Below are 144,179 nucleotides of genomic sequence, written 5' to 3' on the forward strand. Positions count from 1 at the left end.
TATGCCACAGGGGAAGCACCAGGCTTGGGAGTACCTGCCTCTGCCCAGGCTGACTTCTCAAGTCTGGTGGACTCGCCTAGGAGGACTGCGATGAGACGCTCGAAGGTTTGTTGGACCTTCTCAGACCTGGATCATCTTCTGAAAGGGTTGTTCAGAGCTTTCGAAATGTTCAACTTTCTCGACTGGTGCCTGGGAGCCCTCAGCAAGAAAACATCTCCTGCGGACAAAGACTCTGCCATGCTAATTATGTCCTGCATGGATAAGGCCATCAGGGATGGATCGGGTGAGCTAGCGTCGTTATTTGTATCAGGGGTGTTGAAGAAAAGGGAACAACTGTGTACCTTCCTCTCCGCCAGCATTACACCGTGCCAACGGTCACAACTCCTTTTTGCTCCACTCTCAAAGTTCCTCTTTCCCGAGGAGCTAGTTAAGGACTTGTCGGCTGCCCTGATACAGAAGGACACGCACGATCTTGTAGCCTCATCGGCTCGTAAGTCTAAGGTTACCACCTCTGTCCCCAAGACTTATCGCTCCCCAGTGGCTGATACCCCGGCCACTAGGTTCATACCGCCCTTTCGTGGTAGAGCCCCCAGCCGAGGAAGCTCCCGTCCAGACTCTCACAGGGGCAAGTCTAGGAAAGGACCCAGGACATCTAAGGGAAAGCACTGACTCTCAGATTCTCCAGACAACAGTAGGAGCCAGACTCAAGATCTTCTGGCGAGCCTGGGAGAAGAGAGGTGCAGACGCACAGTCTGTCAGTTGGCTGAGGTACGGTTACAGGATTCCATTCTGCCTCAAACCGCCTCTGACCACATCGCCCATCAACCTCTCTCCCAACTACAAAGAAGAGGACAAGAGGCTAGCATTGCAACAGGAGGTGTCGCTACTTGTGCAGAAGAAGGCAGTGGTTATAGTCCGGGACCATCAATCCCCGGGCTTCTACAACCGTCTCTTTCTTGTAGCCAAAAAGACAGGAGGTTGGAGACCGGTGCTGGACGTCAGCTCTCTCAACGAGTATGTCACCAAGCAGACGTTCACAATGGAGACGACCAAGTCGGTCTTAGCAGCGGTCAGACAGGAGGACTGGATGGTCTCGTTGGACTTGAAAGATGCATACTTTCACGTTCCCATTCATCCAGACTCCCAACCTTTCCTGAGATTCGTTTTCGGAAAGGTTGTCTATCAGTTCCAAGCCCTGTGTTTTGGCCTAAGCACAGCTCCTATGGTCTTTACTCATCTGATGAGGAATGTAGCGAAATTCCTGCACTTATCGAACATCAGAGCCTCCCTCTACCTAGACGACTGGCTGTTGAGAGCCTCCACGAGTCGTCGTTGTCTGGAGAACCTCTCTTGGACTTTAGATCTAATCAGAGACCTAGGTCTATTAGTCAATATAGAGAAATCTCAACTCTTTCCCTCCCAATCCATTGTGTACCTGGGAATGGAGATTCAGAGTCGGGATTTTCGGGCTTTTCCATCGGCCCCCAGGATAAACCAAGCCCTAGAGTGCATCATGAGCATGCTGAAGAGGAGCAATTGCTCAGTGAGACAGTGGATGAGTCTCACAGGGACCCTCTCATCACTGGCCCTGTTTGTCGAGCTAGGGAGACTCCACCTCCGCCCTCTTCAATTCCATCTTGCAGCTCATTGGGACAAGGGCTCGACTCTAGAAGCAGTCTCTATCCCTATCAACCAAGAGATGAAGACCACTCTCCGGTGGTGGAAGCACAATCTCCTTCTCAAGGAGGGTCTATCATTGGCCATCCAGACCCCCCATCTTCATCTCTTCTCGGATGCATCGGACTCGGGCTGGGGTGCGACCTTGGACGGACGGGAATGCTCAGGAGTATGGAACAAGGAACAAGGATTACTCCACATCAACTGCAAGGAACTGTTAGCAGTTCATCTTGCCCTGTTGAACTTCAAGTCCCTCCTGCTAGGCAAAGTGGTGGAGATGAATTCAGACAACACCACAGCCTTGGCTTACATCTCCAAGCAAGGAGGGACCCATTCGAGGAGCCTTTACGAGATCGCAAGGGACCTCCTCATTTGGTCAAGAGGTCTAAACCTCACACTGGTCACGAGGTTCATCCAGGGCGATATGAATGTTTCAGCGGATCGCCTCAGCAGAAGGAATCAGGTCATTCCCACGGAATGGACCCTCCACAAGAGTGTGTGCAACAGACTTTGGACCTTGTGGGGTCAACCTACCATAGATCTGTTTGCCACCTCCATCACCAAGAGACTTCCGCTTTATTGTTCCCCTGTTCCAGACCCTGCAGCGGTTCATGTGGATGCTTTTCTTCTGAACTGGTCCCATCTCGACCTGTACGCATTCCCTCCGTTCAAGATTATAAACAAAGTTCTGCAGAAATTCGTCTCGCACGAAGGGACACGGCTGACGCTGGTTGCTCCCCTTTGGCCTGCAAGAGAATGGTACACAGAGGTACTTCAATGGCTAGTCGACTTCCCCAGGACTCTACCTCTAAGAGTGGACCTTCTACGTCAACCACACGTAGACAGGTTGCACCCAAACCTCCACGCTCTTCGACTGACTGCCTTCAGACTGTCGAAAGATTCGCTAGAGCTAGAGGCTTTTCGAAGGAGGCAGCCAGTGCGATTGCCAGAGCTAGAAGAATTTCCACTCGTAGAGTCTACCAGTCTAAGTGGGAGGTCTTCCGAAGCTGGTGTAGAGCCAATTCAATATCCTCTACCAATACCTCTGTGATCCAAATAGCTGACTTCCTTCTTCATCTTAGGAATGAGAGATCCCTTTCAACACCTACGATTAAAGGGTATAGGAGCATGTTGGCCTCAGTCCTCCGCCACAGGGGTTTGGACCTGTCTTCCAACAAGGACCTTCAAGACATTCTCAAGTCTTTTGAGACGTCTAAAGAACGTCGTCTTTCCACTCCAGGCTGGAATCTAGACGTAGTCTTAAGGTTCCTTATGACATCTAGGTTCGAACCTCTCCAGTCAGCTTCCTTCAAGGATCTTACCCTCAAGACTGCTTTTCTCGTTTGCCTTGCAACAGCTAAGAGAGTCAGTGAGGTTCATGCCTTCAGCAAGAACATTGGTTTCACAACCGAATCAGCTACATGTTCTTTTCAGCTTGGATTCCTAGCAAAGAACGAGCTTCCTTCACGTCCTTGGCCTAGATCGTTCGAAATACCTAGCCTCTCCAACATGGTAGGTAACGAACTAGAGAGAGTTCTTTGCCCTGTCAGAGCTCTCAAATATTATCTGAAGAGGTCTAAACCTATTCGAGGACAGTCAGAAGCCTTATGGTGTGCCATCAAGAAACCCTCGAGACCCATGTCCAAGAATGGGCTTTCGTACTATATAAGGCTTCTGATCAGAGAAGCACATTCTCACTTAAAGGAGGAAGACCTTGCATTGCTGAAGGTAAGGACCCACGAAGTAAGAGCTGTAGCTACTTCGTTGGCCTTTAATAAAAACCGTTCTCTGCAGAGCATTATGGATGCAACCTATTGGAGGAGCAAGTCAGTGTTTGCATCATTTTATCTGAAAGATGTCCAGTCTCTTTACGAGAACTGCTACACCCTGGGACCATTCGTAGCAGCGAGTGCAGTAGTAGGTGAGGGCTCAGCCACTACATTCCCTTAATCCCATAACCTTTTTAACCTTTCTCTTGAATACTTTTATTGTTGTTTTTATGGTTGTTACGGTAGGCTAAGAAGCCTTCCGCATCCTTGGATTTGGCGGGTGGTCTATTCATTCTTGAGAAGCGCCTGGGTTAAAGGTTTGGTAGAGGTCCTTTAGTAGGGTTGCAACCCCTTGTACTTTGGCACCTTTGGGTTGATTCAGCCTCCAAGAGGAACGCTGCGCTCAGTAAGGAAGACGAACTTTAAATAAAAGGCAGAGTAACGGTTCTATTCGACTTCCTTACCAGGTACTTATTATTTCATTGTTATTTGAGATAACTGTTATATGAAATTTGGGATACTTAGCTATCCTTTAATCATGTACACTGGTTTTCACCCACCTCCCTGGGTGTGAATCAGCTACATGATTATCGGGTAAGTTTAATATTGAAAAATGTTATTTTTATTAATAAAATAAATTTTTGAATATACTTACCCGATAATCATGATTTAATCGACCCTCCCTTTCCTCCCCAGAGAGAACCAGTGGACCGAGGAATAATTGAGGAGGTGTCAACAACAAATGATTGAGTACCTGGCCACAGGTGGCGTTGGTAAGTACACCCCCTTCTAGTATTGTGATAGCTGGCGTATCCCTCCATAGAATTCTGTCGGGCAACGGAGTTGACAGCTACATGATTATCGGGTAAGTATATTCAAAAATTTATTTTATTAATAAAAATAACATTTTTCTTCAGTGGCCACTTTCCTCTTAAGGGTAAGAGTAGTAAAGACACTTTAGCTATAGTAAGCAACTCTTCTAGAAGGACACTCCAAAATCAAACCATTGTTCTCTAGTCTTATAGATAGTGCCATAGCCTCTGTACTATGGCCTTCCACTGTCTTGGCCTAAGAGTTCTCTTGCTTGAGGGTATGCTCGGGCATGCTATTCTATCTTATTTCTCCTCTTGTTTTGTTAAAGTTTTATAGTTTATATAGGAGATATTTATTTTAATGTTATTACTCTTCTTAAAATATTAAATTTTTCCTTGTTTCCTTTCCTCACCGGACTATTTTCCCTGTTGGAGCCCCTGGGCTTATAGCATCCTGCTTTTCCAACTAGGGTTGTAGCTAAGCAACTAGTAATAAATAATAATATTAATATGCTATTAGTGTATATTGCTATTTCTTGAAAGGATTCTTAGTGACCTGATAAGAATAGATTACAGCAATGCGAATTAAGCTAAAAATATCTTGATGGCTTAAAAGATATCTAGACTGCGGTGCTGGAAAATTTCCCTGGTCCGAAGCCTGTATAGAATAGCAATTAAAAATGGGTAAAGAAACAAGAGGTGTTTTTAACATTATATACAGAAAAATTGACATATCTTTGACATATCTATGACTCTAGCAAGACAATTCATTTAGCAAAGTAAACACAGGATTTCTGAATTACAAGGTTAGCTCAAGATAGGAAGGCTTTCTCAATTGTAATTGTTTTTTTTTTGGAGAATTGTGCAAGGTTTTTTAAGTGTCAGGACAGAGAAAGGAATCATAAATTGAATTGTTTAAATAAGGGGGGACAGGCCTGGACAGTTCATGACTGGTTTTCATGTTATTAAAAGGTCCATAATATGATATATGCAATTAATTTTGTTTGAATACGTAAGGGCTTTTTCCGAGTGCTATGTCCAGCAAAGCCTTATAAAAATATGTTCTGAATCACTATGAATCATATAAGAGAGAAATTCTGTATTGATTCCTTTAAACTGAAAGGCAAACACAATAACGATAGATGTATTGAACGTCTTAAAACCACCTGTTGAAATATACAAGTTTCATATTTACATAATTGAAATACTATAAAGTAAATAACTAATAGTACTCGGTCAACTCTTCTGTTCTTCCAAAGGTTCGTATCCTTCCTTCATCTTCTCTTTGAACTTCAAGTAATTGTGTCTCCTGTCGAAGTGCTTGACCCAGGTGAAGGGGCAGTGTTCCTCGTACAGTTTCCGCAGCTCCTTGCAGGTCTCGGCCGTACCTGGAAGAAGACGGCATGAATCATTGAATCATTCTCGCGTATTGGTCGTGCCCGGGAGAAAGTAAACTGAAATATACTGTATAGTATATGGAGTTGAGTTTATCTTTCTATCCATTATAGAAAGTCCTTAACTTATAAACTTATTAATAGTTTCCAAGAAGCTGTTTGTAATTCTAATTTCGTTAAATTTTGGCCTAGGGAAGGCTTCACCTAAAATACATGCCTAAGATTTTCAGCGGTAAAAGTCAAAAAATGTCCTGTTTCATATTGCAAATGTCGTCTTGCTTACTTTATTAAATTATATAATGCTGTTTTTTTTTTTTATAGTATTTCATCATGAACTTTTGATACGATAGAGATTTATGATTTCCGTTGGATTTACGTTTGTATCCGAATGTTTTGTAAGTTGAGGAGCTTCTAACTTGTTTATCATAAATGCAAGACAGGCGTCTTTGCTTCTCAAAATGAGAGATCTTCCACTTAACATTTAGAAACATTAAACGACCTCTTTGTCCAAAATATGTGTAGATAGTGTGTTAATTCCGTCTACACATTTTTTTGTGTGGTTAATTGTCTGTTTAACTTGGGGTTCTTTGTGATTTTTCTATGACCTATACATTATTCCTTCTTGCCGTCCAACCTCTTGGTTTTATCCAAGTTGCAGACCTGCTGTCGAATGGCCTTACGTCTCCGGATACCAGAGCAAGTGCCACAAATGAATTAAACTGATTCACGATGCTATAAAAGGCTATAATATAAGCTGGATCAGAGCAAGATTCTTTTATGTGAACTAAAGGTCCACGTAGAATAAAAAGGCAGAAATTAGATCGAAAAGAACAATAAAAATATAGACGGTTTTTTTAAATCCACTGAATGAAGAGAATGAATAAGAAATAGTAATGATAACAGATGCATTTGAAAAGGGAAAGGACAGAGGAATATGATTTTCGGAAGGTCTAGACGTATAGTTGAGGACATGTCAAATAACTGACAGTGATATGAAGTTACTGTCCTGTACGGCATATCCAGTCTATTACTGTATAAGGGGAAAAAATGTTTATACAGAATTATTTGAGGATCATCAGAAGCACTTGAGAGTATTGTACCGAGACAACCGATGAAAGTAACATTACAAAGATTCGTTGGGAATACGCGGTGTGATTTCAAAATCTGCAGAGAAGAATACGACATCAATGATGGTGTCGGTCAATTGAAAATCGGTGCAAAGAGATTTTTCCATTTGTGATAACGATGTAGGGCTAAAAAGAAGTACAAAGAATGAATACTCCCGAAGCTTATTTAAGAGGGTAGCAATGTTGATGGGGATACAACAAGACAGGGTCTTGGAAGAAAGGAAGAATACAAGAGAATTACAGTACAAACTAAAGCAAGCAAGCAAAACACGAGGGCTTGTAAGAAAGCAAAGGAGATGGGGGTCTAATAAGCGGCCTTGTGTACAACACGAGAGAAAGGTCTTGGATTGATATATTATCAGTTATCTGGCATCCTGGCACCTAGAGAGGCTTTGGAGGGAATGTAATACTATGTGCGTTAGATGTACAAAACAAAACAGTTGATGGTGTTGAAACAGATGACATGAACTTGTAAAAATACTGTACTGTTTAAATAAGTTTTATTCCAACTGTGACCAAGTTGTGGAATGATCTTCCTAATCGGGTAGCTGATTCCTCAAAAGTTCAAACCTTACAGCAAATGTTTTTATGTTGAACAGGCTGACATAAGTCTCTCTTTATATCTGACAATTAGTTGTCACTCGATTGAGAAATGACCATCGCTAATCACAAGTTTTGCATTGGGATACTACCGTTAAAGATTGCATCCCCCTCGGTATGGATGATTTTTTCTTTGCCGACACATACACCGAATAGTCTGGCTTATTCTCTCCACGTTCTCCTCTTATCTCATACACTTGACAACACTAGGATAACAGGACAATTCTTCTTCATTTAAGAGGTTAACTACTGTAAATACTGTGACTGTTCAGTGGCTACTCTATTTGGTAAGGGTAGAAGAGTCTCTTTGGCTATGGTAAGCAGCTCTTCTAGGAGAAGGACACTCCAACATCAAACCATTATTCTCTAGTCTTGGGTAGTGCCACAGCCTCTGTACTATGGTCTTCTTCCACTGTCTTAGGGTGGAGTTCTCTTGCTTGACGGTACACTCGGGCAAACTACAGTATTCTATCGGTTTCCTTATTTCATATCCTCACTGGGCTATTTTCCTCTGTGGAGCCCTTGGGCTTATAGCAGCCTACTTTTACAGCTAGGGTTGTAGCTTAGCTAATAATAATATCCTACACACAATGATAATCTTTTCTTCCAGAAGAAGGACAAACATTTGTGAAAATACCGACCCTTCCTTCGGGTCTAATAACAATGAAAACGGTCTCAAATAATATCGCAAATTCACTTACCACCTGACTCGATACAATTCCAAAACTCATCCCTGGAATTCCAGCACAAATATCTCGCCTCTTTGTTGGGGAACGATGTCGTTTTCTCTCCTTCCTCTCTCGGCATGATTCTGACGATAGAAGTAATTTGAAATGAGTATTTACAGCAAATAAAAACAGGAAAATTTCATAAAGTTTATTCACTTGGAAACAGAAAACTTAATTACTGTACTTTGGAATCCTATAAATAAAGAAAAATTAATTAGAATATCACATTCATCTTTTATTTAGTTCATTAATAAAGTAAAATACATAATGTAAATAAGAAACTTTATTTTGAGGGGAACCCTTTAAATAAAAAAAAATAAAAATATTTTAAAAGTAATTCCTATTTATTCTACCAATATAAAATTGAGTCTAAATAAGAGTATGGTTTCCGCAAGTCTGAAAAAGGGCCTTTCAAACTTTAACAAGGAGGTTAAGCCGTCCCCACCCGATTGGTCACTAAGCTCCCACTTTAACCTTAAACCTGGGACTTGCGGGGTGGTTGAGGTGGGAAGTGTAACTTCAAACGACTCTGGCTTAGTTAGGAAAAATCCAAACGACTTTAAGGATTTGTGATTTGTTCCTACACACATACAAACAATCGTCATTAACTACAAGAGACATCCTTAGGGAGGGAGGAAGTCCCTGTACCCAAACTGGATCCTTTACTATCCAGGGACATGTCGGAGCACTTTTGTATAGGGGCAAAAGAGTTGATTCCTAGCAACCTTCTAAGAACCTGGGCGTGAAGATGAGGCAGGTGTTAGGCTAGGTCCCAACCAGGGATTAGTAGATGGTCAAGGAAGGATATATGTAAGTGTGGGGGATATGTCGTCACAATATACGAGCATTTAGGACAGTAGATGGTTTGCGTATATTAGGCTGTACTACTCCTCATCTCGGAAGATGAGAAACATACTCCTAGGAAAAACTGTTCGTTTAAAAAAAGTTGCTCAATCTGTGGCTTACTGGCATCAAGAATCCGATCAAGCAAATAAGGAAGCGACTGCTACACTCCAAGTAAGAAAAAGGAAGAAGAGATAAGAGACAGATGGACCTTTCAATCTTGTTAGATTAGGTTAGGTTAGATCTCAAATTCTACACTTGCATTTTAACCACTATCTTAGACGAGATGTTTCTTGGCCCCTGAAGGAACTAGGTCTGCTACACAATCTCCAGAGGACCTATGAGTGTAGCCCAATCGGCAGAGAAGGTCCTGTCATTACCCAACTAATGTTTAAAGGTTTAAAGGTCGCTTCTGAATAGCTGAGGCAAGGGACAGTGACAATACAGTATTCTAGAGACTAACCATATATACATATGTTCAGCACTCAATTCCCCTTTTCCACCCAAGCTAGAACCAGGATAGGCCAGGGAATGGCTACTGATGACTCAGCAAGTAGACCTACAAGTTTTCTCCTTAGCCCACAAGGATGGTGAGGTTGCAGACACTATAAAAATCTAACAAGCTTGAGCGAATCTCGAACCCCAGTCCAGTAGACCTCAAGGCAGGGACGCTTCCAATAGGCTATCACAAGAATTGCGCACCTAACAGGTTCTTCCTATGAGTTAGGATAGTTGCGATATGTCTGATTTTGTGCACACGAATATGGGATAGTCCTTTAGTCTCCTCGCTCCGGAGAAAGGATGTTTGATTGTCTTACGAAGCCAGAAAGAAACTGCTGTCTAGGATCTGTAGGAGGAATCGTAGTGTCCTCCCAAAACAGGAAGGAAAGTCATCCTAGTCCCTGCTAGTCATTTCTTGAAGGCAAGAGATGAAGGAGCACTTTAGTTCCAGGTCCTAAACTGAAACTTCCGAATTGAGGTGACGGAGATTCTCTATCTTGCAAAATGGTTTGTGACAAAGGCAGAGTTATGCCGCTTCCTGCTCTCTTCGTCAGGACTAGGCTAGGCGAAGACAGTCCTGATGGTCGAAGCCTTATCTAATGTCCATGCAAAGGGTTAGGGAAGTGATTGCTTGATAGACCTGCAAACTCTCAAAACATTCCTAAAAGCTTGAACTCCCCAGGAGCTCCTCATGGTCTTGTCAATTCTGACAAGTCTAGAACTAGGACCTAATCTAAACATAGATCAAGGGCTGAGAAGTATCCTTCACCGGGAAGCTTGAGGAGCTCCCCTGACAAAAGAAGAAATAGCAGCCGCTTGAGAGAGATCAAGGTCATGCCAAACATCGCTGTCATCAACTGACTGTTGAGTGATCGGCAAAACGGTAAGATGGGCCCAAAGGAGGAAGCGTCTGGAATCAGGGACGTTGGAAGATGCCCTAACCTAAGATGTTGTTGATGAACTGGGACTTGGACTGGGGAGCAGAAACTAGAAGTTTCCTCTCCACCTGAATGGAGAGCCGGTTGGGCGGTGGTAAAAACACTGGAAGTAAGAAGCCTTTCTGTCATGTAATGATGTATGGATCACAACTGATCCTCACCGAATTAGTCAACTCAGTGTGTTTACTCATAGTCCTCCGGTCTCGAAGAATCTTCCAAACTGCTTTTTAAGGGTCAGTAACAAGCCTATTCCTTGGCACAGGAATAAAAAACACATCATTCCTCAATGTTAACGAGTACTTTACCAATCTTGCTTGCAAAGTAGCTACGTTGCATGCGATACCAGTAGGTTGAAAAGCCATTCTTTCGTGGAACATATCTCCGAGACAGAATGATAATCAAGTAGGCAATACATCCCTTCCAAGATTCCCTAGAGGAGATGAGTTCCCATGTTGGGGATCATCATACTGCTACCAGGGTAGCTCACTGTGTATTCCTGCTGCAACAACCAGAAGGAAGGGGGGAATGCTGGTTGCTGGGGAGCTGACTGTGTGGAACTAGATCTCTGTCGGCGTATGAAGTCGTCAACCACACAAATGACTGCAAAGACCTTGACAATTGTAGAGTGGATCTTTAAGATCTCTGTTTATGCAGGTAATGGTGAAATCAGGTGTTATATAGTTGATGATTCTCTTAATATTCTCCTGTACAAAGAATCCCTCTACGACATTCGGCAAGCAATCCGCAAACTGAAACGGGCGATCCCCAAGAGTAATATGAGAGGAATGAGTGTTAGCTGGTCTCTCTTGATAAATGAATTGCTTCTGGCTTTCCTACTTTCTGAAGCTACGGGGCACCAAGTGTCTCAGCCCCTAGAAAGCAAATCGGATAGCGAGGCACAACACAGCGTGTAACGGCAACATGCAAGTGCCTGTCCTCAGTTGCAGAGAATCCTTGTCAACAATCTCGCTAGCACAATGTGGCCTCTCGGTACTTGCACAAGCACTGAGATATGACCTGAAAAGTCACCTGTTCCTATCCTTATCGTACGAACAAGAATGGGGTAAGATTTCATGTCATGGATCAGACTCTCAGCATGGGAAGATCTAGGTGCTGGAAGTCTCAGCGCGTCCAAAGATCTAGAGCAACGAAACATACCGACACTTTGGAAGACCTCTGTGCTACAAGTGTTGAGAAAGAACAGGTAACAAGAGACAGATGCACTACTTCCAGGAGTCTCAAAAGTAACAATCGCCGCAGAACGAACGAAAGTTCCTATCAAGTAGTTCCTGATCGCAATGCACGCCCAATCAAGTTGGAAATGATGATCGGTAAGTGCATCAAATTTTGTCTTGAGGGAAGAAAATGCAATCAGATTATTCCAGTAACGACAAAAGCACAGAAGAAAGACCACAAGGAAACCTTGGTGCTCGTGAAGGGAAGAACTCGTTGCCCCTACAAGTGATGAGAAAGGTCATAGGTACCTCTTTTACAGATGTTACGATCTGGGAGAAGCTGGAATAAAACAGGAGTCAGAAGTTCTGTAACCCAAAAAACCTATCCAGTAATGGATTTTCACGCCGTGATCACACAAGCGATAACAGGTCGCAAAGAGACCAGTGGCGATATGGAAGGACTACATCGTGGAGATCACGTGGACTGTGCTATCGACATACTGACTAGTACAGCGTACCGAAATATATTCCCGATGACGTAAGTGTTACCGATATGAACCTTTTGCTTCGTACTAGGAACATCTTCCAAATTGTTGATGCTGCTGGTGCGTACCAGATTCTTGCTGCCACTTAAGTGTTCAAGGAATCTCCTAGTGTAGGAGAGGGGCAAGAATAGCAGCTAATATCCTGACTAGTACCTTACGCTTAGTTTTACAAATTACTGTAGCACTGAAAATAGGAGAGTGAATTCTTGTACCCCATGCAAAAACTAATTTCTGGGAATGGGAGGATTCGAGTACAATGCTGGTTCTCCCACGAAACCAGTCAGAGGAGTGGTGGAGTCTCAGCGATCAGTGTCGAGGTGACTAATTACTTTCCCTCTTCAAAGGGACCCATGTAAAAGTCAGGCAGCAGGCAAGAAAGAAGAAATGCTTTCAATCTGGTATGGCTGTTCACTGGTCTCTCTAAGCTATATGAGAATGCCTCGCTCGCTACTTGTTGGCCATACTTTAAGACCATTTTGGAACTCTCAAAAGGAAAAGAGAGAGGTTGGTACCCATCTCCTGATGAAGGAATAAGCACTCAGTCGCAAGAGTACTAGTGGGTACTAAATACTGAAACAAGTACGTGATGAGTACAATCCTGGTACGTACTGCTCCTTCTGGTACAGTATATACTGTTTCTCCTGGTACATATCATTCTTTAGAGTGGTATACATACTCCTCGCATCAATGGGGGAGATGCATAGGCAAGGAGAATGCTTGAGAACTGCACAGCTACGATGATCGGTTATTTCAGAGAACATCTTGTAGTAGCGTTCAGTCGAAGGCACTCCATTCAGTTCGAGAACGAACGAAAGTGCACAAGCGACACATACCTCAGGAAGGGGTTAGATGGGAACAACACTTCATCCTGACCGGCAGCACGTACGCCTACCTCCGCATGAGAGTGGCGAGTGCTATAGTCCATTTCTTTTATCGAGGCAGATTTGCACCGACTCGCAGCGGTGCCCTTTTAGCTCGGAAAAGTTTCCTGATCGCTGATTGGTTGGAATGATCTCGTCCAACCAATCAGCGATCAGGAAACTTTTCCGAGCTAAAAGGGCACCGCTGCTAGTCAGTGCAAATCTGCATCGCTAAAAGAAATTGACTATAGTGGTTCTTATCCCGGACAATTCTCGGCACTCACTGAAGAAGAGAGGTTCCTGGTACTACAGCAACCGGCAGTAAATACAGCCACCTCAATAAAGTTTTAAGATCTGTATGTAGCTTCACTGAAAGCATAATCCTATTAGAGAACGGTGCTTTGTATTCGTGTAAGAACAAAGAGGCTTTCAACAAGAATTTAACACTGATTAAATCAGACAATAAGTAATATTGAAACATAACTACAGTGCTTATGAATTTCCTAAACCAGGTTTGACAGTAAAAGCAAGTAACCAGAATTACATCTTTACATAAACCTCCAACATATGAATGAAAGAGAGGTTTCCGTTACCAAAGAACCCGTTGCTGGAAGTCAAAGGTATCTGATTCAAGTTTTTTTATTTAATGTTCTCTCTCTCTCTCTCTCTCTCTCTCTCTCTCTCTCTCTCTCTCTCTCTCTCTCTCTCTCTCTCTCTCTCTCTCTCTCTCGTATCTTACAGACTCACAGGTGTGAGTGATACGTTTAATTTTCAGTTACAACAGCTAGAACTATGAGGAAACCAAACACAAATTACGCATCTTAAAAGTGAGTAAGAAAGTATGGCGAAGAATTGGCCAATAGTCTATAGATGTACAAAATTGAATTGACACCTCAAAGAATTAACTATCCCAACCAAGCTACAATGTTTTTACATTAGACGTCATGAATCTCAACAAGTTACGATTATGATAGCGTTGATTATTGTAACCAAAACCTCTCAGACTGTTGATTAGAGATAAATTAAGTTTCTGATGAAAGAGAAATTACTGTAGATGCCAAGACATCATGTATCCAGAAGTAGTGGGGACTTTATTGACTACTTTGATCTTAACAATCGTGAAATATCAGTTACAAACTTAGGAGGCAAAAAGCTTCCCTTTTTAACTCTACAACAAAAATCCTGCTTCTATGAACCATAGATATTAGACAAAGGTACTGTCTCGACAGCAATACCGTGTCGTAAGTAGGATCTTTAGACTCTATAACAGATGTATTGCTACTGGTTAGTGCAGTGGCAACACCTTCGCCAAGCATTCGCACGACGGCAGATCGATCCCAGCCTGGGAACGTGAGTTTAAGCTGTTTACAGGGGAGGTTACTACTGTGGTTGCATGGCTGGCGATCTTGTGCGCATCTCATCATACGATGGTGGACTGAAAGCAGACGCCTTTAACTGATGAAATCACAAATCTTTTCAGGTAGTTAGTGGTAGGTAACGTGTGGAAGATAGGCCATGCCCACCTACTAGATAGCAAAACCTACACTCTGACCACAACCTAGGATTAGAAGGGTTGTTAACCCTTTTACCCCCAAAGGACGTACTGGTACGTTTCACAAAACTCATCCCTTTACCCCCCATGGACGTACCGGTACGTCCTTGCAAAAAACTGCTATTTATATTTTTTTTTTTTTGCATATTTTTGATAATCTTTTGAGAAACTTCAGGCATTTTCCAAGAGAATGAGACCAACCTGACCTCTCTATGACAAAAATTAAGGCTGTTAGAGCAATTTAAAAAAAATATACTGCAAAATGTGCTTGAAAAAAAATAACCCCTGGGGGTTAAGGGTTGGAAAGTTCCAAATAGCCTGGGGGTAAAAGGGAGCAGTACGTACCAGAATTATACTCATCACGTACTTGTTTCAGTATTTAGTACCCACTAGTACTCTTGAGACCCGTAAAGAGAGCGAAATAAAAAGAAGAATAACCCTCGGTTGGCAAGCGTTTGGAAGAGCCAGTACAGTGTTAAAAAATAAGAAGATTCCTATCATCTTAAAAAGGAAAGTCTATGATCAGTGTATCCTCCCCACTGTCACCTATGGGGCCGAAACTTTGAATCTAACAAAAAAGCTTTCCCTTAAATTACGAACAATGCAGAGGGCACATGAGAGAATTATGCTAAATCTAACATGGAAGGATAGAAAAACAGCTAAATGGATACGTCAAAAAACTAAAGTAATGGATATCCTTGAAACCATTAGCAAGCTCAAATGGAACTGGGCAGGGCACATTGCCAGGATAACAGACAACCGATGGACATCACGAACAACCTTCTGGACACCCCGAGGATACACAAGAAACCGAGGAAGACAAAAAACCCACTGGCGAGATGACTTAGACCAACATAAGCAACAGTGGCACAGAATAGCTTGCGATAGAAGTCTGTGGAGAAACCTGGGGAAGGCCTACATCCAACAAAGGACTTTTGAAGGCTGAAACGATGATGATGAAAAAGGTTAAGGTGGGAAATCGTGTCAGTAATGATATCGAGAGGCTATATTACGAGAGATACATTACTGACGCTTTCTCTATATATACCCAGTAGCTAGCCTTAATATTAGATAGCTTAAATATAGAAACCTCTCGCATCTTTAAAGATCACCCTATTCCAGCTCCGGTAAACTTCCTTCACAAATACACAAGATCCGGCCCTTTTTATAAACGTTCATGACTTTGTTACTCTATTGCAAAATGGATAACATTTTACAATCGGTCAATTTACTTGTTATTAAAAAGCTTATTCTTATCATTCTGAACTTCAGAAGTTTGAACTTGCAGCGAATGTTTTCGTGTTGAACAGGTTTAAATAAGTCTCTCTTCATAGTTAATATATGAAAGATCTATTTTAACGTTAATGATCTTGAAATATTTTACATTCTTTATTCATTACTTCTCATATGTAGTTTATTTTTATCGTTATTTCCTTTCCTGAGTAGGCTACCTCCCCTGTTGGAGCCCTTGGGCTTATAGCATCCTGTTTGTCCAGTTAGAGTTGTAGCTTAGCTAGTAATAATAATAATAGTAATAATAAGCGTACTCTTAATAATATTGGTCACGATTGCAATTCAATAAGTAAGAAAGATTACGAAGCACCGAAGTTGCTATAATTAGGTCTCCAATAGATTAATTTTAGGACAATAGTTTTACAACAGCTTATCATAACACTGCCAAAATCATAAATAAAAATCTGATCACAATAAAAAACAAATATTTAATATAACTGAAGTAACAAAGAGTGATTTTATGTATTATGCTAAGCATATAAATGATCTGTAATATGGAATCTTTACGACTTATGGAAATACAGAAGAGAAGTCTTAGATAGTATAGACGCATGTTACCTGGAAGACATATGATGGAGATGGAAGATTTAGGTAGAAGGAAGAGTGGAAGACCGCGAAAGAGATGGAAACGCATTGACGAAAAAGAAGCACAGAACAGAAATTGATGGAGACGGCTCATTCATAACAACGACCACATACAGAGATGGGTTACACCTGAGAAGAAGAGAACATATATACCAAAGGCACTTCCCCCAATTTTGGGGGGTAGTCGACATCAACAAAGAAACAAAACAAAAAAAGGGGACCTCTACTCTCTACGTTCCTTCAGCCTAACCAGGGACTCAACCGAGTTCAGCTGGTACTGCAAGGGTGCCACAGCCCATCCTCCCCCGTTATCCACCACAGATGAAGCTTCATAACGCTGAATCCCCTACTGCTGCTACCTCCGCGGTCATCTAAGGCACCGGAGGAAGCAGCAGGGCCTACCGGAACTGCGTCACAATCGCTCGCCATTCATTCCTATTTCTAGCACGCTCTCTTGCCTCTCTCACATCTATCCTCCTATCACCCAGAGCTTTCTTCACACCATCCATCCACCCAAACCTTGGCCTTCCTCTTGTACTTCTCCCATCAACTCTTGCATTCATCACCTTCTTTAGCAGACAACCATTTTCCAATCTCTCAACATGGCCAAACCACCTCAACACATTCATATCCACTCTAGCCGCTAACTCATTTCTTACACCCGTCTCTCCCTCACCACTTCGTTCCTAACCCTATCTACTCGAGATACACCAGCCATACTCCTTAGACACTTCATCTCAAATACATTCAATTTCTGTCTCTCCATCACTTCCATTCCCCACAACTCCGATCCATACATCACAGTTGGTATAATCACTTTCTCATATAGAACTCTCTTTACATTCATGCCCAACCCTCTATTTTTTACTACTCCCTTAACTGCCCCCAACACTTTGCAACCTTCCTTCACTCTCTGACGTACATCTGCTTCCACTCCACCATTTGCTGCAACAACAGACCCCACCTCCTCCAGTAACTCTCCATTCAACATGACATTCAACCTTGCACCACCTTCCCTTCTCGTACATCTCATAACCTTACTCTTACCCACATTAACTCTCAACTTCCTTCTCTCACACACCCTTCCAAATTCTGTCACTAGTCGGTGGTCAAGCTTCTCTTCTGTGTCTGCTACCAGTACAGTATCATCCGCAAACAACAACTGATTAACCTCCCATTCATGATCATTCTCGCCTACCAGTTTTAATCCTCGTCCAAGCACTCGAGCATTCACCTCTCTCACCACTCCATCAACATACAAGTTAAACAACCACGGCGACATCACACATCCCTGTCTCAGCCCCACTCTCACCGGAAACCAATCGCTCACTGCATTTCCTATTCTAACACATGCTTTACTACCTTTGTAGAAACTTTTCACTGCTTGCAACAACCTTCCACCAACTCCATATAACCTCATCACATTCCACATTGCTTCCCTATCAACTCTATCATATGCTTTCTCCAGATCCATAAACGCAACATACACCTCCTTACCTTTTGCTAAATATTTCTCGCATATCTGCCTAACTGTAAAAATCTGATTCATACAACCCCTACCTCTTCTAAAACCACCCTGTACTTCCAAGATTGCATTCTCTGTTTTATCCTTAATCCTATTAATCAATACTCTACCATACACTTTTCCAACTACACTCAACAAACTAATACCTCTTGAATTACAACACTCATGCACATCTCCCTTACCCTTATATAGTGGTACAATACATGCACAAACCCAATCTACTAGTACCATTGACAACACAAAACACATATTAAACAATCTCACCAACCATTCAAGTACAGTCACACCCCCTTCCTTCAACATCTCAGCTTTCACACCATCCATACCAGATGATTTTCCTACTCTCGTTTCATCTAGTGCTCTCCTCACTTCCTCTATTGTAATCTCTCTCATTCTCATCTCCCATCACTGGCACCTCAACACCTGGAACAGCAATTATATCTGCCTCCCTATTATCCTCAACATTCAGCAAACTTTCAAAATATTCCGCCCACATTTTCCTTGCCTCCTCTCCTTTTAACAACCTTCCATTTCCATCTTTCACTATCTCTTCAATTCTTGCGCCAGCCTTCCTTACTCTCTTCACTTCTTTCCAAAACTTCTTCTTATTCTCTTCATATGACTGACCCAATCCCTGACCCCACCTCAGGTCAGCTGCCCTCTTTGCCTCACGTACCTTGCGCTTTACTTCCACATTTTTCTCTCTATTTTTCATACTTCTCTATACTATTACTCTGCAGCCATTCTTCAAAAGCCCTCTTTTTCTCTTCCACTTTTACCTTCACTCCTTCATTCCACCATTCACTGCCCTTCCTCATGCTGCCTCCAACAACCTTCTTGCCACATACATCACTTGCAATCCCAACAAAATTTTCTTTTGCTAACTTCCACTCCTCTAAATTACCAGTTTCTCTTACTCTCACCTCGTCATATGCCATTTTCAACCTTTCCTGATATGTTATTTTTATAATAAAATAAATTTTTGAATATACTTACCCGGTGATTATATAAGCTGCAACTCTGTTGCTCGACAGAAAACTCTACGTTAAAAATCCGCCAGCGATCGCTATGCAGGTAGGGGGTGTACTTCAACAGCGCCATCTGTCGTGCAGGTACTCAGTACTCAATGTAAACAAAGAACTCAATTTTCTCCTCGGTCCACTGCGTCTCTATTGGGGAGGAAGGGAGGGTCCTTTAATATATAATCACCGGGTAAGTATATTCAAAAATTTATTTTATTATAAAAATAACATTTTTCAATATTTAACTTAGCCGGTGATTATATAAGCTGATTCACACCCAGGGGGGTGGGTAGAGACCAGCAATAAATGTTTACATTATTATGAGCTAAGGATTTTTTATTTCATTTTTGCAGTTATCAAAATAACAAACTTAAAATAAATAAGTACCTGGTAAGGAAGTCGACTTGAACAATTACTCTGCCTTTTTAAGTACGTCTTCCTTACGGAGCCTCGCGATCCTCTTAGGATGCTGAGCGACCCCTAGGAGCTGAAGTATCAAGGGTTGCAACCCATACAACAGGACCTCATCAAAACCTCTAATCTAGGCGCTTCTCAAGAAATGACTTTGACCACCCGCCAAATCAAGTAGGATGCGAAAGGCTTCTTAGCCTTCCGGACAACCCAAAAACAATAATAAAACATTTCAAGAGAAAGATTAAAAAGGTTATGGAATTAGGGAATTGTAGTGGTTGAGCCCTCACCCACTACTGCACTCGTTGCTACGAATGGTCCCAGAGTGTAGCAGTTCTCGTAAAGAGACTGGACATTCTTAAGATAAAAAGACGCGAACACTGACTTGCTTTTCCAATAGGTTGCGTCGATTATACTTTGCAGAGATCTATTTTGTTTAAAGGCCACGGAAGTTGCGACAGCTCTAACTTCGTGTGTCCTTACCTTCAGCAAAGCTTGGTCTTCCTCATTCAGATGGGAATGAGCTTCTCGTATTAATTAACAGTCTGATAAAATAGGATAAAGCATTCTTTGACATAGGCAAAGATGGTTTCTTAACTGAACACCATAAAGCTTCAGACGGGCCTCGTAAAGGTTTAGTTCGTTTTAAATAGAACTTAAGAGCTCTTACAGGGCATAAGACTCTTTCTAGTTCATTTCCAACCATACGATAAGTTTGGAATATCGAACGATATTGGCCAAGGCCGAGAAGGCAGCTCGTTTTTGGCTAGAAAACCAAGTTGTAGAACATGTAGCCGTTTCGGATGAGAATCCGATGTTCTTGCTGAAGGCATGAATCTCACTGACTCTTTTAGCTGTGGCTAAGCATACCAGGAAAAGAGTCTTTAAGGTGAGATCTTTCAGGGAGGCTGATTGTAGCGGTTCGAACCTGTCTGACATAAGGAATCTTAGTACCACGTCTAAATTCCAACCAGGTGTAACCAAACGACGCTCCTTCGTGGTCTCAAAAGACTTAAGGAGGTCCTGTAGATCTTTATTGTTGGAAAGATCTAAGCCTCTGTGACGGAAGACTGATGCCAACATGCTTCTGTAACCCTTGATAGTGGGAGCTGAAAGAGATCGTTCTTTCCTCAGATATAAGAGGAAGTCAGCTATTTGAGTTACAGAGGTACTGGTCGAGGATACGGATACTGACTTGCACCAGTTTCGGAAGATTTCCCACTTCGATTGGTAGACTCTAAGGGTGGATGTTCTCCTTGCTCTAGCAATCGCTCTGGCTGCCTCCTTCGAAAAGCCTCTAGCTCTCGAGAGTCTTTCGATAGTCTGAAGGCAGTCAGACGAAGAGCGTGGAGGCCTTGGTGTACCTTCTTTACGTGTGGCTGACGTAGAAGGTCCACCCTTAGGGGAAGTGTTCTGGGAACGTCTACTAGCCATCGAAGTACCTCGGTGAACCATTCTCTCGCGGGCCAGAGGGAAGCAACTAGCGTCAACCTTGTCCCTTCGTGAGAGGCGAACTTCTGCAGTACCTTGTTGACAATCTTGAACGGAGGGAATGCATATAGATCTAGATGTGACCAATCTAGGAGAAAGGCATCTATATGAACTGCTGCTGGGTCCGGGATTGGTGAGCAAAATATTGGGAGCCTCTTGGTCATCGAGGTTGCGAAGAGATCTATGGTTGGCTGGCCCCAGGTGGCCCAAAGTCTCTTGCATACATCCTTGTGGAGGGTCCATTCTGTTGGAATTATTTGTCCCTTCCGACTGAGACAATCTGCCATGACATTCAAGTTGCCTTGGATGAACCTCGTTACTAGTGATATGTCTAGACCTTTTGACCAGGTGAGGAGGTCCCTTGCGATCTCGTACAACGTCAGAGAGTAGGTCCCTCCTTGCTTGGAGATGTACGCCAAAGCCGTGGTGTTGTCCGAGTTCACCTCCACCACTTTGCCTTGAAGGAGAGACCTGAAGCTTTTCCAGGCCAGACGTACTGCCAGTAGCTCCTTGCAGTTGAAATGCATTGTCCTTTGACTCGAATTCCATATTCCCGAGCATTCCCGACCGTCTAATGTCACACCCCAGCCTACGTCCGATGCGTCCGAGAAGAGAACGTGGTTGGGAGTCTGAACAGTCAGGGGAAGACCCTCTCTTAGGTTGATATAGTCCTTTCACCAAGTCAGACAAGGCTTTATCTTTTCGGAAACCGGGATCGAGACCGCTTCTAGCGTCTTGTCCTTTTTCCAGTGAAAAGCTAGATGGTATAGAAGAGGACAGAGGTGTAGTCTTCCTAGTGACACAAATTGATCCACGGATGACAGCGTCCCTACCAGACTCATCCACAGCCTGACTGAGCAGCGTTCCTTCTTCAGCATCTTCTGGATGGATAGCAGGGCTGGGGGCTGATCGTCTTGTTCAGCAACGTCCTCATCAGATGGTTCCTCATCCGAAACTGATGAGGAAACGGCAACGGAGTGGGCAACGTCTGACTCGCTGAATCCGGTCGCACTGGTGGATGCGTGACAGAGCCGGACGCAATATCATGGAACTGCTGCACAGTCTGTGAACTGTCAACAACCATGGGTGCGCGAGGAAGCACAGCGTCAACCCGAAACTGTCTAGACCGTCTGGGTTGTGCAGTCAACACCCTACCGGGTTGCTGAGGTTGACGCACTGCGTCACAACAAGTCACCTCTGCTGGTTGTTGAACGTCCTGAACGTCAACAACCACCTCCGAGCGTCGCTTAACGTCAACGTGCGGCTGGCAACCCACACTGGGTCGCATCGGTGGAGGAACCACCTCAACTGGCAGACGCGAGTAGGTTACCTCAGCGTCAACAGGGCGCACAACCGACCGGTTGGAAGGTTGTTGGCCAGAAGGTTCTTCTCCGCATTTAAGTCCTCTATCAAGGACGCAAGCTTGGACTGCATGTCTTGCAGCAAAGTCCATTTAGGGTCTACGGGAGCAGGTGTGGCAACAGACGGGGTTAGCGACTGAGGCGGAACCGTTTACCATCCCTGAAAGCCTTGTTATGCGTGACATAATAGTACAGCAAAACTTCAAAGGCTCGACAACAGCTGAGAAGTTGACCTGTAAACAACTTGGAGCGTCTCCTGGCTAGGCGCCAGGGAGAGTCTACCAGAATTGAGAAGTCTATCTGGGCAGAGGCATGAACTCCCAAGCCGAGAACTTCTCTCGTGTCATATCAGACTCTCGCTCTATAAACCAGTTTAAAAGAAGGGAAAGCAAAGGCTGTATCCCCCAAACTCCTCCTGGTGAAAAACCAGTCGCCTAGCCAACGTAACGCTCTCTAGGAGAGCGAGAGAGCACTAGCTTAAAAACAACGGCTTCGAAGTAGCTAGGCCTAGTGTAAGCTCTGACGTTTAGGCGAACGAGGAGCAGCAGTTACAAGATCCGGACGAAGATCCTTAAAAAAAATCATCATGATTTAATTAAAGTCCATAGGAGGCTAAGCAGCTTAAGGCTCCTCTCCATCTGACAGAGTCCTCAAGGGAATATCAGTAGGAGGGAGAACAGCAACTTCCTCATCTACAGGAACCTTGTCCGATAAAAACTGAGTCTCTCACTGGTGCATTAGTAGCGGACCAGAACGCAACGTCATGTAACTGCTTGACAGTCTGTGAACTGTCAACAACTGAACTGTCAACCACAACAGGTGCGTGAGGACGTACAGCGTCCACTCGAGACTGCTTTGACTGCCTAGACTGAGCAGTCAAAACAACTCTAGAATGCGGAGGTTGACGCACAGCGTCAAAACAAGTCAACTCCGATTGTTAGTGAACGTCTAGAACGTCAACAGGAGCATCAGCCAGTGGCCTAACGTCCAAATGCGGCTGAAAAACCACACGAGACCGCATCGAGTGTGGTTCTAAACAACCTGACTGACGTGACTAAGCTACGCCAACGTCAACAGTAAGCACAAAGGAACGTTAGGTTGGCTGAAAGCCAGGATATCGATGAGATAAACGGCTAGACTCAACGGACTAATCGGCAGAATAGTCTTCCATAAGGGAGGCAAGCATATACTGCATGTTTTGCCATACAACCCCTTAAGGATCAACGGAAATGGTTGTGGTAATAGACGAGGGTAACGTCTGTGACCGCAACACTTTGCCTACAAAAAAAGACTTACGGAGTCTGTGTTACGCTTTTGTTAGGCGGCGAGCAGTTATCCGATGACTGCATAGGGTCAGAGCTGTCCTAATGGCTGTAACCAGGACGCTGGACCTGTCCTGAAAGGACTGACTTTCGCTTAAGGGCTTCGAAACCTTGTGACAGGTTTCTTATGCGAAAAGCCTACGGATGGCGAGGAGAAACAACTTCTCTCTCGTCTTATGGTAGGGGAGATCTTGGTAAGAAACACCCGATACCATAGAGGGAAAACGTCTGTTCGTTGGTCAAGGCCTCTCGAACCCATAAGTCTTTTGACATTACTTCTCCCCTGGGCTTGGGAGCTTGCAAGAGGTCCCGGACTAGGTGAACGACAGGCACGAACAGACGAACCCTCGGACGCAACACTGTAACACTTTGCGCCTCGGACGCAACACTGTAACACTTTGCGCATATCACTTTATCACTTCGATTTTCTGTTTTGCACTTATTTCTACCTGAAACACGCAATTCTACCCTTCATTAAAAGGTAGTAATTGCGAAATTAGTCGTATAATGCAAGCTCATAATACCAGCAAAAAACAGAAAACATATTTTAAGATAAAAAGAAAAATCAGTGGCTGGGAAAGAGACTAAACACTAGTTCATATAACTACGTTTTCAATCTCTCACCGCACATAGCCTGGGGACGAGAATAAAAACCTAAAAACGTTTTATCCTTCCTCCCCGTACAGAGACTAGGGACGAGAGTAACACGAGAACAACGTTACCCGCTTGAACGGAACGTTTTCTCTCCTCTCTCTCCCTCCGTCTCTATCTCTCTCTCTCTTTCTCTCTTGATTTCGCACCTAAGAGAAGAGCCCAATTATATATCGTCAAAAAAAACATGTAATTTGACTAAAGGAAAAAACTGAAAGGTTTTTCAAATAAAAAGTTCCTTTAACTTAGAATTTAAAACATTAAAGCTAAGAAAGAATGAACAAAACGTCAGAATCGATTTACTCTTACTGCAAAGTGAAACCGTGATACACTCTCTCTCTATCGTAACGATAGAGCGCATGTTGAACGTCCTGAACGTCAACAACTGCGTAGCATAAAAAACTAAACGTTAGTTCATCTTTGAAAACAGTACGAAGACTATCAAAGAAATTCTTTCATAAAATATTACATTTAAAAAGTTTTAAATTCTTTAAAAGCTAATTACGATATAAAGGGCTCAACGTTGATTAACTTCGGTTCCAAGTTAGGACCGCCTACTATCAGGAAAGGTCGCATATAAACAAAACATTAAAATTTATTTTTATATGTTTATAATAAATGGAAAGTTAATCGAAGAGGCCTAATAAAGGCGGAGAGATATAAAATATATAGATCTATAACGTGATAAGATAATTACTAAAAGCCTAAACACACTTCCGTCTAAGGGAAGGGTCGACCATTTAAAAGTGAAAGAAAGTCCATACTCTCTTTGTCACCATAATTAAATCTATCCAAAACGAGTTCAAGTTTTGAGATGAAGATAAAACCCCTGCATAGCGAAAGCTCAAAACTAGAATAGTGTACTTCACCAAATAGTTGTGAAAACAAATCCAGTTAGTAACAGCGAATTAGTAGGTCTTGCCGGTAGCCCGACAGAGAGAAAATTGAGTTCTTTGTTTACATTGAGTACTGAGTACCTGCACGACAGATGGCGCTGTTGAAGTACACCCCCTACCTGCATAGCGATCGCTGGCAGATTTTTAACGTAGAGTTTTCTGTCGAGCAACAGAGTTGCAGCTTATATAATCACCGGCTAAGTTAATATTGAAAAATTTACTTTTTACCCCCGGTTTTATTAGCTCTTCAACCCTCACTAGCTCCCTTTTACATCCACCTACTCTATTCCCCCACTCTTTTGCTACAACTAATTTTCCTTCCACCAAAAAATGATCAGACATACCGTTAGCCATACCCCTAAACACGTGCACGTCTTTCAATCTTCCAAACATTCTTTTAGTTATCAACACATAATCCATTAATGCCCTTTCTACTACTCTTCCATTTGCCACTCTTACCCATGTATACTTATTTTTACCTTTCTTTTTAAAAAAGCTAGCACTTATTACCATCTCTTGTTCAACACACATATCTACCAGTCTCTCACCACTCTCATTTTCACCTGGTACGCCATACTTCCCAATGACACCTTCTACCTCTCCAGCGCCCACTCTAGCATTTAAGTCACCCATGACAACTACATAATTCCTTCTACCCAGTCCTTCTACACACCTAGTTAATTCATTCCAGAACTCATTCCGCTCTTCTTCACTTTTCTCACTACCTGGCCCATACGCACTGACAAACGCCCAACATTCCCTACCCAACCTAACCCTTACCCACATTAACCTAGATGATATCTCCTTCCATTCCACTACTTTACCTGTCATCCATTCACTCAGCAATAAAGCCACACCCTCTCTCGCTCTTCCCCTTTCAATCCCAGACACTCTACCAGACATTTCACCAAACATCACTTTACCCTTTCCTTTCATCTTTGTCTCACACAAGGCCAATACATCCATCCTTCTACTTCTAAACATACTTCCAATCTCACATCTTTTACTCTCTGTGGCCGCGGGGGCATATAAAAATTAGAATAGCGCCAACAGCGAGGAACTTTGTATTTTATATATCTGTTTCGAAGGTAGAGATCCTTATCTTTAAACTTTTAAACTACTTTACATCACTGCTCCCATTTTTTATTTTGTCCAATTACATTAACGTGGCCGCGGGGGCATAAAAAAAAAAATTAGAATAGCGCCAACGTTATCCCTGCGTGTCGTAAGAGGGGACTAAAAGGGATGGGACGAGGGGGCTGGGAACCCCCTCTCCTGTATAAAAATCCTACGAGACAAAGACAAAGAGATGGAGCTGGGGGGAGAGTGACTGCTCCCCACACTCTAGTTTTGGGTGTCTGAATGTGCGTGGATGTAGTACGATGGAAGAAGACAATAAAATAGTAAATACATAAAATGAATCACAATGGAGCATTTGTAAGAGGTTAGGAGCCAGGTTAAAGATGAAAGTAAATATGATCTAACTTTGCTTAACTAACCTAACCTAACCAACAAAGAAAATTTCATGTCCGTCCTGACATTATATATACAAACGCACATAGCTGCAACCATGAAAACAAACAGATGTAAAGTAAAGGAATATTTTTTAATTTTACCAAAGGCTAAGTTGTGGCCATAGCCATACGCGACTTCGTCAATTTTTCCTTCGTCTACCCTTAAAACAATTACATGTATATTATTCCAGTGCTGTTCATATATTATCTATATAATGAATCCACCTTTTGTAATTCAATTCTTAACGAGAATAGTCGAAAATAATGTTTTGATTATGGAAAAACAATAAAAATTGGAATACAGTAGTCTTTAATTAACCTTTTTTATAAATTCTAAAATACGAATAAGCAAATGTTTCAGATTTTGAGACAAGTTTAAAATAACTATCACGATTTATAAAGTTAGCCTGAGCTACATCGAAATAACTTAGAATAGACGTATTGGATAATGGTTAAAATTCATATAGCAAGTATAACCTACGCAAGTATGGCCTGGCTTATTTCATAGTTAATTTACTCATTAAATTCTTTCGTTTTCCAGTTATTCTACTATAATAAACATAAAAGTCATTACGATAAAAACAATTTATTAAGATTCAACTTTTAATTTTTTTTTTCTCACACGCGCTGAGTGTTTCTCTTTCGATAGGTCTACCCTACCAATTGAATTGGGCCAATCGCATGCAAACTCTCAGCCAGGTCACACCTTTGTCCCCAAATAGAGCAATTAAAACTGACCCCCGCCCCCACCCGGGATGTTTCGATAGGGCGACACCTTGCTATAGGCTGGAGAGCGTAATTTTTTTCTATAAGAAAACGTAGTTTTTTTTTCCCAAGTTACATTGCCCTGCAATACACTACAATAATACCATATAATCTATTATATATTATATAAATAGTTTATTTATAAATATTAATTAACAATAATTAACGTAATACGAGTCACATGACATGGCTTAAATACACACAACGTGGGTCTCTCCTAATCTAGTGGAGTCACACCTATAAAAATATATATTTTACGTCTTTAATCAGCCTAAAATAATGAAAATAAACTTACATATGCTTAAATAAATTATAAAATATGAAGCAGAATTCTTCAGCGGCGAATTACACAAGTGTAGAAGATTCAGTGATGTTATTAGTAGTTTGGAAGCTTCGCCTCTGTACCGGCTCCCCCGAGTTACCTTGTGAAGCATTTGAACTGTATTGGTTAATCAGTATCTTATTTTCTATCTTATTTCCCATCTTATCTTCTATCCTATTTGATATCTTATTTTCTGTGTTATTGAACGAGATACAAATAGCTATCATTTCTGGGAACAGAGGAATACAGAAGAATTCAGAGATAATATTTATTAAATGTGGATTGTTGTTAAATTTTTATATTTTTTTTTTCAGTAACCTTTTGGTTTTAAAATGAATCTTTTTTAACCTTCTTATTTTGTGTAGAGCTTTAGAAGTCTCTGAATGCTTCTATGTTCCTGATATATATGGAATATTGTTATTAAAATGATTGGGAGAAAAATAGAATGATTTACTTCTGTAAGAGAAATATTAATAATATAAATACTGGCCAGATGGCACTGCATTGGATCTCTCTCTCTCTCTCTCTCTCTCTCTCTCTCTCTCTCTCTCTCTCTCTCTCTCTCTCTCTCTCTCTCTCTCTCTCTCTCTCTGGTTACGGTTCATTTTCCCTTTGCCTACACATACACAGAATAGTCTGCCATATTCTTTCCATATTCTTCTCTTTCCTCATATACCTGACAACACTGAGATCGCCAAACACTTCTTCATTTAAGAGGTTAACCACTGCACAATTAATTGTTCAGTGGCTGCTTTCCTCTTAGTAATGGTAGAATAGACTCTTTAGCTATGATAGGCAGTTCTTCTAGGAGAAGGACACTCCAAAATCAAACTATTGTTCTCTAGTCTTTGGTAGTGTCATAGCCTCTGTACCGTGGCCTTCCACTGTCTTGGGGTAGAGTTCTCTTGCTTGAGGGTACACTCTGGCACACAATTCTATATAATTTCTCTTCTTTTTTTTCAAGTCTTTATAGATTATATATGAGAGATTTATTTTGATGTTGGTACTTTATTTAAATTGTTTGTTACTTTTCTTGTGGTTTATTTATTTCCTTTCCTCACTGGGCTATTTTCCCCTGTTGGGGCCGTTGGGCTTATAGAATCCTGCTTTTCCAACTAGGGATGTAGATTAGCTAATAATAATAATAATAATAATATGACTTGGCAAACACACACACACACACACTCTCTCTCTCTCTCTCTCTCTCTCTCTCTCTCTCTCTCTCTCTCTCTCTCTCTCTCTCTCTCTCTCTCTCTCATATATATATATATATATATATATATATATATATATATATATATATATATATATATATATATATATATATATATAACTTCGAAAATCCTGTGAATGTCATAAACCTAGTTGGTAGTAACTTAAATAATCTGGTTTCAAAACAATAATTTTCTTTTAAACTAAGCCAATATAATAAAAGTATATTAAAATATATTTGGGAAAATGTATTTTGGATTAACAAATGTCTAAAAACGGTAATTCTATTATTTCTAGTTATTCTGTTTCCAAAATAATCTATGTAAACATTTCCAGGAACTGATTGACTTATCGGCAATCGTACCAAAATAAAAAAATTCTCGGAATTTAAACGATACAGAGAAAGATATGGAATTATCTTATTCAGAAATTATATATTGCGTATCTTTTATGTTACGTAATTAGATAAATATATTATAGAGTTTTTTAACCTGCTAAATTAATTTCAAATATTTAAAAACGTTTTTATTCAACGGTTTAAAGAAATCTTTTTTAGTAGCACGTGCCCCGTCGAGTCTATAGGCCTATGTGGATGCATTTTCATCATTTAAAGTTGAAATAATCAACAGAAACTCCGACCAATAGAGTACTCAGCAGAGAGATAAAACAAACCATGATTTTATCTTATCTCTTATCGAAAGGCGTGAGTATATTACAAGAGATAGCCTCAGTTATCTCGAAAAAACCCTTTTACTTAGTAAGATTGAAGTTTGTTGTACTGTATAGTTTAGTGTTCACGAATTTAAGGTATATAAAAGGATATATATAAACGTTCGTTATAATCTTCTTACCCAGAAAGCCTCTGTGAGTTATAGATACAGGTACAGTGTAAAATACAGCTGTATGGGGCCTTAATATATAGTGTTTTATAAACTAGTTAATAGCAACGTTCTTGTACAGTAATATCCACTGCAATAATCTCATATTCATTCTCGTTGCAGAAGTATGTTCTGTAGTTATATTGCAATGCTGAATTCATTGTAGTATCATGCAATGCAATATATTATATTGGTATTCTTATAGTACCATTTTAATCTACTAAATAACTAGCCTATTGTTATCTTTATGATGTTAGACTGATTATATTTTCAATATCAGTGCAATGTTAGTCCGTAAGTTTTATTTGTATCCGATATATATGAATATGCATGGTAACTGTTACATTCGTATGCTAACCTACGTAAACATACGATACGCGTATCATCTTCTACGTGGTCAGTTGCATATCGGATATCCTTGAGTTCTATGATCAAAGTATGTTCAAGATCGTTAAAAATGTTACCTTGGGCAATCAATCTGTGCAAGACATACAGAACCAGACGAATCGTAATAGTGGCGCGGGCACCTTTAGTGGCTGCCCGCGACAGTTTGCCGTAGCCTTTAGATGTGGGCCTATGTCCACTTTTGCGCCCATACATTCGATGACACTTCGAAAGCCGATGTACATTTTCTTACCCAGAGAGAGAGAGAGAGAGAGAGAGAGAGAGAGAGAGAGAGAGAGAGAGAGAGAGAGAGAGAGAGAGAGAGAGAACTATAACACAAACTGTAACACCTCGGTCACAATACCAAATGTTATTATTTAAAATGTTCAAACTTGCAATAAGAAGATGAGGTACATCTTGATATCATGTAATCTTCATAAATTGTGACTTAACTAGAGAACATTAGTTGTGAGTCATGGACCTGGAGGTTACTCAACTAGGGTGAGTCATAGCCTGAGTTGAATGGGTCATGGGAAACTGTTAAGCCCTTAATTTTACCCTCAATTTATTAAATTTCCCCTTGATTTCATATTCACAGAGATGCCGGAGGAAACCCTGATTGATTTCACTGAGATGAAGCTAACATTGAATTTCCCGGCAACTGACGAGTAAGAAGACAGATTCAACGCCAAAAAGAGATGCCAGGTATGTTACGATGCTCATATGTCTATCCTCTCCTGCCACAGTGAAATCGAAACGAGGGTGGAAAAGATGTGGTGCCGATTCCTCCATTGTTGGCCGTCCCTGCCGATCATAATCTTGTGTACGTCACTCCTCGCAGCATTAGCCTATGGTGATGAACGAGCAAGCCGACGACAATTCTACGAAGGCGAAGACAAGAGCACCGCTCTGCAAACTGTCGGAGGAGCTCCAGATGCTACGTATGAGTCTCTGAGAGACATTCTCAGCAACGAATATATCGATGACAGACAAAGATCGGAAACGAACGTTTCGGGATTCGCCGGCATTGTGTCTCAGAAAGTGGTCAGTGGGAAAGCAGTTTCGTCAAAAGCTGCGGAACCTCTAACGATAGACTTTCAGCAATTATCTAATTATGTTCTACTTTCACCACAAATTGTGGAATCATTGAGTTTTGGATCCAGATCAACAATGGACGCTACAACTGTTCCACTCGGTACAGAGATGGCGGCTCAGGCTAAGGAGACGTCTAGGGAGGGCGTGACGTCGCCGACAGTCGTCACGACTACGGCTCGGAACTACTACTGCGCGTCTCCGAGCATTCCCAGCAACATAAGTAAGTAACCTAGCTTTGGTTAACTCTGATATTGGTTTAGCTGTCAGAGCATCTGAAACTTGTGCAGCTAAAAACATCACTGAGATAGTGCTATAAAGCACTATATACTGTTGACATAATATACAATAGCATTGATAATTTATGGATATTTCATATCTTTATTAACTTGCTTGCTAATTATCCCCCATTCTCAAACTTTTCCCTTCGTAATGCATAGATCTGAATGAGCTTGCTCAGTAGGAATGAGCAATCTGTAAACTGACCAGGCTTTGTATGGTATGCCTGTACAAGGGAAAGGTTCCTAATAAATGTGTGAGAGGAGTAATTTCTCTTTTGTTTATGGATCTAGTCTATGAAGGTAAACATAAGATATATGCGTACAAAAGGGAAAGTTATAGTACGACTATAATTAAGAATATAATTCAAATGACAGGTTTCATAGCGTAGGAATAGTGTTGGTTTAGACAATTGTTAATGAAGGGACATGCTGTAGCAGTACGTGGTAGAAACAAACCGGAAATAAGTTAGCATAAGGACTGAAAGGATTGATAAAGATTAAAACTGAGGATATCTGTCAAGGGAGTGGACGATCCATCCTTCCGGGATGTGTTTTGGACTGCGATATTCATTCTCTATTCAGTAGTAGAAATATGACTTCATCCCCCACCCAGACGCAATTCAGCAGGTGATGCAGGCGGAAGATAGAGTCTAGAATACCGTGATTTTGATCTGACCGTTCACGCAGAATGTGAAAGAAGCTAGGATCAATATCGTTAGATCAGTGCTCTTCTAATTTTAAGCTTCAGCCTGCTCTTGCCTGCAACTGCCTACACCTGCCTGTACCTGCAACTCACCAACTACGTCGTTGAAAATCTAATGTTTTACTTTTAAATAAAAAATTCAAACAGTATCTCGAGCTATCTTCTTGTACCGTCTTATTTCCCAGTATCCCTTCCTCACAGGACAATTTTTTCCTGCTTTTCCAACTAGAGTTGTAACTTAGCTAGTAGTAATGAAAATAATAATAGTAGAAGAATAATAACTGCGAAGATGTCGATCTTCTAAAATGTTCCACGGACGATAAAAGACGGACAGAATTCTCTTAGCCTGAAGATACGTTTCAATCCTTCCAGTGATTCTTCCAGCTGAAGAACAGTTCTGGGAGGTGGGTTCCCCTCACAGCATGTCGTGCCTGATCGACCCGGCCTCCGGGTTCACCTCCAGCGACATCTACCTGTCTCTCGGGTTCCGCGGAGACCCAATCCCGCACCAGGTGATGCGAGGGCGGACGCTATTACCTTTCCCGTCCTATTTTCTCCATCCAATCCCTACGTAGAGTTGTTTTCTATGTTGTCTAATTTTTCACCTGTTACTCTACTGACTGATGTAAATATGAAGCAACTTTGGGATTTTGTTATTGTCATTTTTTTTACAAATCTTCACAGACAGTAATGTCTCTCCAAGCTCCATAGAATGTAGGCCTACATATGTAAATAAGTACAGGGCATATTGGTACATTTTTAGTCATGTGTCTATTTCGATGTGGATTATCGTACATTTTGTATATATTATTGTGTCTCACATATTTTCGGATTATTGTACAACTTGTAAATATTATTGTTTCTCACATATTTTCAGATTATCATACATTTTGTAAATATTACTGTGTTTTACATATTTTCAGGAAGCATCATATTCTACATTTTACATTGTATATATATATATATATATATATATATATATATATATATATATATATATATATATATACCAAGGCACTTCCCCCAATTTTGGGGGGTAGCCGACATCAACAAAGAAACAAAACAAAAAGGGGACTACTCTCTACGTTCCTCCAGCCTAACCAGGGACTCAGCCGAGTTCAGCTGGTACTGCTAGGGTGCCACAGCCCAACCTCCCCCGTTATCCACCACAGATGAAGCTTCATAACGCTGAATCCCCTACTGCTGCTACCTCCGCGGTCATCTAAGGCACCGGAGGAAGCAGCAGGGCCTACCGGAACTGCGTCACAATCGCTCGCCATTCATTCCTATTTCTAGCACGCTCTCTTGCCTCTCTCACATCTATCCTCCTATCACCCAGAGCTTTCTTCACACCATCCATCCACCCAAACCTTGGCCTTCCTCTTGTACTTCTCCCATCAACTCTTGCATTCATCACCTTCTTTAGCAGACAGCCATTTTCCATTCTCTCAACATGGCCAAACCACCTCAACACATTCATATCCACTCTAGCCGCTAACTCATTTCTTACACCCGTTCTCTCCCTCACCACTTTGTTCCTAACCCTATCTACTCGAGATACACCAGCCATACTCCTTAGACACTTCATCTCAAACACATTCAATTTCTGTCTCTCCATCACTTTCATTCCCCACAACTCCGATCCATACATCACAGTTGGTACAATCACTTTCTCATATAGAACTCTCTTTACATTCATGCCCAACCCTCTATTTTTTACTACTCCCTTAACTGCCCCCAACACTTTGCATCCTTCATTCACTCTCTGACGTACATCTGCTTCCACTCCACCATTTGCTGCAACAACAGACCCCAAGTACTTAAACTGATCCACCTCCTCAAGTAACTCTCCATTCAACATGACATTCAACCTTGCACCACCTTCCCTTCTCGTACATCTCATAACCTTACTCTTACCCACATTAACTCTCAACTTCCTTCTCTCACACACCCTTCCAAATTCTGTCACTAGTCGGTCAAGCTTCTCTTCTGTGTCTGCTACCAGTACAGTATCATCCGCAAACAACAACTGATTTACCTCCCATTCATGATCATTTTCGTCTACCAGTTTTAATCCTCGTCCAAGCACTCGAGCATTCACCTCTCTCACCACTCCATCAACATACAAGTTAAACAACCACGGCGACATCACACATCCCTGTCTCAGCCCCACTCTCACCGGAAACCAATCATTCACTTCATTTCCTATTCTAACAGATGCTTTACTATCTTTGTAGAAACTTTTCACTGCTTGCAACAACCTTCCACCAACTCCATATAACCTCATCACATTCCACATTGCTTCCCTATCAACTCTATCATATGCTTTCTCCAGATCCATAAACGCAACATACACCTCCTTACCTTTTGCTAAATATTTCTCGCATATCTGCCTAACTGTAAAAATCTGATTCATACAACCCCTACCTCTTCTAAAACCACCCTGTACTTCCAAAATTGCATTCTCTGTTTTATCCTTAATCCTATTAATCATTACTCTACCATACACTTTTCCAACTACACTCAACAAACTAATACCTCTTGAATTACAACACTCATGCACATCTCCCTTACCCTTATATAGTGGTACAATACACGCACAAACCCAATCTACTGGTACCATTGACAACACAAAACACATATTAAACAATCTCACCAACCATTCAAGTACAGTCACACCCCCTTCCTTCAATATCTCAGCTTTCACACCATCCATACCAGATGCTTTTCCTACTCTCGTTTCATCTAGTGCTCTCCTCACTTCCTCTATTGTAATCTCTCTCTCATTCTCATCTCCCATCACTGGCACCTCAACACCCGGAACAGCAATTATATCTGCCTCCCTATTATCCTCAACATTCAGCAAACTTTCAAAATATTCCGCCACCTTTTCCTTGCCTCCTCTCCTTTTAACAACCTTCCATTTCCATCTTTCACTGTCTCTTCAATTCTTGCGCCAGCCTTCCTTACTCTCTTCACTTCTTTCCAAAACTTCTTCTTATTCTCTTCATATGACTGACCCAGTCCCTGACTCCACCTCAGGTCAGCTGTCCTCTTTGCCTCACGTACCTTGCGCTTTACTTCCACCTTTTTCTCTCTATATTTTTCATACTTCTCTATACTATTACTCTGCAGCCATTCTTCAAAAGCCCTCTTTTTCTCTTCCACTTTTACCTTCACTCCTTCATTCCACCATTCACTGCCCTTCCTCATGCTGCCTCCAACAACCTTCTTGCCACATACATCACTTGCAATCCCAACAAAATGTTCTTTTGCTAACTTCCACTCCTCCTCTAAATTACCAGTTTCTCTTACTCTCACCTCGTCATATGCTATTTTCAACCTTTCCTGATATTTACTTTTTACCCCCGGTTTTATTAGCTCTTCAACCCTCACTAGCTCCCTTTTACATCCACCTACTCTATTCCCCCACTCTTTTGCTACAACTAATTTTCCTTCCACCAAAAAATGATCAGACATACCGTTAGCCATACCCCTAAACACGTGCACGTCTTTCAATCTTCCAAACATTCTTTTAGTTATCAACACATAATCCATTAATGCCCTTTCTACTACTCTTCCATTTGCCACTCTTACCCATGTATACTTATTTTTATCTTTTTTTTTTTTTTTAAAGCTGGCACTTATTACCATCTCTTGTTCAACACACATATCTACCAGTCTCTCACCACTCTCATTTTCACCTGGTACGCCATACTTCCCAATGACACCTTCTACCTCTCCAGCGCCCACTCTAGCATTTAAGTCACCCATGACAACTACATAATTCCTTCTACCCAGTCCTTCTACCCAGTCCTTTTACATTGTAAATAGAGCTTTTTACTAGTAGTTGTAAAAGGTACTGTAAGCCAGTGTGGATTCAACAACTATGTTTAATTATCTTTACGTATTGTCTGTATAGACAAAAACATTTCTCACCAAGTGAACGAAGACAGCTCAGCCCTAATCGGCATCAATTCTTCTCCCACCATGACGCGTAGGATCCACAAGCTCCACCCCCTTCCGTCTTCCACCCATTTTTCTTACTCATTCAGAATCTCAAGGATTCCCACACCATCCCATTTCTACTGGCGAATTCGTGTTCCAGGTTGCGACCTCGTCGAAGACACGTCCGGAACGCGTTTTAACTTCCCGTCTCCGGGATGCTTTGCGATTAATAATCTCACTGGCGAGGGAACACAGCAGTCATTCCAGGTGATATTTTGAGAGAGAGAGAGAGAGAGAGAGAGAGAGAGAGAGAGAGATCAATTTCCCGCTGTTACGCAAAACCAGTTTTCTTTCTGTGCTAGCATTCCTCTGTCAAAATGATTTAAACTTTCCTTATTACTTTGATTAAATTGATTTCATCTGCTTATCTGATTTGTATGCATTGCACAAATTCTAAGTATATACCAATCTGTATTATAGACAAAATTGACGGTTATTTACGATACGATCAAGCAGCGAGTCCCAAACTAAGGATACTTGATGACAATACCTCAACAAATGACATTGAAGTAGCTATGTAGCTACCACACATAATAGACACAAATACTATCCCCTTGAAGTTAATAGAATTCGAACCTACCACCTCAGGGATCAGGCAATGGTATATCAATTTGCGCAGTTATAAAATGGCCCGCAGCGTCGTGAGACGCTGGCATTGTATGCGCCAGAGTTCGTTAAAGGTATAGAAGCCCCTTGGAGTTTCAGTGAAGCTTGAGAATACTACAGAGTGAGAGAATTCGACGAAGAAACCCATTTTTACCATTGACGTTCAAATCCTCAATTTCTTATGATGACGCCTCTCCACCCAACGTGAAAACAAGTTTCGACGTGATGAAGATTAACTGGCCAGTGGCAAGTTGATTTAATTGTGGTAAACTGACCTATGTTCTTGATGGCCTAATCTTAAACACCAAATAATGATGCCCTATTCTTAATCATTTCATAATCATGGCCAATTCTTGATAATCCTTTCTCATTTTACAATTGAGACGTCCTTGTGATCAACTCAAAAAAACTCATAATCGCAATTTATTGTCAATCCTATCATAATTGGGGCTTATTCCCATAAGAATGCAACAATAAAAGCATATTCTTAACCATCTCATAATTCTTTAGGGCATATTCTTGTTCATCTATTCAAGGTGTATTCCTGATCACCTAATCACGGCATATTCTTGTTCATATCTTTATATGAAATCTGTTCTGCTTTCTCCATCCAGTGCTTGTCGTGTATAAAGTGTTATATTGTGGCAGTTGTGTCTTTGCATAAAGTTATCTTTGTTCTCTACACAATCAACTAATTGTTATTATCATTCTTTCTAATTGGGACGAACTCTTCAAAGCTTCAAATTCGTAACATGCGAGTCTTTAGTCTACCTGGTCTTCTAATCTTTATTTCATATCAGTTGATTTTATTGTTTCTAGCTAATCTTTCTACTCTGGAAAAGTCAAATATCAATTTTTATAGTTTTTATATAAAAAATAATTTTCATTTATTGTCTGAGGATTTTATAATTTTTCAATTGTAAAATAGATTTTTTCTCGCACTTAAAATTCACCGACGTATCGCAATCCGAAATGAAATAACATCTTCCTCTTCTTTCCATTTTTATGAAATGAGTGACCTAACATGACTTCCTTCCCTAGATTGTCGATAACTACACGATCACCGCAACGGTCGACATTGCCGAACCGGGAGAGTACAAGCTTTTCTGCTCCTCCGAGTTCTTACCGCCTAAAGTCTGCACGCGAAGCATAATCGTTGGTTGTAAGTACCAGCCTCGAGGGACTCTTCCCGTCTCGACAGATGTTTCTTTGCATCACTTATGTTTTTTCTCTCGTCTTTTTTTGTTTCCGTGGTGTCATTAAGTTACTAAAGAGACGTTCGCTATCTTCGTAGCAGTTGCTACGAGCCACTCCATTTTATGTTGACGAGTTATCTGTTTCAAAGTACATGGGATGATGTTCCTGACCAGTTTAAGATTCCCCATTGTTTCACGTCAAAGGTTTTTGACTAATTACCTTTGCCAGATTCACCCCTGTCTGTTCCTTAGTTTATTTATTTTTTTGTGAGCAACTTTATATAAAAACTACTGTACCGAGTTTGACCAAACTTTGTGGTCATGTTGGATCTGACCCTAAAGATGAATCTGAAATATTTTGGATAAAGTACATCAAAGTACAAATACGCAGAAGTACTTTTGAAAATAATTGCAATGTTAGATAAATGGCAAATATTTTGTTTGTTTATTTTTGGTTTGTGAACATTACACAAAAACTACAGAACCAATTTCAACGAAACTTGGTGGACATGTATGGTATAAACCAAGGACAAATCCATTAGATTTTGAAGAAAATACATTGAAATCCAAGTAGGCAGTAGAGTTAAGAACAAAGTAAGACTGTTTGGCATGGCAAAAGCTCGCTCACTACTGAGAGCCTCTTTAAGTAGGTTCCTCTTTTGTTTCACGTTTATATATATTCTTAAAAGCCATAAAATTTCTTACACAGATCCTCCTCTAGATGTATCGGATTTGGAATGCAGATCTTGGAATTGGAAAATCCTGGAATGCAGCTGGAAGATTCCGCACAATCCGGCGCAAGAGCCGGCAGACGACTACCAGATCCATCTAGTGAGCTCCAACGAAGTTTCGTGAGTATTGCTTCCTTGCTCGCTCTTTCTCATCCACTTCTTTCTATTTTGATTCAGGAAGTTACGATCTATTCCTTTCAAGATCCTCTGCAACTCTTTGCCAGTTTCCCCATAAGTTCATCATCTAGAGAAAGTCAATTCTCATCAAATTCTGTCTTTAGAAATATGCCCCAACTCTCACCCGACTTCACCCAATACTTTGTAGAAGTCGTTTCTAACCAGAGCATTTTTTGAGACAGTGAATGCCACTGCGACGGAGGAGCGGGCAGATGCGGCAGCCGGACCGAGGGATGCATGAAAACGTGTTGTTCGTGGGACCAGCCCTCCTATCCACCGGCCGAGCAGTACCTCACCATCAACGTCACGGCGGTGAACCAGCTCGGCTCTGAATCTTTCGCTCATAGGATCGACAACTGGAACGTTGGTGAGTCATTTGTTTTTTCTTAAAATGTTTCATTTTCATTGTTCATTACTTCTCTTGTAGTTTATCAATTTACTTATTATTTTTCTTATAGTATCCTGCTTTTTCTTCCAAGTCTGTTTGGAGTTAGAGTATTATTAAGAATAATCATCCATAATTTGTCTAATATAACAAACCTTTCCCCCTAAACTAAAGCGATTCCTTTATTTTGCAGCCTTGTTTCCCGGGTGATATTGTACCATCTCTGATATATTGCATTCTAATATATCCCGCTTTCCATCCAAGTCTGTTTGTCTTTAAAATATAATCAAACATAGCATTCCGTAAGTTTTCTAATACTGTACGCCAAACAATTCGATTTTAACTAATGGATTTCCTTTGCTCGTGTAGTAATACCAGACGAAGCAGAGAACGTTGTCGTCACTACAACCGATGGGTCTCTGGAAGTGGGAGTAATTTGGGACATGCCAGTCTACATCAGCACACTGGCTGCTTATTATGGGGTTCACTATGCAGTCGAGTACCGGCCGAACCCTACCACGTACGGAGAAACTTCCTGGAGATTGGTAAGTTCATTTCCTTGGATTATATTCATCAGACGTACGTGATTGCAGCGCTTTGAGGTATGAGATATATACACTGAAGTTCTATAGACATACTTATATCTAGTAGCATATTTGTCAACTGGGAGCCACTCGTTACTATATCCGAGGGAGGCCCACATGATAATAAACATATGCACGAAATATTACGCAATATATATTGATATTTATCCAGTTTTTCCTGATTTTATTAGTCTTACTATGAAAGTTTACATAAAACTGATATCTCTTTCATTATTTCCTGATAATGATAACGATGATTACTGGTATGAATAAATATAATAACCCAGAAAGTCTTGGGGGGCGCACAAGAACACATCGTGGGCAGCTGATTCTCCATTGGTGTACATGTTAACTTTCCAAGTTTCTGAGAGTCTGGAGCCTTTCATTGTACTTGCTTTTGAAGTTTTGAGGTTCCTCTTAATAGAATATTATCCATTATGGTTTTTCCTTCCACAGTTTAGCATTGCATAACCTCTAGGCTACGCATCGTCTCTTTTCAGGGCGCCTTGGACGTTTGCAAAAGCAGTAAATGTGACACCAGCATCCGCGTAGAGCATCCGGGAGCTACATACGAGATACGAGTCAGGCTGAGAGTCAACAGGACTAACTTCACCCTCGAAGATGATGGGTGGTGGTCAAAATGGACGCCGGTGCGGTGCGACGTTCCGGCTCAGCGTAAGAATGTCGACGTGAACTGGTTGTTGCAAATATATTTTCTAATAAGTATCTAGGCTTGATTAGTAAACAAATCAAAAGAAGAGATAAAGAGATAGAAAATGAGAGAATCTAATCTTACCTTGTCCAATTCCAGGCCCATGGACTCCTCCAAGCACCGGCGCCGGGACGTTCCAGGTCCGGAACGGAAACGGCCGCCGGGACGTCTCCGTGAGTTGGAGGCCCTTGTCGCTCCTGCAGCAGAATGGACCAAACTTCACCTACATAATTGATGCTTCTATTGATGGGTTAGTTGTTTTTTAATATCTTGAAAAATCATTCAATGCTCTTATTTGGAGTAAAAGGTCTTCTTGATTCAGTAGACTTGATCAAAGGGCAATTTGTCAGTTTTTCAGAGTCATAAAATGATTTTATAAGTGAAGCATACAACAGTTTTTGATGGGGAGAATGACTAGTTTTGCATAAAAGTTGATGATAAAACTATTAAGAGGAACAGTTTATGAGGCAAATGTGGCATAAAGAGCTTTGAAAGGGTGATACGTGGGTCGAAAATTGGAAAAAAAACAGTGAAGAGATTTGAATCAGATCTTTTATATTGAAGATAGAGGAGGTTAGAAAGTCATACCGGAAAAGGGAGTTCTCAAGATATCGATGAATGACGCGGTGTGCGTCAGAGTGATCGATGGGCTGCGGGTGAGCCTGATGAGTGAATTGGGTCACTATCTCCTATACAGAAACCCTCAAATTCAAATATTCAAACATATATTTCCATTTTGTTAAGTAGGTTGTAAATCGTCTGGTGATTTCAGCATATTACTCACCTGAAAATGAGTGAATAATTATTAGTAATTATCCATGAGTTAGTGATGTCGTTTGTCCCTTCCGATGTCGCCAATTTTTCTCGGTGGGGTTTAATGATACGCTGGTATTCTTAAAATACATTTAATGGACTTGTGATTTCATTGCTCTGTGACTCTGCTAGCAACCAACTCCCAACCAACTGAGCGTGGAGCGTCTCATAAACAAATCTCACAAACCAAAACATCAGATTGAACAATAAAGCATCGCTCTCAAAAGACTTAAATCCTACTCCAGTACAAAAGTAGAGAGAATCAGATCCTATCTTTGAGGTAATCAATAAATGCTTGAACCCTAATATCAAAATACATTATTTCACTTATGTACATCCTTAAACATGTTTTATCAATGCAATATGATGCAATGTTGCGCTCAATACACGTAACACTTGAGGTAATACGGTACATTATTACAATAATACATACATTTCACTTACAGTTAGTCTGATATTTGAGAGAAAAAATCGTGAGAGGACAGAAATGAGAATGCTGAGATTAGAAAATGAAGAAATACAAAAGATTGGCAGGCATAGTATAGATTACAGAGGTGATAGGAGTGTCGCGACCGAGATGGTGTGGGCACGTATTAAGGATGGATGGTTTGGAGGGAGTGAGGAGGGCTTGGGAGGTACCTTTTTGGAGGGAGAAGATCAAGAGGTAGGCTGGGAATTAGATGGCGAGATAAGGTGAAGAATAATATGGAGAGAAGAGGTTTAGTGGAAGAAGGGGCCTTTGATAGAAGGCATTGGAGAGGGCATATAAGGCAACCGACCCTTTGATCTAGGAATAAAGGTAGAAGAAGAAGAAGAAGAAGAAGTCTGATAAACAAATGACCACTTGCCTTAAGCTCCTTCTCTCTTTGCTACTGGGAAATCACAGGGCTACTTGCCATTTGAATTTCATAATGTTATTCACATAAACTTAAACCACAATTTTCCGAGTCCAATAAATTAGTTATTCTTAGAGTTTGCTTATTCATGAATTTTTCTTTTCCAGCAAGTCTTTAGCGTATAGCGAGGCGACCGACACCTTCGTCACGTACAGAAACATTTCGGACAACTCTTATTTGAGGTTTGTAAACAGACTCTAAGATGATTTGATTAATTTTATTAATTAGATTCAATAGTTGACATATTGCAAATATGGTTTATCAATAAATACACGATTTATCTTTGAAAATAAATATTTTTTCATATAATGATTTCCCTCATCCACCTCCGCAGCGTGAACGTCACGTCTGTAAATAGCGCTGGCGTCAGCAACGCTTCAGCTTCCGTGGGAGTCCTGCCCGCCATGTTGATGCCTGCAGCTCCTGTTTTACAGGTCGTTGTCTATCACGCCACCGCGCAGCAATATGAAGTCACGTGAGTACCTTACACGCATTAGTATCTTACTATTTGAATCATCTTATGTATTCTGAATATCTTATGTACTCGATTCTAAGGTTGCGGCTTTAACCGATAGTGGATTAACCCAAGGTTGTGGGTATGAATTACTATATATTCTGTAACTAAACTTTGATGTTTTTGCTTAATGAGCAGTGCCGTATTAACCCACGACAGGATCCCAAGGCTTCGAGCTTCTTAGGGTCCTTCGACATACCCCAATGCCCCACTCCCCACCGGCACATTTCACGCTATCTTTTCGTACAATTTATTACAGTAATATTACTAAATACACTCATCCATAGTTTTCACATTTAACATTTAAAAAACGTTGGATAGGACCCTGCTCTTGGATCTAAAGCTTCAGCCAAGCTTGAATTATGGATAATGCATCCCTGGCTTTGATGGCAAGCCATTGCTCTGAAGTTGTCTAAACTGTCTTTAAAAACCTGCTTATAAGTTTAGATTGTAAGTAAACGAGCCGCAAGAACTATCAAACCATCTAAAGAAAAACACTACCAATAAGTTAACATTGTAAGTAAACTAGTCATAAGAGTCATAGGAACTCCACACCATTACTAGCACGGTTCCTACTTGTTCTACAGATGGCACGAGCTGGGCGATTCGAAAAACAACTACGCCGTCTACGTCTGCACCGACAAGTCGGACAGCAAGGACCCGTGTAAGGTTAGTCGGTCGCTTTGTTTACACAAGTTAGCCTACGCGATTCACGTAATTTTCCAGATGGAAAAGAGCAAAGAAGTTAGACTCTTTTCATCATATAAAGTTAAAGAAGCAGTACAGATAACTTAGAAGAGATCAAAGGGAATATACGATAAGTTAAAAGTAGAAAGATGGATTGTAGAACCTATTGATGGCCAGTGGGGAATTTAATCAAGCTAGAATCATATCTGTTATAATCCTGATAGAGTTTGGGGTGGAATAAGTGACAGTCTTGTCAAATGGGGCCTTAAAATTGACCAATTAATAAAAGAATTCTTCAGTGGTTGGTTGTTTGGCATGATAAAGCATGATGACGATGGTCCTGATTAAGTGAAACATTACCATTTTTATATTTTGTAATGTTAAGATGTTAACTAAAAGTCCACATGGGGCACAGGAAAACCACGATCAGGGCAGTGATATGGTATAGTTCCTGCACTATAGTTAAAGAATAATAAATATTTTAATACCCTACTTTACACAAGGTGTGCATCTAACCCCCCTTATGCCCACGAAAGTGTTAAAGTACCACAATATTTATCAAATATTCTAAATATTGTTTTGTCTTTCTCTCTTTCCACTTAGGGAAACCTCTACTGGGTGGACGTTGGAAACGCAACCTCCGTAAACGTGACCCTGAGCGACTTTGGTCTGGATCAACGCGACAACAAAGACTTACGCTTCGCCGTCTCGGGCGAGACGCACGATACAAAGATTTCCAGCGGCATGTCTTGGGACGGCTGCTACCATCCGCAGACGTACAGACGGACCACTATGCCTCCGATGCTCTCTAGCTCTATCCCAGTGTAAGCACTTCGGTGATCTGGTCTCGTTGCGACGCTTGGTCGCGTGTACTAGACGAGGTTTAGTTACAAAGGGCAAAATAGTCCTGAAGAGAATGTGCAGGATTTGATAGAAAGGAAATATCTCTTCTGCAGAGACTCTATTTCTTACTTTTCAGAATTATTTGAGAATTTTAGTATATAGAAGGTCCTCCACTCACAAACATTTGGAGACGGAAACACAAATCCAACTGAAATCATAAAACTAATTTAATACAGTAAGCAAGATGACATTTGTAATATGAAAAAGGGCCATTTGTTGACTTATGCAGCTGAAAATCGTAGGCATATGAATTAGGCTAACCCCACCCTAGGGCAAATTTAACAAAATTTAGCTTAAAAACAGCTTCTTGGAACCTATTAAGTTGGTAAATTGATGACTTACATTATCATTTGTGTTTCTTCCTACTAAGTATTAGTCTTCCATGTCATTTTCCAAACCATTATTTGATTCCCAATTCCTGAGAAATTGCAATTTAACCTTCTTCTTCTTCTTCTTCTTCTTCTTCCTCACCCTTATCCCCTACATTAAGGGGTCGGTCGGTTGCCTGATGCGCTCTTTCTAATGCCTTCTATCAAAGGTGTCCTCTTCCGCCAAACCTCCTCTCTCCATATCATCCTTCATCTTATCTCGCCATCCAATTCTCTGCCTCTATCTCGGTCTTCCCGCTCCCTCCCCAACAATTCAACCGTCTTTAAGCGAACTCAAATCAATTGATCCCTCGTCGTTGTATGTCATGGCTTTCCTCTTAGTAACGATGACTGACATAATGTATCCTCAATCTTCCAGGACCCCTACTTCAGCCAACGTCTCTTGGACCCTTGACTGTGAGAACAGGGCAGGAATAGTCGAGTCTGTGTTTGCCGAATGGTGTCCGGCGAACCACAATTTCAGTACCTGTAACGGTATGTCGACGTTGCATTCCGTTTTCTCCCGTTTTTTAAATCTTTCCTAAAGGAGACTCTTTCTTCCCACTATTCTCTTCCCCTTGGCCTGGAGTGAATGTTTTTATGTTGAACAGGCTGAAATAAGTCTCTTTTTTATAGTTTATACATGAAATATCTATTCTAATGTTATTGGCTGTTCTTAAAATGCGTTATTTTGATTGTACATTACTTCTCTTGTAGTTTATTAGTTTCCTTTTTCTCTTTCCTCACTCTAGACAATAAATAGACAATAAGGAATCTCTGGAGCTTATCTTCTATAAGTTTTTGCTTCATATCAAAGAACTTTGCATTAGAGTTTAGATTTACAATTAGAATGCCTTAAAGATTTCCTCCATCTCCTTCAGGCACAAAAACAGCGAACCACACAGACATCGTCTCCGGATTGGTTGTCCTGAGGGACTTGGAGCCAGACACCGAGTACATGGTACGGCTGCGGATCCAGTACCGGGAGGGGCTCTCCGGATGGTCCATCTACAGGACCCTCAAGACTTCAAGAACCGTCCGGCCCGGTACGGAATTTTAGCGTGATCTCCAAGGAATGTCTGCTCATCCTCTTTGGCATTTAACTCTCTAGATTTATGTTTTGTTCTTTGGGTTCCAGATTCTAGCCATTCTCTGACCATATGTCTTTTGTTTTCAAGCGATCATTCTAACCCGCGTATGGATCTGCCTGCATCCATTATTTCATCCCTATAGATCTCACTTAAGTTAAAATAAAGAGTGTTGATTCTCATCATATCTTTGTGTATGCTCATTATCAAACTTTGACCTTTAAATTGAGCCATGCAACTTATTTAAAAACAAAGTCTTGATCTTCTATTGTGACTTAAACCCGGAGATCTTGACTTCTTCATGATAGCAATTCATAAACTAAATAAAAGCAAAGTTGTGTCAGAATCCATTCAGATATTCCCAAGAAGAAGAAATGTAAACAAACAATGGCGTCATGTTTTGAAATGTTTCCTTTCAATCTCATCCCTGACAGTAATGGCTACTTGGCTGATAGCCACGATCGCTTCTATTTGCATCATAGTCGCCGTGTTCTTCTTCTTCTGCTTCAGCTACAGTAGAATGTAAGTAATACTTCCTTATGGCCATCATCCCTTTCACGTTTAACTTTACCTATAAAGGACAAGTGTCCTTAGACTATTGAACCCCTAAATTCTGGGTGATCTAGTCAACTTTAATGATGACAAATGTCCTTAATAAGAAAACTTTGGTTGTTCCAATCTAAATAACACTTCATACAATCCTAGATTAAACTATTCCTTATCAGGAACCTTAATCAAAACAGAAAGATGATGACAGATAAGGAAAAATAAAAATACACTTTTCAGGAAAGTCAAGGAGATTTCGGCCGACATCGGGAAGCACATTAACGTTCCGGCCGGCATCACGGTGAGTACGGTACTAGTGACGGGATGTGTGGGCATTCATATCCACACTCATACCCCGTGCACAGTATATATACACTTGGGTGTGATATTTGTGTGTTTGATAAACAGTTTAGTTTCTGGTTTTACACCCGTTACTAATCGTGAAGTATCAAATAGTTACGCCTGAAGATTTTGTTTACAATTACACCTTCTAATGTGTGTATATTATACCTTCTGTTATTTTATTTATCTACTTGTTTGTTTTTTATTAATTTATATATCTACTCATTCAATGCAGAGAGATATAATCCTCAAGTCACCAGACCAGAAGACGTCACAAGTTGAAACGTCAACCACAGTCGCCGTGGATGCAAGGTGCGAGATTTCTTTTTCTTCTTTATTATTGTTACTAATATCATTATTAGATATTAAAGCTCAAAGCCTTCCCCAAGAATTAGCATATAACATATGATTATATTGAATTCCAGTCAGTGTTATCATCACATCTGGAAGAAATTTTTGGCAGAATCCCACGGCTCTCGTGTTTAATAATTTTTTTCCTCGTTTCACAGTTCTGTAACGCGGGCGGACGAGAGAAAGCATCCTGAGGAGGCTGAGACTCTGATCAAGTGGTCTGGCGCCCCAGAGTTTGACCTGATCCCTTCACCTCAACATTCGCGGAGGATTCCGGCTTCCCAAGGCTCCAGTGGTTACGTCGAGGCCGATTTCTCCCCGAAGACATCGAGCGGATACGTATCAATTGCGGGGGGTGATCCAGCGTCTCCCTCTCCCGTTCGGCCGAGGAGATTCGTGGGAGAGAGCGATGTTCCATCCGGAAACGGATACGTGATGTACGACGATGTTGGAATCGGAGTAGCGGGAATTCCAAGGGGAATATTAAAGGATGGAGAAAAGACTCAGATAATGGAGCTCTCTGACTTCAGGTTCCCCTCTTCTGGGTACGTCTCCGTCTTGCACCACCCGGGCCTGGCGAACTTGGACGGGGATGGCTACGTTGAGTCTGATTTCTCTCACGAAATTTCTGCGAGCGCAGAAAATGCACCGCGAGTAGCCAAGAACGACGTTCCAAGAGAAGTTGGTACGATGGACTGGGCTTCCACCAGTTTTTCTGGAAAGGGAAGAGGTTATGTCCAGCTAGATTCTACTCATGCAAATATTCTACCTCCTGAATTACTGCAACAGTTCTCCCATGATTCTGGGTTAGGGGAGGAGCAACAGGCTCAATCTAACTCTGACGAGTCTCTGACCGTAGCAGCCGATGCTCCAAGGAAGGAGTCGCCAGGAAAGGGAACCTTATTAGACGGCTTTGAAGAGAGTAAGCAGCCAAGGACAGAAACGCTTTTCAAAAAGAACATAAATGGCTATGTGGAACATTCTCTTTCCCATGAAGATGTTGAGGGTGGCTGTTTCAAGAAAAACCAAAAGGGCTATGCACAACAACCTGTTTTCCAGGAAGATGTTGAGGGTGGCTGCTTCAAGAAAAACCAAAATGGCTATGTACAACATCCTGTTTTCCAGGAAGATGTTGAGGGTGGCTGCTTCAAGAAAAACCAAAATGGCTATGTACAACATCCTGTTTTCCAGGAAGATGTTGAGGGTGGCTGCTTCAAGAAAAACCAAAATGGCTATGTACAACATCCTGTTTTCCAAGATGTTGAGAAGGACTGTTTCAGTAAAAACCAAAATGGCTATGTACAACATCCTGTTTTCCAAGATGTTGAGGGTGACAGTTTCAAGAGAAACCACAATGGCTACGTACAACATCCTGTTTTCCGAGATGTTGAGGGTGACAGTTTCAAAAGAAACCAAAATGGCTATGTACATCATCCACTTTCCCAGGAAGATTTTGAGGGTGGCTGCTTCGAGAAAACCCAAAATGGCTACGTACAACATCCTGTTTTCCAGAAGAATATTGAAGGTTATGGTAAAGAAGTCCCTAGAAGTGTAGCTTCACCCTTCATAGCTAATACTTACGTCGACAGTCAAGACTGCTTCCCATCTGACCTCATCCTTCAAGTTGATTCTACAGACACTGGAAGGGCAAAAGCTGAAGCTCTGAAGTCTGACACAGGAACTATCAACAAAGATTCTTTGGAGTTTAGTCCAGCTGGATATGTTAAAACGGAGATATCGTATGAAAATGGAATTACTATAAAGGCTAACAAGGATGATACCGGTGGGATCTCAGCCGTAATGGAGAGTGCATTATCGTATGTCATGATGCCGGAACTGACGCTCGATGTCCTCGATAAGAACTCTCGAAATGGTGAAGCTCACACCTCAGGAGAGGTTTCGTGTAAATCAATTGATTTGGGAGAGGGTACTAATTTACTTAACGGTTATACTGATGCATTTAAAGGCAAAGACAAGCTCAGATTGTGCTCTGAAATAGAAGAAAATCAAACAGGTCTCGGACACGTCGGGATGTCTACGGAGGACCCTCCGGTTGGTTACTGCCGAATTGGGGACGGAGGTTGGTAACGCTTATCGTATCTAACGCGACTTGGACATGACTTTTGCACCTTGGTAAAAGATGATATGAAAAGTCTATTTCGCGAAGAAATTTCCCGAGAGATACTCCGAAGTGATACTAGTGCCGTGAGACGAGCAATTTGATCATGTGTCATGAAAATAGCCACTCTTGTGTATTTTTTTCCCCTTTGGAAAAAAAGGATACTATGAAGTAGCAAAGTGGATCAGAAGTGGAAGGTGGATATGATTATAAAAGAGAAATATGAAATCATTATGATAATATTTGGTACTCTTTAACAGATATGACTTCGTTTTGATCTCTTTGATGTTTTGATGTGAGTGGTTAATGTTTTATGCTGTGTTAGCTTAACTGTTCTCGAAGAACACTTGAGGAACATATACAGTGTTATTGTTTACAGTGAACCGTTTAAGACAGTAAGTTACTTGCGTCATAGATGTCCTCGAATTATATAGATAAAAACTGACCTTTAAAGAAAGCTACGTGTTATAGTTCTTCATAGACTGGCCAGTAACTTTCAAAAAGAGCTTTTATTTTGTAGCTACAGAAAACCAGACATTGTAGAAAACTTCACACAGTAGTAAACTGTCCTTTTTCAGTATTCATTAATAGAAAAACTTAAGTTACCTTTGGTAATGTCGCCAGTTCTGCCAACAGAAGGCCACCCGATCTTCTGGAACGTGTATCAGTGATTTATTTCGAACTCTAGACACCAAGGATTTTCCAAAGTCTGATAGATCAGGAATATTTTGCAGCCTGTATGTATCTGAAGTATATTCGTCTCTATCTCTGTATCTGTATACCTTTTTCTATTATGTATAGAATCTCATTTATGTAGCTCCTATAACCTGTAGAATACCTGACCACTGACACACACTCTCTCTCTCTCTCTCTCTCTCTCTCTCTCTCTCTCTCTCTCTCTCTCTCTCTCTCTCTCTCTCCTTCTCTCTCTCTCTCTCTCTCTCTCTCTCTCTCTCTCTCTCTCTCTCTCTCTCTCTCTCTCTAAACAAACTAACTCGCTCTACCCGAGAGTAAACGGAGTCTCCGCGGATGGACTCAAAAGTCCTTGAGGCTTCCAAAATCCTTTTAACTCTCTCTCTCTCTCTCTCTCTCTCTCTCTCTCTCTCTCTCTCTCTCTCTCTCTCTCTCTCTCTCTCTCTCTCTCTCTCTCTCTCTCTCTCTCTCTCTCTCTCTAAACAAACTAATTCGCTCTACCCAAGAGCAAACGGAGTCTCCGCGGATGAACTCAAAAGTCCTTGAGGCTTCCAAATTCCTTTTAAAACTCTCTCTCTCTCTCTCTCCTCTCTCTCTCTCTCTCTCTCTCTCTCTCTCTCTCTCTCTCTCTCTCTCTCTCTCTCTCATAGCCGTGAGTTAACACTGTTTTGATACTTGCCGCTGGTTCTAAACTCTCCCTTCGCAAACCTTAATGTGAGACGGAGTCGATTCTCAGCCTTCCTGCTTTGGTTCGTATGATACACGTATTGGCAAGTCCTAATAATGTCAAGAGCTGATATTCCTAAATAAGATATAATATTCAAGTGGATATAAAGCTCAACTTGAGGAAGAGAAGCATTTTAGATATCGGGAGACGTTAGTAAATGAGAGACAATACAAATTATCTCATTTTCACATATTTTCTTGGAGAGAAAAATGATCTTTGATGATGTAATATTATTGGAGATTTATCATGAAAAAATGTATGATTTATCATTACAATGGCCACTGTCACCACAAAGTTACAGCGTGTAATTTAATTTAATATTTTGACTTTATCCAACTGGAATTGTAATTTTCAAGATTTTTTTAATCTATTTTGTAAACTGCCAGTAAACAGAGCAGATATTTGGATTTATTTCGACAATTATTTTCTCAAAATCTATCTTATTTCGTCATCCCAAATATATTAGAGAAGTTATTTTACTATCCATAGGCCTAATGTAATGTACTTGGAAACATTACTTCCCTATCCTGCTGTGTTGAATCTTCTTAACATTGACAGAATCTAAATCTATGAAAACTAATTTTCCAATTAAGTTTACTAATTATATATCAATTCCGGTGTTAGCTAAATATTATTGATGAATTATTTAATTAGTTCTTAGAAAGTCAGGCAAATTTCGTTGGCAGAAATCTATGGTTAATGAAAATGCTTGATATTTTAAGGTATTATTTTGTATGACTTTTTTTTACTAATATATTATTTCTAATTTAAGCCAAATTCTTGTTTTACATATTCATATGTAGTATTGTATATTAAGAATAAATCACTTCGGTTATGTAATAAATATTTTTTTTAACGAATTCTGAAAATAAGAATGAACACTTTTTGCCTACTTACAATTTACTTTTACTATGCATACAATACTTCACATGCAATACTTTATTGCAATGATTCTCAAAATAAAAATACTTTCAGATTTTAAAGAAATGTTTTCACCAGGACTTCAAGCTTTTCCTTACATACCAATCAGTCTTCTTCCTTAAAATGTGATGTAAGACTTCTGGTCATTTGATCATTTAAGGAGGAATGACAATAACAGACACATACTTTAACATGTAGGCCTACAGTTGAACACAGGATTTTCCGGCACACTTCGTTCCGAATAAGTGCATTTGCTGAACACTTGGTTTCCGTACGCCACACCCTTACCGCGTGGCGAGTAGGCCTAACCAAACAGATAGCGTATGGAGATGTGGAGAGTAGGGATATACACAGGAACTCGCCACACATTAAGGCTATAACAAGGTGTCGTGTACATAGGCCTACTTAACGCTGATGGGTGAAATCACACATTGTACCTATAGGCCTTTGGGAACAATAGAGAGATATAGTTGGTATAGGCCTACAAAGTAAATAGCATCTGTAAAGAGATATATAACTTTGATAATATTATAATTCCCACAGGAAGGAAAGAATGATTAGAATGTGCTATAACTATTATATAAATATAATTATATAGGAGAACTGTACAAAGAGAAAAAGAATATATATTTGACTATCAATAAGAAATGCCGAGAGATACGAAAATATGGAGAAATGAAAAAAGTAGATAAAAATGTCATTGTAAGTGAGAAAGAAAGGGATAAGAGAAATAAGAAATAAGAGAAATAAGTGAATTAATAGATAAATACATGAAAGATCTAGAAAATATTCAATAGAGAATAATAAGAAATGTGTTTGAACACCCTGCAAGTAGGCCTACTCCATATTGGAAGCAGAAAAATGAAATTTATTGTAAATATAATTTGAAAATATGAGAAATAATATATTTTTGGAAATAGATCTATAAATAAAAAGAAATTAGCAAAATAATTATTGAAAAATATGGAAGAATTTATTAGATAAGAAGAAAATAATGTAAAAGAAATTGTGGTTCTTAGAGAGTTTATACAACAAAACATTTATATTTTTAAGGTAATCATAATAATTAAAACAAGGTTAAATTCACGCAAATTAAAAGAAAATTATAAGGGAAAATACATATATAATTTTTTAACCAATAAAAAGAAGAATATAGCACAGGAAATTTAATTTAATATATAAAATTTAGAAGAAAAAAAATTAAGATAATCTCTGGGGAAATATTTATGAAAGAAGAATTTTTAAAAATACATCAACAGATTGTTAAAACTGATAACAATGTATTAAGGTAATTTATGTGTAATTAAATAGGGATAGAAATGATAATTAGTATTATTATATAATGATTTTCTCTGTTATAATAAAGACAAAATTGTATTTGGTTGTTATAAGCAAAGAAGCTTTGCAGTTACACGTTAGAGGATAGAGTGCCCGCAACTTGCCGCAAGGTTGTTTACATTCCCACTGACCAGTACAGCAACATCGAACCGGGTACCCTAAGCCAAACTAACCAGCTTAGGGTTATATTAAGTAACTATATGATGGTTTTTATCGTATTTAATCATATTTTAACGGTTATAATAGAGAAATTGCATTTAAGGGTTAGAATAGAGAAATTCGGGCTTCGTATGGGGCTAGGCTATCGTATGCCGGCTGAATAAGGAAGTGGAGGTTTAGTATATTACAATTTGTTGAACTTGAGGTTAAATCGTATAATTGAAAAAAAATTAATTATTGTAGATCAAAATCAATCCTTTAATGTACCTTTGAGTAATAATTTATATAGAAATACTGACCTTGTAAGGATTGCAGATCTGTGGACACCAGTCGGAGCCTTTGTAGGGTGATGGCCAGATCCCGTAGAAAACGGGAATATTCTGAACTGTGGCCGTCGTTCTAAAAACTATTTTGGCGGGAGAAGCTAACTTAAAAAACCCACCTAACCTATGCTAAATGCCGTATCCTTAATCGGGGGGCTCCCCTTACACAACAGTTTCCTTACCTACGAGTACGACGGGAGAAGCTAACTTAAAAAACCCACCTAACCTATGCTAAAAGCTGTGTCCTTACCTAGGGGGGCTGCGCCCCCCCAACCCCCCCTTACACAACATATTTAAGATCCGTAGACCATTTCCAAACGTTTTTATTCTATACAAGATAACTGTCGGAGCGATAATAAGCAAATTAGGACGATTGGCCGTAGCGCTACAAACTACCCCACCAGTCGTATCGAGCTTATAAATTGGAAGGTTAAAATCATATTTTGTAAACTTAATATATTGTAATCTACGATAACCCCACATAGCTTAAGAACCTCGCCAATGTTGGCGCGTCATTATCACGTTCCATAATGCGTCGGTGCGACCCCCCGTCTATCCGTATTAAGTCTGGTTAACGGATGTGTCCGCCATTCTACAGATTCCCTTATTTGACAAAAAAAGATAAAACTGAGTACTGTATATTATGAGTATATCGTCCTGGACTCCAGCTATTTAGAATGAATTAATCGATATATTTGTGTTTATGGCTATTCATAATATTTATTTTTCAATTTAAAGCCATAAATAATGGCAAAATTACTGTTTTTCTCTAGCCACATCCTGTGTTGCTATAAATACTTATATGTGTTTAAGATAAATGTCATGTTTGTTCTAAACGCACTGTTTATGATGGGAAAAATATATCTATGTGGGATATCCAATTTTGGCTGAAACTAATTTTACCACTGTATAGAATTTATATTTTTTCAATAATACAGAAAATCTTCAACTTAAAAATTTAATAAGTTCCAAGTTGTTGTTTGTAAGTCTAATGTAGTTAAATTTTAGCCTAGGGTAGGTTTCACGGAACTCACATGCCTAAGATTTTCAGCTGCTAAAGTCTACAAATAGTCTCGTTTCATATTGCTAATGTTGTCTTGCTTACTCCGATAAATTATATAATACTGTTTTATCACAGTATTTAATTATGAACCGTTTTCGTACACTATCCGAGACACTTCTGCCAAAGTTATTTATATAATTGAAGTTACTGTGAATAAGTTTTTGCGGTATCATGTAATATTATGACAGGACTGTCTTCCAGAGTCGAGATATCTTTTTACGTGTTAATCAAATCGGGCCTTTATATCTAGCGGAAAATATAGCACCTTGCACCATGAGTTTGGTTAGGTTAGTAAGTCTCTATGGAGTTTGGTTAGATTAGCGAGTCTCCATTGCGTTTGGTTAGGTTAGTAAGTCTCCATTGAGGTTGGTTAGATTAGTAAGTCTCCATTGCGTTTGGTTAGGTTAGTAAGTCTCCATTGAGGTTGGTTAGATTAGTAAGTCTCCATTGCGTTTGGTTAGGTTAGTAAGTCTCCATTGAGGTTGGTTAGATTAGTAAGTCTCCATTGCGTTTGGTTAGGTTAGTAAGTCTCCATTGAGGTTGGTTAGATTAGTAAGTCTCCATTGCGTTTGGTTAGGTTAGTAAGTCTCCATTGCGTATGGTTAGGTTTGTAAGCTTATATTGCATCTCACTAAATTTTTATGTATTTTCCAATTCAAAAGATGCTATTTTCAGAATGGGGTCCCCATCATTGTAACGTTGGAATGGGACGTATTTCTCTAAAACAACTCGTTTCTGATAGAAAATGAGGCAAAAATCACTTAAAATAAGCTAAGAAACATAAGAAAATCATGTTTTCAACTTCCGAATATTGTCCTGTCCTCAACTAAAAGTTCACCGACTGTCTTTTCCAGGCGCCATGCCAGAGAACGCCAGAAAGAAGATGAGAACTTCCTCGGACGCGCCGTGGGAAGACGACTTCCGCCTGCCGTCCACCGTTCGGCCGAGCCACTACGATCTCTACCTGAACCCGGATCTCGACTCGAAGACGTTTTCCGGTTCCGTCGCAATGACCGTGGAGTCGTTGGACTCGAGGGATTTCTTTCTCGTTCACACCAAGTGGCTCAAAATTTCCAATACCAAGATCTCTCGAGTCGAAACTGGACGTAATCAGGTGAGGAATCTGTTAAGTGGACGAATATCCAATGGAATTCTACATTAAGCTCTACTAGAAGGACACTCCAAAATCAAACCATTGGTCTCTAGACTTAGGTAGTGCTATAGCCTCTGTACCATGGTCTTCCACTGTCTTGGGTTAGAGTTCTCTTGCCTCAGAGTACATTCGGGCACACTATTTTATCTAATTCCTCTTCCTCTTGTTTGTTTAAGTTTTTTATAGTTTATATAGGAAGTATTTAATGTTGTTACTGTTCTTGAAATATTTTATTTTCCCTCGTTTCCTTTCCTCACTGGGCTATTTTCTCCGTTGGCGACCCTGGGCTTATAGCATTCTGCTTTTCCAAGTAGGGTTGTAGCTTAGCAAGTAATAATAATAATGATGATAATAATAATAAGACTTTGATTATTATGTATCATATTCTTTTGAGATAATTTTACCACCTTATTCAGATGTTTCGCAATTGTTCTAGGTAAACGTAAGTCACGGTTTATTATACTATATTAAGCTAGAAAATAAGGATTTAATGGTCAGCCATAATGAATCTTTTTTTTTGTTAATAGAAATTCAGGGCTTAATTTCAAACCAGATTTCAAGCTGCCATACATTAGGATAAAAGGACCCCTTTTAAGATTGAGATATAAAGATTTCTATGCTATTATAGGACCCCTTTTAAGAGAATTCTATAGTTTTAAATCACACCTTTATTCTTTTATGACTATATTTAAAGATTCCCACTTTTAATATGTCTGTAGTGTTTAGTAAAGTAAGAAATTGGCCATACAGGAATGCCATTAAACTTTGTTTTTAAATATAAAACTTACCCGCTGGTTATATAAAAGAGCTGAAGTCCCTGACGCCAGGGCAGAAAATTCAAATCTCGCGCTATCGAAGATACGCCAGGTGTACCAACCGCACCCTAGCGGTAGAACAGGTGGAACTACACACCAACTCCAGTTCTTCTCTCTGCCGTCATAGCTGACTGACATACAGAAGTTCGCTCTCGTGTTTTTACTCTCTTGGGAAGTTGTTTGGTGATGTACAACGTTCTTTTTTGAGTTTAAGCTATCGTTGATTAATTTTCCTTCGTTCTTATCTTGAAATCTTTTTGTTGAGATTTTCTTTATTGTTTTTTCCCTTACTTTTTGCTTGTCGGTCTCTCACGTTAACTTTAAAATGGCCGACTCCTCCCCTTCTCAGCGTAGGTGTGTTAGTGAGGGTTGTCGTACACGACTTCCTAATGGATCTATTGATCCTCATTCTATTTGTGTAAAATGTAGGGGTAAATTTTGTTCATTAGATGATAGGTGTAATGAGTGTCTTTCCTTAACTAATGATGATTTTGTTACTTACGATCGTTATGTTAGGAGATTAGAGAGAGATAGAGTTAGGCGTAGTTCTTCCCGATCTGTGGATAGAACCTTACCTAATTTACCTGTTCCTAATCCTGTTCCTTCCCCTGTGGTGGTAGATCAGGAACCTACTATGAAGGACATGTTTACTGCTATTTTGTCTCTTGGTGAGAAAGTTGAGTCCTTAGCAGCCGATAGAAATACTATCTTTTCAGAGTTAAAGGTATTGAAAAACCGTGATCCTATCGGAACTGTGGAAAGTGTTTCAAAGAATCGTGACTCTCTCGGTGTTGTGACAAGTGTTGATAATGTGGTTAGTGTTGCGGAAGGTGCGTCGACACGAGTGTCTGATGTGGTACCGAAGAATCGTGACTCTCTCGGTGTTGTGACAAGTGTTGATAATGTGTTTAGTGTTGCGGAGGGTGCGTCGGCACGATCTTGTCGTTCACCTAGCCTTAGACCTCTTTCGAGCTCTCGAACCCATGGGAGAAGTAATGTCGAACGGCTTAAGGGAACGAGAAGCGTCATCAATCGTGCAGACGTCCCCTCGAACGTTCCTGTTGCCGTAGCTCAGGTCGTTCACCCTCATCGTAGGAAAGGTGAGGTTCATACGTTATCCCCGTCTTCCGATGAAGGGTTGGGAAGTGAGATCTGGCGGCGAGCGTCGAGACCGCTTAAACGCTCCCATGTTGCTTCACAGCGTCGGGAATCGCCTGTGCGGCCAGGATGTAGTTCGTGGGGTTCACCGGAACGTTTCCGTTCTCCCAGCGCTTGCACTCCGGCCAAACGTTCGGATCACCGTGTTCGTGCGGATATGATTCCTTCCGATTCGGACCTTGTAACTATTCATGCACCTCCTCTTCCATCGGATTGGCTTTCTTCCCCTGAAATGCGTGGTGACATTAGTGCGAATCTTCCTTCTAGGAGTTCTGTTGATCCGAAATGGACTGCGCTTTTGTCTATGAAGGAACAACTCTCGTCGTTGATGGATTCTTATCAACCAGGTGTTGGCGTTGTGTCTGGGCGTTCGATGTCAGACCAGTTATCGCACAAACGTTCGATGGTTTATGGCCTTGACGAGTTATCACTTAGACGGTCTCCCATTCACAGTGTTCAACGCCAGGTTGATTTTGATGAGTCGCGTCAGAGAGTTTTGGTTGACCAGTTTGCGTTTTCTGGTCGCGGGGAAGAGCATCGGCGTCGACAAGTGGACGAGACGCGGCAACAATTTGAAGTAGTGGATCGCCCGCGGCAACAACTTTTGGACGCTGCGCGTCAAAACATTGGTTTACAGCGGCGACATCCTGACTACTTTGATCGTTCGCAGCAACATTCCTCGGACTTTACGCGACCTCGCGGCGATCTTCAACAGTTACCTTCTGATTTCAAGCGTTCTTCTGTTCAACAACAGTCGAATTCTAAGCGGTCTAAGCAGTTGTTGGTTGAGGATGATCGTCTACATGTCCGTGTTTCGCATCAATCGACTTCTACTTCTCCCCACCAAATTGACTCAGATGTTGGCCTTGACAGGCAGTCCCATCCAGACGTTGTTCCTTCGGTTCAGGCTGCGGCTGTTGCTGCACTGCCAGAAGACGAACCAGAGGAAAAGTCGGATGAGGATAATCCTATTGAGGAAGTCTCTGAGAATGAGGAGGAGAAGCATTATCAGCATGCTGTGGACCTTCGCAAGTTTATGCTTATTTTGACTGGAATTTTCCCGGATTCTTTTACCCCTGTGGCCCCTCGTTCTCCGCCTTCTGAATTCATCTTGGGTAAAGCTACTAAGGTTCCAGTTTACACCAAGATGGTTCTTTCTCGATCTTCTAAGCGGGCCTTGAAGTTAATGGGTTCTTGGTTGGACTCCAAGAAAGCTTTTGGCAAGACGGCCTTTGCCTTTCCTCCCGCTAGGTTAGCCTCTAAATCTAGTGTGTGGTATGAGACTGGTGAAGTGTTGGGCTTGAGTTTTCCTTCTTCTGCACAAGGGGATTTTTCAAGTTTGGTAGATGCTTCTCGTCGTCTTGCCTTAAGGAAAACGAAGATTTGGTGGTCCATTCCAGAGTTCGACCATTTGCTTAAAGGTCTTTTCAGGGCCTTCGAAGTTTTTAATTTTTTGGACTGGGCTTTGGGGGCTTTGAGTAAGAGGGTCTCTGATATGACGGAAACGGACACTAGTGGTTTAGTTCATTTGATGTCCTGCTTGGATAAAGGTGTGAGAGATGGCTCCAACGAACTTGCTGCCTTGTTTACAGCTGGAATTCTCAAGAAAAGGGCCACGATGTGCTCCTTCCTCTCCGCAGGAGTGTCTCCCTATCAGAAGACAGGCCTTCTTTTCGCACCTTTGTCTAATTCTTTATTTCCTCAGGAATTAGTGGGCGAGGTGGCTACTGCTCTCACTCAGAAGGCCACACATGACTTAGTTACTCATTCGTCTAGGAAAGTTTTGCCTCCGTCATTCTCCTCTCGAAAACCTAAGGAATCTTCTTCTGGGTTTCGTCCTCAGTCCTTTCGTGGGAAGCCCTCTGGAAGAGGCTCTTTTAAACCAGAAGGAAGGAAACCTAGAGGCAGAGGGGGCAAGTCCGGCCGAGGTAAAGTCTGACTGCCCTCTCCTTCAGACAGCAGTGGGGGCCAGGTTGACTCACTTTTGGGAGGCTTGGGAGAGGAATGGAGCGGACCCCTGGTCCGTCCAGGTGTTAAAGGAAGGCTACAAGATCCTTTTCCTGACCAATCCTCCTTTAGTCACAGATCCAGTGGATCTTTCGCCCAAATACAGAGAGGGTCCCAAGAAACAAGCCATGCTTCTACAGACGTCTCTTTTATTAGAGAAACAAGCAATAGAGGAAGTGCAAGATGTTACGTCTCCGGGGTTTTACAACCGCCTTTTTCTAGTACCCAAGAGTTCCGGGGGGTGGAGACCGGTTCTGGACGTAAGTGTGCTCAATGGTTACGTCCAAAACTCGACGTTCACCATGGAGACTCAGAAAACAGTTCTGGCAGCTGTGAGGAAGGACGATTGGATGGTCTCTTTAGATCTTCAGGATGCCTATTTCCACCTTCCGATTCATCCCAGCTGCAGACGTTATCTGAGGTTCATGGACGGAAACAAGGTTTTCCAGTTCAGGGCTCTTTGTTTCGGACTCTGCACGGCTCCTCTATTGTTCACCAAGATCATGCTGAACGTGGCAAGCATGCTGCATTCGAGGGGAATCAGGGCCTCTCTGTATCTGGACGATTGGCTGATAAGAGCCTCCTCAGCCGATTGTTGTTTGAAGGACCTCAAGATGACTTTGGATCTCTCCAGAGAACTGGGTCTCCTGGTGAGCTCGAAAAAATCACAACTCATTCCATCCCAGGAGATTCTTTATTTGGGGATGGAGATTCACAGTCGGAGTTTTCGGGCTTTTCCGTCGTCGGTGAGAATCCAAGCAGCCCTCCTAAAAGTACAAACGTTCCTGAAGAGAGATCTTTGCTCCGTCAGAGATTGGATGAGTCTTCTGGGGACTCTCTCGTCGTTAGAGAAGTTCGTGACCCTGGGGAAGTTGTTCTTGCGTCCTCTTCAGTTTCATCTCAACCGCCATTGGAAGAAAGGGGACAGCCTCGACAGGGATTGCATTCCCATCTCGACTTCCATCAAGTCTCATCTTCAATGGTGGAACAACGAGCCCAGACTGAAAGAAGGCTTGTCTTTACTTCAGAGGAACCCAAACCTCGTGTTGTGTTGCGACGCCTCCAACTCGGGGTGGGGAGCCACTCTAGAGAAGCAGGAACTTTCGGGGACTTGGACGGTGGAGCAAACCTCTCTCCACATCAATCAAAAAGAGCTTTTAGCTATTCATCTGGCTCTCATCGGCTTCGAAAAGCAGATCAGGGGCAAGGTAGTCCAAGTCAATTCGGACAGCACGACAGCTCTGGCCTATATTGCGAAACAAGGCGGGACCCACTCTTGGCCTCTGTTCGAGATTGCAAGACTGCTCCTCATCTGGGCGGAGGAAAGGAAGGTGACTCTTTTGACGCGGTTCATCCAGGGAGTCAACAATGTGAGCGCAGACAGACTCAGCAGGAAAGGTCAGGTTCTCTCCACAGAATGGATTCTGCACCCGGACATCTGCAAGAGTGTGGCGGTTATGGGGTCGACCTCTCGTGGATCTCTTTGCCACCGCGAAGACCAAACGACTAGAGTGTTACTGCTCTCCGGTTCCAGATCCCGAAGCTTTTCACATAGACGCTTTTCTGATGAACTGGTCACACATGGAGGTTTATGCCTTTCCTCCGTTCAAGATCCTTTACAAAGTGATTCAGAAGTTCGTTTCACACGAGGAGACCAGAATGACACTGATAGCGCCGTTCTGGCCGTCAAGGAGCTGGTTTCCAGAGGTACTGGAATGGATGGTGGATGTCCCGAGAAGCCTTCCCATGAGACCCGATCTTCTCAGACAACCTCACTTGGCCCGAAATCATCAAAACCTCCGAGCTCTACGTCTGACTGCCTTCAGACTATCGAAAAACTCGCTAGAGCTAGAGGATTTTCGAAGAAGGCAGCCAAGGCAATTGCAAGGGCAAGAAGGTCTTCAACCATCAAGGTGTATCAGTCCAAGTGGGAGTTGTTCAGGGAATGGTGTAGAACTAACGCGATTTCCTCTTCCAGTACATCGCTTTCCCAAATAGCAGAGTTTTTCTTGGACCTTAAAACTAAGCATAACTTCTCGTCATCAACTATTAAAGGTTACAGGAGTATGTTGGCGACGGTTTTTCGACACAGGAACCTAGACCTTTCTGATAATAAGGATCTACGAGATTTACTTAGGTCTTTTGATACGACCAAGAAGATTCAAACGGCTCCCATCGCCTGGAATTTGGATGTTGTCCTTAAATTTCTCATGAGTGACAGATTTGAGCCTTTACACTCGGCTTCATTTAAGGACTTAACCTTGAAAACCCTTTTTCTAGTTACTCTCGCCACTGCGAAAAGAGTTAGTGAAGTTCACGCTTTAAGCAAGAACATTGGTTTTCGGAATGGGAAAGCCATTTGTTCTTTGCAACTGGGGTTTCTGGCCAAGAACGAAAACCCTTCTCGACCATGGCCCAAATCCTTCGAGATTTCTAACCTTTCGGATTTGACTGGCGATGAATTGGAAAGGGTTCTCTGTCCAGTTAGAGCTCTACGGTGTTATGTGGACAGAACTAAGAATCTGAGAGGTAACTCAGACGCTCTGTGGTGTGCAGTTCGGAAACCCTCGATGCCCATGTCCAAGAATGCCTTGTCTTTTTTCGTTAGATTGTTGATTCGAGAAGCTCATGCTCAGTGTGATGAGTCGGATCAGAGGCTCCTCAAAGTCAAGACACATGAAGTCAGAGCGGTAGCGACTTCAGTGGCCTTTAAACAGAACCGTTCTCTGCAAAGTCTGATGGATACAACATTTTGGAGAAGTAAGTCTGTTTTTGCATCCCATTATTTGAAGAATGTTCAGACTCGCTATGAGGATCTTTTTACGTTGGGTCCTTTTATAGCTGCTAATGCGATAGTAGGTGAATGATCTACCACTACGTTCCCTTTTTTCCTAATACCCCTTTTCTATCTCTTGGAACTCGTTTGTTATGGTTGTTTGTGGAGATTGGGCGTCAGTCTTCCGCAATCTTTGATTTGGCTAGGTGGTCAATTTGTTCCTTGAGTGCACCCGGAACAAGGGTATTGGTTGAGGTCCTGTCATGTTATAGGTGTTTGTACCGTTTGACAGCTCCTAGAGATTTTCAGCCCGAGTGGATTACTGGATCTCTTAAGGATAGCGGACGAAATGAGGCAGAGTATCATTGCTGTCAGCTTCGTTATCAGGTGAGAACTGCTTAAGTTTATTGTATGTAACCCTTAAGTGAATTTTCTGTATGTAGCTGTCTCTGACCCGCCACCAAGGGGTGTCAATCAGCTCTTTTATATAACCAGCGGGTAAGTTTTATATTTAAAAATGATATTTTCATAATAAAATAAATTTTTGAATATACTTACCCGCTGGTTATATAAATTAAACACCCTCCCTCCTCCCCTCTAGAGACTACCTATGGTATGGCTATGAGGCATGGAAGAACTGGAGTTGGTGTGTAGTTCCACCTGTTCTACCGCTAGGGTGCGGTTGGTACACCTGGCGTATCTTCGATAGCGCGAGATTTGAATTTTCTGCCCTGGCGTCAGGGACTTCAGCTCTTTTATATAACCAGCGGGTAAGTATATTCAAAAATTTATTTTATTATGAAAATATCATATTAGGCAATTCAGGCATCCAGCTAGCACCGATAAAGCTGTTGCAGGCTATGTATTAAGTGCAGGCATTATTATTATTAATTGCTAAGCTACAACCCTAGTTGGAAAAGCAGGATGCTTTAAGCCTAAGAGATCCAACAGGGAAAAATAACTCGGTGAGGAAAGGAAATTTGGAAAATAAACTACTATATGCAACCTACCAATACAGATTTCACTTTATATAGGTTCAGGAGCTTTACGGCTATTTATTTTTCTTGATTGAAAAAGAATTCACATAGATGAGCAAAATCTGTATGTCATCGGTCATTGCTTCATTGTTTAACCCATTTACCCACAAAGGACGTACTGGTACGTTTCACAAAAGCCATCCCTTTACCCCCATGAACGTACCGGTACGTCCTTGCAAAAAAATGCTATAAAATTTTTTTTTTTTTCATATTTTTGATAATTTTTTGAGAAAATTCAGGCCTTTTCCAAGAGAATGAGACCAACCTGACCTCTCTATGACAAAAATTAAGGCTGTTAGAGCAATTTAAAAAAAATATACTGCAAAATGTGCTGGGAAAAAATAACCCCCTGGGGGTTAAGGGTTGAAAATTTCCAAATAGCCTGGGGGTAAAAGGGTTAAGGAACCTAGTTGCTTTTGCTGACACTCCATTGGGCGACGATAGGAGCATATTATTCACAGAGACCTTTCTTTGACGAGACCAAACTCAAACGAAGTTTTCGAGACGTATCTGTTGGGGCTGCGGCAAATTTTGACGTTCTTCCCCAATAGATATGTTGTCCATTATGTACGAGTCTCTTCGTTCGCTGATTAGTTCCAGGAAATTTTAGAATATAGATCGTATGTTTTCCTCTACGCCATTACAGACCATGTACTGTTTCTGAAGATCTCTTTACCACAATATGTCGTTGGAGGTCCTGACATTTCTTGTCTTTATTAGAGTAATTAGCTGTTATAATTAATGTAGAAAGGGATTAGGAAGTTGGAATTACTGTAACTTTAGCCATAATATAGAAGAGGGGTAAAATTAACTGATATCCTTAGCTTGAGAAACTTTTCTTCCAGGAGATAGACGTCATCGAGGAGTTCGAATACGAGCCAAACGAGTTTTGGGTTATGAAGGTCCCACCGCAGGAGGCAGGAACGTTCTTGATCTCCATGGAATTTTCAGGCTCCCTCACCAAAGCTATCCTGGGTTTCTATTACTCGGAGTACACGGACGTCTCCGGAGTCAAAAGGTAAGTGAGGGTTGAGATGGCGTGTACGTAGTAGTGTCGGGGAGAAGAGGCCTTTGTTGCGTACACAATGTGATGGCTGTAGCATTGTGTATGATGTGACAAGTTCAAGATTCCAAGACTGTCTTATCAGCTAGTGATTTATGATAAGTAAAGTCTTGCTTGATGACATTTTATTAACTTCTTGATTGCTTTCCTTCTCATTCAAAGAGCCAAATCATTCTTGTAGTTCTTCAGATTGGAAATTAATCAAGCACCTTCTGGTAATTAAAAACGAGAAGTTTGATTCCTTAGTGATTTATTCTTTTAATGCAACTTAAATCTAGAGTGAGGAGACCTGTAGGGATTATCTGTTATGTAAAAAGTTGGAAATGATTAAATTTTGGAAGTTCAATGTCAAAGGTCAAGGTCACGGTCAAGTTAAATGTCCAATTCACGTAATCAGCCATAAGGATGGACATTGTTGTCGCAGAGACTTCAAACTTGGTCCATATTTGAGTGTATGAAAATCCACGCCAACTAATACATGTCAAGGTCGAGAAATAAGCTGCCGGGGCAGTGGTCTGCGCTCTACTGAGTGCCCCTCTAGTTGCAAATGTCTTCTTGCTTACTGTATTAAATAATATATTTTTTATTAGAGTATTTCATTATGAACTTGATGCAATATCTAAGGTTCATGATTTCAGTTAGATTTGTTTGCATCTCCGAATATTTGCCAAGTCAATTGTTTAAATTGAGAACTGTCCGTCCAGTACAATATTGTTGGCATTCCCATAATTCAATGAATCTGTTTTATAGATATATTCTTTATAAAGAATCAAGTTAAACCGAATCTTTCTTTGTTCTGTAAGCGAAATACAAACCACGCTATTTACACAGGGTTTACCTTTTAGCGCAGCTGAAATGGCGAGCCATTAGAATTTAACGAGGGTGTATTACCCCCGCGCTAGTTAGCGGGGGGGGTAGGGGAGTGGTAGCTAGCTACCCCTCCCCTCCCTCACACACAGATGAATGCTCACTTTCACTTTTGGCTCGGACTGTGACAGACGTCTCTGTCTTGGTCCTCTCTTGGCAGCCATTGTTTGTTTTGTCTTTACTTAATCGCTTACTTTTCATTTACTCAATATATATGTAAACATGTTTTCATGTTTGTATACATATTTGAGTATAGAAATCAGTAAGCTTCCTTTTCAGATTTGTGTGTGTAGTGTACTTATCTACGTGGTGTCCTCGGCAGTTGGCCGCCACGGCGTTATGGGTGGCGATCGAGTTTGACTTATGTCTTTCTCTCTCTCTCTCTCTCTCTTGAGGTCGTTCACCCTTTTACTACGTGTTACTACGCCCTTGTAGCTTCCTTTCCGTGTGGGGGGGTTGCTACGCCGTACGTTTGTCTCAATTAGTTTATGAATCTAATTGTATTTGTTGATTTTTCAGCTTTGTAGAACGATTCCTTTCGGGGTTTTTGTTCTTTCTTTAGTGTTCATTCATTTTTAAATTACATAATTACATAGTTACATAATTATAATTGTTATAATTCTGTTTTGGTTACAGCTCTCCTTCCGTGAGTGTAAGTGGTTGTGAGGGCACGTGCCTGTTGTGTAATTCTTGTTTCCTTTCCCTCGGGATTCCTCTTCGGAGCCTTCCCTGGGGAATGAATGTGTACTAATGTTTTTTTGTTTTATTTTTTTACAGTTACCGATCTAGTTCGTTTCTGTAATATGGCAACGGTGTGAGCTGTCTTGTTGAGTCCTGGGGATTCGGCTGTTGCTGCCTCCCCCCTTGTGTTTTCGTGAAGTACTCCCGTGACGACGGACAGCTCTCCAGTTCATTTTAGAACTCTCAGGAGGCTTGCCTCCTTGGGCAGGTAACTTTCCCTCCGAGGGAAGTTTTTCCTGTCCAGGCTTGAGTTTTTCCCCTTATGGAGGGTTCTCCTCTTGCCATTTTTTCGTGGGACTATGCTCTTGGTGCTGAGCGGTCACACCTGCAGTTTCGCTCAAGGGGCTGGGCAACTGCAGGAGCTCCTCTTCGGAGGATTGCTCCTTTTAGGTTACTGGCTGACCAGTCTCTTCTACAAAGTGTTTCTCTTTCGTTAGCGAGAGAGTACACTCATAGAGACTCCTCTTCGGAGGATTCTTCTGTTGCTGTTGCTGTTGGCCTCCCTCGCCGTAAGGCCCACTGTCCGCCTCGTCGTAAGGGCCTCTCTTCTCCCTATAAGGGTGCTTGAGGCGCCTTTTTGAATCTCCGTTTGCAGCCTACTCTCCTTTTCTTGATCTTCCGCCTTGGTGCAGATGGACAGCAGTCTGATCTCGTCTTCCGACGGGCAACGGTCTTCCCGACGGACAACGGTCTTCCCGACGGACAGCGGTCTTCCGAAGGACATCAGTCTCCCGGCGGACAACGATCCCTTCGGGGCAAAGGGTTGCCTCCCACGGGGGTTCTTCCCTTGCGTGTCAGGGTTTCCCTGCGCGCTCTTCTGCTGTGTTCTCTCCTGCTCCTGCTCAGTGTTAGCGCACAGGCGCTCTTCTGCTCATCAGCGCTTTCATGATGATCATCCCTGCTGTTCCTGTTGGTTCCTGTTACGCGCCCTGTGCGCCCACGTTCGCCCTCGCGATCTAGAACTTCGGTTCAGGTCGGGGTCAAGGACTCTTCTTCTATACGCAGGCTTCCACGCGTAGCCTTCTGCTCATCAGCGATCATCAGCTCGCCAGCGATCACCTGTCTCTCGGCGATCTCCGGATCGCCCGCGTGTGTTACAGCTGGCACGCCAACGTTCTCCAACACTTCTGAAGAAACATGGTTCGCCAGCTACTAGCTCACCTGCGCATGCTGATCGCCATCGCGTGACCCTCAACTGCGGATGCTGATCGCCATCGCGCGACCCTCAACTGCGGATGCTGATCGCCATCGCGCGACTCTCAACTGCGGATGCTGATCGCCATCGCGCGACCCTCAACTGCGGATGCTGATCGCCATCGCGCGACCCTCAACTGCGGATGCTGATCGCCATCGCGCGACCTTCAACCGCGGATGCTGATCGCCATCGCGCGACCCTCAACTGCGGATGCTGATCGCCATCGCGCGACCCTCAACTGCGGATGCTGATCGCCATCGCGCGACCGCCCACCTGCGCATGCTGATCGCCATCGCACGACCCTGGCATGCTGATCACCATCGCGTGACCCTGTGCATACTGATCACCATCGCGCGACCCTGCGCATGCTGATCACCATCGCGCGATCGCCCTCCTGCACATGCTGCTCGCGATCGCTCACCTTCGCATACTGCTCGCCAACGCACGATCGCTCACCTGCGCATGCTGCTCGACCATCGCGTCGGCATAACACAACGCGCCATCGCCAACCTGTGCGTTAGCACTCAGCAGCTCACCACCGATCGCTTGTTGATCCATATCGCCAGCGGTCTTCCTTGCCTACGCGGCAGCGCGTTTCCTCGCCATCGCGCTAACGCTTGCGTTCGCCGCCTCGGACTCACGCTCATCCACCTGCCCACCCTCACGACCGCTCGCCCGCGCGACCCTTTCCTGTGCGCCCGCGCGACCGCTTTCCTGTGCGCCCGCGCGACCATTCGCCTGCGCGCCCACGCCCACGTGCCTGCACGTCTACGCTTATGCGCGTCCGCGCCCATGCTCTCCAATGTTCGCCCAGCGCGCGAACCAACGGTTTTCCATCGCGCGGACGGATGGTGTTCCGTCGCGCGAACCTACAGTGTTTCTTCGCACAAACGTCGGCTTATTTCTTGCAGTATCCGTTGCTCGTCTATGGGTTATCGCTCGCCGACCACCAGCTCTCGCCCTTCCTACCACGCTCGCGCTCCTTCGCTCACCTTCGTTTGCGTTACCGCGCATGGGCGCTTCCACGTTCGCCCACGCGAAAATCTTTGAATCACCGTCGCGCGAGCTCCAGGGCGATTGCGACCATGATTCCCAATGGGGTTTTCGCAGCATGGCCAGCCTGGCGAGTTCTTCTGGAGCGTATTTCCAGAACACTGCCTCACCCCGTAAACACAGAGCATGGCACTTGCAAGAATAGGAGAAACTTAAGGGAGATCTGAGCAACACTCCTCTTTCCTGAACCTGGGTTAGCCCTTCCCCGTCATTCCCTGGAAGGATTTTTGGCGGGGGGGGCTTTCCGTTCGAGATTTCTCCATCGGACAAGGGGTGACTGCTTACCCCTTCCTCTGGGAGCTTACCAGGTTCTTTCCCTCCTCGGTTACGGCCTGAGGTTTTGTTCAAGGAAGCTACAGGAAGATCATGGGTACTTTCCTCCTCTCGAGCTCAGGCACCTTGGCCTTTCGTCGTTAAGTATGTATCTAACTTGCGGACAAGCTCGATGTTGTACCATCTGGACGCGCTGACTGAGGGCTTCCTTCGGGTGTCTCATCTGTGGAGGTCGACGACCTCAGACACCCTTCCATCCTTGAGAAGAGTTTGTTTGTGCCCAAGGACAGAGACTTAGACAGCGGCTGTGCGAAAGAAATCGACTTCCGTTTTCACTCCTCCAAGGTGCTTTCTTCCAGACTCTGCAGGGCTCCAGCGCCCTTTTCTTTCAACCACGTCGGCCTAAGTTATCGGCTACGACAACTGGGACAAGGTGTCCAATTGCAGTTTCCTCCTGTCAGGAACAGTTGGCACGGGAGACTCCCTCGGGGGGGGCATAGTCCTAAAAGGAGTTCACGAACTCTAGGATTGCAGGTTTTTCGCTGGGAGGATGCTTAAGGTTACTCATCCGAATGACAGCTTCCCGATGCCCATTCCCGCACAATCTCTGTGATCAGCCAAGGATATCGCGCCTGCCGTCTCTGTCAGCGAATTCAGTGTCTCTGAACCTCTATGCCATAGCGTCAGCAGAGTTGCCCGGTTGGGCAGAATGATCCATACCTTAGGCGAAGGTCTTCCTTAGGATCATCGACGGCTTCACCCCCGGCTTCCTCAGTCGATCCTTTCTTGTAAGGAAGGATCTGAGAAGGGATGTCCTTAGTCGACCTCTCAGCCCTGATCAAGTTTGTCGAACAAACTTCGGCCAGCGTAGACCAGCAGAATCGATCAGACTGGTAACGAGGCGACAGGACTCCTTAAACCCTGGATCGGAAGGACGGGTACTTTCAGTTTCCATTCCATCCATCTTCCAGGGTGCTCGTCGAATTCAGCCTAGACTGCAAGTATTCCTGCTTATGATGCAGTGTGGCTATCCCGCCGTGGCATAGCAGGTTTGTTTCCCCAGAGAACTCTCCCTGCCTTCCTCTTGGCCGCTCAGGTGCAGGCTTCCGCCTCCTCTGCTGTTTGGAGGGCTGGTCAACTCCGGTAGGCTCGGGTTCGACCTTCTTCAGCGCCGGGACAAGCTTCCGGGTGCTTACCATGAGTGTGGGCTCATGTTGTTTTGCTTGGAGCCTTCTCTTCCTCTGCCTCAACATCTGGAGTATCTGGCAATGATATTGAGTCAACGGCCTTACCACGTTGGAAACCCCACTTCTCGTCCATCCAGCGAGGTTAAGCAACGTCGGTACTTGGATGGGTGACCACCTGGGGACGCCAGATTCTGTTACCACATCCTCCGAGCCTTCCTTTCGGTTGACTGTGGCAAGACTGAGGAGAGTCGCAGTACCTGTTCTCAGTCAAGCAGAGCTTTCAGCCCTACCTTGGAACGTTTCCTAGTTCTCCTTTCCTCATTGACCCGTCTGTAGTCCGAACGGTCGCCTCAGGATAAGTTCCATGTGGGGCGATCCAAGTTCCGATGGCTTCAGGCAATGTTTAACCGGACTTCCTGGCCCCTATGGGACCAGCGGAACTATTAGACCTGCAATGGGTGTTGACCTAGGGAGCCTCTTGATGGTAGTCGATATTCTCGTCCTTTCCCCACATTCTTGATGCTGTTCTCGGACTCGTCAAAGGGAAGGGGGGGGGGGCATGTTCCGGTCCAGGCCTATGGTCAAGACCTGAAGCATACCTCTCCATCATTCAGTCAGGCTTAGGGGCCTTAGTCTGGCCCCTCTACAGATCCTACAGCTCCTGCCGAGTCGCCCCGTGCGCGTCGACTTCATGATTCTGGCGTATTCTAACCAGCAGGGGACGCATTTTCACACCTTCACATCTTGCAGTAGAGATACCGGGAGGATTGAGATTCTCTCAATACCACCATCGGCTCTCTCATTCCAGGCAGGGGAATGTTCTCTCAGACTATCCGAGCAGAGCCTCGTAGAGAGAGTGTACCTGGGGGTCTTTGACCTTGGGTAACCAGCAAGTACTGGTCTGGGGGACCTGATCGCGACAGCTTGGAACCTCAAGCTTCCACTATTCTTCCCCCCAGTCTCAGACCCCGAGACTCTGGCAAGATGCATTCCGGTGATGGTGGGACAACTTCGACGCCTGCGTCTTCCTTCCTTTTTGCCTGTGGACAATGGGTCTCAACAAGACCAGGTTGTCTGTCAACCTTTCAATGGGAGAGCTCCACTGGGACTATGCGCAGAACGGTTTCTGGACCCTCTGCTTCCCCTGACGGAACTCCCAGGAGAACTTCTCCCACGGCGCAGACTACTCAAGCAACCACACTGCGACATCTCTCCCGAACCGGGGCGTCGCTTCGGCTTCATGCCTGGAGACACTACGCCTCCTCCTCAAGAGGAGACAGCCCGCTACAGTCGCGGTACGGAGGTCGCGTCATCTACGATAGTCATTCACAGCGGTCTCCCAGGCAAAGTGAAGAGTCTAAGGTGGTTGGTGCCGTGGGAGATATACCTCTTCCCTTGAGGCCTCTTCTCCAGCAATAACGGTCTTATTGCCTTTCGGCGGGAGGAAACTCCTTTCCGCTCTCGGCAATGAAGCCTGTCGCTCAGCCTTTCCCTGACCTTCAGGCTTAAAGGAATAACTTTTTCCTGCCCGCTGGATCTATCCTCGCTCATGCGAAGCTACGATCGTCCCTGCCCTAGTCGGAGGAAGACCTCCAACTTGGAGCATGGCTCGGACTTTTAGTCCTTTAAGAGATCTTCTCAAGACCCTTTACGACAGGCCTCGGATTGTATTCCGCCTTGGGTCTCCTGCTCACTCTGGCCACGGCCAGTGTGTAAGCAATCTTCTTGGTCTCTTACGACTCCCCCCTTTCTAAGGAAGAGGGGAAGGCAACATTCAGGCTCGCTCCTGAGTTGTTGGCTAGACTCAGAATCTGGGGGTCCCGGCCCTTCGGTCCGATTCATTCAAGATTTCGAGTCTCCATTCTGTATCTGATGTCCCAAGACCTTCTCTTTCTTGCCAGTAAAGGAATCGAGAGGTTAGCGCTGGGAACAGCTGCAGTTTGTCCTCAGTTGCAGCCGATTTGGGAGCACAAGGAGGACATGGGGGAGAGTCACCAGTGTACCTCTTCAGCCCGGACTCAAGGACATTCATCTCGACCTGTCTCCAGACCCTCCCCCGTCACGTCGCCCTACAGCACGATGTTGGATACATCGCAACGTCCCTCGCCTTCGAGTAATACTACTCTGTGACGCAGGTGCTACAAGCTGGAGTCTGGAAGCGTCTAATGACCTTCGCAGCCCGCTTCCTGCAGGGCGTGACCCACAGGAGTCTCGATACGTTTTCTATCGCTCTGTGGTGGCTACACAACAGCTGGTCTAACCTCAGGCTCCTTTCTGGGCTCGAACCTGTGCCGCCCAGTGAATAAGCTCCATTTAGCACTTATTCTTAGGTAATTTACTGCTAAATATACCAGAGAAAAAATGTAAAGGAGTGCTAGGTTAACTAGCTCGCTCACCTATTGGTGTCGGTATAAAATTGGGCGTATAATCCAGAGGTCCCGCACTATTTAGATTCATCCACGACAGAAACTTCAATAGAGGAGAGCCGTTCAACCTCACTCGGTACTACTAACAATGCATCCGCTCAGAACCCAACTCCTTTTAGCACATCTTGTGTGTAACCCGCTTTTTTGTTGTGCTCTCGTTTTTTCGCTTATTTTCTTTGGATTATGGCTTCTTCGTCGGTTTCCCTGGAGACACCGTCTAAGTTAAGTACCAAGCTGTGTTTTGCTGTGTTTTGAGCAACCTAGATCGTCTAATATTTGATTTATAGGAGTGTATTCTCTTCGTTCATACCGATCTTGCTTGATTCCATCTACAGTTGGTACTCCTGTTTTGAGAGCTTTTAGTTTCACTCGCGGTGTTACTATATGTATTATTTTTATTATTAAATTTTATTTGTTATTATGGATATTCATTATTTAGCGTTTAGAACCCTCGTGGTTCAAATTTTGGGCCGATATCATTTACGTATCGTTATGGCTGCCGACCTTCGTGCTAGGCGGCAATGTTATCTTTTAAGCCATCAGGTGTGTCTTTTGTGATTTAATTATTATGTTGCATGCCTTGCCCAAAAAATTTTTATGTGTTTATTTTATATTTTCAACGCTATTACTATTATAATGAATATTGTGCTATTACTCCGTTTGATCTGTCTGGTTGGGGATCGTCAGTTGGTAGCCCTGCTGCTCCGTATCACGTGATCCTCCCCCATGCTCCCCCTCTCGCTAGGTGGGTGGCTAGGCTTCTCTCCCCCTCTCCCCTAGGGGACCGTTGCCTTCCCTCCTTGTAGAGGGGGTAGTTCAGTGTTTATGGACTTTGTCCTCCGGGTGTCCCGGCGGGTTCGGCTCTGTCTAGTCTGGTTGGCCACCGGTCAACAGAGTTGGATCCCGGTGCACCCTATTTTATATTCACTTATCACACTGGTTTATGTTATATGAAACCCTCTGGGTTCGGTTGGCGGTTCTTATCTACAGTTCCGTCCCCCCTTTTAATTTATAACAGTTCCTATGATTATATATAATGATTATATGACAGATCACTATCCCGGAGTTCCTATATGAATTGGTTTTGGATACTTTTATTTCCCGGCCCGGGGCTTAGCCTCGCCCCGGGAAATCAGACACCCTGTGTCTTAAATTTTTGTTGTTGCATCCTTTTTTATACTCCCGGCTCGACCGGAATGGATGGCTATACTTTAGTCTTAAGCTAGACTTTTGTTTAGGCCGGGTCCTCCGGACCCGCCCCTACTTAAGAATATTACAGTTAAGCCCTAATCTTGTGTTAGGCTTATGTTAGGCCCGGGTCCTCCGGACCCGCCCCTACTTAAGAGAATTACAGTTTCTCATATACTATTTACTTTAGTCTTAAGTTAGACTTATGTTTAGGCCCGGGTCCTCCGGACCCGCCCCTACTTAAGAATATTACAATTAAGCTCTAATCTTGTGTTAGACCTATGTTAGGCCCGGGTCCTCCGGACCCGCCCCTACTTAAGAATATTACAGTTAAGCTCTAATCTTGTGTTAGACCTTTGTTAGGCCCGGGTCCTTCGGACCCGCCCCTACTTAAGAATATTACAGTTAAGCTCTAGTCTTGTATTAGATCTATGTTAGGCCCGGGTCCTCCGGACCCGCCCCTACTTAAGAATATTACAGTTAAGCTCTAATCTTGTGTTAGACCTTTGTTAGGCTCGCCCCTACTTAAGAATATTACAGTTAAGCTCTAGTCTTGTATTAGATCTATGTTAGGCCCGGGTCCTCCGGACCCGCCCCTACTTAAGAATATTACAGTTAAGCTCTAATCTTGTGTTAGACCTTTGTTAGGCCCGGGTCCTCCGGACCCGCCCCTACTTAAGGGAATTACAGTTTCTCATATACTATTCTTTTTATAGATGGTGCATTGTCTGACGCCGGCCTGTGCAGCTGTTATGCACCAGCCTTGTGGCCACTCCGTCTGCCGATCTCATGCCCCTTGTGGGGTTCAACTGGAAGACGTTGTGGTATGGCACCCGGATAACTGTGTGATTTGCTTCGACCTCATCACTACCCTTGGATCTGATTCGGTGAGTCCCGTTGGCTATGTTGCCTTCTTATTTTACTATTAGTAAGATCTCTATGGTCTTGAAGGACCATTGGGAGTCTTCCCTTTTATAATTCCCACTATTATTTCAGGCATCCCCGGAGCAAAAGTCTGCGGCTCGGGCCACACTGAAGGTGTGGGTTGGTGGTTTTGCCCGGAATGTGAAGTCTAAGCGGCCGTACGTCCTATCTGAGGACTACTGCTCCATGGTTTACCCCAACGCTAAGTCTTCAGCCGCTGTGGCTAGGCATGTGGCAGCTCCCATCATTGCCCACATTGATGCCACCATAACGGGTCTCATCGACTCAGAGCAAGATCCATCGGACGCCCCCGGAGGTCTGGAGGATAATGTTGCCTCCATGAACCTGGACGTCGAACCAATGTTACTAGACGAGCCGGATACAGGTAGGGTGGTAAGTGAGGCAAGTGTTTCCGGCGCTGAGATTCCTATCCTCAGCCCCGCTCTTTCTTCTTCTTCTGATCGCTCTTCTTTTCATGGATTTTCTGGGGACCGTGATTCGTCTCAACGATCATACCCGGTCCCCCCTAAGGATAAGTCTACATCAAGAACCTTACCCAAAGCTTGCAAGCCCCACAAGACTTCCCATAGCTCTAAACAAGGTACAGACCTGTCATCAAAAGCCTCTGGTTCCTCCTCTAAGTCTCACGACCCGGGAGTTCATTCCGCCCCTCCTGCTGCTAGCCCGGGCCTTTCCGAATCAGCCATGCTTCGCATCGTGTCGGAGATGCAAGCAAAGTTGGTTTCGGAGATGCATTCTAAGATGGACACGATGTTCTCTAACATCGGTCAGAGACTTGGGGCTTTAGAGCAAGGAGCTCCGGAGAGAGTCCAAAGCTCTCTCATCCCGGATGCCTCTAAGCTCCCGCCGTTTGCCAAGAACAACCCTTGGCGTATGGCTCTTCATTCCCCGTTCTCAGACGGAATGTTGACTTTGGAGGGCCTTGGCACTCGTCCTCTAGAGGACTTTGAATTCTTTCCTCCTGGTCTGGCATTTCCATTTCATGGTTATGCCAGGCTTACCGAGGAAGCTTTAGTTCGGTTAGACAAGGTCCCCAAAGAGACGGTCATCTTCCCTAAAGAGCAAGCCCAATCTGTTTGGGCCAGATTTTTGAACGACATCGGCTGCACTAACACCATGCTGACGCCTTATAAAAGCTCTTTTACGATGTTCTTAATGGACAAGAACACCTTGACTCCATGCGTCAATAAGGTGGCAGAGCTTGCCTTCCAATATGCTCTGGAGGAGAAGCCCTTGCGTCCCATCCGAGAGGTGGATCCAATCTCCCTCCTTCTTCCTTCAGGTATTGAGTGTTGGGACAACGTCCATACCACCTTTTCCTCTGGCAAGCTAGCAGCAGACTGTGCCTCAGTTTTGTTTAGTGAGAGGCTTCCCCGTCTCCCGGAATCCCTCATTAAACAGGAATATGATTCCCGCCTACGTGTGGGCCGTACTCTAAACCTGGCCACATCCACGGAGTCGATAGCCTTGACTTACGATACGGAGAGTATTTTTAAGTCTCTCAACAAGGCTACATTACAGTCTTTATATTATGACCTGTATGACTTCGCTACTGCTAAACGCAGATGTCGCAAGCATGTCCTAGCTGAGGCGACGATTAGGCATGAACCTAATAAGCTCATCCGGTCCTCCTGTTGGGGTTCAAATCTCTTCCCCGAGGATCTCGTAGAGGAAGTCTTGGCGGAGGCCACTAGAGTTAATCAGAGCCTTAAAGCCCGTTGGGGTTTGACCCCGAAACGCAAATATGACCCCGCAAATTATCAAGCCCGGGGTAGGAAGAAGCTTCGTCCATATACCTCCACCCAGTTCAGGCAACAGCAGAGTGGTTCGTCCAACTTCCGGCGGCCTCTTCCCCCATCTCCTGTTGTCCCTGCACGGCCTTCCACCTCTCAGGCTCCTTCGGATGACTATGTCACCGTTCTGCTCCCTAAGAGCCAGCTTTCTGGTGCCTCCTCCACTTCTCCTGCCTTTAACCAGTCTTACGAGGCTCGTAGCTCTTCCCAGAGTTATGGTAGAGGTAGAGGCTACCACCGTGGTTCTAACCAGAACAAAGGCAGGGGAAGAGCCTTTCGCAGAGGAAAGAATTTCCGAGGCGGACGTGGAGGCAACTCCTCAAACCAATACTGAGGTGCAGCAGGTAGGGGGGAGGCTCTATGCCTTCCGCGACAAATGGAGGTTCAGTCCCTGGGCGTTCAGTATCATCTCCAAGGGACTGGGGTGGAGTTGGATTCAAGGACCTCCTCCTCCGAACAAATTTCGTCAACATTCCACTCCGGACCTGGTCGAATTTGTCCAGGATCTTTTACAAAAGAACGCCATACAAGAAACGAAACACCTGAAGTTTCAAGGTCGGCTGTTCAGTGTCCCGAAGAAGGATTCGGACAAGAGAAGAGTGATTCTAGACCTATCCCTTCTCAACTTGTCCATTCAATGCGACAAGTTTCGAATGCTTACCGTCTCGCAGGTGCGGACCTTACTTCCCCGTGGGGCCGTCACCACCTCTATCGATCTTACAGACGCCTATTATCACGTCCCGATAGCGAGACACTTCCGTCCGTACCTAGGCTTTCGCTTAGGGGACAAAAGTTACTCCTTCAAGGTGATGCCCTTCGGGCTCAACATCGCCCCAAGGATCTTCACAAAGTTAGCAGAAGTCGCTGTTCAGGAACTCAGGAATCAAGGGATTCAAGTAGTAGCCTATCTGGACGACTGGCTCATTTGGTCAGACACCTCCCAAAATTGCCTAAAAGCCACTCACAAAGTCATCCATTATCTTCAATCTCTAGGCTTCCAGATCAACTTCAAGAAGTCCCGTCTTCTTCCAAAATCGAAGTTCCAATGGCTCGGCCTGCAATGGGATCTTATATCTCATACTCTGTGTCTTCCCAGACCCAAGAGGTTAGAGATTGCAAGGAACACCAAACGCTTTCTCAAATACAAAGTAAGTTCCAGACGACTCCAAGAGAGGATTCTGGGGTCCCTTCAGTTTGCCTCAGTGACGGATCTTCTTCTGAAGGCAAAATTGAAAGATATCAATCGTGTCTGGTGTTCGAGGGCGAACCGGAAGCTCCGGGACAGGAAAGTCCGCCTTCCTCCCATTCTACGGGAAAGACTTCTTCCTTGGACAAGAGCAAACAGTCTGTCAAAGTCAGTTCCCCTTCGATTTCCGCCTCCGAAATTAATCATTCACACGGACGCATCCTTATCAGGTTGGGGCGGCTATTCTCAGCTCAAGAAAGTTCAAGGTCTTTGGACTCCCTTGTTCCGCCAATTTCACATCAATGTGCTAGAGGCCATGGCAGTTCTTCTAACCCTGAAACGTCTCGCTCTTCCCAAGAAACAACACCTTCGTCTGGTCCTCGACAGCGAAGTGGTGGTCCGCTGCCTCAACAGAGGCGGGTCAAAGTCAGGGCCTCTGAACCATGTTCTAGTAGCCATATTCTCCCTAGCAGCCTTGAACCGTTGGCATCTTTCAGCTGTCCACCTGGCGGGAGTCCGGAATGTAGTGGCAGACGCCCTGTCCCGGACCTCCCCTCTAGAATCGGAATGGTCACTCGATCTAAAGTCATTTCGGTGGATTCTCTCTCAGGTTCCCGGTCTCCAAGTGGACCTCTTCGCCACGGAATCCAACCACAAATTGAGAGTATATGTGGCTCCCAATCTAGACCCTCAGGCTTACGCCACAGACGCCATGTCACAGAATTGGGACACCTGGGAAAAGATTTATCTCTTTCCCCCGGTGAATCTTTTGCTGAAAGTTCTAGACAAACTGAGATCCTTCAAAGGACAAGTAGCCTTGGTCGCACCCAACTGGCCCAAGAGCAACTGGTATCCTCTCCTGCGAGAGTTGAGACTATACCCTCACCCGATACCCAATCCGGTTCTGTCTCAGATAGTACAAACACGCGTTGTGTACGCTTTCTCAAACATTCAGAGCGCCCTAACTTTATGGACTTTATGAAGTTTGCGGCTATGCATGGTGCCAATATTGATCCTCAAAACACCTTGTTCCTAGAATCGGATAAACGGGATTCCACCATCCGCCAGTATGACTCTGCAGTTAAAAAGTTGGCAAAATTTTTAATAGACTCAGACGTGAACTGTATGAACTTGAACCTTACAGTCACTTTCTTTAGATCGTTATTAGAATCAGGTCTGGCAGCCAATACTATCACCACTATTAAATCGGCTCTGAAAAAGATCTTCCTAGTGGGTTTTAACATAGACTTAACCGACTCTTTGTTAGCTTCAATTCCGAAAGCTTGTGCCAGACTGAAACGTGTTACTCGTCCTACCCCGGTGACCTGGTTCCTTAATGACGTACTCAAATTGGCTTCTGATACCATTAACAGTTCTTGTGATTACATTCCCCTTCTCAGGAAAACACTTTTCCTGGTGAGCTTGGCTTCCGGGGCAAGAATTTCTGAATTGGCAGCCTTGTCGAGAGACCCGGGTCATATTGACTTCCTGCCTTCGGGAGAGGTCCTTCTTTCTCCTAACAAATTCTTTTTGGCTAAGAACGAAGACCCTCAAAACAGATGGTCCTCCTGGAAAATTGTTCCCCTCACGCAAGATCCGTCTCTGTGCCCTGTCACTACTCTTAGGTCTTATTTATCCCGGACCTCCTCTAACTCCTCGGGGCCTCTATTCGTTAGAGAACAAGGCGGTACCATTACTATTAAAGGGATCAGGCAACAAATTTTGTATTTTATTAAACAAGCTAACCCTGACTCTTTTCCTCTTGCACATGATATCAGGGCGGTTGCTACCTCGGTGAACTTCTTTCACCATATGAATTTTACAGACCTTTCCAGGTATACAGGGTGGAAATCACCGTCAGTGTTCAAGAAACACTACCTTAAACATTTGGAAGCCCTAAAATTTTCTACAGTAGCTGCAGGGAGTGTAGTTACTCCCAGGTAACTCACAGGTTAATGCCTTGTCTCTTTATCTCTCCCTCTTACCTGCCTCATTTATACCCTATTGTATTCGTTGGTCTCGCACCTGAATACTGTTATTATATTTGTAAATTTTTATACTCCTGAGTATCTGTATATATTATCACTCACGGCATTATTATACCTACCTTATTGGATTTATGTTCATATTTAAGATACCCTTATAATTGTTTTTTGGTACTCATCTCTGATTAAAAGCATCCTGTATTTCCCTTACGCTTATGTTTTTTCCTTTATTTTGCAAGTTTGGTGACATTTTCTCTTGTATAGATTCACTGGGCGGCACAGGTTCGAGCCCAGAAAAGGGATTTTGACGTAGGAAAAATCTATTTCTGGGCGAAGGACCTGTGCCGCCCAGTGAACCCTCCCAGCTCCTCTCCCTTGGAGTCCCCAAACTTTGGGTGCTAAGGAGTTGGGTTCTGAGCGGATGCATTGTTAGTAGTACCTAGTGAGGTTGAACGGCTCTCCTCTATTGGGGTTTCTGTCGTGGATGAATCTAAATAGTGCGGGACCTCTGGATTATACGCCCAATTTTATACCGACACCAATAGGTGAGCGAGCTAGTTAACATAGCACTCCTTTACATTTTTTCTCTGGTATATTTAGCAGTAAATTACCTAAGAATAAGTGCTAAATGGAGCTTATTCACTGGGCGGCACAGGTCCTTCGCCCAGAAATAGATTTTTCCTACGTCAAAATCCCTTTTTTGGACAGGTAGCAGAAGGTTGAGGGCATTGTTATCAGGTTTTAGTCTGCATGAACGAAAGAAGTATGTCTGGCCCTTACTTCTTTCTTCATCATCCCCTCTACGGGGAAGCAGCATCCTGGTCTCTGCATAGCTGACCTCGAACCTCTGCAGGTAAACCATGCTTCCTTGTGTTCCGAGTATTGAGTCAATACTGTCGCGTCCCCCATACCCTGACGAGGTGGTATTGGGAACGTCCTAACCCAGAGTTCCTTCTGGAACTCCAGGTCAACTGCCTAGGACGGGTTACACTTCTTCCTTCACACACAAGCTTACGTAGGCCACATGGTTCCTTGCGGAGCAAGGAACTTGTGAGGTGCAGGGACTCCTTTTATCGAGTGCTACTCACTCGGATTCTGAGTCCCCGGGTAAAGCCAAAGCCAGTATGGCTGGGGACTTTCCACCCTACCTAAGGGGTAAGTCACCCTGTGTAAATAGCGTGGTTTGTATTTCGGTTACGGAACAAATGACAAATTCGAAGATAATTTGTATTTTTCCTAACCATACAAACCTTAGCTATTTACACACATTTGCCCGCCAGCCCTGTCCCCCAAGACAAGTCCTACCTCTAAGTGAAAGTGAGCATTCATCTGTGTGTGAGGGAAGGGAGGGGTAGCTAGCTACCACTCCCCTACCCCCGCGCTAACTAGCGCGGGGGTAATACACCCTCGTTAAATTCTAATGGCTCGCCATTTCAGCTGCGCTAAAAGGTAAACCCTGTGTAAATAGCTAAGGTTTGTATGGTTAGGAAAAATACAAATTATCTTCGAATTTGTCATGTTTGATTCCTTAGGGATTTATTCTTTTAGTGCAACTTTAATCTAGAGTGAGGAGACCTGTAGGGATTATCTGTTATGTAAAAAGTTGGAAATGATTAAATTTTGGAAGTTCAATGTCAAAGGTCAAGGTCACGGTCAAGTTAAATGTCCAATTCACGTAATCAGCCATAAGGATGGACATTGTTGTCGCAGAGACTTCAAACTTGGTCCATATTTGAGTGTATGAAAATCCACGCCAACTAATACATGTCAAGGTCGAGAAATAAGCTGCCGGGGCAGTGGTCTGCGCTCTACTGAGTGCCCCTCTAGTTGCAAATGTCTTCTTGCTTACTGTATTAAATAATATATTTTTTATTAGAGTATTTCATTATGAACTTGATGCAATATCTAAGGTTCATGATTTCAGTTAGATTTGTTTGCATCTCCGAATATTTGCCAAGTCAATTGTTTAAATTGAGAACTGTCCGTCCAGTACAATATTGTTGGCATTCCCATAATTCAATGAATCTGTTTTATAGATATATTCTTTATAAAGAATCAAGTTAAACTGAATCTTTCTATTCTTCTGAATTATCATTCTTTCTCTCTTCTCGCTTTCATTCGTAGGGGTTTGGCAACGACCAAGTTCGAGCCGACGTACGCACGCCGCGCCTTCCCCTGCTTCGACGAGCCGAGCTTCAAGTCGACCTATTCAGTAACTATCGTTAGACCGTCAGAGAGGTACATAGCGCTTTCCAACATGCCCGTGAAGGTATGATAATACAGCGTGTACGATTAGTAAACCGTAGGATTTTCCTTCTTGCGTATTAACTTTGATCGAATGTTTGGATACAAAGTTTTACAGTGGATACAGTGTTCCAAGAGGAAGAAATTGTTTGTTCCCATTCTAACACTATAGTCAATTTCTTTTAGCGAGGCATCTTTGCACCGACTCGCAGCGGTGCCCTTTTAACTCGGAAAAGTTTCCTGATCGCTGATTGGTTGGACAAGATAATTCTAACCAATCAGCGATCAGGAAACTTTTCCGAGCTAAAAGGGCACCGTTGCGAGTTGGTGCAAATATGCCTCGCTAAAAGAAATGGATTATAGTGAGTTAGCCTACAGATGTATCAAGAAATCTCGCAGATATTTCTTCATTATAAGGTACTGTACTGTACTTATAAACAAAATGATTATTATTAGCCGATCTACAACCAGGATGGGAAAGCGGAATGCTATAAGCCCAAGGTCTCCAACAGGGAAAGTAGCCCGGTGAGGAAAGTGAATAGGGGATGAGCAAATAGACTATCTATAATTAAAGAGTATAAGATTTTCAGATCAGTAATAATGTTAAAATACACCAGTCATTTAGAAACCATAAAACGAGAATTGTGTTGACCAGCTCAGCAGAAAAGCATTTAGAAAAAGTTTTAAAAACCGTTAAGTTGTATTCTGTTTTGCGCATATCTAAAACCTTATCGATGAAAGTTCATATCGAGGGTTTTATCACAATAGTATGAGGCATATTCATTAAGGATACACTGCTATACAGAATTACGATTTGCCGTATTTGTAGTTTTGCGTCGGAAACGGCAAAAGATTTTTGTTTCCAGGATGCCATTAATGAATTTTTTTTTAAAAGTCATTTATATATAAAGCCTCGAAGTAGAGTTATAGCTGTACATATAGTCTCTCATACGTGGGTTAGCTGGAGATAGGGATGACTAGCAAATGTGATATACAAAAATAAAAATACAGAAATTAGGGACAAATTCTTTTGAGAAGTAAAATACGGTAACCAAATTCTGTGATGTTCAAGGTAATTTAACCCTTTTACCACCAAAGGACGTACTGGTATGTTTCACAAAACTCATCCCTTTACCCCCAAAGGACGTACTGGTACGTTTCACAAAACTCATCCCTTTACCCCCAAAGGACGTACTGGTACGTTTCACAAAACTCATCCCTTTACCCCCATGGACGTACCGGTACGTCCTTGCAAAAAACTGCTATTTAAATTTTTTTTTTGCATATTTTTGATAATTTTTGAGAAACTTCAGGCATTTTCCAAGAGAATGAGACCAACCTGACCTCTCTATGACGAAAATTAATGCTGTTAGAGCAATTTAAAAATAATATACTGCAAAATGTGCATGAAAAAAATAACCCCTGGGGGTTAAGGGTTGGAAATTTCCAAATAGCCTGGGGGTTAAAGGGTTAAAACGAATGTTGAGAATTTTAGTTACAGTAACGAATATTGATTGCAAGGGTTGATAAAACCGGCGGTTTGTAGACATAGACTCCAGTTTTGTCCGTCTTATTGTTAACTCTAGATGGGTTTAAACATAAGTCAAAGAACTGAATTAATTTTCCCATAAATCTGACCATCCTCTTCATTCAGATCTTCCCAGGCAGTACCTTCCTGTATGTAGATAATTCTAACAGTCTTGCCTTCTCCATCATAAGGTTCGATACTACTCAGTATTCTAAAAGTTTTATTCCAGCTATGACCAGATTTTGGAATGATCTTCCTAATCAGGCAGTTAGATGTAATTTCAGAAGTTCAAACTTGCAGCGAGTGACCTAAGTGTTTTTATAGTTTATATATGACATTATTTTAATGTTGGTACTGATCTTAAAATATTTTATGTGGATTATTCATTACTTCTCTTGTAGTGTATTTATTTCCTTGTTTCCTTTGCTCACTTTGCTATTTTCCCCTGTTGGAACCCTTGGGCTTATAACACCTTGCTTTTCCAACTAGTGTTGTAGCTTAGCTAATGATAATAATAATAATAGCAGTAGAAATAATAATCATAATAATATTAATAATAATAATAATAGTAATAATAAAATAATAATAATAATAATCCCTGTGTAGAGTTCCGTCTGGTTTGATAATCTGGTAAAATATTGATTAAATTCTGCTAAAAAAGATATTCTCTTTAGTTCATTATCCAGTCTTGTTGCAGGCATCATCCGAAGTAACGAGCGGAGTCGAGAGACTAGACAGGCTAATGATTAATTTTATTTCTTATTAACTTGTAGCTAGAAAAGAAGGGTGTTCCCTCTCCGAGTTCGACCGAGGTGACCTTCGAGAAATCCGTTCCGATGGTGACGTACCTCGTGTGTTTCATCGTCTGCGATTTTACGTACAAAGAGGTGAGCGTGTTTGTTTGTTTATCTACCATTTTATTACTAAACTTCATTATGAAGGACAGTATTGACTTTGATATACTGTTTTGTGTATTGGTGATAATTTGAATGGTAGGCTACTTGAATTTATCATTTTATTAGACCAAACTCGTTTTCTGGGCTTGAACCTGTGCCGGCCAGTGAATAAGCTCCTGTTAGCACTTATTCTTAGGTAATTTACTGCTAAATATACCAGAGAAAAAATGTAAAGGAGTGCTAGGTTAACTAGCTCGCTCACCTATTGGTGTCGGTATAAAATTGGGCGTATAATCCAGAGGTCCCGCACTATTTAGATTCATCCACGACAAAGACCCCAATAGAGGAGAGCCGTTCAACCTCACTCGGCACCAGCAACTCTGCATCCGCTCAGAACCCAACTCCTTTTTTAGCACGCCTGTGTTGTAACCCGCTTTTTTTGTGCTCTCGTATTTTGCTTATTTTCCACTGGATTATGGCTTCTTCATCGGTTTCCCAGGAGACACCGTCTAAGTTGAGTACCAAGCTATGTTTTGCTGTGTTTTGAGCAATCTAGATCGTTTAATATTTAAATTATAGGAGTTTATTCTCTTCGATCATATCGATCTTGCTTGATTCCGCTTACGGTTGGTACTCCTGTTTTGAGAGCTTTTAGTTTCACTCGCGGTGTTACTAAGTGTATTATTTTTATTATTAATTAAATTTTTATATGTTTTATTGTGGATATTCATTATTTAGCGTTTAGAACCCTTGTGGTTCATATTTAGGGCCGATATCAGTTACGTATCGTAGATGGCTTGCCGACCTTCGTTACTGGGCGGCAATTTTTATCATTTAAGCCATCAGGTTGCTGTCCTTTGGGATTTATTTATTATGTTGCATACCTTGCCCTAATTTTTTATGTGTATATTCATATATTTTTCAACGCTATTACTTTTATAATGAATATTTGTGCTTATTACTCCGTATGATCTGTTTTGGTAGTGTTTAGGGATCGTCAGTTGGTAGCCCTGCTGCTCCGTATCACGTGATCCTCCCCCAAGCTCCCCCTCTCGCTAGGTTGGTGGCTAGGCTTCTCTCCCCCCTCTCCTAGGGGACCGTTGCCTTCCCTCCTTTTAGAGGGGGTAGTTCAGTGTTTATGGACTTTGTCCTCCGGGTGTCCCGGCGGTTTCGCTCTGTCTAGACGGGTTGGCCACCGGTCAACAGAGTAGGATCCCGGTGCACCCTATTTTATATTCACCTATCACAATTTTATTATGTTATACGAAACCCTCCGGGTTCGGTTGGCGGTTCTTATCTACAGTTCCGCCCCCCTATTAATTTATAACAGTTCCTATGATTATATAGGATTATATATGACAGATCACTATCCCGGAGTTCCTATATGTATTGGTTTATGGATATACCTTTATTTCCCGGCCCGGGGCTTAACCTCGCTCCGGGAAATCAGACACCATGTGTCTTAATTCTTACCTTTATTTCCCGGCCCGGGGCTTAACCTCGCTCCGGGAAATCAGACACCATGTGTCTTAATTCTTTGTTGTTGCATCCTTTTTTATGATCCCGGCTCGACCGGAATGGATAGCTATACTTTAGTCTTAAGTTAGACTTATGTTTAGGCCCGGGTCCTCCGGACCCGCCCCTACTTAAGAGTATTACAGTTAAGCTCTAGTCTTAAGTTAGACTTATGTTTAGGCCCGGGTCCTCCGGACCCGCCCCTACTTAAGAGTATTACAGTTAAGCTCTAGTCTTAAGTTAGACTTATGTTAGTCCCGGGTCCTCTGGACCCGCCCCTACTTAAGAGAATTACAGTTTCTCATATACTATTCTTTTTATAGATGGTGCATTGTCAGACGACGGCCTGTGCGGCTGTTCTTCATCAGCCTTGTGGCCATACCGTATGTAGGTCTCACGCCCTCTGCGGAGTTCAGCTGGAGGACATAGTGGTCTGGCACCCTGATAACTGTATGGTCTGTTTTGACCTCATCACCACCCTCGGATCTGATTCGGTGAGTCCCGTTGGCTATGTTGCCTTTCTAATTATTTTACCTTTTTTGGTATACATACACTATTTAGTAAGATTTCTATGGCCTTGAAGGACCACCGGGAATCTTCCTTTTTATAATTCCCACTATTATTTCAGGCATCCCCGGAGCAGAAGACTGCGGCTCGGGCCACACTGAAAGTGTGGGTTAGGGGATTTGCCAGAAACGTCAAATCTAAACAGCCTTACGTCCTGTCTGAAGACTACTGTGCAATGATCTACCCTAATGCCAAGTCTTCAGCCGCTGTGGCTAGGCATGTTGCGGCACCCATCATTGCCCACATTGATGCCACTATTGCGGGATTCATAGACCAGGAACAAGATCCGTTGGATGCCCCCGGAGATCTGGAAGACAATGTTGCCTCCATGAACTTGGACGTCGAACCTATGTTGTTGGATGATCCGGATGCAGGTAGGGTGGTAAGTGAGGCAGGTGTTACCGGCGCTGAGATTCCTATCCTCAGCCCCGCTCTTTCTTCTTCATCTGATCTCTCTTCTTTCCATGGTCTTTCTGGGGACCGTGATTCGTCTCACCGATCACACCCGGTTCCCCCCAAAGATAAGTCTATATCTAGGACTTTGCCAAAAGCTCGTAAGCCCCACAAGGCTTCCCATAGTTCCAAGTCTAATACGAACCCGTCATCTAAGGCTTCCGGCTCCTCCTCTAAGTCTCACGACCCGGGAGTACAATCCGCCACTTCTGCTCCTAATCCGGGCCTTTCCGAATCAGCCATGCTTCGCATTGTGTCGGAGATGCAAGCTAAGTTGGTGTCGGAAATGCAGGCCAAGATGGACACGATGTTCTCTAACATTGGTCAGAGACTTGGGGCATTAGAGCAGGGTGCTCCGGAGCGAGTTCAAAGCTCTCTCATCCCGGATGCCTCTAAGCTTCCGCCGTTTACCAAGAATAACCCTTGGCGCATGGCTCTTCATTCCCCATTTTCAGACGGGATGTTAACATTGGAAGGTCTTGGCACTCGTCCCCTAGAGGACTTTGAATTCTTTCCTCCTGGTCTCGCATTTCCATTTCATGGTTATGCCAGGCTTACCGAGGAAGCTCTGGTTCGGCTGGATAAGGTCCCCAAAGAGACTGTCATTTTCCCAAAGGAACAAGCCCAATCTGTTTGGGCTAGGTTTCTGAATGATATTGGTTGCACCAATACCATGTTGACGCCTCATAAAAGTTCGTTCACAATGTTCTTAATGGACAAGAATACTGTGACTCCATGCGTCAATAAGGTTGCAGAACTGGCTTTTCAATATGCTCTGGAGGAGAAGCCCTTGCCTCCCATCCGAGAGGTAGACCCGATCTCCCTCCTTCTTCCTTCAGGTAATGAGTGTTGGGACAATGTCCATACCACCTTTACTTCTGGCAAGCTAACAGCCGACTGTGCGTCGGTAATGTTTAGCGAACGGCTTCCCCGTCTCCCGGAATCCCTTATTAAACAGGAGTATGATTCCCGCCTACGTGTTGGTCGAACTTTGAACTTGGCCACGTCTACGGAGTCGATAGCCTTAACTTATGATACTGAGAGTATCTTTAAGTCTCTCAATAAGGCTACTTTGCAGTCGTTATATTTCGATCTATATGACTTTGCTATTGCCAAACGTAGGTGCCGCAAACACGTCCTGGCTGAGGCGACTATTAGGCACGAGCCTAATAAACTTATCCGGTCCTCTTGCTGGGGTTCAAATCTTTTCCCTGAGGATCTTGTGGAGGAAGTCTTGGCAGAGGCTACTAGGGTTAATCAGAGCCTTAAAACCCGTTGGGGTTTGACTCCTAAGCGGAAATATGATCCCGCAAATTACCAAGCCCGGGGTAGGAAGAAGCTCCGCCCGTATACCTCCACCCAGTTCCGGCAACAGCAGAGTAGTTCGTCTGTTTTCCGTCAGCCTCTTCCTCCATCTCCTGCTGCTCCTGCACAGCCTTCCACCTCTCGGGCTCCTTCATCGGACGACTATGTCACCGTTCTGCTCCCTAAGAGCCAGCTTCCCGGTGCCTCCACCACCTCTCCAGCCTTTAACCAGTCTTATGAGGCTCAAGGCTCTTCCCAGAGGTATAACAGAGGTAGAGGCTACCATCGTGGTTCAAACCAGAACAGAGGTAGAGGCAGATTCTTTCGCAAGGGAAAGAACTTCCGAGGCGGACGTGGAGGCAACTCCTCAAACCAATACTGAGGTACAGCAGGTAGGGGGGAGGCTCTATGCCTTCCGCAACAAATGGAGGTTCAGTCCCTGGGCTTTCAGTATCATCTCCAAGGGACTGGGGTGGAGTTGGATTCAAGGACCTCCACCTCCGAACAGATTTCATCAACATTCCACTCCGGACCTAGTCGAATTTGTCCAGGACCTGTTACAAAAGAACGCCATACAAGAAACGAAACACCTGAAGTTTCAAGGTCGGCTGTTCAGTGTCCCGAAGAAGGATTCGGACAAGAGAAGAGTGATTCTAGACCTATCCCTTCTCAACTTGTCCATTCAATGCGACAAGTTTCGAATGCTTACCGTCTCGCAGGTGCGGACCTTACTTCCCCGTGGGGCCGTCACCACCTCTATCGATCTTACAGACGCCTATTATCACGTCCCGATACCGAGACACTTCCGTCCGTATCTAGGCTTCCGCCTAGGGGACAAAAATTACTCCTTCAAGGTGATGCCCTTTGGGCTCAACATCGCCCCAAGGATCTTCACAAAGTTAGCAGAAGTTGCTGTTCAGGAACTCAGAAATCAAGGGATTCAAGTAGTAGCCTATCTGGACGACTGGCTCATTTGGTCAGACACCTCCCAAAATTGCCTAAAAGCCACTCACAGAGTCATCCAATACCTTCAATCTCTAGGCTTCCAGATCAACTTCAAGAAGTCCCGTCTTCTTCCGAAATCAAAGTTCCAATGGCTCGGCCTGCAATGGGATCTTATATCTCATACTCTGTGTCTTCCCAAACCCAAGAGGTTAGAGATTGCAATGAACACCAAACGCTTTCTCAAAGACAAAGTAAGTTCCAGACGACTCCAAGAGAGGATCCTAGGGTCCCTTCAATTTGCTTCAGTGACGGATCTACTTCTGAAGGCAAAATTGAAAGATATCAATCGTGTCTGGCGTTCGAGGGCGAACCGGAAGCTCCGGGACAGGAAAGTCCGCCTTCCTCCCATTCTCCGGGAAAGACTTCTACCTTGGACAAGGGCCAACAATCTGTCAAAGTCAGTTCCCCTTCGATTTCCGCCTCCGAAGTTAATCATTCACACAGACGCATCCCTATCAGGTTGGGGAGGCTATTCTCAGCTCAGGAAAGTTCAAGGTCTTTGGTCTCCCTTATTCCGCCAATTTCACATCAATGTGCTGGAGACCATGGCAGTTCTTCTAACCCTGAAACGTCTCGCTCCACCCAAGAGACAACACCTTCGTCTGGTTCTCGACAGCGAAGTGGTGGTCCGCTGCCTCAACAGAGGCGGATCAAAATCAGGGCCTCTGAACCATATTCTAGTAGCCATATTCTCCCTAGCAGCCTCGAACCGTTGGCATCTTTCAGCTGTCCACCTGGCGGGAGTCCGGAACGTAGTGGCAGACGCCTTGTCCCGGACCTCCCCTCTAGAATCGGAATGGTCACTCGATCTAAAGTCATTCCGGTGGATTCTCTCTCGGGTTCCGGGTCTCCAAGTGGATCTCTTCGCCACGGAGTCCAACCACAAATTGAGAGTATATGTGGCTCCCAATCTAGACCCTCAGGCCTACGCCACAGACGCTATGTCACAGAATTGGGACATCTGGGAAAGGATTTATCTCTTTCCCCCGGTGAATCTTTTACTGAAAGTCCTAGACAAGCTGAGATCCTTCAAGGGACGAGTAGCCTTGGTCGCACCCAACTGGCCCAAGAGCAATTGGTATCCTCTCCTGCGAGAGTTGAGACTACATCCTCACCCGATACCCAATCCGGTTCTGTCTCAGATAGTACAAACACGCGTTGTGTACGCTTTCTCAAACATTCAGAGCGCCCTAACTTTATGGACTTCATGAAGTTTGCGGCCATGCATGGTGCCAATATCGATCCTCAAAACACCCTGTTCCTAGAATCAGATAAACGGGATTCCACCATCCGCCAATATGATTCTGCGGTTAAAAAGTTGGCTAAATTTTTGATAGACTCAGATGTACACTGTATGAACTTGAACCTTACAGTCACTTTCTTTAGAACTTTATTAGAATCAGGTCTGGCAGCCAATACTATCACCACTATTAAATCTGCCTTGAAAAAGATATTCCTAGTGGGTTTTAACATAGACTTAACCGACTCTGTGTTAGCTTCAATTCCGAAAGCCTGTGCCAGACTGAAACCGGTTACTCGTCCTACCCTGGTTACCTGGTTCCTTAATGATGTACTCAAATTGGCTTCTGATACCATTAACAGTTCTTGTGATTACATTCCCCTTCTCAGGAAAACACTTTTCCTGGTGAGTTTGGCTTCCGGGGCAAGAATTTCTGAACTGGCAGCTTTGTCAAGAGACCCGGGTCATATTGAGTTCCTTCCTTCGGGAGAGGTCCTTCTTTCACCTAACTAATTCTTTTTAGCTAAGAACGAAGACCCTCAGAACAGATGGTCCTCCTGGAAAATTGTTCCCCTCACGCAAGATCCGTCTCTGTGCCCTGTTACTACTCTTAGGTCTTATTTATCCCGGACCTCCTCTAACTCCTCGGGGCCTCTATTCGTTAGAGAACAAGGCGGTACCATTACCATTAAAGGGATCAGGCAACAAATTTTGTATTTTATTAAACAAGCTAGCCCTGACTCTTTTCCTCTTGCACATGATATCAGAGCGGTTGCTACTTCGGTGAACTTTTTTCACCACATGAATTTTACGGATCTTTCCAGGTATACAGGGTGGAAGTCACCCTCAGTGTTCAAGAAACACTACCTTAAACATTTGGAAGCCCTTAAATTTCCTACAGTAGCTGCAGGGAGCGTAGTTACCCCCAGGTAACTCATATGTTAATTCCTTGTTATTTTATCTCTCCCCCTTACCTGCCTCATTTATACCCTATTTGTATTCGTTGGTTTCGCACCTGATTACTATTATTATATTTGTAAATTTTTGACTCCTGAGTATCTGTATATATCATCACTCACGGCATTATTATACCTTACCTTTTTTGGTCAATTGTTCTACCAAGTGGATTTATGTTCTTTTTAAGATACCCTTATAGCTGTTTTTGGCACTCATCTCTGATTAAAGCAACTTGTATTTCCCTTATGTTTATGTTTTTCCTTTATTTTGCAAGTTTGGTGACATTTCTCTTGTATATATTCACTGGCCGGCACAGGTTCAAGCCCAGAAAAGGGATTTTGACGTAGGAAAAATCTATTTCTGGGCGAGGGACCTGTGCCGCCCAGTGAACCCTCCCAGCTCCTCTCCCTTGGAGTCCCCAAACTTTGGGTGCTAAGGAGTTGGGTTCTGAGCGGATGCAGAGTTGCTGGTGCCGAGTGAGGTTGAACGGCTCTCCTCTATTGGGGTCTTTGTCGTGGATGAATCTAAATAGTGCGGGACCTCTGGATTATACGCCCAATTTTATACCGACACCAATAGGTGAGCGAGCTAGTTAACCTAGCACTCCTTTACATTTTTTCTCTGGTATATTTAGCAGTAAATTACCTAAGAATAAGTGCTAACAGGAGCTTATTCACTGGGCGGCACAGGTCCCTCGCCCAGAAATAGATTTTTCCTACGTCAAAATCCCTTAATAACAGTAAAAACTATGACATATTGGTGGTAAAACTTTTCTGCATTCATTGGTCTAAGCAGTGAGGTTATAAGAAAACAATACACGTGTGATAAAATGATTTAGCAATGTGAGAAAGTCCTGTTCATCCTCTGTTCTTTCAAGTAAATACAAAATTTTTAAGCCAATTAAGGGGAAAGTGATAAAAATTTTTATGGAAAGGAGTGAGATAGGAGTTAAGTATTTAGTCAGACTTGAATTACCCGTAGTAAATAAAATTGGGACGCTGTATTTCGAAGACGAGATGTGATGCTATTAAGCTTCCCGTCACATCGCTAAGAGCTCTACGTATTTGATACGTTCATTAAATTAATTCTGTTTTGATGTGTGAATACTTGTCTGCTCAATTCCTCCGACCCCTTTGATTGATAAACTGCTCCAAATTTGAAAAGTTTGTGATATTCTGAATATATTCTACGAGTTTTGTAGGCAGAAAACCTGAATAAACCAGGGGAGAATTCATCCCAAATAAACCAGCCGAGCGGAAAGCTTGAATTCGCCCATGAAGTGAGCAAAACAAAACAGTCGAGAGTACTGTACTGAACGCATCTCGTGTCGTACCACGTAAAGCAAAAGTCTACAGTAAAAACGTCGCTGAAGGTATAACCCTTCTTTATTATATGCTTTTCAGATGCTCATGAAAAGTGGGATGCCCTTCCGAGTATATGCTCCCGAAGGCAGGATTAAGAACTCGCAGTTTGCCCTCGAGACCGGCGCGAGCATTTTGCAGATGTACGAAAAAATGTTCGATCTTCCTTTTCCTCTGCCAAAGAGTGGTAAGTTATATCAACATTGAACGGGACACTGTGTTAGTTTAAGCTTTTTCATATTCAATGTTACGGGCTGTATGTTTCCCATAGATGTGTACGTATTGCGGTTAATGTTCGCTTGATCGACGTCAATGACTAGATGTCAGGGTGCCAGAAAACTCCTAGTTAATCATTCAGTAATGTTCTCTTAGTTGACCTAATTTTTATTTGTTCCAACACAAATTACTAAAAAAGAAAGAGTTGTCATATCAGCTTTTCAATTTTTTTCTAACAAATCATTAATGTTTACTGTACGTGTTTATCCTTGGATTTACTGAAATCACTTCAAATTTCAAGTTTCCTTTGATGTACAATATTTATATATAGTATTTATAAAATTATTCTGAAGAATTTGTTATTCAGTGAGACATTTTTTATATATTTCATTGAAAATATTAACCTCATGAGCAGTGGAGAAAATAGTTGTAGTGCTATTTGTAAGACAAACATTATACTGTATCTTCGAAATTCAAAATACTCGCAGACATGGCAGCTATCCCCGACTACTCCTCCGGGGCGACGGAGCACTGGGGCATCATAACGTTCCGGGAGACGAACATCTTCTTCAACGAGAACCAGAGCTCGGCCGCCAACAAGCAACGGGTGGCGTCCGTCGTCGCTCACGAGTTAGCCCATCAGTGGTTTGGAAATCTCGGTGAGTTTGGTTCGAGTCTTTTTCATCCAAATTGATGATTATTACTAGCTAGGCTACAACTGTAGTTGGAAAAGCAGAATGCTATAATGCCCTGTAGGACTCCAAAATGGAAAAATAGCCCAATGAGGAAAGGAGATAAGGAAACAGATAGAATAGTGGTCCTGAGTGTACCCTCAAACAAGTGAACTCTACCCCAAGACAGGTAAAACCATGGTACAGTGACTATGGCACTACCCAAGACAAGAGAACAATGGTTTGATTTTAGAGATTCCTCCTAGAAGAGCTGCTTACCATAGCTAAAGAATCTCTTCTACCCTTACCAAGTGGAAAGTAGCCACTGAACAATTTCAATTCAGTAGTTAAACCCTTGTGCGAAGAAGAATTGTTTGGTAATCTCATTGTTGTCAGACGTATGAGGACAGGGGAGAATGAGTAAATGATAGGCTAGACTATTTGGTGTAAGTTTAGGCAAAGGAGAAATGAGCTATAACCAAATAGGGACCCAGTACTGTATAGTACTATCTGGCTAGTTAAAGGACCCAATAACTCTCTTTTCAGTGATTGTGGAATGATCCTCCTATTCGGGCAGTTGAATTGGTGTTACTTCAGAAGTTCAAACTTCCAGTGAATGTTTTTAAGTTGAATAGACTGACATAAGTCTCTCTCCTTAGCATATATATGCCATATCTATTTTAACGTTGATCTTAGGATATTTTATGTTCTTTATTCATTACTTTTCATATTGTTTATTCATGTCATTTCCTATACTCAATGGGGTATTTTTCCTTGTTGGAGACATAGGGCTTATAGCATCTTGCTTTTCCAACTAGGGTTGTAGTTTAGCTAGCTATAACAATGATAATTTATTTATCAAAAGCTTATATTTTAAGATCATATACTGTACATATTAAGGTTGTGTAATGTTTATGTAAGAACAAAAATTAGATAATTGAAATAAACATTATATCGAATTTCTTACGCATTTCTCTCCCCGTTCAGTGACCCTAGAGTGGTGGAATGACCTCTGGCTGAACGAAGGTTTCGCGAGCTACGTGGAGTACAAAGGCGTCGACCATGTCTACCCTGAATGGCAAATGGTGAGGGCAGTGCATTTTATTTGTCGGTAATACGGTAATCCCTCTGTCGCTACCTCACTACATGGCGGATTTTATAAATATATGTAAATGTTTGTTGGAGGTTTCTCTTTATATTGTAAGTTTCGAGATTTTGAAGGGTATATGATTTTTATATTTTGAATATTTTGATTATTTTTTAGATAGTAATTTTTTGGCTTATAATAGCTTAAAATTATAAAGATACAGTATTAAAGAAATATGAAAAATGATAAAAATAATGGAAAAAATATACCGTAGATATTTGTATCTACTTCGTGGATCTTCAGTCGTCATGGTAGTCGAAAGATTACTGTAATTTGCAAGAATTCGTTCAGACCAGGACACGGAGGCCACTTTGCAGGTACCTCTTCGCAGAGCAGATGAAAGGATTGAAATAAAAATCTGAATGTGAAAAAAATTATCATTAATTAGCAGACGAGACAATATTTTTGTGAAGCAACTATCGAGGGATCCGGAGATGACGTGAGGGGTATCAACAGCCTTGGGGAAATGAAGCAATATTGCATAGTATCCCATCAATGAACAGATCGGAAGTCAGTAATATTATTATTATTATTGCTAAGCTACAACCCTAGTTGGTAAAGCAGGATGCTATAAGCCCACGGGCTCCTACAGGTCAAATAGGTCAGTGAGGAAAGGAAAAAGGGAAAATAAAATATTTCAGGAAGAGTAACAACATTAAAATAAATATTTCCTATATAAACTATGAAAACTTTAACAGCATAATAGGAAGAGAAATAAGATGGAAGAGTGTACTCGAGTGTACCCTCAAGCAAGAGAACTCTAAACCAAGGTGCAGAGGATATGGCACTACCCAAGACTAGAGAACTATGGTTTGATTTTGGAGTGTCCTTCTCCTAGAAGAGCTGCTTACCACAGCTAAAGAGTCTCTTCTACCCTTACCAAGAGGAAAGTGGCCACTGAACAATTACAGTGCAATAACCCCTTGAGTGAAGAAGAATCATTTTGTAATATCTGTTGTCAGGTGTATGAGGAAAGAGGAGAATATGTAAAGAATAGGCCAGACTATTCAGTGTATGTCCGTAGGCAAAGGGAAAATGAACTGTAACCAGAGAGAAGGATCCAATGTAGTACTGTCTGTCCAGTCAAAAGACCCCATAACTCTCTGGCGGTAGTACAGTATCTCAACCGGTGTCTGGTGCCTTGGCCAACCTACTGCCTTCAATGGAGGTAAAGAGCCTTTGAAAAAGTGTGGTCACAGAATATTGAGGCATGTTGGGCTAGAGGACTGTTATGTTAGTAATTAAAGGGACAGTGACAATGCCTTACCAGGACAATGACCTAGAGACTGAGCATATATACATATAATTAGCACCCAAGGCCCCTCTCCACCAAGCTAGGACCAAGGATGACCAGGTAGTTGGTGTTGATGACTCAAGCAGGTAGACCTATGGGCTCTTTAGCTCACAAGGATGGTGAGGTTGCAGACACTGCTAAAAACGATAGAGCTCTGGCTGGTCTTGAACCCGTCTTGATAGATATCCAGGCAGGGAAGCCTTGAATCAGAAAAGCTGTAAGTGTGAATGTGCGGGACGTAGACTAATAGAAGCCTTGAAAATCATGAGAAAAAAGTTATATAGAAATTCAGCAGAAATCGGAAGAGAGAAGTTGACTCGCGTATGACCCTGTAAAGAAGTACCGTAAGGATTTTATTACATACATACACGGAACACATGCATTGCCTTGCGCCTGTACATGCAGCTCCATGCCACTACTAAGTTTATTTTTTATATTGTATTCCTATTTGTAACTGCTCTGTTCATTGATGTCACTAGTAAATTTATTTTGCTTTGTTCAAGAAAGAGCCACAATGAATTTCTTGATAAGAAAACTACTTTTGTACATAACTCTGAGCTTTACTGCTTGTTTAGTTTTCAAACTATCTGTGATACCATGTCGGCAAACAGATGTGGTACCGATATTTAGTTAGCACCACCATTTTACAATTGGAACGAAAGAAATGTCTGATATTTGACTTAGAATATTCTGACATATAATTCAGTAATAAAAAGAAATACTATTATTAACCAATATTCCAAGAATAGTATCTTTTACTTTAATAATTTAACTCATAAGTATTTTTGAGTCCGCCAATAAGAATCTTCAAGTACTTAACAAAATTAAATCTGTTCTATACTATTCCACGTCTATGGCCTTATGATATCTACACTCTTTTGTCTGTGCTTACTTATTTTTATCTTTCATAGGACGCCCAGTTCCAGTGCGACGCTTTACTCTCCGTGATGGACATCGACTCCGCCCTCAGCTCGCATCCGATCGTCCAGACCGTGGGAAACAACGACCAGATTAACGCGATGTTCGACGCGATATCGTATCGGAAGGTTCGTGTCTCTTGTGTGCCGTTTGATAATTTTGTGATTGCAAACGTATTTTTACATAAGGAAAAATAATGTTGCTAGTCTATTTTTACATTGATTTGTCAAATTTGTATGTCATCTTACTGTTAAGATGCAAGATGTTTTACTTTTTACTATTTTGGGGAATTTAATCATAATTTTTCATATAAATGAATGCTAATATATTTCTGTACATTCTTGTCTTGTTGTTAAATCCTCAATCAAAAAGAATGTAGTCATATGCTGTAGATTCAATATCATAACTAGAATTAACTCTACAAAGAGTGCAATGCATAAAAAGTTGGCAGAAGCGAGATTGCCGTTGCCTTACGTACACCATGACTGAGGACACGAGAAGCATTTCACCTTGCGCAGAGCTGCGGAGATTAAAAGAATGACTTACGATCCTAGAGACAGGGATAGAGTTGCATCTTGAGGTTTATGGAAACAGATTGGGTATGAAGTTCCAGAGCACATTAAAAGAGTAGTTTCCATCGAGCAAATAAAGAATTCTGCTCCTATGTTCGGTACGTAAGTGAAATGTGTCTGTGAAATGGACAAACTGTGGCTTTACTCATCCAATTGCAGCAACTCAAAAGTGGACAGGAATGTAGCATACATACGCTGTCTCCCATTTTCATATTTCGCCTAAGTCTTCGGGCTTTGTCATCCTCTTTGCTACTATCCTCATAAGAAAATGTATTGATTATTTAGTTAATCACAGCTTTTTCAATATTAAACTTACCCGATAATCATGTAGCTGTCAACTCCGTTGCCCGACAGAATTCTATGGAGGGATACGCCAGCTATCACAATACTAGAAGGGGGTGTACTTACCAGCGCCACCTGTGGCCAGGTACTCAAGTACTTCTTGCTGACACCTCCTCAATTATTCCTCTGTCGTGCTTCCGGCAAGACGTTCTGGGATACGCTTATGGTCTTCGAGTTTATTCACGGATATTTGGTGAAGTATTCTCTCAGATTAACGGCTGTCGCTTTACTGGAAACCTTCTTATATTAGCTAGATAGCTTTTATATAGTCCTGATATAACGGTTAACGATTTTTGCTTGTTTTTGGAACCCCCTTTGGCTAACTCTTTGGATTACAAGATGTCTGACATTTCGCAAGCCCCCTCCCATAGACGATGTAGGTCTTGCAATAGGCGTATTCCGAAGGCCTCGGTAGATCCTCACACCGCTTGTTCTGACTGTAGGGACAGGCCCTGTCAGTTAGAAAATCGATGTGAGGAATGCGCCGGACTTTCGGAATTGGAATTTGTCCGTCTTTTAAAATATTCAACTAAGTTAGAGAGAGGTAGAGTTAGGAGGAGTTCTTCTCACTCTTCACTGTTTTCCTCACCTCATGATCCCCTACCTTTTCCTACCCCTGTAGTGGCTACCCCCGAACCTACTGTGTGCCCTCCGCCTGATATGTCAGTTGTTTTGCGTGCTATTCAGGCTTTAGGCGATAAAGTAGAGTCAGTGGTAAGTGACCATAAGTCTCTGATGGCCGAAGTTAAAGAACTGAAGGTCAAGAGTGCAGTGGGTGGAGTTAGTGCCAGTGCTGTGACGAGTGCTAGTGTCGGTGCAGTGCCAAGTGCTAGTGTTAGTGCCAGTGTGGTGCGTGAGGATTTTTCTGTGCGAGCCAGTCGTCCTCCCAGTCCGGGACCTCTTGCAAGCTCCCATGCCCAGGGGAGAAGCAATGTCGAAGGGCATAAGGGTTCGGCAGGCCTTGTTAGGCGCACAGAACTATCCTCGGTGGTTGCGGGCGTGTCTTCCAAAGACCGTCACTCCCACCTGCAGACGATTGAGCCCGTCTTATTCTCGTCCGCTGATCAACTGTCAGGGAAGAAACGTTGGTCTCAGGTCTCGAGACCGCTTAAACGTAGAGTCCAGTCCGCGAGTGCTCAGCCAGGTTGCAGTCATTGGCTCAGCTCTGACTCGCCTCAGTCATCTGTCGACTGTACTCCGCCCAAGAGGAGTAAGGTTCTGCCACAACAGAGCTCGACTGTTAAGGCTTTACCTCAGTCTACTATCGTTTCTGCCGATCCCAAGTGGACTCTGCTTCAGTCCATGCAAGCACAGCTTTCGGACTTGATGCGTGAGTGTCGGGCTGAGAGTGTTGCACCTCCGCCTCCGCCTACACTCCCTCCGCCTGTTCTCGCTCCGCCTGCGCTCGCCCCGCCTGCGCTCGCTCCGCCTGGTCGCAGCACCATCTGCCAGGCGTACGATGTTGAGCCACTTTCTGAGTTCGCTGTTCCCAGTGGTGTTCAGCCTCAGCCTTCTTTAAGGCAACCTTTACTTTGGGATCAGGAGGATTATTCCACTCTTCCTCCGCCTCCCCTTGCTGCTCCACCAGTGGTGCAACTCTCGGTTGAGGTACAACAACCTCTCCCGTCCATGAGTCAGTCTGCTCAGCCATCGCTGCAGCGAGCTCAACCCTCCTCAAGGCAAGCTCCTCTGCACCCTGGACTTGCGCCTCAGGAGCCTCAGCTTGCGAGAACTTTACCTTGTTCTGCGCAGCTGATAGCTCACTATGAAAACATATACAATAATATGATATATGAAAAAGACACAGATGTGATCTATCTAGATTTTGCAAAAGCCTTTGACAAGGTAGACCATAACATATTGGAGAAAAAAATGAGAAAGCATAATATTGTGGGAAAGATAGGAAAATGGGTAAAAGAATTCCTGCAAAACAGAAAACAGATAGTGGTTGCAAATGACGAGAAATCAGATGAAGCCCAGGTAATATCTGGTGTGCCCCAAGGTACGGTATTAGCTGCACTGCTATTTGTTATTATGATCTCAGACATAGACTGTGATGTTGAAAACTCCGTAGTGAGAAGTTTCGCCGATGACACAAGAATAAGTAGAGAAATTACTTGTGATGAAGATAGGAACTCACTACAAAGAGATCTAAACAAAATATATGAATGGGCGGAGATAAATAGGATGGTATTTAACTCCGATAAATTTGAATCAATAAATTATGGAAACAGAGAAGGAATGGTGTATGCATACAAGGGACCTAATAATGAGACAATCACAAACAAGGAAGCAATTAAAGACCTTGGTGTAATTTTAAATAGGAATATGTTATGCAACGACCAAATAGCAACACTGTTGGCTAAATGTAAAGCAAAAATGGGAATGTTATTCAGACACTTTAAAACAAGAAAAGCTGAACACATGATTATGCTTTACAAAACTTATGTGCGTAGTACACTCGAGTACTGCAATGTGATATGGTACCCACACTACCAAAAGGATATTGCGCAAATAGAGAGTGTACAAAGGTCCTATACTGCTAGAATAGAAGAAGTTAAGGACCTTGATTACTGGGAAAGACTGCAATTTTTAAAACTATACAGTCTAGAAAGGAGAAGAGAACGCTACATGATAATACAAGCATGGAAGCAAATAGAAGGAATTGCTGAAAACATCATGGAGCTTAAAGTATCAGAAAGAGCAAGCCGAGGTAGATTAATAGTGCCAAAAAGCATTCCAGGTAAACTGAGAAAGGCGCACAGGACATTAATCCACAACGCACCAGCATCGATAATGCAGCGACTATTTAATGTGCTGCCAGCTCATCTAAGAAACATATCAGGAGTGAGCGTAGATGCGTTTAAAAAGCAGCTCGATAAATACCTAAGATGCATCCCAGACCATCCAAGACTGGAAGATGCAAAATACACTGGAAGATGTATTAGCAACTCTCTGGTGGATATACGAGGTGCCTCACACTGAGGGACCTGGGGGAACCCAAACAAAAAATAAGGCAATAAGGCAATAAGCCTCAACCTCATCATGCTCCGCTCATATCACAGGAACAGGAACGTGCTACTCCGCCTCCGTCCTCCGCTCAGCAAGCGCAATCCTTGGGTTCAACCTCTCTTGCTAGGAGTCAACCTCCTCCACCCATGCGCCTTCCTTCTGCTTCGTCTGTTGTTCAGCCTTTGCAGTCTGAGCCTCAGGTTTTCCCTCAACAGTTACTGGAAGAGGAAACCACTGTTATTGTTCCTACCCGTTCTGACTCTGCGGTTCAGCATTCTTGTCCGATCTCTTCGCTACACTCTGGTGATGAGGTGTCGGATGATGAGGAGGCACACCTTGATCCCTCATCAGACGTGGACGAATCCAAGCTTTCTCCACAGTCTATTGATTTTCGTAAGGTCTTGGCTCTACTCAGGGAGATTTACCCAGACCACTTTGTCTCTGCTATTCCCCGCTCTCCGCCATCTGAGTTTTCGCTGGGCGTACAACAAGCTAAGTCCACCTATACTAAGCTTGTCCTAGCTAGATCCTCTAAGAGGGCTTTAAGGATCTTAGGGGAGTGGCTGCAGTCTAAACAACACCTTGGCAAGACTTCCTTCATGTTCCCTCCAACGAAGCTCACTTCGAAAGCGAGCGTTTGGTATGCCACAGGGGAAGCACCAGGCTTGGGAGTACCTGCCTCTGCCCAGGCTGACTTCTCAAGTCTGGTGGACTCGCCTCGGAGAACTGCTATGAGGCGCTCGAAGGTTTGTTGGACCTTCTCAGACCTGGATCACTTACTGAAAGGGATGTTCAGAGCATTTGAAATGTTCAACTTTCTCGACTGGTGCCTGGGGGCCCTCAGCAAGAAAACCTCTCCTGCGGACAAAGATTCTGCCATGCTATTAATGTCCTGCATGGATAAGGCCATCAGAGATGGATCGGGCGAGCTAGCGTCGATGTTTGTATCAGGGGTGTTGAAGAAAAGGGAACAACTGTGTACCTTCCTTTCCGCCAGCATTACACCTTGCCAACGGTCACAACTCCTTTTTGCTCCGCTCTCGAAGTTCCTCTTTCCCGAAGAGCTAGTTAAGGACTTGTCTGCTGCCCTGATACAAAAGGATACGCACGATCTTGTAGCCTCATCGGCTCGTAAGTCTAAGGTTGCCACCTCAGTCCCCAAGACTTATCGCTCCCCAGTGGCTGATACCCCTGCTACGAGGTTCATACCGCCCTTTCGTGGTAGAGCCCCCAGCCGAGGAAGCTCCCGTCCAGACTCTCACAGGAGCAAGTCTAGGAAAGGATCCAGGACATCTAAAGGAAAAAACTGACTCTCCGTTTCTCCAGACAACAGTAGGAGCCAGACTCAAGATCTTCTGGCGAGCCTGGGAGAAGAGAGGTGCAGACGCACAGTCTGTCAGTTGGCTGAGGAACGGTTACAGGATTCCATTCTGCCTCAAACCACCTCTGACCACATCGCCCATCAACCTCTCTCCCAACTACAAAGAAGAGGACAAGAGGCTAGCATTGCAACAGGAGGTGTCGCTACTTGTGCAGAAGAAGGCAGTGGTTATAGTCCGGGACCATCAATCCCCGGGCTTCTACAACCGTCTCTTTCTTGTGGCCAAGAAGACAGGAGGTTGGAGACCGGTGCTGGACGTCAGCTCTCTCAACGAGTATGTCACCAAGCAGACGTTCACGATGGAGACGACCAAGTCGGTCTTAGCAGCGGTCAGACAGGAGGACTGGATGGTCTCGTTGGACTTGAAAGATGCATACTTTCACGTTCCCATTCATCCAGACTCCCAACCTTTCCTGAGATTCGTTTTCGGAAAGGTTGTCTATCAGTTCCAAGCCCTGTGTTTTGGCCTAAGCACAGCTCCTATGGTCTTTACTCATCTGATGAGGAATGTAGCAAAATTCCTACACTTGTCGAACATCAGAGCCTCCCTCTACCTAGACGACTGGCTGTTGAGAGCCTCCACGAGTCGTCGTTGTCTGGAGAACCTCAATTGGACTTTAGACTTAATCAGAGACCTAGGTCTATTAGTCAATATAGAGAAATCTCAACTCATTCCCTCCCAATCCATTGTGTACCTGGGAATGGAGATTCGGAGTCAGGATTTTCGGGCTTTTCCATCGGCCCCCAGGATAAGCCAAGCCCTAGAGTGCATCATGAGCATGCTGAAGAGGAGCAATTGCTCAGTGAGACAGTGGATGAGTCTCACAGGGACCCTCTCATCACTGGCCCTGTTTGTCGAGCTAGGAAGACTCCACCTCCGCCCTCTTCAATTCCATCTTGCAGCTCATTGGGACAAGGGTTCGACTCTAGAAGCAGTCTCTATCCCTATCAACCAAGAGATGAAGACCACTCTCCTGTGGTGGAAGCACAACCTCCTTCTCAAGGAGGGTCTATCATTGGCCATTCAGACCCCCAATCTTCATCTCTTCTCAGATGCATCGGACTCGGGCTGGGGTGCAACCTTGGACGGACGGGAATGCTCGGGAATGTGGAACGAGGAACAAGGATTACTCCACATCAACTGCAAGGAACTGCTAGCAGTTCATCTAGCCCTGTTGAACTTCAAGTCCCTCCTGCTAGGCAAAGTGGTGGAGGTGAACTCAGACAACACCACAGCCTTGGCTTACATCTCCAAGCAAGGAGGGACCCATTCGAGGAGCCTTTACGAGATCGCAAGGGACCTCCTCATTTGGTCAAGAGGTCTAAACCTCACTCTGGTCACGAGGTTCATCCAGGGCGATATGAACGTTTCAGCAGATCGCCTAAGCAGAAGGAATCAGGTCATTCCCACGGAATGGACCCTCCACAAGAGTGTGTGCAACAGACTTTGGACCTTGTGGGGTCAACCTACCATAGATCTGTTTGCCACCTCCATAACCAAGAGACTTCCGCTGTATTGTTCCCCTGTTCCAGACCCTGCAGCAGTTCATGTGGATGCTTTTCTACTGAACTGGTCCCATCTCGACCTGTACGCATTCCCTCCGTTCAAGATAATAAACAAAGTTCTGCAGAAATTCGTCTCGCACGAAGGGACACGGCTGACGCTGGTTGCTCCCCTTTGGCCTGCAAGAGAATGGTTCACAGAGGTACTTCAATGGCTAGTCGACTTCCCCAGGACTCTACCTCTAAGAGTGGACCTTCTACGTCAACCTCACGTAGACAGGTTGCACCCAAACCTCCACGCTCTTCGGCTGACTGCCTTCAGACTGTCGAAAGATTCGCTAGAGCTAGAGGCTTTTCGAAGGAGGCAGCCAGTGCGATTGCCAGAGCTAGAAGAGTTTCCACTCGTAGAGTCTACCAGTCTAAGTGGGAGGTCTTCCGAAGCTGGTGTAGAGCCAATTCAATATCCTCTACCAATACCTCTGTGATCCAAATAGCTGACTTCCTTCTACATCTTAGGAATGAGAGATCCCTTTCAGCACCTACGATTAAAGGATATAGGAGCATGTTGGCTTCAGTTCTCCGCCACAGAGGTTTGGACCTGTCTTCCAACAAGGACCTTCAAGACATTCTCAAGTCTTTTGAGACGTCTAAAGAACGTCGTCTTTCCACTCCAGGCTGGAATCTAGACGTAGTCTTAAGGTTCCTTATGACATCTAGGTTCGAACCTCTCCAGTCAGCTTCCTTCAAGGACCTTACCCTCAAGACTCTTTTTCTCGTTTGCCTTGCAACAGCTAAGAGAGTCAGTGAGGTTCATGCCTTCAGCAAGAACATTGGTTTCACAACCGAATCTGCAACATGTTCTTTTCAGCTTGGATTCCTAGCAAAGAACGAGCTTCCTTCACGTCCTTGGCCTAGATCGTTCGAAATACCTAGCCTCTCCAACATGGTAGGTAACGAACTAGAGAGAGTTCTTTGCCCTGTCAGAGCTCTCAAATATTATCTTAAGAGGTCTAAACCTATTCGAGGACAGTCAGAAGCCTTATGGTGTGCCATCAAGAAACCCTCGAGACCCATGTCCAAGAATGGGCTTTCGTATTATATAAGGCTTCTGATCAGAGAAGCACATTCTCACTTAAAGGAGGAAGACCTTGCATTGCTGAAGGTAAGGACCCACGAAGTAAGAGCTGTAGCTACTTCGATGGCCTTTAATAAAAACCGTTCTCTGCAGAGCATAATGGATGCAACCTATTGGAGGAGCAAGTCAGTGTTTGCATCATTTTATCTGAAAGATGTCCAGTCTCTTTACGAGAACTGCTACACCCTGGGACCATTCGTAGCAGCGAGTGCAGTAGTAGGTGAGGGCTCAGCCACTACATTCCCTTAATCCCATAACCTTTTTTAACCTTTCTCTTGAATACTTTTATTGTTGTTTTTATGGTTGTTACGGTAGGCTAAGAAGCCTTCCGCATCCTTGGATTTGGCGGGTGGTCTATTCATTCTTGAGAAGCGCCTGGGTTAAAGGTTTGGTAGAGGTCCTTTAGTAGGGGTTGCAACCCCGTGTACTTTGGCACCTTTGGGTTGATTCAGCCTCCAAGAGGAACGCTGCGCTCAGTAAGGAAGACGAACTTTAAATAAAGAGGCAGAGTAACGGTTCTATTCGACTTCCTTACCAGGTACTTATTATTTCATTGTTATTTGAGATAACTGTTATATGAAATATGGGATACTTAGCTATCCTTTAATCTTGTACACTGGTTTTCACCCACCTCCCTGGGTGTGAATCAGCTACATGATTATCGGGTAAGTTTAATATTGAAAAATGTTATTTTTATTAATAAAATAAATTTTTGAATATACTTACCCGATAATCATGATTTAATCGACCCTCCCTTCCTCCCCAGAGAGAACCAGTGGACCGAGGAATAATTGAGGAGGTGTCAACAAGAAGTACTTGAGTACCTGGCCACAGGTGGCGCTGGTAAGTACACCCCCTTCTAGTATTGTGATAGCTGGCGTATCCCTCCATAGAATTCTGTCGGGCAACGGAGTTGACAGCTACATGATTATCGGGTAAGTATATTCAAAAATTTATTTTATTAATAAAAATAACATTTTTACTTTTAATTTTTCTTTTATCACTTTAGATAACATATTAGTTAGTCATCTTACAGTTGCGTAGCTATCTTTGAAGGAATATGATAATCGTTCAATTCTTTAGATCTCCACATCTGTGGAACATTGCATCCAACTACAATTGCAAATGTATGTTTCCTCTCAATGATTGTATGGCTATTTTTAATCCTTATAGACTCTTCTATCTTTACCAGAATCCAAAACACATGTACTGTATACTGTTTTTGATCCTCATATCCTCTTTGGCAAATACTGTACAGTACATCACATTAACAGTTATATCTTTACTGCAGTTGAAGATAAACTTCTCTAAAGAAATGTGCAAGAAGACTGAATTTCAGAAGATGAATACAGTAAGAATGTTTCAGGAGTTGGGTCTCTTCTTTCTGTACTTTATGTGCAATTGGTGAGAATTAAATCCTCGGATCTCTGGGAGTGTATGTTACCAAGTATTGTGAACTTCAAACGGTAGAATTTAAGCTCCTTGAGGTATTATAGCGATCAATCTTCCTGAGAATTTATTTGCTACGGTCTCAAATCGTGAGCCCATCGACAAGATTGCCGTAACCACCGGGCTTATAGAAGTCATTTCAGTTTCACTAGGGATGTGAAGAATGTGTCCCAATTTAGTCTTTCTTAATCAAATGTATTTTGTATTGCCTTTATTGATCATGTTAATTAAGTCGAATGAAATGCTACTTCTAGAGTGTTATTGGATCCTCTGACTGTCTATATATTACTATATTGGATCCTTCTCTCTGGTTACGGCACATTTTTCCTTTGCCTACACATACATGAAATAGTCTAGCCTATTCTTTACTCATTCTCCTCTGTCCTCATATACCTGACGACACAGATTATCAAACAATTCTTCTTCACTTAAGGGGTTAACTACTGCAGTGTAATTGTTCAGTGGCTACTTTCCTCTTGGTAAGGGTAGAAGAGACACTCTAGCTATGGTCAGCAGCTCTTCTAGGAGAAGGACACCCCAAAATCAAACCATTGTTCTCTAGTCTTGGGTAGTGCAATAGCCTCTGTACCATGGTCTTCCACTGTCTTGGGTTAGGATTCTCTTGCTTGAGGGGTCACTCACGCACGCTGTGTTTTCTTATTTTCTTTCCTCACTGGAATATTCTCCCTTATAGGGCTTATAGCATCCTGCTTTTCCAACTAGGGTTATATCTAAGCTATAAATCTTTTCTATATAATAAGAAAGTATCTGGCTATATAGATATATAAATATATGTATGTATTTCTTCCCCGTCCCTTGGGTAGTTAGGGAGAGGGATAGTCATATCCTTGTGAGAGGGCGTTCTGTGTGCGCATATCTATAAAAATATTTAGCCATTAAATGTGATGGGCCTCGCACACTAGCAATAATAATAATGTCCGATATTTATAATCTCTCAGTTCTCTTATTCTAAAATACTTTTCGTATATTTGACTGTCTTTTACGAAAGGTCTTTTAAAGAAAGGCATAGATTCGAAGCTCTGTATTCCAGGGGTCGTCCGTCCTGCGGATGCTGGAGGACTTCATGGGGGAGGCCTCCTTCCAGCGGGGCATCAACGCGTTCCTCAAGAAGTTCGAGTACGACAACGCCGTCACCAAGGATCTCTGGACAGAGCTGACGTCAGCCTGGGACGGTAAGGAGGAGGTAATTTCTGATCATTTTGGTTTCATCTTATAAATTAAGCTTCAAAGATTCTTATAATTTTTCAGTTTGTCTCCTGGATTTTGGAAAATCAATTTCTTTTTTTTTTTTAATGGAAGATTCGTAGCCAAGTCTTGCGATAGAATAACAATAGGTAATCTAAGTATATTGTTCCTTCATATTTGATGGAATTTTGAGATTGCTGTTTGATATACTGTACTGTATTCATATCGGGCTGAGAAAGATTCCTAAAATCAATCACTGTATACAATTTGAAGTATGATGATAATGTTTCACTGGTTTATTGAATACCACACTCTGAGGAAATCCACCCTGTCACAACATTACTGCATAGCGAGTAACCGAACAGTGTATGGAGAGATGCCATCAATGGTGGGAGGAACTACACGCAGGAACTCTCCGCTCAATACTGGAACTCCAGTGTCCAAATGTACATATTAGAATATTGTATAGAAATTATGAGAGTCAATTCATTCTTCACATTCATATCAAATTCATTATGAATGTGATATTGTTTTTACTCTAGGATGAGAAACTCTTCACGTTCTTGTCATTACGAATATGATTAATGTTCTACGTGCGGATCATCGTAAATAGATGCATATTGAAGCCTTGAATGTTTATAGAATAACAGTAAATGGAGAAAGTCTTGCTGGTAAAGTACACAGGTACAATTTTCATATGTGAAGACTCACTTCTATGAAATAGGTTCTCAAAAAAGAGATAGAAATGGTAGTGTATCAAGGCCCTTGCCAGAAGCCTAAAGCAATAGGGACTATTGGTTACATCTCACCTTAAGAGGTGCAAAGCATTTACGTATATTAAGACAATCTGTACGTAGCACGCATGGTTAAGGGTTATTGATCGCCACATTCAATATAAAAAAATATGGAAGTTCCTAGAAATATAAATCAGCTGCAAAATTTTGTAGATAAGTCCGCAGTTATGGACGGGACACTTATGCTGTGGTTTACGTCAGTATGGAGATCCAGAGAAAGTTCATTTAGGAATATTTACTCTTTAAAGGGACTATGAAATCATTCTTTGCTGAACTATATAATTTGTAGCTGAATTATAAACGGTACCTAATATCAACTTTAATAACAAATCTTTCCTATAATAGGTAAATATGAAGCCTAACTTTTTCCCCAATGATCATAATTATTCATGTTCTTTTGACTGAAATTTTCATAAGTATGAAGTATTAAACAAACATTCAAAATACTTCTTAAACTCGCCGAGGATCCGATGACGCACTTTTGGGTCGCATATTCATATAACTATAAGTGCTATATGGAAAATTTATTCTTCTTTCCAATGCAATTTTCAGTTTCTTTCTATCTTTATTCTTCTGTTAGTTACGTGACGAAACAGACATAAGCAGATTGACATGTCACCGTAAAATAGTTCGGAAGATCAACTTTGTCACTACCGGTATCATCTGAAGATTAATTTATTAATTGATAATATCTGATGAAATTCTTTAATACAGAATAATATATAATTGGTAAAGAATCTTACTTTTTTATTGCTATAATCTACATAAAAAAAGAGAGATGTCGGCGACATTATGGACACGTGGACTCGGCAAATGGGCTACCCAGTCGTCTCTGTCTCCCAGTTGGCGCCAGACTCCTTCAGTCTAAAGCAGAGTCGCTTTCTGCAGGATCCACAGGCTGAATTTGAGTGAGTCATCATTATTATAAGTTTTTTTATACTGAAATTGAGTTTATATTGTATTCTTACCATTCTTAAAGGAATTTCTAATTTTTCTTGCAATATTCTCCTTCAAACCAGTGCATCCATTTTTTTTTTTATAAAGGATCATCTTAAGTATGAACGCACTTACATTTACGTCAATTTACCCTCGTACTAATCTTAGAACTTTAAGCACACGTATTTACATTAACTTATCCTCGTACTAATCGTAAAACTTTAAGTGCTCATACTTTAAGTTAATTTACCCTCATGCAAAATATCTTTAAAGTTTACGTTATCATATTGAAGTTAATTTACCTTCGTACTAACCTTAAAACTTTACTTACTCATATTTACGTTAGATTAACCTCGTACTAATCTTAAAATTTATGGTCTAATTTTTACGTTAATTTACCCTTGTAGTAATCTTCAAACTTTACGTATTCATATTTATGTTAATTTACCCTCATACTAATCTTTGAACCTTTAAACTTTACATAGTCATAATTTATGTAAATTTACCCTCGTATTAATCTTAAATGTTTACGTACTCATATTTACGTCTATTTACCCTTTTACTAATCTTCGAACTTTACCTATTCATATGTACGTAAATTTATCTTCGTTAGTCTTAAATCTTTGCGTACTCGTATTTACATAAATTTACCTTTGTATTAATCTTAAAATGTTACATACAGTAGTCATATTTACGTCAAATCACCCTCGTACTAATCTTAAAAAATTACGTAGTCATATTTATGTCAATTTATCTTTGTACTAATCTTAAAACTCTACTTACTTATATTTACGCTGATTTACCTTCATGCTAATCTTGAAACTTTACGTACAGTACTCATATTTACATCAATTTACCTACATACTAATCTTTAAACTTTCGTACCCAGATTTACGTCAATTTACCCTTGTACTAAACTTGAAACTTTACGTACTCATATTTACGTCAATTTACCCTCGTACTAAACTTGAAACTTTATGTACTCATTTACTTCTATTTACCCTCGTACTAAACTTGAAACTTTACGTACTCATATTTACGTCAATTTACCCTCGTACTAAACTTGAAACTTTACGTACTCATATTTACGTCAATTTACCCTCGTACTAAACTTGAAACTTTATATACTCATTTACGTCAATTTACCCTCGTACTAAACTTGAAACTTTACTTACTCATATTTACGTCAATTTACCCTCGTATAAATTTTAAAACTTTACGCACCGTTATTTACGTGAAATTATCCTTGTGCTGTTTCAGTCCTTCGGAATCCGAATACCGTTACAAGTGGGACATTCCATTAAGCTATATTACGTCGTCTTCGGAGGACACCCAGAGGAGTTGGCTTTACAGAGACATGGACAGTCGTAAGTAATCAGAAGATTGATAAAAGATTCCAGGTCTTCAGATATTCTTCAGATTAGCAAACCGAGTGTCAAATTTTACAGATGGTATCAAAATTAACCACTTGGTGAAACATATCATTATGAAAACATTGCCCTTTTCAGTTTTGCTCAAGATGGATTCGCCAACATCCTGGATAAAAGTCAACCTGAAGCAGAAAGGATTTTACCGAGTGAACTACGAGCCCGAGATGTGGCGCAAACTGGAATCCCTTTGTACCGAGAAGGTAAAAGTAAAGATGCACTGTACTCTTGAATATATTCTATTCATATTTTTATATACTGTTCTGCTCTTTCAATCTAAATACCAATTAGATATCAAGTTATTGTTTTGACGTAAAACAGCATGAATTTCATTTTATTTCTATTCTTAATATTTAAGGAGAGAGACGTTAAGTAGTAACTGACTGTTGAACTGACATGCCATCCATAGCCTTTCTATTTTTGCATATTTTTTTATGAAAATAAAATTACATTTTAATGAATTTATATTGAGTAAGTATCCCATTACAAAAATGTAGATATGAACTTATACAATACTTAATCCTTTGTGATTTTAATTTCTTTTTCCAAATAAACATCTTTCGGCAGCTATTATTGCTTCTATAAAATAGATAAAGAGTATAGATAGCCTGATTGGTAACGTCTCTGTCTGGTGTTTGCCAGACGCGGGTTCGAGTCCTGCTCAGACTCGTTAGTGCCATTCGTGTCTGCAACCTTACCATCCTTGTGAGCTAAGGTTGGGGGGTTTGGAGGAGCCTATAGGTCTATCTGCTGAGTCATCAGCAGCCACTGCCTGGCCCGCCCTGGTCCTAGCTTGGGTGGAGAGCAGGCTTGGGCACTGATCATATGATATATGGTCAGTCTCTAGGGCATTGGCCTGATTGCTAGGGCAGTGTCACTGTCCCTTGCCTCTGCCATTCATGAATGACCTTTAAACCTTTAAAATGGCAGTATTTTTATCAATATAAGATAATCCCGCTATATCATAGAATAATTGTTTCAAGAAAATATAATGATTTAGTTTACATCATTTCCTAAGAACATTATTCTATTATCTCTCTAGACTATATCCTTAGGGTGATCCATGTACGTAATCTATAAACATTAATGACTTTTTTTTATACTTATCCTTTCTATAACTATAATCTCGAAGGTCTTTTGAACCAGACACTCGGGCCGTCGGAACGAGCCAGCCTATTGAGCGACGCTCTCGCGTTGGCAGACGCGGCTCTCCTGGATTACAACGTGGCCTTAGACATGACCACCGTCCTTGCCTCCGAGAGAGACTACGTCCCCTGGGATGCGGCCGCCGGCCGTCTCATCGTTTTGAAAAAGCTTCTGAGTGGCACAGATGCAAGTGGACCTTTTGACGTAAGTGATGTTTTCACAATTTTTTTCGTGATGAAATAATTTGATGATGAATCATATATTGTTTAATTTAGAGACTGAAATTGATTTAGACGAGGTAGATTATGCTCTCCAGCTGTAGGTCCCAACCTTTATGTTCTTCTGTATCCTCGGACATTTTCATAGAACCTTGTATGCCCCCAAAATTTAGGATGAAAGAAGAGAAACAATGAAGTACTGGCTATGCTCTCCGATCCAATGTATCTCCTGAAGAGTAAAAATGTACCACTGGGGTTACATGTACCCCAGGTTGGGAACCCGTGCTCTAGGGTGACTTAATGATATTGCTTGAGATTAACAATCTATATTCTAATTACACTTTAAACATTTTTAATTTTTCTTAGTCTCGGTTAAACAAATCTCGAAACCACTTCTTTAGGAAGACTAGAACTAGCAATGGCTACTCGCAGTCAATAGCAACACATAGGTGAACTGGAGAAGGGTTATCAGTTGACAGAATGAAGTCAATTGCCATTGTTTTCTGTAACCTCCTGAAGTCAAACAAAAAGGTAGATCAAGAGAACGGATTCCAATTGCCCTGTTTCAGCCTCAAGGACTTATAGGAGCATTAGTTCTCAAGGAAACATATTTTGAACGAGCTTGTCCTATATGTTTGATAAGGCTCTTTTCCAGGAAAATGTTTTCATTACTATTAATGTTGTAAAACCACGGTGGATGAAAATCTTAACTGACCTTTGAAGGAATTAAGTACAGTACACATAAGATTCAGCATTATGAAGCTTCATCTGTGGTGGATAATGTGGGAGGTGGGCTGTGGCACCCTAGCAGTACCAGCCGAACTCGGTTGAGTCCCTTGTCAGGCTGGGAGGAACGTAGAGAGTTTAGGTCCCCTTTTTGTTTTGTTTTGTTTCATTTGTTGATGTCAGCTACCCCCCAAAATTGGGGAAGTGCCTTGGTATATGTATGTATGTACACATAAGATTAGGATATTCCGAGCTGCTACATTAAAATAATCCCGTCTATTTCAGAAATACTTGTCTAGTCTCACCGGCTCAATTTGCAACGAACTCGGCTGGGAGGATTCTGGAGAGCACTTGAAAAAGTAAGTGTTTTTAATTGGTTGCTCTGAGGTTAAGGATTCACTGCAGGTGCAGTAACTGTCTTTGGAAAGTATGTTAGAGTTATGACTGATATAGTGAGCCCTCTCTCAACCTCTCGGGTGTTTTGGGATCCTCCTTTGGATGCAGAACAAAGACCCAAGAGTAATTCTACGTAATTTCTGAATGATTTTTCATTCTATAATAGAAATAGTTTTATATCCTTCAATTTCATACGTTTATTTGGAAAGTGAATGGCTTGTAAAATAATAACTTAAAATTCCAGATGTAAGGTGAATTCTGATAAGCAGTAATGAAACAAATGTTAGTATTGTGTTGAAGTGTAGTTTTCCTAATATCATCTTCCAGGTTGTTACGGATAGACATCGTCAACGTTGCCTGCACCAGTGGGAACGACGATTGCCTGAGAGAAGCGGCCGATCTTCTGCGTTCTTGGATTAAAGATGCCGAATTTCCTCTTCCCTTAGGTACCAGAAGACAGGTAAGATATTTCTTGAGTTTATATCCCCTCTTTCATCAGCCCAAATGAGACGAGAGTCAAACTCCCTTAATTTGTATTCTCGCTTGAGACTTTTTACGAGCTCTGTTGAATATACTTTCGTAGATTTCTATGAAAGAAGAAGTTTGTACTTTGATTGCTGAGTTAAACAGAAATTTAAAGCTTTCTTGTATATACTTTCGTAGATTTCTATAAAATAAATTTGCACTGGATTAATTTTATGGCTGAGTTGACCAGACTTTTAAGTTGAAGATAAATTTTTAACGTTTAGGTTTTGTAAATACATCAGACTGTTGTTTTATCAAGCCCAACGTTTATGCTTGGAGGTGACGGCCGTGCATGTATTGGGGAAACAAATGTTATTATTATTTACATCATTATTATTAATAGCCAAGCTACAACCCTAGTTGGAAAAGCAATATACTATAAGCTCCAGGGCTCTATTAGGGAAAAACGGCCCAGGGAGGAAAGGAAATAAGGAAATAAATAAACTACAAGAGAAGTAATGAAAGATTAAAATAGCATATCGTAAGAACAGTCACAACATTAAAATGTATCAGTCATATATAAACTTTAAACACGAGTCTGTTTTATTTTCTCTTGGTTTTTCTGGTCCTTTTTATTGCATATCTGCTCTTCACCGCTTTTCATCCCATGACTAGATAACGAACAACGAAAACTGCTATTTACTGGGCTCAACCTGTGTCGCTCCGTGAAATGCTCCTTAAAGCACCATTTCAAAGGTATAAATACTGCTAAATATACCAGAGAAAAAAAGTTGCATGGAATACCAGGAATATACCCAGCTCGCTCACCCCTAAAGGGTGATACCACTACCAGAGGTCCCTTTCCAATTAGACTTCTCCCTCCTCAAAATCCCCCGTTACTACGAGTTGTCGTTCACTACAGCTACTGCCCCTTCCCCACCACCACTACCACTACCTATCCTCCTCCCATCATTCCTTGTTAGCACCCGTGAACGTTCGGACATAAACTGCTATCAATTCTTACGTACATCCATACATAAACAGTCGTGTAGATTCAAAGAGTACGTTCCCTAGTTATGACATGCAGGAGTGGGTTTGTTAGCTTCTGAACTGGGGTTCGAGGGCCGCTCAAACTCATTAGTTTCTTCTAGTGTCTGAAGCGTCACCATCCTTGCGAGTTAAGGATGGTGTGTACGGGGTAACCTATAGGTCTACCAGCTGATTCATTGGCAGCCATTGCCTGGTCTTCCCTGATCGTAGTTTAGGTCTTGGAGGCTGATCGTATGTGTATATGGTCAGTCCCTAGGGCAGTGTTCTCGACTCGTATCACGCCGTGGGCCGCCAGCCCAATTAAAAGTATTTCTTGGGCCATTCTATTTTTGAGTAAGGATGGGTAGAAATTAACTCAAGGAACTACTACTTGAATATTGCTAAATTATTTCCTAAATAAGATTAATGTACTGAAATGAAGTCAATTAATTATAATGTGGAAATACAATGAATTATATAAAGCTGCTGCATTTCCAGTTAATTACCCCAAATGTAGTGGATGTCCAGTGGACCACTCTAAAATGTCACCGTGGACCATCGTGACCCCCTGTTGAGAACCACTGCTCAAGGGCATTTTCACTGTCCCTTGCCTCTGCCATTCATGAGTGACCTTTAAACCTTTAAACCACTAGATATCAGATGAATAACTCCATTTCTTTTCCTTCTCTTTAACCCTTTTACCCCCAGGCTATTTGGAAATTTCCAACCCTTAACCCCCCAGGGGTGATTTTTTTTTTCAAGCACATTTTGCAGTATATTTTTTTTAAATTGCTCTACCAGCCTTAATTTTCATCATAGAGAGGTCAGGTTGGTCTCATTCTCTTGGAAAATGCCTGAAGTTTCTCAAAAAATTATCAAAAATATGCAAAAAAAAATGTAAATAGCAGTTTTTTTCAAGGACGTACTGGTACGTCCATGGGGGTAAAGGGGTGAGTTTTGTGAAACGTACCAGTACGTCCTTTGGGGGTAAAAGGGTTAAAAGTCCCCCTCGGCAGAGAAGGGTAGAGGAGGTGTCTGGTCAACTAAACTCCATAATTAGAAAGCCAAAGCTAGGGAGCTTGACTGATGTCATTATGCTAATTTCCACTCAGGTTTATCGTTGGGGAATCGTTCGCGAAGGGTCTCCGGAATCGTGGGATGTCATGTGGCAGCGAGCTCTAGCTGAACAGAGTGCGACCGAAGTGGATAATCTCTACTACGGAATGGCCAACGTTCGAAACACCGAGATCCTTCTAAAGTGAGTTGTCGTCAGTTTTGTGTCCTTTTTCTTTTATCGAATATTTCATTTGTGTAGAAATGTTTGAAAATATTTACATCCAATTTTCTGATTTACTGTCTTGGTTGAATATTGTTTTGTTAAGAATTAGAAACATGAATTTGTTCAGTTTAAGAAATATTATTTTCAGTTAAAATGAGTTTTTAAATGAATAACATTGCTATACTATGAATGCAAAATAGTATGATGATACTGTATATAATTATATATGTTACACATACTAACTCTTCTAAAAGGTAGCTTTAGCCATAATCAAGATAGTTTACATGGCTAGCAAGAATATCGAGTTGAAAATAAAACCCTTTCATTCACTGCAATTTTTTAATCTACTCTCCAACAGATACATTGAACTCGCCAAAGACGAGAAGAACGTCCGGAGCCAGAATTTCCTCAACGTCTTGCAGTATATCTCCTCGAACCCCACTGGCTCCGATCTCATCTGGGACTGGGTCAGGTACGAAGCGGAAGCGTTTCTAGCGCGATTGCTTAGATCTGGCATTTAATTGTATCGTGGAATAGAATTTCATCCTTAAAAGGGATTTATATTTTGGCTCTGAGTTAAATCGAAGCATAAATAAGTGGTTTTGATGAAGGAAAAATCTATTTCTGGGCGAGGGACCTGTGTCGCTCCGTGAAATGCTCCTTAAAGCACCATTTCAAAGGTATAAATACTGCTAAATATACCAGAGAAAAAAGTTGCATGGAATGCTAGGAATATATCCAGCTCGCTCACCCCTAAAGGGTGTCGGTATTAAAACTGGCGCGAGTGATACCACTACCAGAGATCCCTTTCCGATTAGACTTCTCCCTCCTCAAAACCCCCCGTTACTACGAGGTGTCGTTCACTTCAGCTACTGCCCCCCAAGGGGTTAATTGTTCTAGACATACATAGGGAAGTCCTTGTCGACCACACAGCAATGTAAACTGGAAAATAAAGATAAAGATTTTTTGAAACTCTAAGTCTCATTTATATTTGTTACTTATTTTGTTATTCATGAATATTTATTTCAATTTTTTTATAATGTATTCTTTGCTTCTTTCCTTGTTGTTCCATACTAGACTACTCTCCTTATTGGGACTCGCAAGCCTTTTATATCAACTCATCCAGTTAGCATTACAGTTTAGTTTATAATGATAATATGAATACTGTAGTTTGATATGCACTACACAGGCTGGTCTGTGTTCTGTATCTCATAGCTATACAGTACTAACTTATTCAGACGAGACCGTATCTCATCATCACTCTCATCCTCGTTCCAGAGAGAACTGGCCTTGGCTCGTTGCTCGTTACACCCTTAACGACCGTTATCTGGGGCAGATGATCCCGAACATAAGCAGGTATTTCACAACGAAGGAGAAGCTGATTGAGGTGAGTTAGTTATCGTTTTGTAGAATTCTCCAGATGTTTATTATTCCACTTTTTAACAGTTCAGGATTTACTTGTTTCTACAGTAGAGGCGAGTATGATAAGCACGTGGTAGATAAGTCTTTGTGGTAATGGTGTCATCGTCATGACATTAACTTTTGCTTGGTAGACGGACAAATGCTTCCAAGCGCTTTCAATATTGTCATTTTTTGTGTCTTTCATCAAATTTTATTTACATTCTTATTTATTCTGTTTGTTATATCCTTTTATTTCTCTTTCGTAATTTATTCTTCACTTTTTCATTTCTTTTTCTGTACTGGTTTGCAACACGTATTTGTAGCACTTTTCTTTTTAATAAGTTTGAAATTTAGTTTGTAGTTATAATAACCTTAATTAATACTGTATCATTAAAGTATTTCACCAGATCATCACCAATAACAAGGCAATTAAGAATAAAGTACATTACAGTCGTATGATTTAGCTCTTAGGAATGTCAACCAACATAATTTCTGTGAAATATGACATCCGTAAAAGATATTTTGTTCGTAGGTGATGAATTGAGACATTCACAATACTAACGGTCTTCAGAACTCAAAGTGTTATTTTTTAATGCCTCAATATCTTTAAAAACCTTTTTCTTTTCACATTAAAAAGGGTACTTGGGTACACATAGACTCCAAAGCATTTTAAAATCCCTTCTTAAATCGCTGAGATACAAGTGTTTGCCAATTTTCAAATGCATTTAATAATGATTTTGATTTTTCCCACTGGACCCCTGGTGGCTCTTAGTATTGAGAATGCCAAAATTTATAATATTCTTCATGGAATCTAAATTCACACTGAATACCTTCCTTTCTCGCAGATGAAAGAGTTCTTCGCCAAATATCCCGAGGCCGGAGCCGGCGAGCGGTACCGCAAGCAGGCCTTGGAGACCGTGCAGTTCAATATAAGATGGGTTGAGAAAAACTCCTCGACCATTACCCAGTGGCTGAAATCACGGTGAGAGGAAGAGGAGTTTCGGACGCAGACGACGTGTTCAACGACTTCGGGCGACAACCTTTGGAAACCCAACGCTCACAACTGATTATCCTGTGAAGTTTTAATTCACACTAAATAAATGTTATTCTTGGGAAAATAAAGATCGCCATCCCGGCGATGGATTTTGTAAGTTCGTTCTTCGCCGAAAGGGGGAATGGAAAACGGAGCCTCGAAGTGGCACTAAAATCTTGTTTGTGCAAATTGATTTGTCATATGTTTGGGATATAAAGATTGAATGATTCACAATCTCTTGATTGCAAGTAGCGTAACCTTTATTTATGATTATACGATTTTCAAAATTGTTTTTTTAAGGAAATCCACCTAAATCTCAATGTCCCTTCCTAAAAATTCTTTTATCCAGATCTTCCTCTGAGATGTTTGAGGAAGGGCTCAGAAATGAAACACATTCATCTATTATCTAACGAATGTTTGGTTTGCCTGAAAAAGTAAGGGAATCATTTAAAATAGATCATGAAAAGGAGTAATGGGAAATAGAAGAAAATAAAAATACTATACTGTAATTATTGCGAGATCGATTAGAACTGATGGGGAGGCTTGTCCCTCTTCATATCTGGCATGGGCACTGGAGCACCTCCTCACTATGTTAGTTCTATCAAAGCTAATAGAAATATGAAATAGAATAGCAAATTCTCGTAAACGACTACAAATGTAGTAAAAAACTGTACAGGTCCAAATGAAGATCTAGTTTTATCTTTCTGATCTAGGTAGATTCAACCAAACTTATGCTGTCTACAGTTACTGCTAGATACAGTAGTTTTAAGGTCAGAAAATTTTCCAACATTTTGACCTGTAACCGGTGTCATAATTGGGTCCAGTTTTGAGAGGTTTCAGATACGTTGCCTCGGTCTTGTTTCCTTTCCCTCACCAATAGCGACATCTGCGGTTCGAGACGCAAGCACCTGTAACCACTATTCCCTATTTATGTTAATTTTTATGCTCATAAAATTTTTTTTTTCTCTCTCTCTCTCTCTCTCTCTCTCTCTCTCTCTCTCTCTCTCTCTCTCTCTCTCTCTCTCTCTCTCTCTCTCTCTCTCTCTCTCTCTCAGGTCAAGCCTCTTCTCGACAATAATAGTTTCTTTCGTAAACTTGTCGATGTCATGAACTCCTGACATCGCGCATCTAATACTAGATTTCTCTTACTTTCATATCTTTTTTTCTTGTATTTTTTGTTATTTTCTAGTATTTTTGTTGTTATTATCATTATTATTATTATTATTATTATTATTATTGTTATTATTATTATTATCATTTGCTATAGCACTCTTCCACTGCAGTTCTTGTTTCCATCATCAAGCAATTTTTTTTTTTTGGTATACACCTTTTGTTCCTTCCATTGTGCCACGTTCCTCAAAATATTCCCGTCACAAAAGTTTTAAATGCCAGATACCATGTGATTTTTATCCCTCTTTTTATTCGTGCCTCTTTTTATCAGACACATCAGTCTCTTCACGCCAAACGCTCAACTCGCCATGTCTCATGACTACATTCTATCCATCGACTCATTAGCATTCTACCTCCAGAACGTTTGTCTGGTCCTACGCAAATGCTAACCTCTCTCCTTTAAAAGTATAAGATTCTGGCGAAAACTGGTAACGGCCATTGAAGAATTATCGAGGTTCTGGCAACCACCACCCAGTATCCACAGGTGGTCCAGCACGCTGAGCCTCCGTTATGATTCTGGCCGTCGAGCTGCCTGTGTTAAATCCATGATCAGTCTGACAATCTGCACATTCGCTAGCACGTGTTGTTTTTCTCACAGTAGACATTTGCAAACCCATCAACTCTCTCTTACATTTGCTATCTGGTAAACCAGCAATGATGCTCATTATTTTTATAGTATTTTTATTATTATTATTATTATTATTATTATTATTTATTTTGATTGCTTCCTCAGTGGCATTCATCTTATAAGAAACTTTCTCTATGGTTATTATTTTCCTTTCATCAGTACAGTATTGCAATATGCGAGTAGCTAAGTGTATTCCATCATCAGTGGAGAAACGGAAAGTCATATATTCTTAGCTGTATTTACTTCAAATAGTACAAAAGGAAATACATATATGATTGAACATTTGTAGGAAGTCCAGGAGACAGTCAAAAGGTCGCTGATCGGGTCCTTAACGGTTGTAGTAGAGTACTTCTGGTCATTGCAATGCTCCAAGCAGTTCTTCTTCCCACTGCTCATCTTCAGGCTTGGTGGTAAACTGAAGACTTGAGAGCTGTGTGGCCGCCATTTATGCAGTACCTGGTAGGAGGCCACTGATTAGTCGATGCTCTCTCCGTGATGAGTGCCAAGTCAGGTGGGCTACTTATGGGCGAGTTGCCTGGAAGAAATTCCAGGGCAATGTGAGCTGCACTCTGGTTGAGGTGCTTGCTGGAAGCACCATTTTCTCAAAGAGTCTACTGCTTCGCTTATTTGCTGTCTTTCTTTTAGTTGTCGAGATTGGTGTAAATTTCCATAGCAGGGGGTGGTAGCTTTCTGTTGGCAGTAGGATAGGAGGAACATATCTCCCGTTGTATTAGGAGGGCCTCGAAGATCCTAAGACGCCTGCCATCGGGGACACTGCCGACTACCTCGGTGTTATCTATGAACTTTCCGCTTGTGATCGCCTTTATCAATGAGTTTCTTCATAAGCAAGTCAGCTGGGTAAATTTAGGACCTCTGAACTAATGTTTTGAAGAAATCCAGCCTGACCCAACTCCGACTAGCATTAACCATTACTATATGGGAATAATGCATGAGAATCATAAAGATGAGATAGAGATTAAAAAAATCGTAAAAAATATCTCTACAATGACAGCACCGCCTTGAATGTTGTATACTATCAGTTGGTTGAAATGAGGAGCATCATTATGAAAAAAATACTGTACAGTTTGAAGAAGACGAATGTTTCCTACTGCGCTTGGATGTCCTGGCAGCTATAACGAAATGATAACGATTGGATTATCGAAGTGGCTGTTCTACTACGTGCAACAGGCAGCAGAACACCATGAAGGCCCACTATTGACTGACTGATCCAAGAGATCACAAGGGAAAATCACATAGCTGAGATAATCAGCAGTGGTCTCTAATGGCAGGCATTTAGAAGCTTCGAGGCCCTCCTGATATGGCAGGAGAAACCTACCCTGAACACTACTCGGTAAATTTTCCTTCTACCCACCTGCAAATGGAAAGCTTCCACCCACTGCTATAGAAATTCACACCAATCAAGACAACTATTAGGAAGAGAGTGATTAGCAAAACCGTGGAGCCAGCTTCAGCATAGGGTGCTCCCAGTGAGCATTTCAACTTATCAGCGCAGTTCACATCTCCCTGGAGTTTCTTCCAAGCAACTTGCCTGCCAACACCCTACCTGACTTTGTACTCATCCCGCAGCGAACATCGACATATCAGCGGCCTCCTAGAGGGTACTGTGTGCTTTCTTATGTGGTCCTGCCAAGCAGTAAAGATTCACCTTCGGAACAAGACCCACTTAGAATAATGCATAAATAGCAGCCACATAGCTCTCAGACTTCAGTTTATCACCAAGCCCGACGATGAGCGGTGGAAAGAACTGCTCGAAACGTTGCAGTGACCAGATTATGATAAAACCAATGAGTTGGCACTAATATTAGATCTATCGCAACAAAAATAAAATGATTTGCAGTACGAGTTGATACAAGATGAAGATGCGTCGTGTCTACGTGAGTGTTCGACATCGCCTTCGATGGAGCGACTTGAGATGTCCGAAAAAGGACAGCGGTTTGTGTGAAATATGTGCTATGGAATAGGTGATATTTGCAGATGATGCTAAGCTACTTGGGAATAGCGAGGAGAAGATGCAGAAACTAGCGAGAAAGGAAGAGACTGCTCGTAAGATAACAGGTTAGGGTAAACGCAAATAGGAATTTTAGGATGATGGAAAGATATGAAATTGTATATGGTTAAGTCACAGGAGTTCTTTGCCAAATACTCAAAAACAGGAGCCGGCGAGCTTTACTGCTAGCAGGGCCTGGAGACCGTGCAGTTCAATATAAGATGGCTCGAGAAAAACTCCCCAACCATTACTGCGTATCTCTTGGCTGTGACGTTTCTTTCAATGCCCAAATAGATAATAGTAAAAACTGATGGTTATAATCTTTGAAACATTACTTTTATAAAGCACCTGGATAAACATTTTTTAAAGAAACTTGTAATAAACTAATTTATTAAAAGGATGAACTACTGCAACTCCATCTACTGTAATTTACCAAAAGTGAAGCTCAAGAAATTATAAAATAGAGGAGCAAGACTAATTGATTTACACTAGCTGCCTATTAAAGCAAAAATTGATTTTAAAATATGTACAATAACCCATCAAGTTATCAGAACCGGACGTCCAAAATATCTAAGAGAATTGCAACATATTGTGCAGCCAAAAAATTGTGCTTAGACGAGAATAGTTAAAGATGGTTTCAAACTATTGGAACCTAGATATATGTCTACTGTAGGCCCCAGAGCCTTTAAATATGTGGCCCCGAGACTATACAATAAGCTCCCAGTAGACATCTGAAAGACTGAAGATATTAAGGCTTTCGAGAGGAAACTAAAGACATTCTTGCTCTCTAAATGTTTCGATAATGTGGATTTGACAAACGAGCAACAGACGGTGTGCAATGCTGAATGCCATAGAATGAACATGATGAAACGACTGTGGAGGTCTTGTAGACAGTAGGATTCCACTGCTGCGTAGGACCAGAAAAGCAGCCTTTAATGTAAAATAACTAATATGGAAGAAGAGGAGAATCGCAGAACAGGTGATGTAAGAGAGGTGGAGAGATGTGTGCAAAAGATTAGGTAATAAACTTGAAGAGTTGAATTGAACTCAGTTTGAGATGTATGGAAGAGCTTTTAATCTGAAACTTGTTTACAGCAAAGATTTTTTAACTTATAAGATTATTTTTGAATGTTAAGATTTTCTCTGATGCTGAAAAATGATAAGCACATTTTGAATGTTTTCGTATTGAAGGAAACGTAGACTATGCAAATTCAGTGTAAATGTGTTATAGGGTTGAATTTAAATACTTTACTGTAATGCAAAGTAAAGGAAAGATTTTATAGGTGTGCTTCATAAGATAAACTTGTTAATTATTAGAGACAATATTAAAAAGTAGTAAAAATGGTAAAAATGTGTAAGAATGTTACCATAGGACTAGCTGAAAGAATGTATCAGAATATTTCGAATAATTGTTTTAATTCAGTGAAAATAGTATATAGTCCTGCTGCTGAAATATTTTGATTGGATATACTATAATCAATTATAAATTACCAGCCAGAACAAAACTGTGCGCAAGACAGGGTCTTATGACGCAAGATGTGTGTGGTGTTAAATGTACTACTGAACAATCTAATGTGTATTGTAAGGCAGAAATTGAAGAAGTTTCAATACATCCAATATTAGTCAGATAAAACATTCTTGGTCAGCCTTATTATTTTTCATTATGAAATATGCCCCAATGAAAAATATATTTAGATGTATCCTAAGAAGATAGTTCATACATAAAATAAAATTAGTTTTAACTAAATTTTTTATGAAATCAGAAGTTTTATTAAGGAAAGAAATTGTTCTCAAGTTATATAAAATACAAATTTAAACTCTAGCTAAAAAAGAAAAGACAAAAATATTTGTAAATTAAAAGAGCTTGAAAATAGTTTAATTAATAACAGTTGATTTAGAATACTGTATATATATATGTAAATATATTCATATATACGTGAAAAAATCATTATATAGTATTTATGTTCTTTTACTAAACAAATATATCAAAATCTACAACAACAATATTTTCATATCGCCTCAAAGCAGAAAAGGGGAGCCGTTATAGACCTAAGAATCTACATTTACTACTAACGTCAAGAACCCTATTTTGATAAATATTTTGACGGAAAGATGAATTTATAAGAAAATAACGCTTAAGTAAGTTTAATTTTATTGATTTTTTAATTTTAAAAGAAAATATAATATACAAAGATATATTTTTCTTAGTTTGTGATAAATATAGATATATATTAACGCTAATTTACGTGTATTTACTTATCCGGCAAGAGATCTTTGAGACAATTTTCGTTATTAAATTAATTAATTTTATATTTAATTACTTATTTAGATAATTTAATAAATATATAATCGATATAATTATTCATGATGGCTCACAGATTATAATTGACCATATAATCAAGGCTCAGCTTAATGGTGTCATGTTGAACCGATTTTAATTTTGCCGTGAAAACCTCTGACACCAATGGTTAACCACACGGCTTCGTAGCTTAGGCTAATTCGACCCTAATTGGTTTGCTATCGGACAATACCTAGGTCATGTTAACTTAAGAATTGTTAGATTTTTAACTTGACAACTACCTTTAGGGTAGATAGGCCTATTTACCCAAAACGGCTCTGGGCTAGGTCTGACGGACATACTTTCCTTGTGGTTAATTTTAACTGTATACTATCATACAATATCGGAATCTATATGTTTTTAGGAGCCTTTGTATATCAGGGGCCAGTTCCTCCAGCGTTCATAAAAAATCGACTTCAACTAATTTAAACTTTTCTCCCCTAACCTAACCTACTAGCCGTGGCCTTACCTGACAGGAGGGGGCTAACGCCCCCCATGCAACCCCCTCCTTATACTGCCGTATTCTAAGTCGGCCGTCATCGTGCATACAGGTGGCCGCTATCATACGTACACCCCAAGGAATGTAAGATTTCGATATTTACAACGGCTTTAAGGGTAAATATTTACCCAAAACGGCTCTGGGTTATGTCGTATGGACGCATTTCCCTTGCGGTTAATTTTCACTTTATCCCATCATACACTGTCTAAATAAATATGTTTTTATTCATTAAGATCAAATTGAATATGTTTCAATCTTATGCAATGTAACTTAACCTCACCTTGCAGCCTGTGTCCTAACGGCGGAGAGATTTGCTCGCCCAACAGCCTGAAATAGGTTAGGTAACTACATCGTCCTAGATTATGGTCTAGGTTTACCGCAAATTATTTGTACAGAAGTACGAGTTTGACAATGGCTCTTTGAGTATGGTTTAGGCTAAGCTAAATTATGCTTGGTATGTTTTTAAGTTTAGTAGCTAAAAGATACTCAAATTAATCACACATTTGTTTGAGTTAAGCGTATGAAGTTTTAGCCTTGACCACTTGTTATAAGTCGACTCTTTTAGAATACTGTACTGTTATTATGGTAACAATAATTTTATGAGCATATATTATTGGATTATCTATTATTGTTCTATTGCAAATCTGTTGTGTGTAGATCTTCAATATTAAACACTGGAAATACCTTACAATATAGTGTACTATAGTCAATTTCTTTTAGCGAGGCAGATTTGCATCGACTCGCAGAGGTGCCCTTTTAGCTCGGAAAAGTTTCCTGATCGCTGATTGGTTGGACACAATAATTCTAACCAATCAGCGATCAGGAAACTTTTCCGAGCTAAAAGGGCACCGTTGCGAGTCGGTGCAAATATGCCTCGGTAAAAGAAATGGACTATAGTTGCTATATTTTGTGATTTAAATTTTTTTTTTTTTTTTTATCGATAGCTACAGATATATTAAACCTACTAACACTAACTTATTCTAAGAAGTTCATTATTTCTTCCAGATATTTCAATTTTAAGAAATGAATGGCGTATGATCTTCAGCCTCGACATCAGAATTAATAAACAAACAAATAATGAAGAGTTTCCAGCTCTTGTTGCCGGCAATACGCACTAGGACGACTGTCGACTTTAGATTTTCAAGATGTTACTCTTCTGTGAAGAAAGGTTGGTTCATTTGATATTCCCAACTACAATAATTTAATTATTTACATAAGCTGATTTTCTATACTCTACAGATAATTTTCTGCTGTTTTTTTACATCGCGAACTTTGTTCTGGCGAGGGATGTGTTATGATAGGCTCTGTCTGTCTGTGTTTTATGTGATTCGCATAACTCAAAAAGTATTTCACCGAATCTCATCAGAATTTTGTGGGATTATTGTCCATGATCCAGGGATAATTTTATAAGGTTTTGGGAGTGATTGTGTCAAAAGTCACAAAAAGGGTAAAAAATATTTTTGCTATATTATGGCCAAATTTTATCTGATTTGCATACATTAATTCAATTACTTAAATTGTGATATACAATGTAATATAATGATGTCATGACAAAAGGTCCAATGGCGAAGGTATGCACTCTACCGAGTGTCCATTCTAGTTTAATTAAATTCTACAATATAAGGTTAAGATGGACATAAGCTGTGATCTTCTTATAGATTTTGTAATACAGTACATCAACTTGGCAAATGATAGGTAATTGTTAAAGAGCACATACCAGAGAGCTATTTATATAAATTGGCCCGCCACCCTGTCCCCCGAGAAGTCCTGCCATAAAGCAAAAGTGGTTACTCAGCTGGGAGGTGTGAGTGAGCGGGGTAGCCAGTCCACCTCACCCCCCACCTGCTAACTAGCGGATGGGGGTAGTTATCACTCACTAAAATTATCATGGCTCGTCTTTCAGCTACGCCGAAGGTATACCCCTATAATTAGCTCTAGGTTTGTATACTAGGAAAAATACAAATTACTTACAAATCTGTTATATTACATCATTTCAGTAACTATATGTTATTTACCGGGTCTCTGGTATGTGTTCTTTAACAATTATCTATCATTTGCCAAGTTGATTTGTAGAATTGTAATATTACTGTAGTGTACTTACAAATATGTTTTTAAGTATCAGAGTCATGGTGGCCAGTGTTCCAAGGGGAGCAAGGTAGATGCTTACACGAAGTAAGCAAGTATTAAAGTTGATGGTGTGGATTTTTTAACTTCGCTCAAATTATCCATGAATGTCTCAAGAACTGAGTGTGAAAAATTCATTAGTATTGGTTAAATGGTCGTGTATTATGGGATTAAGCGAGAAACATATTTGTTATGCATGTAACAATATGCAAAAGCATTTCAAGACAACGAATTATTGTAGGTAAATGTCACTATTGTAATACTGAGAATGAGCGGCCATTTCTGGAAAGTGTTCAATGATTTGAATAATAACTTTGAAGCTTGTAAGACCCTTGGTTTATTTGTAACGGTATTTTCAGTAGATCAGGTCTTCTCGTCAGGTATAAATAGCTATTCTGACCCTTGCTCCCTCTCTTTAAGATACATCGCAGCCTATCGCGCTGGCCTACAATCCAAAAGCCGTGGAGAGTGGCTGGTACAAGTGGTGGGAAGAGAACGGGTTTTTCCGGAGGAGCGACGCGCAAGAGAAGTTCGTCATGATCTTACCACCGCCTAACATCACAGGACACCTTCATTTGGGCCACGCACTGACCTGTGCTATACAAGACGTGTTGGCAAGATGGTTAGTCTCGTTGCATTGCCTGTTGTCTTTTGTTAGTGGAATCGTGTTGTGGACTTTAACAGTAAGCAAATTGTTCTGAGTAAGTTCAAACTTCAAGAGAATTGTTTTCTCTCGAACTGGGTGAGCATAAGTCTCTCTTTATAGTATATTTTTTATAGATCTATTTCAATGTTGTTACTGTTCTTAGAAATTTTTTTTATTAATTGCTCATTACTTCTCTTGGAGTTTATTATTTTGTCCTTATTTCCTTTCTGCACTGGGCTATTTTTCCCTTATGGAGCCCTTGGGCTTATATCATCCTGCTTTTTCAACTATGGTTGTAGCTTAGCTAATATTCCCACAATGTTTAGCACAGCACAAAAAATTTGATATCTCGAAAATCTTTTTTTTAAATGATTAGAGAACTATTTAAGGAATATGCGTTACAAACAAAATACTGACATTATAAATTTGGCTCCACCTTAGCTCTTAGAAAAGAGGATCGTCAACTGTTCTTTATTAACGGCTTAGATATATTGATGTAGTCACGTTTGATGGACGCTCGTTGGTTCATCGTCTTGAGTTACATAACTCGCCCGGACCAGTGTTATAGAGTGTCTGAAATCCATAGGAGAAAACAATTTTTATTTACGTTATTCCTTAGGTTTCTTTCTTATTCTGATCCGTATAGGGACAGAGATTGAAGGTGTGAGGGTTCTCTTCTGTAATTAGAAATTACCTTTGGAGTCCATTACATTTCCAAATCACATTTATACAAGGTTATATCCATCCTGGAATCATTATCATCATAATAGTTTAAATGTCAACCATCTCACTTTTCTCCCAATCATCCAGACGCCACATCTCTCTGCTAAGACGTTATTCAAGGACATTATTCATTTATAATCCTAAAGTGTATGTCCTATCTCACAGGCACCAGATGAACGGGAGACGAGTTGTTTGGGTGCCCGGTTGCGACCACGCAGGCATCGCGACCCAAGTCGTGGTGGAGCGACACCTTTGGGCAACCAAGCAGGTTACGAGGCATCAGCTGGGCAGAGAAAGGCAAGTAGTATGGTCATTTCTGGGCTCGAACCTGTGCCGCCCAGTGAATAAGCTCCATTTAAGCACTTATTCTTAGGTAATTTACTGCTAAATATACCAGAGAAAAAATGTAAAGGAGTGCTAGGTTAACTAGCTCGCTCACCTATTGGTGTCGGTATAAAATTGGGCGTATAATCCAGAGGTCCCGCACTATTTAGATTAATCCACGACAGAGAACCCCAATAGAGGAGAGCCGTTCAACCTCACTCGGTACTACTACAATGCATCCGCTCAGAACCTAACTCCGTTTAGCACGACTTGTGCAGTAACCCGCATTTTTCTAGTGCTCTCGATTTTTGGATATTTTCTAGTGAATTATGGCTTCTTCGTCGGTTTCCCAGGAGACACCGTCTAAGTTAAGTACCAAGCTGGGTTTTACTGTGTTTTGAGCAACCTAGATCGTTTAATATTTATATTATAGGAGTTTATTCTCTTCGTTCATACCGATCTTGCTTGATTTCGCTACAGTTGGTACTCCTATTTTTGAGAGCTTTTAATTTTCACTTGCGGTGTTACTATGTGTATTATTTTTATTATCAAATATTATTTGTTATTGTGAATATTCATTATTTAGCGTTTAGAATCCTCGTGGTTCAATTTTTGGGCCGATATCATTTACGTATCGCTATGGCTGCCGACCGTGCTAAGGCGGCAATGTTATTTTAGCCATCAGGTGTGTCTTTTGTGTTTTAATTATTTATGTTGCATGCCTTGCCCAAAAATTTTCTATGTGTTTATTCATATATTTAACGCTATTATTAATTTTATAATGAATATTTGTGCCATTACTCCGTTTGATCTGTCTGGTTGGGGATCGTCAGTTGGTAGCCCTGCTGCCTCGTATCACGTGATCCTCCCCCACGCTCCCCCTCTAGTTAGGTGGGCGGCTAGGCTTCTCCCCCCTCCACTAAGGGACCGTTGCCTTCCCTCCTTTTAGAGGGGGTAGTTCAGTGTTTATGGACTTTGTCCTCCGGGTGGCCCGGCGGTTTAGTCTCTGTCTAGTCTGGTTGGCCACCGGTCAACAGAGTTGGATCCCGGTGCACCCTATTTTATATTCACTTTTCATTCTGGCTTATGTTATACGAAACCCTCCGGGTTCGATTGGCAGTTCTTAGTTACAGTTCCGCCCCCCTATTATTTTATAACATTTCCTATGATGATTATATATGACAGATCACTACCCCGGAGTCTCTAAAGGAATTGGTATTGAATATACCTTTATTTCCCGGCCCGGGGTCTACCCCACCCCGGGAAATCAGACACTATGTGTCTTAATTCCTTGTTATTGCATCCTTTTTTATGCTCCCGGCTTGACCGGAATGGATGGCTATACTTTAGTTTCAAGTTAGACTTATGTTTAGGCCCGGGACCCCCGGTCCCGCCCCTATGTAAGAATATTACAGTTAAGCTCTAACCTTGCGTTAGACCTATGTTAGGCCCGGGTCCTCCGGACCCGCCCCTATATAAAAAAAAAAAAAAAAAAAAAAAAAAAAAAAAAAAAAAAATAAAATTATTTTATTTTTTACAGTCTAATCTTGTGTTAGACCTATGTTAGGCCCGGGTCCTCCGGACCCGCCCCTACTTAAAAGAATAGTACAGTTAAGCTCTATTCTTGTGTTAGACCTATGTTAGGCCACTTAAAGAATAGTACAGTTAAGCTCTAATCTTGTGTTAGACCTATGTTAGGCCCGGGTCCTCCAGACCCGCCCCTAATTAAGAGAATTACAGTTTCTCATATACTATTCTTTTTACAGATGGTGCATTGTCTGACGCCGGCCTGTGCAGCTGTTCTGCACCAGCCTTGTGGCCACTCCGTCTGCCGATCTCACGCCCCCTGTGGGGTTCAACTGGAAGACGTTGTGGTATGGCACCCGGATAACTGTGTGATTTGCTTCGACCTCATCACTACCCTTGGATCTGACTCGGTGAGTCCCGTTGGCTATATTGCCTTCTTATTTTATTTACTATTAGTAAGATATCTATGGTCTTGAAGGACCATTGGGAGTCTCCCTTTTATAATTCCCCCTATTATTTCAGGCATCCCTGGAGCAAAAGTCCGCGGCTCGGGCCACACTGAAGGTGTGGATTGGTGGGTTTGCCCGGAATGTAAAGTCTAAGCGGCCGTACGTCCTATCTGAGGACTACTGCACCATGGTTTACCCCAACGCCAAGTCTTCAGCTGCTGTGGCTAGGCATGTGGCAGCTCCCATCATTGCCCACATTGATGCCACTATAACGGGTCTCATCGACCCAGAGCAAGATCCATCGGACGCCCCCGGAGGTCTGGAGGACAATGTTGCCTCCATGAACCTGGACGTCGAACCAATGTTGCTAGACGAGCCGGATACAGGTAGGGTGGTAAGTGAGGCAGGTGTGTCCGGCGCTGAGATTCCTATCCTCAGCCCCGCTCTTTCTTCTTCTTCTGATCGCTCTTCCTTTCTTGGATTTTCTGGGGACCGTGATTCGTCTCAACGTTCATACCCGGTTCCCCCTAAGGATAAGTCTACTTCAAGGACCTTACCCAAAGCTCGCAAGCCTCACAAGACTTCTCATGGCTCTAAACATGGTACGAACCCGTCTTCAAAGACCTCTGGTTCCTCCTCTAAGTCTCACGACCCGGGAGTTCCTTCCGCCCCTCCTGCTGCTAGCCCGGGCCTTTCCGAATCAGCTATGCTTCGCATCGTGTCGGAGATGCAGGCAAAGTTGGTTTCGGAGATGCAGTCGAGGATGGACACGATGTTCTCTAACTTCGGTCAGAGAATTGGGGCTTTAGAGCAAGGAGCTCCGGAGAGAGTCCAAAGCTCTCTCATACCGGATGCCTCTAAGCTCCCGCCGTTTGCCAAGAACAACCCCTGGCGGATGGCTCTTCATTCCCCGTTCTCAGACGGAATGTTGACTCTGGAGGGCCTTGGCACTCGTCCTCTAGAGGACTTTGAATTCTTTCCTCCGGGTCTGGCATTTCCATTTCATGGTTATGCCAGACTTACCGAGGAAGCTTTAGTCCGATTAGACAAGGTCCCCAAAGAGACGGTCATCTTCCCGAAGGAGCAAGCCCAATCTGTTTGGGCCAGATTTTTGAATGACATCGGCTGCACTAACACCATGCTGACGCCTCATAAAAGCTCCTTTACGATGTTCTTAATGGACAAGACCACCTTGACTCCATGCGTCAATAAGGTGGCAGAGCTTGCCTTTCAATATGCTCTGGAGGAGAAGCCCTTGCCTCCCATCCGAGAGGTGGATCCAATCTCCCTCCTTCTTCCCTCAGGTATTGAGTGTTGGGACAACGTCCATACCACCTTTACCTCCGGCAAGCTTGCAGCAGACTGTGCCTCAGTCTTGTTTAGTGAGAAGCTTCCCCGTCTCCCGGAATCTCTCATTAAACAGGAATATGATTCCCGCCTACGTGTGGGCCGTACTCTAAACCTGGCCACATCCACGGAGTCGATAGCCTTGACTTACGATACGGAGAGTATTTTTAAGTCTCTCAACAAGGCTACGTTACAGTCGTTATATTATGACTTGTATGACTTTGCTACTGCTAAACGCAGATGTCGCAAGCATGTTCTAGCTGAGGCGACGATTAGGCATGAACCTAATAAACTCATCCGGTCCTCCTGTTGGGGTTCAAATCTCTTCCCCGAGGATCTCGTAGAGGAAGTCTTGGCGGAGGCCACTAGGGTTAATCAGAGCCTTAAAGCCCGTTGGGGTTTGACCCCTAAACGCAAGTATGACCCCGCAAATTATCAAGCCCGGGGTAGGAAGAAGCTTAGACCATATACCTCCACCCAGTTCAGGCAACAACAGAGTGCTTCATCCAACTTCCGGCTGCCTCTTCCTCCATCTTCTGTTGCCCCTGCACAGCCCTCCACCTCTCGGGCTCCTTCGGATGACTATGTCACCGTTCTGCTACCTAAGAGCCAGCTTTCTGGTGCCTCCGCCACTTCCCCTGCCTTTAACCAGTCCTACGAGGCTCATAGCTCTTCCCAGAGTTATGGTAGAGGTAGAGGCTACCACCGTGGCTCTAACCAGAACAAAGGCAGGGGAAGAGCCTTTCGCAGAGGAAAGAACTTCCGAGGCGGACGTGGAGGCAACTCCTCAAACCAATACTGAGGTGCAGCAGGTAGGGGGGAGGCTCTATGCCTTCCGCAACAAATGGAGGTTCAGTCCCTGGGCGTTCAGTATCATCTCCAAGGGACTAGGGTGGAGTTGGATTCAAGGACCTCCTCCTCCGAACAAATTTCGTCAACATTCCACTCCGGACCTGGTCGAATTTGTCCAGGATCTTTTACAAAAGAATGCCATACAAGAAACGAAACATCTGAAGTTTCAAGGTCGGCTGTTCAGTGTCCCGAAGAAGGATTCAGACAAGAGAAGAGTGATTCTAGATCTATCCCTTCTCAACTTGTCCATTCAATGCGACAAGTTTCGAATGCTTACCGTCTCGCAGGTATGGACCTTACTTCCCCGTGGGGCCGTCACCACCTCTATCGATCTTACAGACGCCTACTATCACGTCCCGATAGCGAGACACTTCCGTCCGTACCTAGGCTTTCGCTTAGGGGACAAAAGTTACTCCTTCAAGGTGATGCCTTTCGGGTTCAACATTGCCCCAAGGATCTTCACAAAGCTAGCAGAAGTCGCTGTTCAGGAACTCAGGAATCAAGGGATTCAAGTAGTAGCCTATCTGGACGACTGGCTCATTTGGTCAGACACCTCCCAAAATTGCCTAAAAGCCACTCACAAAGTCATCCATTATCTTCAATCTCTAGGCTTCCAGGTCAACTTCAAGAAGTCCCGTCTTCTTCCAAAATCGAAGTTCCAATGGCTCGGCCTGCAATGGGATCTTATATATCATACTCTGTGTCTTCCCAGACCCAAGAGGTTAGAGATTGCAAGGAACACCAAACGCTTTCTCAAAGACAAAGTAAGTTCCAGACGGCTTCAAGAGAAGATTCTGGGGTCCCTTCAGTTTGCCTCAGTGACGGATCTTCTTCTGAAGGCAAAATTGAAAGATATCAATCGTGTCTGGCGTTCGAGGGCGAACCGGAAGCTCCGGGACAGGAAAGTCCGCCTTCCTCCCATTCTACGGGAAAGACTTCTTCCTTGGACAAGAGCAAACAGTCTGTCAAAGTCAGTTCCCCTTCGATTTCCGCCCCCGGAATTAATCATTCACACAGACGCATCCCTATCAGGTTGGGGCGGCTATTCTCAGCTCAAGAAAGTTCAAGGTCTTTGGACTCCCTTGTTCCGCCATTTTCACATCAATGTGCTAGAGGCCATGGCAGTTCTTCTAACCCTGAAACGTCTCGCTCTTCCCAAGAAACAACACCTTCGTCTGGTCCTCGACAGCGAAGTGGTGGTCCGCTGCCTCAACAGAGGCGGGTCAAAGTCAGGGCCTCTGAACCATGTTCTAGTAGCCATATTCTCCCTAGCAGCCTCGAACCGTTGGCATCTTTCAGCTGTCCACCTGGCGGGAGTCCGGAATGTAGTGGCAGACGCCCTGTCCCGGACCTCCCCTCTAGAATCGGAATGGTCACTCGATCTAAAGTCATTTCGGTGGATTCTCTCTCAGGTTCCCGGCCTCCAAGTGGACCTCTTCCCCACGGAATCCAACCACAAATTGAGAGTATATGTGGCTCCCAATCTAGACCCTCAGGCTTACGCCACAGACGCCATGTCACAGAATTGGGACAACTGGGAAAAGATTTATCTCTTTCCCCCGGTGAATCTTTTGCTGAAAGTTCTAGACAAACTGAGATCCTTCAAGGGACAAGTAGCCTTGGTCGCACCCAACTGGCCCAAGAGCAACTGGTATCCTCTCCTGCGGGAGTTGAGACTATACCCTCACCCGATACCCAATCCGGTTCTGTCTCAGATAGTACAAACACGCGTTGTGTACGCTTTCTCAAACATTCAGAGCGCCCTAACTTTATGGACTTTATGAAGTTTGCGGCTATGCATGGTGCCAATATTGATCCTCAAAACACCTTGTTCCTAGAATCAGATAAACGGGATTCCACCATCCGTCAGTATGACTCTGCAGTTAAAATGTTGGCAAAATTTTTAATAGACTCAGACGTGAACTGTATGAACTTGAACCTTACAGTCACTTTCTTTAGATCTTTATTAGAATCAGGTCTGGCAGCCAATACTATCACCACTATTAAATCGGCTCTGAAAAAGATCTTCCTAGTGGGTTTTAACATAGACTTAACCGACTCTTTGTTAGCTTCAATTCCGAAAGCTTGTGCCAGACTGAAACCGGTTACTCGTCCTACCCCGGTGACCTGGTTCCTTAATGACGTACTCAAATTGGCTTCTGATACCATTAACAGTTCTTGTGATTACATGCCCCTTCTCAGGAAAACACTTTTCCTAGTGAGCTTGGCTTCCGGGGCAAGAATTTCTGAATTGGCAGCCTTGTCGAGAGACCCGGGTCATATTGACTTTCTGCCTTCAGGAGAGGTCCTTCTTTCTCCTAACAAATTCTTTTTGGCTAAGAATGAAGACCCTCAAAACAGATGGACCTCCTGGAAAATTGTTCCCCTCACGCAAGATCCGTCGCTGTGCCCTATCACTACTCTTAGGTCTTATCTATCCCGGACCTCCTCTAACTCCTCGGGGCCTCTATTCGTTAGAGAACAAGGCGGTACCATTACTATTAAAGGGATCAGGCAACAAATTTTGTATTTTATTAAACAAGCTAACCCTGACTCTTTTCCTCTTGCACATGATATCAGGGCGGTTGCCACCTCGGTGAACTTCTTTCACCACATGAATTTTACAGACCTTTCCAGGTATACAGGGTGGAAATCACCGTCAGTGTTCAAGAAACACTACCTTAAACATTTGGAAGCCCTAAAATTTTCTACAGTAGCCGCAGGGAGCGTAGTTACTCCCGAGTAACTCACAGGTTAATGCCTTGACTCTTTATCTCTCCCTCTTACCTGCCTCATTTATACCCTATTGTATTCGTTGGTCTCGCACCTGAATACTGTTATTATATTTGTAAATTTTATGCTCCTGAGTATCTGTATATATTATCACTCACGGCATTATTATACCTACCTTATTGGATTTATGTTCATATTTAAGATACCCTTATAATTGTTTTTTGGTACTCATCTCTGATTAAAGCATCCTGTATTTCTCTTACGCTTATGTTTTTTCCTTTATTTTGCAAGTTTGGTGACATTTTTCTCTTGTATAGATTCACTGGGCGGCACAGGTTCGAGCCCAGAAAAGGGATTTTGACGTAGGAAAAATCTATTTCTGGGCGAAGGACCTGTGCCGCCCAGTGAACCCTCCCAGCTCCTCTCCCTTGGAGTCCCCAAACTTTGGGTGCTAAGGAGTTGGGTTCTGAGCGGATGCATTGTAGTAGTACCGAGTGAGGTTGAACGGCTCTCCTCTATTGGGGTTCTCTGTCGTGGATTAATCTAAATAGTGCGGGACCTCTGGATTATACGCCCAATTTTATACCGACACCAATAGGTGAGCGAGCTAGTTAACCTAGCACTCCTTTACATTTTTTCTCTGGTATATTTAGCAGTAAATTACCTAAGAATAAGTGCTTAAATGGAGCTTATTCACTGGGCGGCACAGGTTCGAGCCCAGAAATAGATTTTTCCTACGTCAAAATCCCTTTTATCCTTTGGTTTAATGTCCTGGATTCTATGACTTTATCAGTGTGTCTATATTTTAACTCATGTACCAAGTATTCATCTGTTATAATTGTTATTCTAATTAATCATTTAAGGTAAATAATAGTAATTATGTTAAACTAAAGTCTTCTCTCGTGTGAAGGATGTAGATGATCATTTGGCATCCTTTTGCCCGAGTCGGCTTTCCTGCCGCTCTTCCGACACTCGGCATCACTTGTATGACAAACGTGCTGTGTAATGTGAGGCAAGAAAGAGGGGTATTTGAAGCCCATCTTTGGATAAGAGTATTCTATTTAATTGCAGATTCATCGACGAGATCCTAGAGTGGAAGGAACAGAAGGGGACGACAATCTACGACCAGATGAAACGCCTGGGGGTGTCGCTCGACTGGGATCGGGCCATCTACACGATGGACGAGGTGATCAATGAAAACGGTTTTTGGAATGTTGTAGATTGTTTGTTTGATACAATAAGTTTGAAGGAATTAACTGCGTACAGTTGCATTACTGTTCTTCTGAGTAGCAAAGTTAAGCCTGACGAGTTAGCGGGGGAAGAGACCGACGTAGAGTGTCAAAGGCTTTAAATTAGATCTTGTTGTTTAGGTTTAATGGTCTCTCATGAATGTCAGAGGCGAAGGATAGTGAAAATGCCCTAGAGACTGACTATATATACATATGATCAGCACCCATTCCCTTCTCTACCCAAGCTTGGACCAAAGAAGGCCAGGCAATGGCTGCTGATGACATCAGGTAAATCTATTGGCTCCCCCAAGCACCATATCCTTTGCTCGCAAGGATGGTGAGGTTGCTGACACTATAAGAAATTATCAAGATTGAGCGGGACTTGAACCCCAGTACGGAAGGTTGCCAGGCAAGGACAGCTTTAGCCCAGAACTAGATTTTCATCAAACTGGCTGGATAATGTCATCCTGCTTAAGTGATAATTATGATAATTTCTTTGGTCAATAGACCATCATTCGAGTCGAGTCTAGTTAACGTTTGTGGTTCAAATTGCCTTACTGCTTAAATAGACATTTTGAATATAAAACTTACCCGCTGGTTATATAAAAGAGCTGAAGTCCCTGACGCCAGGGCAGAAAATTCAAATCTCGCGCTATCGAAGATACGCCAGGTGTACCAACCGCACCCTAGCGGTAGAACAGGTGGAACCACACACCATCTCCAGTTCTTCTCTCTGCCGCCATAGCTGGCTGACATATAGAAGTTCGCTCTCGTGTTTTACTCTCTTGGGAAGTTGTTTGGTGATGTACAACATTCTTTTTTGAGTTTAAGCTATCGTTGATTATTTTCCCTTGGTTCTGATCTTGAAATCTTTTTGTTTGAGATTTTCTTTATTGTTTTTTCCCTTACTTTTTGCTTGTCGGTCTCTCACGTTAGCATTCAAAATGGCCGACTCCTCCCCTGCTCAGCGTAGGTGTGTTAGTGAGGGTTGTCGTACTCGACTTCCTAAAGGATCTATTGATCCTCATACTATTTGTGTGAAATGTAGGGGTAAATTTTGTTCATTAGATGATAGGTGTAATGAGTGTCTTTCCTTAACTGATGATGATTTTGTTACTTTCGATCGTTATGTTAGGAGACTAGAGAGAGATAGAGTTAGGCGTAGTTCTTCCCGATCTGTGGATAGAGCCTTACCTAATTTACCTGTTCCTAATCCTATTCCTTCCCCTGTGGTGGTAGATCAGGTACCTACTATGAAAGACATGTTTACTGCTATTTTGTCTCTTGGTGAGAAAGTTGAGTCCTTAGCAGCCGATAGAAATACAATCTTTTCCGAGTTAAAGGTATTGAAAAACTGTGAGCCTATCGGAACTGTGGAAAGTGTTTCAGTGTCTGATGTGGTACCGAAAAATCGTGACTCTCTCGGTGTTGTGACAAGTGTTGCTAATGTGTTTAGTGTTGCGGAGGGTGCGTCGGCACGATCTTGTCGTTCACCTAGCCTAAGACCTCTTTCGAGCTCTCGAACCCATGGGAGAAGTAATGTCGAACGGCTTAAGGGAACGAGAAGCATCATCAATCGTGCAGACGTCCCCTCGAACGTTCCTGTTGCCGTAGCTCAGGTCGTTCACCCTCATCGTAGGAAAGGTGAGGTTCATGCGTTATCCCCGTCTTCCGATGAAGGGTCGGGGAGTGAGATCTGGCGTCGCGCGTCAAGACCGCTTAAACGGACGCATGATGTTTCACAGCGTCGGGAATCGCCTGTGCGTCCAGGATGTAGTTCGTGGGGTTCACCGGAACGTTTCCGTTCTCCCATCGCTTGCACTCCGGCCAAACGTACAGATCACCGTGTTCGTGTGGATATGATTCCTTCCGATTCGGACCTTGTTACTATTCATGCACCCCCTCTTCCATCGGATTGGCTTTCTTCCCCCGAAATGCGTGGTGACGTTGGTGCGAATCTTCCTTCTAGGAGTTCTGTTGATCCGAAATGGTCTGCGCTTGTGTCTATGAAGGAACAACTCTCGTCGTTGATGGATTCTTATCAACCAGGTGTTGGCGTTATGTCTGGGCGTTCGATGTCAGACCAGTTATCGCACAGGCGTTCGATGGTCTCTGGTCTTGACGAGTTATCGCTTAGGCGGTCTCCCAGTCATAGTGTTCAACGCCAGGTTGATTTTAATGAGTCGCGTCAGAGAGTTTTGGTTGACCAGTTTTCGTATTCTGGTCGCGGGGAAGAACATCGGCGTCGACAAGTGGACGAGACGCGTCAACGATTTGAAGTACAGTAGTGGATCGTCCGCGTCAACAACTTTTGGACGCTTCGCGTCAAAACATTGATTCGCAGCGTCGACATCCTGACTACTTTGATCGTTCGCGTCAACAGTCTTCGGACTTTACGCGACCTCTCGGCGATCTTCGACAGTTACCTTCTGATTTCAAGCGTTCTTCTGTTCATCAGCAGTCGGATTCGAAGCGGTCTAGGCAGTTGTTGGTTGAGGAAGATCGTCTACCCGTCCGTGTTTCGCATCAATCTACTTCTACTTCTCCCCATCAGGTTGACGCAGATGTTGGCCTTGACAGGCAGTCCCATCCAGACGTTGTTCCTGCGGTTCAGGCTGCGGCTGTTGCTGCACTGCCAGAAGACGAGCCTGAGGAAAAGTCGGATGAGGATGATCCTATTGAGGAAGTCTCTGAGAATGAGGAGGAGAAGCATTATCAGCATGCTGTGGATCTTCGCAAGTTTATGCTTATTCTGACTGGAATTTTCCCGGATCAATTTACCCCTGTGGCCCCTCGTTCTCCGCCTTCTGAATTCATCTTAGGTAAAGCTACCAAGGTTCCAGTTTATACCAAGATGGTTCTTTCTCGATCCTCTAAGCGGGCCTTGAAATTAATGGGTTCTTGGTTGGACTCCAAGAAATCTTTTGGCAAGACGGCCTTTGCCTTTCCTCCCGCTAGGTTAGCCTCTAAATCTAGTGTGTGGTACGAGACTGGTGAAGTGTTGGGCTTGAGTTTTCCTTCGTCTGCCCAAGGGGATTTTTCAAGTTTGGTAGATGCTTCTCGTCGTCTTGCCTTAAGGAAGACGAAGATTTGGTGGTCCATTCCAGAGTTTGACCATTTGCTTAAAGGTCTGTTCAGGGCCTTCGAAGTTTTTAATTTCTTGGACTGGGCTTTGGGGGCTTTGAGTAAGAGGGTCTCTGATATGACGGAAACGGACACTAGTGGTTTGGTTCATTTGATGTCCTGCTTGGACAAAGGTGTGAGGGATGGCTCCAACGAACTTGCTGCCTTGTTTACAGCTGGAATTCTCAAGAAAAGGGCCACGATGTGCTCTTTTCTCTCTGCAGGAGTGTCTCCCTACCAGAAAACGGGCCTTCTTTTCGCACCTTTGTCTAATACCTTATTTCCGCAAGAATTGGTAGGCGAGGTGGCTACTGCCCTCACGCAGAAGGCCACACATGACTTAGTTACTCATTCGACTAGGAAAGTTTTGCCTCCGTCATTCTCCTCTCGTAAACCTAAGGAATCTTCTTCTGGGTTTCGACCTCAGTCCTTTCGTGGGAAGTCCTCTGGAAGAGGCTCTTTTAAACCAGAAGGAAGGAAGCCTAGAGGCAGAGGGGGCAAGTCCGGCCGAGGTAAAGTCTGACTGCCCTTTCCTTCAGACAGCAGTGGGTGCCAGGTTGACTCACTTCTGGGAGGCTTGGGAGAGGAATGGAGCGGACCCCTGGTCCGTCCAAGTGTTAAAGGAGGGCTACAAGATCCCCTTCCTGGCCAATCCTCCTTTAGTCACAGATCCAGTGGATCTTTCGCCCAAATACAGAGAGGGTCCCAAGAAGCAAGCCATGCTTCTGCAGACGTCTCTTTTATTAGAGAAGCAAGCAATAGAGGAAGTGCAGGATGTTACGCCTCCGGGGTTTTACAACCGCCTTTTTCTAGTACCCAAGAGTTCCGGGGGGTGGAGACCGGTTCTGGACGTAAGTGTGCTAAATGGTTACGTCCAGAACTCGACGTTCATTAACCCTTTAAGGTCCACCCTAGGTTTTATGGGAAACTTTAAAAATTCCTTTTAGTATGTTGTAGTATTAGAAAATACAAGACCTTTTTATTCTTGTGTACTTTTAAAAAATTTTCCAAATTACCGAAATAATTGCATGCAATGAAGTATCCCATTTGGGTACATTGGGCGAGTTTACGCGGACCACGCTCATCCCATATGGGATCTATTGGACCATAACGGCACAGATTTTGAAGTTTCGCCCAACAGTTTTTTTATAGTTCTAATGTATAACAGAAAGTTTTTTATAGTGCCAATGTATAACAGAAACACATATATGGCTTAACAATTTAATTAAATAAGAAATACGTTATAAATACAAGAAAATACAATATTCAATAAATACAAAAATACTATAAAAATACAAAAATACTCTGAAAATGCAAAAAATATAATAAACCTTACTCATCATTGATAAAATAGAAACATTATAAAACTTACTTTAAAATCTATTGAAAAAGAGCAAAAACAAAAATTACTTGGAAATCTTATGAAACAAAGCAAAACAATTACGATTTTCAGTGAGGCAAAGGGCCACCTTGCACTCCTCACACATCCAGCGAGACCTGTGGATGTGGCCTGCAGTTGAACAGAACTTGCAGGTCTGCCTCATGGTGACATGCTTTGGCATGTGTAGGGCAGTGGCATCCTGGCGTGACTCTATACTTGGCAAAACTGCCCGTTGGCCCCTTTTGGGCAAAGGGACATCCCTGGTGCCAAGAGAATTTCTAGTAATCCTGAAGTTTGATGTCTTGAAACTTCTCAGCCAATTGGAGATATCCAGTCGGAAGTCCTTGAGGGGCTTTGGGTTCGTCTGCAAAGCCAAGCAATCCCTCTTGTACAGAATCCAAGCGTTGCAGATGATCAGGTCCAGGAGGTAAGCAAAGAGCCTCATGTAGTACCTCTTTGCTCTGAAGGGGGTCTTGTAGAGGTGTGTCAACATGTCACTTTTGTCGATGCCACCCATGCGGTTGTTGTACATCTGGATGGCAGATGGACAAGGAATGGGAACCTTCTTCTTCTGTGCCCTGTCGTACCGCTCCACTGTTCCCATGGGGTTGACACCGACATCAGTGGACAAGATTGTCACGACGCTGTTGTCCTTCCATCTTGCAACGAGGATGCCATCAGAAGAGACGTAGTCCAGTGTGCCCCTTTGCGTCGTCTTCTTGCTCATCTCCTTCACAGACTTCAGGGGAGGATGTCCAACTCGGTTTTCCCTGGCAGTTCCCACATACCGGCATCCATACTTCGATCTCAGGTACTTAGCCAACCCTATACTGGTGAAGTAGTTGTCTGCATACACTGCTGCGTGACTTGGGTCCTTGATGGTCTTAACAAGGGAGACAACAAACTTGGAAGTGACAGACATGGCATTCTCCTCTTCAGACAGCTGAGTAGGGTGGCTCACAAAGGTTGTCTCCCCTTGGTACATAAGAATATCATGCACAAATCCATCCACGCTGGAGCGGCAGAACAACTTGTAGCCCCACTTGTCAGGCTTCTTGGCTACATACTGGTGAAGGTTACCAGCCCTTGTGCCCTTGTATTCAACCATCACTTCATCAATGGAATGGATAGGAGTCTCGGGAACTTTCAGGAACTCTCTGGTGACCTTGCTGAAGGGGACTCTCACCTTGAAGAACCGATCTTGGGAGCCTGCTGCCTGGTCATTGTCGTTGAAGTGAAGTGATGATCGAATGGCCTTGAAGCGGTTCCTGGACATGAAGTCTGCAACCTGAGGAATCCTGGTCTTCACGGCCCAGAAATCGACGATGCTAGGGAGAGGAACCAGGCCCATGTATATGATGAGGCCAAGGAAAACCATGACATCCTCTTCTGATATGTGGAAGTTACTGCCTACATCCTTCTGTCTTGAGTACAGGTTGCACTGGAAAACGATGTGATCCCTCAATTCAGCTGTGAAGAACTGAGAGAAATACTCATAAGGTTCCCTCAAGAAGTCCGGCTGTGGATGAATGAAGTCGGGCAGGGGTTGGATGTCAATGTCGTCCTTCTTCCATTCACCAACACGAGGCCTCTTAGGGTTAACCTCACCTTCACCTTCCTCTTCCACAGGCATCTCCTGAGGGACAACAACATTGACCCTGCGACCTGAAACAAGAATAAATAAGTGAAACAGTAAATGAATCGTGTGTGCTGGTGTGTGTGCATGCATGTGTGTGCATGTGTATGTCAGTGAGTATGCATGTGTGTGCATGTGTATGTCAGTGAGTATGAATGTGTGTGCATGTGTATGTCAGTGAGTATGCATGTGTGTGCTTGTGTATGTCAGTGAGTATGCATGTGTGTGCATGTGTATGTCTGTGAGTAGGCATGTGTGTGCATGTGTATGTCAGTGAGTATGAATGTGTGTGCATGTGTATGTCAGTGAGTATGAATGTGTGTGCATGTGTATGTCAGTGAGTATGCATGTGTGTGGTTGTGTATGTCAGTGAGTATGCATGTGTGTGCTTGTGTATGTCAGTGAGTATGCATGTGTGTGCATGTGTATGTCAGTGAGTATGAATGTGTGTGCATGTGTATGTCAGTGAGTATGCATGTGTGTGCATGTGTATGTCAGTGAGTATGAATGTGTGTGCATGTGTATGTCAGTGAGTATGCATGTGTGTGCATGTGTATGTCAGTGAGTATGCATGTGTGTGCATGTGTATGTCAGTGAGTATGAATGTGTGTGCATGTGTATGTCAGTGAGTATGCATGTGTGTGCATGTGTATGTCAGTGAGTATGAATGTGTGTGCATGTGTATGTCAGTGAGTATGCATGTGTGTGCATGTGTATGTCAGTGAGTATGCAAGTACACAAATAAGTTTAAAAAATACTTATTGTTTACAAAAATTTAAAGAGCAACACAATGAAAACAAATTTAAAGAGCAACTATTGTAACAACTAGGCTTTTAAATTTTTTTTTTAAACAAATCTCTCTCTCTCTCTCTCTCTCTCTCTCTCTCTCTCTCTCTCTCTCTCTCTATCTCCATCTCTCTCTCTCTCTCTCTCTCTCTCTCTCTCTCTCTCTCTCTCTCTCTCTCTCTCTCTCTCTCTCTCTCTCTCATACTAACCTCTAGCGTTGGGAGGGTCAAAAGCATCCTCCAGAGTAAGGCCTTCGTCGTCAGGAACGTACGAAGGGTCGTCGTCATCACTGTCGACATCCAAAGGGCTCACGTCGACATCACTTCCTTCAGCATCGTCAGGGGCAACCCATGGTGTACGTTCCTGAGTCTCCAATGCAGCGTTGCGATGCCCATAAAACGTATGGCCACGAAACTGCAAAAAAAAAAAAAAATTAAAATCATGTAATGAAAAAAATGTAACTGCCTAACAAAAAAGTAATTTAATCCCTTGTAAGGTAATATTTTGAATGCACATGAGCCTAACATATCTAAATCATCACTATTATTTCTACAAATATGGT

The 144,179-nt window shown here is 42.4% G+C and overlaps 4 protein-coding genes across 8 annotated transcripts in view; 3 read left to right on the forward strand and 1 right to left on the reverse strand.

Moving 5' to 3' along the window:
• Positions 1-4,958: 4,958 nt before the first annotated feature.
• Positions 4,959-27,789, reverse strand: LOC137646885 (cytochrome c oxidase assembly factor 6 homolog). Its single transcript, XM_068379953.1, has 3 exons — positions 27,653-27,789; positions 8,081-8,190; positions 4,959-5,646 (listed from the first exon to the last, which is right to left on the reverse strand). The coding sequence occupies exons 2-3, from the start codon at positions 8,184-8,186 to the stop codon at positions 5,495-5,497; spliced, it is 258 nt and encodes an 85-aa protein (XP_068236054.1). The 5' UTR covers positions 8,187-8,190; positions 27,653-27,789; the 3' UTR covers positions 4,959-5,494.
• Positions 27,790-29,638: 1,849 nt separating this feature from the next.
• Positions 29,639-50,407, forward strand: LOC137647191 (uncharacterized). Of its 3 annotated transcripts, none has more exons than XM_068380518.1 (19): positions 29,639-29,755; positions 30,752-31,468; positions 32,602-32,741; positions 37,885-38,005; positions 38,749-38,890; positions 39,130-39,314; positions 39,702-39,877; positions 40,417-40,591; positions 40,728-40,878; positions 42,445-42,519; positions 42,672-42,812; positions 43,439-43,520; positions 44,142-44,362; positions 45,189-45,304; positions 45,691-45,855; positions 46,332-46,419; positions 46,684-46,744; positions 47,021-47,097; positions 47,295-50,407. In XM_068380518.1, the coding sequence occupies exons 2-19, from the start codon at positions 30,877-30,879 to the stop codon at positions 49,222-49,224; spliced, it is 4,638 nt and encodes a 1,545-aa protein (XP_068236619.1). In that variant the 5' UTR covers positions 29,639-29,755; positions 30,752-30,876; the 3' UTR covers positions 49,225-50,407. The 3 variants fall into 3 exon arrangements, with proteins under 3 accessions (XP_068236619.1, XP_068236618.1, XP_068236620.1); XM_068380517.1 differs by having other exon boundaries at positions 29,649-29,772; XM_068380519.1 differs by having other exon boundaries at positions 29,660-29,698.
• Positions 50,408-53,002: 2,595 nt separating this feature from the next.
• LOC137647193 (glutamyl aminopeptidase-like) lies at positions 53,003-118,328 on the forward strand. Its single transcript, XM_068380520.1, has 20 exons — positions 53,003-53,126; positions 55,334-55,593; positions 64,271-64,443; positions 81,452-81,596; positions 83,873-83,986; positions 92,441-92,585; positions 93,103-93,273; positions 94,273-94,370; positions 96,638-96,772; positions 107,090-107,242; positions 108,813-108,946; positions 110,235-110,341; positions 110,483-110,604; positions 111,548-111,751; positions 112,777-112,850; positions 113,215-113,347; positions 115,494-115,639; positions 116,019-116,132; positions 116,939-117,047; positions 117,907-118,328. Exons 2-20 carry the CDS (start codon positions 55,339-55,341, stop codon positions 118,045-118,047), a joined length of 2,673 nt encoding a protein of 890 aa, XP_068236621.1. The 5' UTR covers positions 53,003-53,126; positions 55,334-55,338; the 3' UTR covers positions 118,048-118,328.
• A 5,612-nt stretch (positions 118,329-123,940) lies between these two features.
• The window catches only part of LOC137647194 (valine--tRNA ligase-like), an 89,452-nt gene continuing 69,213 nt past the window's right edge, over positions 123,941-144,179 (forward strand). The window contains exons 1-5 of one of the 3 annotated variants that reach the window (XM_068380521.1): positions 123,941-124,039; positions 125,743-125,905; positions 127,282-127,483; positions 128,396-128,527; positions 136,534-136,648. In XM_068380521.1, coding sequence (XP_068236622.1) covers positions 125,815-125,905; positions 127,282-127,483; positions 128,396-128,527; positions 136,534-136,648 — 540 coding nt within the window. In that variant the 5' untranslated portion in view covers positions 123,941-124,039; positions 125,743-125,814. Of the gene's footprint in view, positions 124,040-125,052; positions 125,079-125,742; positions 125,906-127,281; positions 127,484-128,395; positions 128,528-136,533; positions 136,649-144,179 lie in introns of those variants that run through there. The other 2 variants (XM_068380523.1, XM_068380522.1) reach the window with 2 other exon arrangements.

The sequence above is a fragment of the Palaemon carinicauda genome, chromosome 9 (genome assembly GCF_036898095.1).
Source record: "Palaemon carinicauda isolate YSFRI2023 chromosome 9, ASM3689809v2, whole genome shotgun sequence".
NCBI classification, from domain to species: domain Eukaryota; kingdom Metazoa; phylum Arthropoda; class Malacostraca; order Decapoda; family Palaemonidae; genus Palaemon; species Palaemon carinicauda.

Bases quoted from the DNA above. Each gene is read 5' to 3' on its own strand.
- LOC137646885 (XM_068379953.1), bottom strand. From the start codon at position 8,186: ATGCCGAGAGAGGAAGGAGAGAAAACGACATCGTTCCCCAACAAAGAG. The intron at 5,647-8,080 runs GTAAGTGAATTT...GTCTTCTTCCAG, and splicing joins GAATTGTATCGAGTCAGGTG to GTACGGCCGAGACCTGCAAG.
- LOC137647191 (XM_068380518.1), top strand. From the start codon at position 30,877: ATGTCTATCCTCTCCTGCCACAGTGAAATCGAAACGAGGGTGGAAAAG. The intron at 40,592-40,727 runs GTAAGAATGTCG...GTCCAATTCCAG, and splicing joins GTGCGACGTTCCGGCTCAGC to GCCCATGGACTCCTCCAAGC. The intron at 47,098-47,294 runs GTGCGAGATTTC...CTCGTTTCACAG, and splicing joins ACAGTCGCCGTGGATGCAAG to TTCTGTAACGCGGGCGGACG.
- LOC137647193 (XM_068380520.1), top strand. From the start codon at position 55,339: ATGCCAGAGAACGCCAGAAAGAAGATGAGAACTTCCTCGGACGCGCCG. The intron at 94,371-96,637 runs GTGAGGGCAGTG...TATCTTTCATAG, and splicing joins TCTACCCTGAATGGCAAATG to GACGCCCAGTTCCAGTGCGA. The intron at 110,605-111,547 runs GTAAAAGTAAAG...CTTTTGAACCAG, and splicing joins AATCCCTTTGTACCGAGAAG to ACACTCGGGCCGTCGGAACG.